This window comes from Mya arenaria, chromosome 11 (assembly GCF_026914265.1).
Source record: "Mya arenaria isolate MELC-2E11 chromosome 11, ASM2691426v1".
Classification (NCBI taxonomy): domain Eukaryota; kingdom Metazoa; phylum Mollusca; class Bivalvia; order Myida; family Myidae; genus Mya; species Mya arenaria.
In genome coordinates this window covers 65995718-66130392 of record NC_069132.1, presented here as the reverse complement: position 1 = coordinate 66130392, position 134675 = coordinate 65995718, and the positions used below count along the sequence as shown (strand labels likewise).

The 134675-nt window shown below is 34.8% G+C and overlaps 2 protein-coding genes across 2 annotated transcripts; one reads left to right on the top strand and one right to left on the bottom strand.

Annotated features, from left to right (window-relative positions):
• Positions 1-40856: 40856 nt before the first annotated feature.
• LOC128208704 (kinesin-like protein KIF16B) lies at positions 40857-96915 on the bottom strand. Its single transcript, XM_052912252.1, has 22 exons — positions 96786-96915; positions 94498-94567; positions 91712-91825; positions 84766-84882; positions 81693-81725; positions 76993-77173; positions 76345-76414; positions 75205-75277; positions 74020-74087; positions 69339-69445; positions 61809-62015; positions 60180-60277; positions 59609-59686; positions 56352-56426; positions 54260-54394; positions 52724-52775; positions 52309-52446; positions 51835-51917; positions 51351-51490; positions 47951-48004; positions 42028-42248; positions 40857-41020 (listed from the first exon to the last, which is right to left on the bottom strand). The coding sequence occupies exons 1-22, from the start codon at positions 96830-96832 to the stop codon at positions 40857-40859; spliced, it is 2325 nt and encodes a 774-aa protein (XP_052768212.1). The 5' UTR covers positions 96833-96915.
• Positions 96916-99832: 2917 nt separating this feature from the next.
• Positions 99833-112208, top strand: LOC128207228 (endoplasmic reticulum membrane-associated RNA degradation protein-like). The gene is made up of 19 exons (XM_052910038.1): positions 99833-99942; positions 100151-100356; positions 101098-101252; positions 101988-102089; positions 102342-102434; positions 102689-102786; positions 103437-103558; positions 105344-105458; positions 106284-106386; positions 106635-106664; positions 107248-107316; positions 107472-107639; positions 108191-108271; positions 108517-108587; positions 109127-109237; positions 109416-109503; positions 109978-110150; positions 110616-110732; positions 111691-112208. The coding sequence occupies exons 2-19, from the start codon at positions 100200-100202 to the stop codon at positions 111827-111829; spliced, it is 1992 nt and encodes a 663-aa protein (XP_052765998.1). The 5' UTR covers positions 99833-99942; positions 100151-100199; the 3' UTR covers positions 111830-112208.
• Positions 112209-134675: the final 22467 nt, after the last annotated feature.

The following is a 134675-nucleotide window of genomic DNA, read 5'->3' as shown; positions in this document are numbered from 1 at the left end:
AGTCCTGCAATCTGAATCCAGGAGATGCAGCTCTGAATCCAATATTTCAGAAGAATGAAGATGTTAGTCAACTCTGTAGTGCTTGTTTGTGTGTAAATGATTCCAATGAGTGAGATTTATAGCAAATCAGGTGTAAATAAGCATCTTATAGACAATAGTGAAGTGCTGTACTCTGAATTTAATGCCAAATCTAGCCTTCAAAACAGATTCTTAAAGTATTTTTTTTTAAAAATGGGCATAATAATGCTATCTCTGCATTTTCTACATCATGTAGCCACCTCATACATGAAAACACTAGCAGTTGTCATGAATCTTTAAGTTTTGGTGTGTTTTTTGCCATTTCCTTTGTTGCGCCATTTGTCCCGGAAGCCAACAATTTGGCATATAGTGTTGTTTAGACTGTCTATTAACACATTATCACTAAATTTCTTGTGTTAAACTGAACAGTTCTGTTATCTTTGTATATAAGTGGACCAGAAAAGCAAAATTTTTACAAGTTGAGGCATTTCAGTTGGGCTCTATGTCATTTTTTATATAAAACACTAAGCCGATGAAGTGGAAAAACCTTATTTTGCTTAGAAAAAATCTTAAAATAGTAGGCAGGCCAGTTTTGTGGTGCTGTTCTATAGACACCATTAAAAGCTACAAGGAAAACTTTACTTGGTCAAATTATTCCAATGCATAAGGAAATAATGGCTCTTCAAAGGTTTGCGGCTTAACATTTGAGGGAAATGGCTGTTTCTGCTTTTTATGAAAATACCACAGGTGCTAATACTTGTCTCATTCATTTAGTGTTTGATATATCATTGCCAAACTTTCAGTATGTGTTGCATATAGCCTGAAGCTGAACTATAGGAGTTTTGAAGTCTGTTTCTGAAAAAATGTTGCTTAAATAGGCTCAAGACCACAGTTATCTGCCCCCCGTTGACCAAGATCCGGATGTGAATACAGAAACAAAGAGTGCTTGTGTTCAAGTATCAATATTTTATTAAAATTGAATGAAAAAGAAGCAAAAAATGTTCTTTTTGCAGAGAACTTGACTGAATTTGACACTCTATTGCAGAAATTGATAGTTTTCAATGTAAATATTGGAAAAATCATAGCTTGTGCAAGTCTGAAAATTAGTTGTTTGTAGCCGATTGACTTCCTGGCGGAAGGGTTATGTATTTGAACTCAATTTTGACAGTCGGGTCAATGGTCAACATGGTGTTTTCTTGTGATTATATTTTGTGTCTTGAATTGTTCTAGAGATGCCATGTCCTTGTTTTTCAATTGGTGTGTGTATAAAGTCAAAAGCCAGGTTAGTGTCTATATGAAACATATAGTAAAAATAACTGTGGTCTCACGCCACCTTGTTTCGGATGGCTACCAGACAAATCGGCCCCTTACCAAATCGGTCCATAGCTCAAACGGTTACCTTTTCGGCCCCTTACCAAATCGTCCCCATCCCGTAGACGTTTCGGCCCCTGATTACCGAGACGTTTCGGCCCTTATTTTAATTTTATTTTTTTATATCATAATACATTGTTTAAGTAAAAAACATGTAATTTCATTTTAATTTTTTTAATAGACAAAGCTATATACATGCATACAAAGGTATAGATAAAAATAGTTTTAAAGAAAATATCTGTACACTTGAAAACATATTTTTATTTTATTTCTAATTATAAGTAAAAAACATGTAATTTCATTTTTTTTTATTTTAAGAGACAAAGCTATATACATGCAAACAAAGATATAGATAAAAATAGATTTAAAGAAAATATCTGTACACTTGAAAACATGTAAAGATTTATTCACGAGATATTTTTATAAGACGAAATAGAGTTGAAGAAGAAATGTTTAAACTTCATTTTTTTTTTAAATAATCTTTAATATTATACATAACTATGTTGCTAATATTATGTATAATGACATGTCCATTGTCTAACATCAGTCTTCACCAAACACCTATCGCCCACCGTAGATGGCACCAACATTTTTCAGGACTCCTCGCAGGTGACCTTATGCGAATCGTATGAGTCCCACTCATCCATGATCCTGGCGTTGATGTCCCTGTAACGTTTCTCGATATAAGTTATAAATTTTATGAAATTCAGTTATTTATATTCAAATCAGGTAAGGATAAAAAACTATTATTAATCTTATATTGAATACGTATGCAAAACCATCCTGGCTTAAACGGTGTTTTTAGACAGACGGTCTTATGGCGAATTGTCACATTCCACAGAGGTATCAGGCGTTGGAATTGTGACACTTTGTGTTAACCAGCTTATAAATACGTCTACAAGGTTTGTTCCGACTTTCCCAACCGCTAATTCTCACACTTAAAGATTAATACCAATTATCTCTTCGCACCTCAAACAGAATATTATTTCACTTTCTTGATAGTTCAAATGCATTTTAAAAAGAGTAAAACAATATATCCGTACTACGGATATATTGTTTTACTCTTTTTAAAATGCATTTCTTGATAGTTCAAATGCATTTTAAAAAGAGTAAAACAATATATCCGTACTACGGATATATTGTTTTACTCTTTTTAAAATGCATTTGAACTATCAAGTTGTATCTTGTTTGCAATTCATATCTATAAAACAAACATTATTTCCTAATTATGTTTAGATAAAACACTAATTGTCAAAAATAATAATTAATAATTATTCTGGAGCAATAGTATACCACATAGATAACAAATTAATGGTTGAAATGTAAAGGCATTTTTAAAAAACGCAACACGTTTAAAACAAATGGTACCCACTTTTAGAAACGATTTAATATATATACTTACGTTGTTTATATTACTCAAATCTTCTTTAATCAACTCTAAATAACATTAACAAATTAAAGAAAATTATTCATTCACACGTCTTTGAATGTCTTTTTCACACCCACAACACTAACAGTTTGCCTTGCAAAAAAAGAACGCATGGTTCAAAGACAAATGTTCTTTGAAGTCTTTAATGATCAATTAATAATTAACAGTTATAACAAATAAACTTTCTTAGATTTTCTAACATTTTATATTAAAAATCAGGGTTAATAGTTATTTAGATTTTAATTATATTTTTATATCAGTCATATCAATGTTTTTGATGCATATCTGTCTATTTGTAAATTTAAAGATTTTATTTACAACTTATTTACAGATCTCATTGACATTTATAAGACGACCTACAATGTTTTTCTTTATACCCAAGATAAAAAATAAAATAAAATTAAGGGGCCGAAATGTCTCTGTTGAAAATCACTAAGGGGCCGAAACGTCTCGAGTCATTTTAATTAAGGGGACGAAATGGCAGGGCCGAAACGTCTTAGGGGCCGATTTGGTAGTAGGCCGATTTGGTAAGGGGCCGATTTGTCTTGCTCCCTTTCGGATAAATCAAACCCGACAAACCGCCTCTGGGGGCAGTTTGGTCGGTTCGACAAACCGGATTGCGATTTTTCGAATTAAATGGTACAAACCTTTTTTAGATCCAAACTGGTTTTACAAAACAAATGGAAAGTTTCATAAACCAGTTTTAAACCGAACTACGTTTGTTGCAAACAAAAGCGCCCTTAGTAAACAAACCATTCTTATATAGTGGAACAAATTCAATATTTGTTTTATTATACTGTTCCTTTAACTTTATGGAATGTTTTGTAATTTGGTAAGGATGTTTTTAAAATCCTATTTATTTAGTTATTCACTTGTCGCTACGTATAAATAATAAACAGTGTCAGTTAGATACAAAAGTCTAAGATAATAGACGTCCAACATATAACTATGGTTAAAATTTAATTTAATTAACTTAAAAGGTATGATACTATGTTTATTATTCATTTAGAATATAAGATGAACAGTCTGATTAAAATCATATCCTAAATACACTCATGCAGGCACTGAAGATGGAGTACCAGATTGGATGTTTAAGAACATCTCATGGATGGAAGGGTCGTGCTAAAAGGCTGACCAAATGGCTGCCAATATAGATATAGAGGGAAAAGGCTGACCAGGCCAGAAAGGGCTGACCAGAAAAATGAGAATGGATTTTTTTTAATATTTTATTATTTTTTTGTTGTTTTATTTATTTCTGTGTACTATTTAAATTATTATAATTGATATATTATTAATATATTATAAATTATAAGAGCGTTTAGTTGAAGATGAAGATTTAGTTGATGACTTTTCGTAACGTTTTTGTAAGAAAAAGTATCCATTGATTGATTGATTGATTTATTGATTGATTGATTTAATGGTTAAATAAATGGCCTATAAGCCACAATCTATTGCATTGTCTTGTTTTTGGACTGTAGGTACAACGATATTTAGACAATCTTCATTTTTCTACGTTTTTGTAAGAAAAAGTAACCTTCTTCATCCAGGCCACATCACGTGGAGGTGCTCTTGTCATGGCCCATGTGATTGATTGATTGATATATTGATTGATTGATTGATTGATTGATTGATTGATTGAGTGATTGAGTGATTGATTGATTGATTGATTTAATGGTTAAATAAATGAAAGAATGATGGATTGATCACAAGATTGAATGAAGGATCGATCGAGTTACTGAATAAGTAAATGTCTGAGCCTAAGTTGTAATTGTTCAGTCAGTTATCACATTGCACTTGGCCGCCTAAGCATTCTGGCAAATTACATACACAATAGTTTTCAATTTTAATGATTTTTGAATTTTTTCGCCGTCCATTGATTGTCTTGGAGGTGATTGGAAATTCAGACATTTCTTCTTTTTCTAAGCATTCTAATAAATGATCACGCAGTTTTAATGAATTAAATATTAAATCGAAACACGGGTTTTGCCGAAAACAAAAAGATGTTGCATGTGCAATGGCATATAAGCCACAACTTATTGAATTGTCTTGTTTTTTGACTGTAGGTACAACGATATTTAGACAGTCTTCATTTTCCCCATAAATCTGCGATAGTTGAATTTTTAACCCATCCGGATTAATTCTATCATCACGTCGTTCGTTTCCCATGCTGTCGATTAAATAAATTTTATTCTTATGCTCATATGTCATTAAGTTTCACAAATGATCAACTGTATCCTTCTATTATAGCATACATGTATTAACATTACCTTTTAAATATTTTATTTCGGAATTAAACAACATCTACTATCGTTGTTAGTTAGAGTTTCGAAAAAGGCGGACCGTGATAGTCGGTGAATAACATAACAAATACAGGCTGACCGTATTGGTCAGCGATAAGATATTACGCTATGTAAGTGTTCGATAAAAGGCTGACTATGTTGGTCAGCCATAAGAAATACATGTTTCCAATTACATTATGTCATTAAGTTTCACAAATGATCAACTGTATCCTTCTATCATATCATACATGTATTAACATTACCTTTTTAAATATTTTATTTCCGAATTAAACAACATCTACTATCTACTATCCTTGTGAGTAAGAGTTTCGAAAAAGGCGGACCGTGATAGTCAGCGAATAACATAACAAATACAGGCTGACCGTGTTAGTCAGCGATAAGATATTACGCTATGTAAGTGTTCGAAAAAGGCTGACTATGTTGGTCAGCGATAAGAAATACATGTTTCCAATTACATTATGTCATTAAGTTTCACAAATGATCAACTGTATCCTTCTATTATATCATACATGTATTAACATTACCTATTTAAATATTTTATTTCCGAATTAAACAACATCTACTATCTACTATCCTTGTGAGTTAGAGTTTCGAAAAAGGCGGGCCGTGATAGTCAGCGAATAACATAACAAATACAGGCTGACCGTGTTAGTCAGCGATAAGATAAGATTAAATTTCACAATGATCAACTGTATCCTTCTATTGTAACATACATGTATTAAACAACATCCATTAAAATGATATAGATTGCATAAGAGTGGATCTTTTGAAACATTATCATGTAATTTGAACATGATTTAAATAGTCTTTTAGATTCATTAATGAAAAATGTATCATTCACTAATTCAACATTATTTGTACCCAAATCAATACAATTTCATAACAAATACAGTACATCGATTCGACACCCGGGGCGCTAATTGCTCCTCGTGGCAGTTTTATTGTGACTTAGTGACAATTTCTCGCTTGATTGATCATAATGGAAAGGATTGTAGTAGTTATAATTCGTTCATGATCAGTTTTGTTTTTAGCTCACCTGTCACATAGTGACAAGGTGAGCTTTTGTGATCACAATTTGTCCGTCGTCCGTCCGTCGTCCGTCCGTAAACTTTTACTTTAAACGACATCTCCTCATAAACCGCTTAGCCAATTTCATCCAAACTTCACAGGAATGTTCCTTGGGTGGTCCCCTTTAAAAATTGTTCAAAGAATTGAATTCCATGCAGAACTCTGGTTGCCATGGCAATGGAAAGGAAAAAATTTAAAAATCTTCTTCTCCCAAACCACAAGGCTTAGGCCGTTGATATATGGTAAGTAGGATCACCAAATGGTCCTCTACCAAGATTGTTCAAATTATGGCCCTTGGGTCAAAATTGGCCCCGCCCCGGGGGGTCATGGGTTTTCTCTATATGTTTATAGTGAAAACTTAAAAAATCTTCTCCTCTGAACTTACTTGGCCTAGAGCTTAGATATTTGTCATGATTCATCGTCTAGTGGACCTCTACAAAGTTTGTTCAAATTATGGCCCTGGGGTCAAAATTGGCCCCGCCCCGGGGGTCATGGGTATGCTCTATATGTTTATAGTTAAAACTTCAAAAATCTTCTCCTCTGAACTTACTTGGACTAGAGCTTAGATATGTGGCATGATTCATCGTCTAGTGGACCTTTACAAAGATTGTTCAAATTATGGCCTTGGGGTCAAAATTGGCTCCGCCCCCTTGGGGGGTCCTGGGTTTTCTCTATATGTTGTAGTGAAAACTTCAAAAATCTTCTCCTTTGAACTTACTTGGACTAGAGCTTAGATATTTGGCATGATTCATCGTCTAGTGGACCTCTACAAAGATTGTTCAAATTATGGCCTTGGGGTCAAAATTGGCCCCGCCCCGGGGGTCATGGGTATACTTGATATGTTTATAGTTAAAACTTCAAAAATCTTCTCCTCTTAACTTACTTGGACTAGAGCTTAGATATTTGGCATGATTCATCGTCTAGTGGACCTCTACAAAGATTGTTCAAATAATGGCCTTGGGGTCAAAATTGGCCCCGCCCCGGGGGGTTAGGGTATTCTCTATATGTTTATAGTGAAAACTTCAAAAATCTTCTCCTTTGAACTTACTTGGACTAGAGCTTAGATATTTGGCATGATTCATCGTCAAGTGGACCTCTACAAAGATTGTTCAAATTATGGCCTTGGGGTCAAAATTGGCCCCGCCCCGGGGGGTCATGGGTATACTTGATATGTTTATAGTTAAAACTTCAAAAATCTTCTCCTCTTAACTTACTTGGACTAGAGCTTAGATATTTGGCATGATTCATCGTCTAGTGGACCTGTACAAAGATTGTTCAAATTATGGCCCTGTGGTCAAAATTGGCCCCGCCCCTGGGTGGTCATGGGTTTTCTCTATATGTTTATATTAAAAAAAATCAAAAATCTCCTCTGAACTTACGTTGCTTAGAGCTTAGATATTTGGCTTGATTCATCGTCTAGTGGACCTCTACAAAGATTGTTCAAATTATGGCCTTGGGGTCAAAATTGGCCCCGCCCAGGGGGGTTAGGGTATTCTCTATATGTTTATAGTTAAAACTTCAAAAATCTTCTCCTCTGAACTTACTTGGACTAGAGCTTAGATATTTGGCATGATTCATCGTCTAGTGGACCTCTACAAAGATTGTTCAAATTATGGCCTTGGGGTCAAAATTGGCCCCACCCCCTTCGGGGGTCATGGGTTTTCTCTATATGTTTATAGTGAAAACTTCAAAAATCATCTCCTCTAAACTTATGTGGCTTAGAGCTTAGATATTTGGCATGATTCATCGTCTAGTGGACCTCTACAAAGTTTGTTCAAATTATGGCCCTGGGGTCAAAATTGGCCACACCCCGGGGCTGATGGGTTTTCTCTATATGTGTTATAGTGAAAACTTAAAAAATCTTCTCCGAACTCACAAAGACAAGTAAAGTCTTAATTTAAACTGGATAACATATTTAGTACACATACCAATTTTCAATATGGGCCACATACAACAATTAATAACAAATATACATATATAGATACACACGTAAAATCAAGTAGTGACAAGAGCTTAGATATTTGGCATGATATATCATCTAGTTGACTTGTACCAATATTGTTCAATCTTTGGCCCTGGGGTCAAAAAATGGCCCCACCCGGGCGGTCATGGGTTTCCTTATATGATGAAAACTTATAAAATTTTCTTCTCCGAAACCAAAAGGCGAATGCCTTAGCTATTTGGTATGAAGCATTGTTTATCGGACCACTATTAAGATTGTTCAAACTTTAGCCCTGGGGTCAAAATTGGCCACGCCCCGTGTTCATAGGCTTAGGTTTTCAATATTTTTATATAGTCTTATATAATAAAACTTTAAAAATCCTCTTCTCCAAAATATATGACCTAGAGCTTTCATATTTGGTATATAGTGTTACCTAGTGGACCTACACCAAAGGTATTCAAATTATTGTCCCGGGGTCAAATTGGCCTTGCTCAGGGGTCATTTGTTTTTACATTGTCTTGTCACTTAAACATCTTTTCCTCTGAAAGTAAAGGTCAGAATGACTCCATACTTGATATGTAGCATCCACATGGTCCTCTCTCAACTTTGTTCAAATGGTTTTGTTTGGCCCCTTTTAGGGGTCACCAGAGCAAAAAATAGAAAAACCTTTAAACAACTTGATCTTATTAACTGCTTGATGGATCTTCAAGTCTGAAGCATCCTAGCATGGGCCTCTGTCAGGTCTTTTCAAATAATTTTGTTTGGCCCCTTTTAAGGGCCACCAGAGCTAAAATTATTAAAAAAAACTTAACATTTTCTTCGCATGAACCCCTTGATAGATCTTCAGCAAATTTGGTTTGAAGTGTCCTTGCATGGACCTCTCTTAAATTTGTTCACATAATTTTGTTTGGCCCGGTTGCCATGGCAACCTAAAGGAAAATGTCAACAATTGGTTATAATCATCTTCTTCTCCTAAACCGCTTTGACAATTTTGATGAAACTTCATAGGAATGATCCTTGGTTGGTGCTTTTTCAAAATTGTTCAAAGAAATTAATTCCATGTAGAACTCTGGTTGACATGGCAACCTAAAGGAAAAGTGTCAACAATTGGTTACAATCATCTTCTTCTCCTAAACCGCTTTGACAATTTTGATGAAACTTCATAGGAATGATCCTTGGTTGGTGCTTTTTCAAAATTGTTCAAAAAAAATAATTCCATGCAGAACTCTGGTTGCCATGGCAACCTGAAGGAAAATATAGGCTGTCGTGTCCGTGCTGTGACTTACTCTTATATGGACAGATTTTAAAATGACTTGCCATATGTTTTCGACATACCAAGACAACGTGTCGTGTGCAAGACCCATGTCCCTACCTCTAAGGTGAAAGATACACTAAGTGTTTATTCGCAATGGAATGCTGAATATGAGGACATAAAGAGTGTTGGCTGTCATTTAGTATGATTGTTTTTTTTTCTATGCTCAGAGGCAATTTAATATAACTTGCAATATGTATTTGACACATAAAGGCAAGATCAACTTTTTATGTACGGTACTTGTTCATAGATCAATGTCACATTGGGGGGGGGGCATTTGTCACATACTTTGACAGCTCTTGTTCAATATTCTTTGAGAAACAAGCTATATTAATAACAAAGGTTAAACTCTTTTACTCAGGTGAGCGATTTAGGGCCATCATGGCCCTCTTGTTTTATTTGCATTCATGTATGACTTTTCTCCTGGAATTCGCGCACGGTAAATCCCGAGTAAGAAAACACTGGGTACTGAGTGAAACCACCTAAGTATTTTGTCTGAGAATGTTCAACTATTAAAGCCATAATGAAAATGTTTAAAAAATAAAGTCAAAGGTTAAATTCACAAAAACTAAGCTGTCTATAAATGAACACAAGTACTTGAATAAACTAAACACAAATCCACGTAATATTATAATCAAAATCACATAGATCCAAATCACACAATTTATTAAATATCTAGAGCAATATATGTTTTAATTAAGTTAATTATTTAAATATTGAATTGACTTAATTACCTCAATTACAATAAGTTATAACCCATGCAACTGCTACCAAGAAAGTCACTTTACTTGAGGGGTTTGTTTCGTTTATTTCAATTACTCATATTTACAGATCTATACAAAGTTATGCAAAGCTGTATATATTTATATCAATTGTTATCTATAAATTGATAATTTAATAAAATAATGAAATAGAATGTATCGCATCGACTTGAATTATTGAATTATTCGATATTAATATAACATCACGATTTCTGAACTCATTTAAAAAAAAACATATAAAAATACAATACTCTTAATGAATATATACTTATTAAAACATAAAAGTTTTTTTTATTTTTTATTAAAAACATCTTTTCAATTCTATTTTATTTTCCTGGTCAGCCTTTTCTGGCCTGGTCAGCCTTTTCCCTCTATATCTATATGGGCAGCCATTTGGTCAGCCTTTTAGTATTGCCCAACGAAATATCAATTTGGTGTGGCCTAAATGCAATTTGGTAACCTGTATTTTAAACTCTGAATGCCCTTATATTTGACGAATAGTTTTCGTTCCTGTGTATTATCCTCATTAAGATTATTACCTGCATTTTTAGCCAATTAAGTCGCCTATCAGCCCTGAGTACGCACGAAGCTCATTCATAAACGTTCGTTCTTTTATACAAAAACAGACATGAAGGCATTAGTTTAGGTAAAATGAAAATCGCTCCCTCTGCCCCTCTTGAAAAGGATCTTGTCGAAATATTAACAAACCATTGCAGTGTCATTAAATTTGCGTTTTAAGTTCTACCCACAACATTTGAGCTTTTATTCAAGTGAATTCATTGCTATAAAATATTTTTCAAGTTTTGACCATAAAAGAAGCATACATTTATATTTAAGACTGAATATTTAAAATGTATTGAAATATGTGCTGAAGTTCATGTTATTTATATACACACATTAAAATTCAACAAATCTACAACAAACCGCTTGTAATTTCACAGACATTTGGTTTGATATAATTTCTAGGCATAGCTATTGTATTTGTTACATGTAAAACTAATGATAATCTCTCCAAGCATTGTGTGTAAGTAGATATCTGTGTGCATTTGGCTACAATAAATGCACACTGGCCATTATAAGCATAGAAACAATCAAGAAAAAAACTCTTAAAACTGCCTTAATTTGAACATAACTTAAAACTCAATCTTGTATATTAACTAACATATATGAACCATATCATAAGATTCAATTCAACTGAAAAAGTTTTGTACGATAATATATTCCAATATAATATTGAAACGTGTTTAACTCAAATGAGCAATTATATTTATTTAAACTAGACGCCAACAGGCGACTTGTCAAGTCTGGTGAAAGAGCCTTTGTTACAGACATATTTCCACCACTTGGAGTGCCCATTTTATAAAGACATGGGTCTTGTGCGCGACACGCCACCTAATCATGGTGGACCTTCATTGCAAATGTTTTTCTTTATTTAATAATGCATAGTCAACAATCAGCCCGGACAAGAATCTTTTCAACCTTTAACCTTTAAGCGTGACCTTGATCTGTAAGGTAGAGATCTGGGGTTTTGCGCAACAAGCCATCCCATCATTGGGAACCTTCATGGCTTTTTTGTTTTAAATCCTACAATGCATGTCAAAAACAGCCCCGACAAGGATCATTTTAACATTTGACATCTAAGCGCGACCATGACCTTTCGTGCACTTACAAAGGTCTTGCGAGCGACATTCCACCTTGTCAGGGTTAACCTTCAGTAAGTGTTTTGAAAATCGTATCATACGTGATCAAAATTCATTTGGACAAGGACAATTTTAATTTGTGACCTCTCAAGGGGATCTTCACCTTGATGTACAGACTAGCTGGGTCTTGTGTACGTCAGCGTACTTATTGTGAGCCTTCATGATAAGTTATTTGAAAAACGTTTAATACATCATCCAGATAAAGCCCACATAAGGAGATTTTCAGCCTTTGACCTCTTAGGTTGACCCTGACATTTGAGGTACTGACCTTGGTCTTGTGTGTGACATACTACCTCATCATTCTGAACCTTCATGGTAAGTTGTTTTGTTAATACTATAATGGATGGTCAAGATACATCCCGGAAAAGGTACAATCTGTACGGACGCTTACGCACTGACGTACCAGCGCACGGACGCATAGATAGACTCGCCATTGAGACAGATATGTCTTATCATGGCACGCGGGCTCGACAAAAATGGATTAACAACAGTGAATGAAAGAATAATGGCATATGGCCTCTATATTTTCAAAATTAGATGTTCAATTGTTACAATGACTTTTGGATACTTTTCTGGTTTTGAAAAGAACTGACAACAATTTATAAGCTCCAAAATGCATATCTCGATGGCCACTGCTGGGATTTGAACCCAGAACTCTTTCTACATTGTAAGAAGTGTTTTTCTTGAAACTACAGTGGCTGTATAAAGAGCAGCATGGAGCAGTGTGCCTTAAAAGTGTTATTTAGTACCAGAATATTTAGTGAAAATGATTAATATATGTACCATAATGAAAGGCATAGTTATTTTATTATTTCCAATGCAGTGATTTTACATGACAAGCAGTTTTCTGCCATCATGTAAAAGCTGGATTTCCGCTATAATCCAAATGTTAATTGTTTCACGTCCAGAATTAAAGATAATTTATATTGAAAGCATACTTCACCAAACAGGTGATATGTGTGACTTCAGTGATTACATTAAAACTACAATATAAAGAAGAAACCACTCGATGGAGTTTGTCATTTCACGTACTTTCAATTTAAGGGAAAATGATTAGCATTCACGGTACTATATATAAGTAATGGTAGTCGGGTTCAACACTAGACAAGGTTGGGTTTTATTATACATGGAGTCGTTCTAACGTTCGTCGTCTGGATCTTCAACTGTCTGAAGTTATGTGTACATTGGCTGTGTAGGTTTATTCCAACTATTTCGAAGTGCACAGACAACTGAAAACACAAACATATTGCATTTAAAAGTTGCAAACGCATTAAATTATTCACTTCACCAATCAGTTTTTTTAAACAGATTAAATAATTGAAGAAAATGAGATAACACATGGTCATTTTGAGTGCATAAAATGTATTAAAGACTGTATTAAACGTTATCAACGTTTTCTCAACCTTGTAGAATGTGGAATCAACCATTTTGCTTAATATCGAAATAATTGAAATTGAATGTACATGTGTATACAGTTTCACCTGAAAGGTCCCAAGATGAATCGTCCCTTTAACTTTCATTCCATTATATCAGTACTAAAGAAATAATTTAGTAAACATTGATTCTACATAAGGCAAGCAAATATAATAACAAGAGATGTTTATCAAACAGTATGCCCACCCTGGGCGCCATGTTGTCAGGATTATATGGACAATTGAATGAAATATGCATGGACCGAAATGACAGCTGATTTGTCACTGACATTGGATGCCGTTGAGGCAGTTTTAAGATTATGACCATTCAAAGTGTGAGGATAGAGTGTGTTATGACCATGACCTTTGACGCTATGACCTCAAAATCCATAGGATGCATCAGCTGGTCACCAAAAATCTAAATGTCAAATTTGAGGGCCATGGCCTGATGACCCCCAAAAACAATAGGGGTCATCTACTGGTCAGGCCCAACCTCCAAGTCAAGTTTGAGAGCCATGGGTGCAGGCATTGTCGAGTTATCACACGGACAACCTTTTACCATTCAAGGTCACTGTGACCATGACCTATGACCCGATGACTCCTTAAATCAATAAGGGTCATCTACTGGTCAGGCCCAACTTCCATGTCAAGTTTGATGATTATAGGTTTAGGCATTGTTGAGATATCACTGGGAGACAATTTGTTAACTTTTTGTGTTAAAGGTATCTGTGACCTTGGCCTTGGCCTGATGACCCCCAAAGTGAAAAGTGGTCATCTACTGGTCAGGCCTAACCTTCATGTCAATTTTGATGACCATAGGTCCAGGAATTGTCAAGTTTGCTTTCAAGGTCAATGCAAGCTTGACATTTGACCCATAAAATCAATAGAGGTCATCTACTGGGCAGGCCCAACCTCCAAGTCAAGTTTGAGAGCCATGGGTGCAGGCATTGTCGAGTTATCACACGGACAACCTTTTACCATTCAAGGTCACTGTGACCATGACCTATGACCCGATGACTCCTTAAATCAATAAGGGTCATCTACTGGTCAGGCCCAACTTCCATGTCAAGTTTGATGATTATAGGTTTAGGCATTGTTGAGATATCACTGGGAGACAATTTGTTAACTTTTTGTGTTAAAGGTATCTGTGACCTTGGCCTTGGCCTGATGACCCCCAAAGTGAAAAGTGGTCATCTACTGGTCAGGCCTAACCTTCATGTCAATTTTGATGACCATAGGTCCAGGAATTGTCAAGTTTGCTTTCAAGGTCAATGCAAGCTTGACATTTGACCCATAAAATCAATAGAGGTCATCTACTGGGCAAGCCCAACCTCCAAGTCAAGTTTGAGGGCCATGGGTGCAGGCATGGTTGAGTTATCACTCGGAAAATCTTTTATCATTCAAGGTCACGGTGACCTTGACCTTCGGGCCAATGACCCCTTAAATCAATAGGGGCCATCTACTGGTCAGGCCTAACCTCAAAGTCAAGTTCGAGGGCCATGGGTGCAGGCATTGTCAAGTTATCACATGGACAACCTTAAACCATTCAAGGTCACGGTGACCTTGACCTTTAGCCTGATGACCCCTAAAAATAATTGGGGTCATCTACTGGTGAGGCCCAACTTCCATATTAAATTTGATGACCATACATCTAGGAATTGTTGAGTTATCACTCGGACAAGCTTTGGTCTACCGACGGACGGACCGACCGACCGACATGTGCAAAGCAATATACCCCTCTTCTTCGAAGGGGGGCATAATAATACCTAAACAGTACACCATTGAACATATTATTTAAAGGAATACACAAGAAATGTAAAAAATAATGAAAAGTATGCCTGATCACTCATTATTGTAGCTAATTATTTAATGGGATAAGCCTAATTTCTCCATTTCACTAAATTGACCATGTGTTCCTCTGACTTAATCTTAACCCTTATAGTTAAGAAAAACATTTAAGAATCTTAAAATACTTTAAATTCATTCGTCACAATTTCACCTTTTTCTTATTAGGAATTTTAACAATAATTGTTTTTCGTTTAAAGGGACTGTACTCTTCATACAATTCAAGCAAACTTTCAACATGCATTAACTCCCTTGACATTAAAAATGGCCAATGAATATAATAACAATGTAGCCCCAATTTCCTTAGCTTTAGGTACATTTAACTTAATCTTAGGCTATAGCGGCCTTTATAGTATGATTGTTGGTTATTACTTCCTTTATTATATGTATTTTACTTAGTTCATGCACAAAACATGACTCACAGTAAAATTTAACGGAATTTTTGAGTTTCAACACTAAATACAGGCTTAATGAGTTGAGTTACACAATGAAGCGTTCACAATTTAAAAATCACAAAAATATGTAAAATTGAAAAATGAATATCTGATCATGCATTTAGATTATTCTCTTGAATACAGACAAGTCAAACTCAAATACCACAAGTACCCCACCTTAACACCATGCATACTGGTAGTGGATGAGGTAATGACTACAAGACAGAATAATCAAGAAACCCACCTGAATGTCATGCATACTGGTAGTGGATGAGGTAATGACTACAAGACAGAATAATCAAGAACCCCACCTTAACACCATGTATACTGGTAGTGGATGAGGTAATGACTACAAGACAGAATAATCAAGAAACCCACCTGAATGTCATGCATACTGGTAGTGGATGAGGTAATGACTACAAGAAAGAACAAACAAGTACCCACCTGCATATTGTGCATACTGGTAGTGGGAAAAGTAAGTATTACTAGACAGAACGAATAAGTTCCCCACTTGAATACCGTGCATACTGGTAGTGGGGGAGTTATTGATACAAGACAAAACAAACGAGAACCCCACCTGAATATCATGCATACTGGTAGTGGGTGTTGTAATTATTACAGCATTAAACAAACGAGTACCCCTCCTGATTATCGTACAAACAGGTAGTGAGTGTAGTTATTATTACAAGACAATTCAAACAACAAACTCAACTTAATATCATGCAAAATAGTAGAGTGTGTAGTAATTATAACAAGACAGAACACCTAAGTACCCCACCAGAATATCGAGCATACTGGTAGTGGGTGGAGTAATTATTTCAAGACAAAACAAAGTACCACATCTGAATATGATGCATACTGGTGATGTGTGGATTAATTATTACAATACAAAACAAACGGTTACCCCACTTAAATATCATACATACTGGTAGTGGGTAGATAATTATAACAAGGCAAAACAAACGAGTATCCCACCTGAATATCGTGCATTCTGGTTGTGGGTGGAGTAATTATTACTTTACAAAACAAAATAGTATCCAACCTTAATATCGTGTATACTGGTAGTGGGTGGAGTGATTATAACATTACAAAACAAACGAGTACCCAACCTGAATATTGTGCATACTGGTAGTGGGTGGGATAAGTATTACAAGACAGAACAAATAAACTCACCTTAATATCAACCATTCTGGTCGAGGTTGTAGTAATTATTACCAGACAGAACATTCGAGTACCCCACCTGAATTACGTACATACTGGTAGTGGGTGTAGGCCCTGAATCGCTCACCTGCTCCAATAAAGATCATCAACAATAACATTCTGATCAAGTTCCATGAACATATGGTCATAAATGTGGCCTCTAGAGTGTTAAATACTCATGACCTAGATTTTGACCGCACATGACCCAGATTTAAACTTGACTTAGAAATTACTAATATAAACATTCTGGCCAACTTTCATAAAGAAACATTTATAAATGTGACCTTTAGTGTTTACAAGCTTTTCCTTAATTTTGACCTGTTGACCTAGCTTTTGACCGCATATGATCCAGATTCGAACTTGGCCTAGAGCTAATCAATATAAACATTTTGACTAAGTTTCATAAACATACAGTCATAAATGTCACCTATAGAGTGCTAACAAGCTTTTCCTATGATTTGACCTAATGACCTAGTTTTTGACCACAATTGACCTAGATTTAAACTTGACTTAGAGATAACTAATATAAACATTCTGACTAAATGTCATTAAGATACAGTTATAAATGTGACCTCTAGATCGTTAACAAGCTATTTCTTAAATTTGACCTGGTGACCTAGTTTTTGACTGCACATGACCCAGATTCAAACTTGGCCTAGAGGTAATCAATATAAAAATTCTGACCAAAATTTCCGATGATACAGTCATAAATGTGACCTCTAGAGTGCTAACAAGCTTTTCCTATGATTTGACCTCATGACCCAGTTTTTGACCACACATGACCCAGTTTTAAACTTGACTTAAAGATAAATAATGTAAACATTCTGACCAACTTTTATGAAGAAACCATTATAAATGTGACCTCTAGAGTGTTAACAAGCGTTTCCTATGATTTGACCTAATGACCTAGTTTTTGACCTAGATTTAAACTTGACTTAGAGATAACTAATATAAACATTCTGACTAAATGTCATTAAGATACAGTTATAAATGTGACCTCTAGAGTGTTAACAAGCTATTTCTTAAATTTGACCTGGTGACCTAGTTTTTGACTGCACATGACCCAGATTCAAACTTGGCCTAGAGGTAATCAATATAAACATTCTGACCGAAATTTCCGATGATACAGTCATAAATGTGACCTCTAGAGTGCTAACAAGCTTTTCCTATGATTTGACCTTATGACCCAGTTTTTGACCACACATGACCCAGTTTTAAACTTGACTTAAAGATAAATAATGTAAACATTCTGACCAACTTTTATGAAGAAACCATTATAAATGTGACCTCTAGAGTGTAAACAAACTTTTCCTTTAATTTGACCTGGTGACCTAGTTTTTGACTGCACATGACCCAGATTCAAACTTGGCCTAGAGGTAATCAATATAAACATTCTGACCAAAATTTCCGATGATACAGTCATAAATGTAACCTCTAGAGTGCTAACAAGCTTTTCCTATGATTTGACCTTATGACCCAGTTTTTGACCACACATGACCCAGTTTTAAACTTGACTTAAAGATAAATAATGTAAACATTCTGACTAAATGTCATTAAGATACAGTTATAAATGTGACCTCTAGAGTGTTAACAAGCGTTTCCTATGATTTGACCTAATGACCTAGTTTTTGACCTAGATTTAAACTTGACTTAGAGATAACTAATATAAACATTCTGACTAAATGTCATTAAGATACAGTTATAAATGTGACCTCTAGAGTGTTAACAAGCTATTTCTTAAATTTGACCTGGTGACCTAGTTTTTGACTGCACATAACCCAGATTCAAACTTGGCCTAGAGGTAATCAATATAAACATTCTGACTGAAATTTCCGATGATACAGTCATAAATGTGACCTCTAGAGTGCTAACAAGCTTTTCCTATGATTTGACCTTATGACCCAGTTTTTGACCACACATGACCCAGTTTTAAACTTGACTTAAAGATAAATTATGTAAACATTTTGACCAACTTTTATGAAGAAACCATTATAAATGTGACCTCTAGAGTGTAAACAAACTTTTCCTTTAATTTGACCTGGTGACCTAGTTTTTGACTGCACATGACCCAGATTCAAACTTGGCCTAGAGGTAATCAATATAAACATTCTGACCAAAATTTCCGATGATACAGTCATAAATGTAACCTCTAGAGTGCTAACAAGCTTTTCCTATGATTTGACCTTATGACCCAGTTTTTGACCACACATGACCCAGTTTTAAACTTGACTTAAAGATAAATTATGTAAACATTTTGACCAACTTTTATGAAGAAACCATTATAAATGTGACCTCTAGAGTGTAAACAAACTTTTCCTTTAATTTGACCTGGTGACCTAGTTTTTGACTGCACATGACCCAGATTCAAACTTGGCCTAGAGGTAATCAATATAAACATTCTGACCAAAATTTCCGATGATACAGTCATAAATGTAACCTCTATAGTGCTAACAAGCTTTTCCTATGATTTGACCTTATGACCCAGTTTTTGACCACACATGACCCAGTTTTAAACTTGACTTAAAGATAAATAATGTAAACATTCTGACCAACTTTTATGAAGAAACCATTATAAATGTGACCTCTAGAGTGTAAACAAACTTTTCCTTTAATTTGACCTGGTGACCTAGTTTTTGACTGCACATGACCCAGATTCGAACTTGGCATAGAGCTAAATATATAAACATTTTGACTAAGTTTCATGAACATACAGTCATGAATGTGACCTCTAGAGTGCTAACAAGCTTTTCCTTCAATTTGACCTGGTGACTAAGTTTTTGACTGCACATGACCCAGAATCGAACTTGACATAGGGAGTATTAATATTAACATTCTAACCAAGATTCCTGAAGATACAATCATAAATGTGACCTCTATAGTGTTAACAAGCTTTTTCTTTAATTTGACCGGGTGATCTAGTTTTTAGATAACCCAATATCGAACTCATCCACGATTTTATTGAGGGTAACATTATGACCAAGTTTCATTAAGATAGTGCTCAAATTGTGACCTCTATAGTGCTAACAGTCAAATTGTTGACGACGGACGACGTGACGGACACAGGGCGATCACAATAGCTCACCTTGAGCACTTCGTGCTCAGGTTAGCTAAAAACAAGTACCTCACCTGAATATTGTGCATACTGGTAGTGGGTTTAGTAATTATTACAAGACAAAACAATCGAGTACCCCACCTGAAATTCATGCATATTGGTAGTGGGTATAGATTAATTAACATGACGCAGCTTTTCAGATAAACCAACTAGTCGATACACGACTGACCAATCAGCTTCTGCATTAGGAGGAGCTTATCAGTTGTCCGTTACTATCCGCCATGACCTTCAAAAATCCACAGGTATCAGCAGTAGTATACTATGCTTTTTTCTATACTGATATGTTTCCCATAATTGAGAAATAGTTAAAACAACTAGAGATTGCTTTTTTGAAAAAGCGCATGTCTCCCCCATTGTGTGGTCGTAGGTGAGAAATAATCAATGATGGACATGAAATTTGTACTTTTGGACTGGAGACGAACAAACATAGGGGTCATCTACTGGTCATGACCAACCTGCATACAAAGTATGAAGTTCCTGGGTCCAAGTATGAAGTTCCTGGGTCCAAGGTTTCATAAGTTATTGAGCCAAAAGAAGTGTGACGTACGTACTGGTGACAAAGAAATTGACCTTGACCTACTGACCTCAAAATCAATAGTGGTCATCTTATAATCAAGACCAACTAGCAAACCAAGTATGAAGTTCCTGGGCCGAAGTTGTGTTTAGTAAATCAGCGGAAACTGTTATTTTACCTCAAGGTCACCTTCACCTTTGACCTACTGACCTGAAAATCAATACGGGTCATCTACTAGTCATGATCAACTGGCATACCAGGTATTAAGTTCCTGGGTGGAAGCATTCTTTAGTTATTGAGCGGAAACCATTTTTTACCTCACAGTATTGTGACCTTCATCTTTGACCTTCTGATCCCAAAATCAATAGGGGCCATCAACTAGTCATGACTAACTGGCATACCAAGTATGAAGTTCCTGGGTGTAAACGTTCTTGAGTTATTGAGCAGAAACCGGTTCTTCACCTCAAGGTCAGTGACCTTGACCTTTGACCAACTGATCGCAAAATCAACTAGACATCATGACCAACCTCACTTCAAAGTTTGGTGAACCTAGATCAAAGCATTCTCCTGATATTGCACGGAAATATTTTTTTACATTAGAGGTCACAGCGACGTTGACCTTTGACCTTGTGACCCCCCAAAATATAGGAGTTTTCTAAACCTCATGATCAACCTCCCTACCAAGTTTGGTGAACCTAGGTCAAACCATTCTCAAGATATTGAGCGGAAATGTTTTTTACATTGGGGGTCGCCGCGACCTTGACCTTTGACCTAGTGACCCCAAAAACAATAGGGATCTTCTACACCTCATGACCAACCTCCCTACCAAGTTTGGTGAACCTAGGTCAAACCGTTCTCAAGATTTTGAGCAGAAATGTTTTTTATATTGGGGGTCGCCGCGACCTTGACCTTTGACCTAGTGACCCCAAAAACAATAGGGATCCTCTACACCTCACGACCAACCTCCCTACCAAGTTTGGTGAACCTAGGTCAAACCGTTCTCAAGATTTTGAGCAGAAATGTTTTTTATATTGGGGGTCGCCGCGACCTTGACCTTTGACCTAGTGACCCCAAAAACAATAGGGATCCTCTACACCTCACGACCAACCTCCCTACCAAGTTTGGTGATCCTAGGTCATGCGGTTTTCCAGTTATCGATCGGAAACGAAGTGTGACGTACGGACGGACTGACGGACTACCGGACAGGGCAAAAACAATATGTCTCCCCCAGAGAGGGGGAGACATAATTAAGGAAATCCGAAATAATGACATTTTTCCATTATGTCTCTCAATTTATGCATTTCATTGTAATTGTTTGATAACAAAGTACCCTTTATCAACAAGTAGACTTTTTCAACCTTCCAAATGTTTTAACAATACAAAATAATAGTTTATTTTTTGTAAGCTTTTAAATAGGCAAAATAACAATGAGTAATCAGTATTAGTCTATAATATTTACGATATCACGCAATTTATTTTTATTTAGAAATTTATCTCCCTTTCGCTTTTAAGTTTGGTTGGACATACTTTGAGGGGAAAACACAACTCAATTGTTTTGGGTTACATCTTTAAAAACTTAGATGAAAGATCTAATATCATCCCGACCCAGACGTTTATAAGTCTGTGATATCATATAACTAAAGGTCACAAAAGTTTATATGTATACATAAAAAGTATAAACTTGTGATAATGACTGTTTTTATTTCTAATTGAATTTCATTGTTGCTTGTAAGAACATTTTTTACATTTCATTTATTTGATGTTAATTTTGGCCAAAAGCATGTATTTCCTGGTATTGCATAAAACACTGAAACCGAAACTGATATTAATGCATTGTGACAAACATTAAGGTAGTTATATCAATACTTATAAATCATTTAACTTGTATGGACATCTGATTCTTAATGGAGAAAGGAAGAAAAAGAGCAAAATCCAGCGAGTTGTAATAATTGATATAAACATCAACTTTTATTGACTTTCGTTACGGAAATAAATACACGTTTTGTTCCCATAATTTTGAGTTATAGACTTTTGATATAACAAATTAACGATGTTATTTAGTAATGATTTATTTTAAAGTTTCGACATAAATAATTTTTACCTAAAATCATTCATTGCATTCAATAAATGCACAAATTTAACGTTAAAGTTGCCTTTATTGCTATGTTTTACCATGTTCCATGTTTTTTTTTTATTTATTGTTTTTTTTTTATTTTTTTTTTATTTTGATTGTCAAGTATAACATTTGTATTTTAATCGTCTGCTTCTGAGTATTTGTCGGAGTGCTCTTACCCACGAGTCTCGAGACATTGAAGCCATACCTTTATCCCTAGGTGTAGAACAAACATGTACCCAACCTATATATCATGTATACTGGTAGTGGGCGTAGTAATAATAACAAGTTAAATCAAACCAGTACCCCACCGATAGATTATGTGTACTGGTAGTGGTTGTAGTAATTATTAAAAGATAAAACAAATGAGTACCTTACCTGAATATTGTGCATACTGGTAGTGGGTGCAGTTTTATTACTTGACAAAAAAACAAGAATCCCGCCTGAACAAGTAATATCAGGAAGTCTTCTGTGGAGCGAGCCTCAGGACCGGGTGATGAATGTTGGGGTCGAGGGGGTCATCTCGCTCGTCGAGGAGCGGAGGGGATGGAGCACGTCAGTCTGTACAGATATCAGTTCCTCATTCTCCTGGATGTAAACCTCTAGTTGAACCTCTGTGTGGTGAAGGTCAAGGACATGCTCCGACTGGAATGGAGTAGGAAGTAATATCTTAAACCTATGGCAAAAAAGAATAGATTCTTTGTTCTGTAGATTGAAGTCATATCTATGTCTGCTGTAAAAAAAATCCGTCCTTTTGTAGTTATTAAACAAAATCAGTGTTAGTATGCTGGTAGTGCATTGCCAGGGATTATTGAAAATTGGATTAATCTTATTGAAGCTCCTTATCAACATATACACAACAGTGTCTTTCATCTCTTCTTTCATAATAAATCTGATAAAAAACGAGTTCTGACAAAATTAAGATTTTGCATTAATAAATTATACCCTCATTATTCATAATGACTTTTATGACATTTTATGTGGACACTATACAAGGACAAAACACAAACTAATACATGCATGCACCCAACAGCGCAATGTCATCTAAAACCATCAGAACCTCTAACCTTTTTCTCTTGCTGTGATATGAAAAATAAATGCTTTTTGAATTGAATTTGGATTTGACTGACACACTTACAAAAAATATGATGCTAAAGAAGTTACATATGACAAGATATTGCATTGTCCCAGTGATTTAACCCCCCGTATAAAAGTTATGTAGAATATCATAAATCTAATGCTTCCAAACTTTTCAAATGAAAAAAATAAATTATCGCTCAGTAAAAACTACATATAGCACATCCCTCATACGAAAATGGGCTAATAAAATTTTATTTTTGGCTTAATAGTATTTCATTCCGAAATTGTTTATTAGTTTCGGTCTAAAACGCCAAGTCAGTAAAAAAATGTAACACATAGTGTTTGTCATACCACATCTTCAATACAAGGGGACATACTTGAGGGCCATAATAAGGCATGGTAACTTCCATTCCCTTTCATAACATCAAAGAGATGTCAAAATCGACCATCTGTTGCTCATGTAAACAATTAAAAGTCAAAATTTGATGCAAAGATCCATTCCCATTAACCCAAAAGTTGCCACTGTTTATCTGCAGGAACCTTTACTCTTGTAAATTACACTTGTTATAGTGTAAGACCCACGTTTTGAGACCAAAACATTATGTATTAGTCTAAACATATTTATTTTTACAACCATTGTGAAACAAGCTATTGCAACATCGTTGTCACAATATTGTGCGAAAGTGTTGTCTTGTGTTGTGGGGGAAATCAGAGAAACCTAGAAGCCGGGAATCGAAACTGTGTCGCCTTGGTGAGTGCACTACCACTGTGTTAACCAGACAACCGGTATACCTTTTTATAGATTTTTTTATGGGGGGCAGGGGGTGGTGTGTCAACAGTCTGGTTATTATATTCAAAGCAAATAGTGCCTAATAGTATTGAGTATCTTTATCAGGTCATTTAATATGCAGTCAGAAGTGAAGTTGTTGCACTATTTCTTTTTTGGTAATCTAAAAGTACATTTCCTGCTCTAACACCAAAATTCTATTTTAATATTATCTATATGAGAATATAATTCTAACAGAGTAAACAAGAATTAAAGGAATTCTAGAGGTGTAAATGGGTAAAATGAGTTGATAAGTTACTTAAACTACAAAAGTATTTTTCATGAGACTAGGGCCTGGAATTAAGCCAAGTTTATAACAAACAATGTTCAAATATGTATATATATATATATACATAAAATTCATTGGGGGAATTCCCATTGTAAACCAGAGGAGTATAATACCTCTAAACGTTAAATAATTTGAATAGCAGATTTGAAATATGATCTCATCTAACATTTATCTTTCGACAATCTTGAATTTCAACACAAGCAGCTCATAACTTTGAATCAGAAAGGAAGTTAAATCAACGCTTGGAATACGAAAGTAAAAATTAATTCACTAGAAGTGATATAATTACAATATACAAATTAAATAAGTTGTAACCACAAACAACTTGATTTTTATAAAGCTCATTTCAAATGGCTTAACTATGGATAATGATAGGGAGAGTGAGAGCCTGTTTTCACTGCGGCTGTCCCGGGTGATTGGTGATATAGGGGTCAACAGATGGGTTATAAGAAGGAGGAGAAGAACATATTTGAGGATTGAAACTATGAGCAATGTTGGTAGCTTGTTAAGTGATATAGATAGAACTTCATACATATTTGGCAGTCAGAGTGAAGGCACCACAACACCTGGGATGGAATCTGATACTGACAACTTGCATTGTGATAACAAAAAACATGTGGCTCTTAACTTGGCAACCTGGCAGTATGGAAAGCCAAATCTGCTGGTGTTAAAGAATGAGCTCACTCCTCCTCAACACTGCTACTTACAGAGACTGAGAGGTGACTGCCCACTGCCAGAAGTACAACCAAAAGGTCCTGATGATGTGCTAGATGGAGAAGGGAAAATAATATTGGCTAATACAAGGGTTCAGTATCAGGATATTATACAGAGGTTTAGTGAGTCTGGTGAACTAATTCAACATGGCCCATCAATATCATTTGATGAAACGTTTGACAGAGTCGATGCATACCAATGTAGCCAGCTACCTGAAGAATGCCAGTTCATGTTCCACAGACCACGCCCTGGGCACTGGCCAAGACCTGACACACTAGCCAGGGCCAGGGAGACTGGAGTCTTCCTAGTGCCACAGGGATACACTGAGAGCCCTTCTAAACAATCCATGTGTAGATCTAAAGCATTCATGATCCCTTCAAAGTTAACCAGTTACCCTTATTCGAAATGGCAGTGGAGATTTTCAACTTCATTGATGGAACGATTTCTAATGTTTGATTTTAGTCCTATTCAAGTGAAAACATATACACTGGTCAAAATAATTAGAAAAACTTTATTCAAGCCTGTGTTTGGGGACAGATTTAGCACTTTTCATATTAAAACTGCAATGATGTTTACAATAGAAAACTATCCAGCTGAGATATGGAGGGAAGACAATATTGTGAAATGTGTGTGTCTACTTTTGAAAACACTAAAACGATGGGTTAAACAGAAACACTGTCCTCACTTTACAATCTCTGGAGTCAATCTGTTTGTGGGAAAGTTGAACTTGTGGGAGCTTCCAAAACTGTGCAGCATTATTTCCAATCTCATCAACACAAAACTGCAGTGTTTGTTTTATACTCATATGGACAATATTGGTTTGAGATTGCTACAGCTCTCAGGTCTTGAAAATATATCATATGAGAATGTAAGCACAAGAACCGAGATCTGTAGGGATGTTCTAGAGGAACTACTGATGAGAGAAGAAATTGAAACAAGTATTATTGAAGTTATAACAGTTGATGACATTGAAAGCTGCTTGTTTATTCTACATAGTATGTTAGATTCCCCAAGAGACATTGAACAGGAAGTAGTTTCTAGGCTGACCCCATTCCTATGCAGCACCCTTGCTTCAATCCTGGCTTCAAGGTGCATCTATCTGGGACAACCAATCACACAGGATATCTTCAACTGGTACCAGCTGTCATTTGACTCTGACCTTATGTCCAATAGGTTGAAGTTTGCCTCCATGTTGTACTGCAGAGGACAGTACGAGGAAGCTGCAGAAGTACTGACTTACTGTGAAGGGCTGCTGGGACCAGAAGTGTGGCAGTGTTGTGGACATGATGGAAGGGATGGCATGGAAACAAGCACTGAGTTTGGAAACAAGTTGATATTCAACTCAAACACAGAGATGCAGAAGAAATACACAATGATGTGTATAACCTTCACAAAGGAAGAAGTAAACTGTATTCCACAACATCTTGCATTTGAAATGCTGAGAAGTATAGAAGGTGAAGACCTATTAACTTATGACAAGTGGAAGAACAATGTAGTCACTGACTGTGTCCCATTCCTTTATTACTTACAGCATCTCACATACTGGGAGCTACACCAACCCCAGAGAGCGCAAACAGCGTTACATAACCTATATGAGTACACAGTGGGGACAGAACACGGCCATATTGACACAGCCCACAACATGCTGGGCCACTGCTATGAACTTCAGAACAGGCTGGACCTGGCGTGGATGTGCTACATCAGATCAATGGAAATCTATGACAGATGCAGTGTCTCCAAATGGCATGCAGCCAGGATCCTTCATCAGTTTTTACAAAGCTGATATCCACATTAACACAGCCCACAACATGCTGGGCTACTGTTATGAACTTCCGAACAGGCGGGACCTGGCATGGATGTGCTACAACAAATCAGTGGAAATCTATGATACAGACAATATCTCCATTTGCCATGTAGCCAGGACACTACATCAGTTTTAAGTGTAAAGACCTAATGCTTATTTTTAATTTGATGTCTCATATTCCTTTTAACCACACATACATGTATATGTAAATCTTAGTTTGTATATAATTATGTGTTTTATTTTATGTAAGAAACCAGAATAAAAAATGAAAGATACAGAACTTTACAGAATATTGTTTGCTTAAATCTTAGGAAAGGAATGCTGACACATAAATAATGATTTTCCTTGTGGACAGGTCTTTGTGCATGTGGGCAGATCAGGATAAAATTCCAAACCCATCCTCATCCATAGATGGAGCAGTTCATAGTGTAACCAGGTCTTACTCAACTTACAACAAAAAACAGTATTCTCGTGTTACATTATAGTATTCAATGCATTCAGACTACAAAGCCACTTTAGATTATTATTCTAATAACACGATATACAGACGACATACACACGACGTACTAGCGCGTTAACACCAAGACAATGTACGGTCCCTCTCATCTTCGCTATGTACACAATTGGCCAATTAACCATAAAAGTTAAACGACAGTTGTTGCAAGAGTATACAAACTTTCATCGAAAGGCCCTTATTCGCAATGAGCACTGATATCACTTAGTGAAGTTTTGATAGCGGTTGATAGCGGCTCATATCCTACACTATTATATTGTTGACCAATTAAGAGTTTTCACAAAACAATGCACGTTGATGAGTAAATTAAAAATGACCTTTACAAGCATTGATTTGCTAATGGATGATGAAAGAAAATTGTTCAATATAATGTAGTGTCAGTCATTCATCTAAACATATGAACACATAAAACTGTCCAATACACACATACACAAACGCGCATACGCACGCACTCGTGCACCCATGCACACCAGAAAAAACCCAGACACAAACATACAAACACCACAAATAGCCCACAAACAATCAAACAAACAAAAACCAATAACAGACCACATATAGACATACAAACCCCAAAAACAGACCACACACAAGTATACAATCACAACAGATATACCACACACAAACATACAAACCCCTCAAACATACCACACACAAGCATACAAACACCACATACAGGCCACAAACAAACAAATACCACAAACATACCACATACAATCACCACACACAAATGGCAGATGAACACACAAGCATACAAACACTACAACCAGACTACAAACATACCACATACAAACATCACATACAGACCACACACAAACAGACCACACAAAAACAAACAAACACTGCAAACAAATCAGGTACTCATAGTACAAACCCCACAGACAGACCACAAACATACAACCAAACACACACACACACACCACAAAAACCACAAACAGACAAGACACAAACATACAACCAAACACACACACACACACACACACACACCACAAAAACCACAAACAGACAAGACACAAACATACAAACAAACCACAAACAAATGCCACAAACTACCACACACAAACATATGATCACCACAAACAGACCAGAGATAAACATACCAACAAAACACAAACATACCACAGACAAATGCCACATACTACCACACACAAACATACAATCACCACAAACAGACAGTACACAAATATACAAACACTACAAAAAGTCCACACATACACACACACACACGCACACACACACACACAAACATACATTCACTCAGGCTAATAATGAAAGAAATAACATTTTAAGATTTTATTTCAGAAAAAACTAATTCTTATTTTTCACAAGGTTAATCTCAAATTTTCAATATAGCATTTTAAACTGATGCTTAAGGGCCTATAATTATAATATGTAATGAATGGGGTCAACGAAAATGATATCATACATGAATAAAGAAAAATATGCCAGCACTACTCCTTTTCATTGTGGCAATGTGTACCAAGAATCAAAATTCTATCTCTAAAACTGTGGGAGTTGTCAGAATAGCCAAAAGTAAAAAAGGATTCAAGGGCACACAACTCTGGCAGCCCACAAAATATATGCCATACACTGCTTCCTACCATGGTGGCTATGTGTAACCAGAATCATATTTATATCAATTATACAAGTTACCTTATACCTAACATGGATTATCCTCCATATAAAATTGACAGTTTATGTCTAATATGATAATTACAAAGTGTGGGTGTATTTGAGTTTTGCAGAAAAAAACTCACTTTTTTGCAACCAAAGTAACATTGTTCATAGCAAGATTTCAAATATTTTTTTGTTTTGGTGGGGGGGGGTCAACAGGCGCAGATTAATTCAGATTTCACACTTTTAGAAGTAATGTGGTAAAAGCATAAAGAAAATAAAAAGGTTTTAAATTCTGGTTCTTTCAAACTTTTTTATTAACAAATGACAGCTGTTTTGTCATTGACATTGGATGCCTTTGAGACAGTTTTAACATTATGACCATTCAAAGTGTGAGGATAGTAGGTAGAGTTTTTAATCATGTTCAGCCTTCATGTCAAGTTTAATGATCATAGATCCAGGCATTATTGAGATATCAGCTCAGATATAGCTTTGTTAACTTTTTCGCATTAAAGTTCATTGTGACCTGGGACCTTGACCCAATGACCCCCAAAATCAATAGGGGTCATCTATTGGTCAGGCCCTATCTCTAAGTCAAGTTTGAGGGCCATGGGTGAAGGCATTGTCGAGTAATCACTTGGACAACCTTTTATCATTTAAGGTCACTGTGACCTTGACCTTTTGCCTGATGACCCCCAAAATCAATAGGGGTCATCTACTGGTCAGGCGTAGCCTCCATATCAAGTTTGAGGGCCATTGGTGCAAGCATTGTCGAGTTATCACTCGGACAACCTTTTATCATTAAAGGTCACTGTGACCTTGACCTTTGACTGGATGACCCCTAAAATCAAAAGGAGGCATCTTATGGTCAGGCCCAGTTTCCTTGTCAAGTTTGATGATCATAGGTCTAGGCATTGTTGAATTATCAATCGGACTTTGGTCTACCGACGGACCGACCGACCAACTGACCAACATGTGCAAAGCATTATACCCCATTTCTTCGTAGAGGGGCATAATAATAATAATACTGAATGCAAATTGTGTGTATTGACCTCCTTTATCAGGTCATTTACAATGCAGAAAACTGCACCCTTTTGTTATCGAGTAAGGCGAAAAAAAACGTGTGTTTCCACTAACCCGACCGACCCAATCTTGTTCCACCCTACGGTTGTTTTTGCTATCGTGATTTATTTTCCGTATTTCCTTAAAACAACAACATTTATTTGAGTGTATACGGTTAATAATATCAATATACCCTGATATGATAGGTTATCTTGAGGATGTAGAAACAAAGAACTTGTTTTTGGCCTAATGACTCAATGACTTATTGACTAATCACTGATGTACATTCATAACCAATAAATAAGCTGCTTCACCAAGCAGATAAACTGCACCATTTTGTTTTCGAGTAAAGGTGTAAAAACTTGTTTTTTTCCACTCCATACATATTTATTTTCTACAGTTTAGATTTGTTTTTTCCAAATTTCCTAAAAAATGTTCATTTATTTGAGTGTTTATGTTTAATAGTAAAACTTTCTACAATAATGATATACTCTGATAGGCGTCATTTTGGTACAGAATTCCGATTCTAAAAAGTTATGCCTTGTAATCTACTGACCCTAACAAAAATTTCAGGTTGTAACCAGAAACAAAGAACTGTTTTTTTGGCCTAATGACGCAAGGACTTATGACCTTTTTAAGTAATCACTTAACTACATTTCCTGCTCTAAATTATAAGATTTCAAGAAAATTCTCAACTACTTACTCAACTGAGACCAGTAATTAAACCCTGTCTATTAATAGAAAGGAAATACAATCTGGTTCTTTTATACTATTTCCTGTTTCTGAATATTGAAAGCAAACTGTGCCTATGGAGTAACTTTATCAGGTCAATTAATTATATGCAGAAAATAGTGAAGTTGTGACACCATTTGTTTTTGGTTAATAAAAAAGTACTTTTTCTGTTCTAAAATTCTTCACCAAAAATCTATATCAATATAATCTAAATGAGAAAATGAATCTAACAGAGTAAGAAAAAAACAATTAAAGACCTGAAGAAATTCTAATTTACCAATTACAATGATCATGAAACTGGGGCCTGAAATTAAGCCAAGCTTTTAACAAACAAAGCTCAAATATATGTAAAAAAAACACATTCATTGGGGAATTCCCATTGTTAATCAGGTCAATATGATACCACTAAACTTTAAAGATGCACTCTTATTCCCACAAAAGAGTTAGCACAAAACTTTTGTTCTAATATTCAAAAAAGGATGAGTACATATGTAAATGTCGAAAACAATGGTTCTTATGAAGGATACCAATTTGAAAATAAAGTGCATAAAACACGGTATTTTTAAGTTATGAGACTAAAGTAGATCACAGTAAATCTTCTTGTATAGACCAATCTTTTAAAATTTTGCGTTCTCAGCTATTAAATACAAAGTTACAATCTCGTTGTCAGTAATTAATATTTTCCAAAAATGCATTATTTAGTAAGTAGTTAAAGGTTTATCAAAATTATGTTTGTTATACTCGTGTATGTATTGATTTGAATAAGAGTGTCACTTTAAGTCATTTGAAGAGCAGATTTGAAATATTATCTATTTTATCATTAAAATTTTATCTTTTGACTATCTTTAAACACAAAGGCTCATAAATTAGAAAAGAAGATAACAAAAACAAAAGTAAAAATTCATTCACTAGAAGTGATATCATTGCAATATACAAATTAAATAAGTTGTAACCACAAACAACTTGGTTTTTATAAAGCTCATTTTAAATGGCTTAACTATGGATAGTGATAGGGAGAGTGAGAGCCTGTTTTCACTACGGCTGTCCCGGGTAATGGGGGATATTGGAGTCAACAGCTGGATGATAAGAAGGAGGAGGAGAACACATTTGAGGATTGAGACTATGCACAATGTTGGTTGGTTGTTAAGTGATATAAATGTAACTTCATACGTATTTGGTAGTCAGAGTGAAGGCACCACAACACCTGGGATGGAATCTGACACTGACACCTTGCGTTGTGATAACAGAGAACATGTGGCTTTTAACTTGGCAACCTGGCAGTATGGAAAGCCAAATCTGCTGGTGTTAAAGAATGAGCTCACTCCTCCTCAACACTGCTACTTACAGAGACTGAGAGGTGACTGCCCACTACCAGAAGTACTAGCAGACGGTCCTGATGATGTGCTAGATGGAGAAGGGCAAGTTTTATTGACTAATACAAGGGTTCAATATCGGGACCTTGTGCAGCCCTATACTGAGTCTGGTGAAATAATTCAACATGGCCCATCAATATCATTTGATGAAGAGAATGACTTAATCTATGCATACCATTGTAACCAGCTGCCAGAGGAATGCCAGTTCATGTTCCACAGACCACGCCCTGGGCACTGGCCAAGACCTGACACACTAGCCAGGGCCAGGGAGACTGGAGTCTTCCTAGTGCCACAGGGATACACTGAGGGCCCATCTAAACAATCCATGTGTAGATCTAAAGCATTCATGATTCCTTCAAAGTTAACCAGTTACCCTTATTCAAAATGGCAGTGGAGGTTTTCAACTTCATTGATGGAACGATTTCTAATGTTTGATTTTAGTCCTATTCAAGTGAAAACATATACACTCACCAAAATAATTAGAAAAACTTTATTCAAGCCTGTGTTTGGGGACAGATTTAGCACTTTTCATATCAAAACTGCAATGATGTTTACAATAGAAAACTATCCAGCTGAGATATGGAGGGAAGACAATATTGTGAAATGTGTGTGTCTACTTTTGAAAACACTAAAACGATGGGTTAAACAGAAACACTTTCCTCACTTTACAATCTCTGGAGTCAATCTGTTTGTGGGAAAGTTGAACTTGTGGGAGCTTCCAAAACTGTGCAGCATTATTTCACATCTCATCAACACAAAACTGCAGTGTTTCTATCGTACTCGTATGGACAATATTGGTTTGAGATTGCTACAGTGCTCAGGTCTTGAAAATATATCATATGAGAATGTTAGTTCAAGAACCCAGATCTGTATGGTTGTTCTAGAGAAACTACTTTTGACAGAACTTCTTCACTTTCCATTAAATATGGACGAATTAATAACTGATAAGTCAGTTGATGACATTGAAAGCCACTTGTTTATCCTACATAGTATGTTAGACTCCCCAAGTGACATTGAACAGGAAGTAGTTTCTAGGCTGACCCCATTCCTATGCAGCACCCTTGCCTCCATGCTGGCTTCAAGGTGCATCTATCTGGGACAACCAATCACACATGATATCTTCAACTGGTACCAGCTGTCATTTGACTTAGACCTTATGTCCAGTAGGTTGAAGTTTGCCTCCATGTTGTACTGCAGCAGGCAGTATGAGGAAGCTGCAGAAGTACTGACTTACTGTGAAGGGCTGCTGGGACCAGAAGTGTGGCAGTTCTGTATACATGATGGAAGGAAATGCCTGGAATCAAGCACTGAGTGTGGAAACAAGTTGATATTCAACTCAAACACAGAGATGTGGAAGAAATTCACAATGATGTGTATTAACTTCACAAAGGAAGAAATAAACTGTATTCCACAACATCTTGCATTTGAAATGCTGAGAAGTATAGAAGGTGAAGACAGACTAGTTAATGACAAGTGGAAGAACAATGTAGTCACTGACTGTGTCCCATTCCTTTATTACTTACAGCATCTCACATACTGGGAGCTACACCAACCCCAGAGAGCGCAAACAGCGTTACATAACCTACATGAGTACACAGTGGGGACAGGACATGGTCACATTGACACAGCCCACAACATGCTGGGCCACTGCTATGAACTTCAGAACAGGCTGGACCTGGCGTGGATGTGCTACATCAGATCAATGGAAATCTATGACAGATGCAGTGTCTCCAAATGGCATGCAGCCAGGATCCTTCATCAGTTTTTACAAAGCTGATATCCACATTAACACAGCCCACAACATGCTGGGCTACTGTTATGAACTTCCGAACAGGCGGGACCTGGCATGGATGTGCTACAACAAATCAGTGGAAATCTATGATACAGACAATATCTCCATTTGCCATGTAGCCAGGACACTACATCAGTTTTAAGTGTAAAGACCTAATGCTTATTTTTAATTTGATGTCTCATATTCCTTTTAACCACACATACATGTATATGTAAATCTTAGTTTGTATATAATTATGTGTTTTATTTTATGTAAGAAACCAGAATAAAAAATGAAAGATACAGAACTTTACAGAATATTGTTTGCTTAAATCTTAGGAAAGGAATGCTGACACATAAATAATGATTTTCCTTGTGGACAGGTCTTTGTGCATGTGGACAGATCAGGTTAAAATTCCAAACCCATCCTCATCCATAGATGGAGCAGTTCATAGTGTAACCAGGTTTTACTCAACTTCAAACAAAAAGCAGGCTTCTCCTGTTAAATTATGGTATTTAATGCATTCAGACTACAAAGCCACTTACATTATTTTCAAACATTAATATCTAAGACAGAAATGCAGACAGGAAAATAATTCATATACAACAAAGGCTTTCAAAACCATACCTTAACTTTAACATCCAAAACTAGAGCTGTCAAAGGAGTGACGAATACCCCCAAATGCCGCCTGGACACAGGAATGGCAAACCATTCCTTTAAAAAGAGGCCATAACTCCAAGGTTACTGCCAAAAAATGTTCAAATCTGTCAAGCCTTTCATGAGTTATCGCCCGGAAACCATTTTTCTATTTTTAGGCCAAATAAAAAAAATGTCTTGTTTCTGGTCACCCGACCGACCCTACTTTTTACCCCCCGACCGTTTTTTTTTATAGCGTAAAGACCGTTTTTTATAATTAGCGTAAAGTGAGCCGGGATTCCCAGTCCCGGCGCCGAAGAGTTAACCGCGCTATCCGACAGTAATATTATATTCGTGACGTGTTTTTATACGGCCGTGTCGAAGATGGCTGGCCCTGCGCAGACGACGTCTGTTACGCATTTGATAGCCATAAAAATAGACAAATGTTCGCACTTCGACGGTTGTAGTGTCATTAAAGTTGCCCATTCGCAAACAACAATAAAAAGTATTTTCATCGATTTACATGGCGAGCGAGAAAATGTCCGACTTGAAGCTAAATGTTCGGTAAGTTGTATGGTTGTTTAGATATCGTAAAAGGGCCATCGTAAAACAAATAATGCCTCGACCGAGAATGACAGTTTTGGCACCGACATTTTCGTAATTCAAAAGACTACATTGTATCTATACACATATACAAGGTTTATTTGAATCGGACGAATTAAGGCAAAATAATGCCGACGAAGCGTGAATCATTATGCTGAGTGAATGGATTTAAATACTTCGTCTCTCTCAAATACCGAACGTCATATTAAAACGTTTCATTTTTGGACCTTCGTTTTTAATGTTTTAAAGGATTAAAATTAATTTTCTGTATGAAGAACCATTGACATTACACTTAGTTAGATTTTGTCTCTGTGATGTTTAAATACCCAGTATTACGGTTTCTTCCATCCATGTTTATATTTGTTTTCTGACAAAGAATGACAATTGTTTCTTGAGATTATTTCAAATTCTAGTCTTGGACTTGTTGCTTCTTGTCATGTTATAGTGCTGTTGTTGTTCTGTTAAACTAATAAATACATAAATATGGTTATAAACTTGTGTCCAGTTTCCTTTAAGCCATATTTGATGGTGTTGTATTGGCAGACAATATTTCATCATTTTTCAAACGCTATACTATTTCATTCCAAAGGTTTGAATAAAAAAAAAAAAAAAAAAAAAAACACCTACCTACCGACCCTGTTTTTTTTAGGCATGTGACCAGAAACAAGACATTTTGTTTTTTTGGCCTTAGTAACAGTGACCTTGACCCCACCAGCCCCAATATCGACATTGATCTGTATCTTCTGATGTTACACCTGTGTACCAAAAATTGTTCAAATCTGTTTAGCCTTTCATGAGTTATCGTCCGGAAACCGTTTTTCTTTTTTTAGTAACAGTGACCTTGACCTTGGCCCCACCAGTCCCAATATCGAACTTGACCTGTATCTTCTGATGTTACACCTGTGTACCAAAATATTTTCAAATCTGTCAAGCCTTTCATGAGTTATCGTTCAGAAACCGTTTTTCTATTTTCAGTAACAGTGACGTTGACCTTGGCCCCACCAGCCCCAATATCGAACTTGACCTGTATCTTCTGATTTTTTAAATCTGTCTAGCCTTTCATGAGTTATTGTCCGGAAACCATGAAAATCGACAGACCGACCGTCCGACCGACCGTCCGACCGACCGACCGACCGACCGACAAGCTCACTCCTATATACCCCCTCAAACTTCATTTGTGGGGGTATAATTAAGATTCCACAAAAACTGCACATAAAATATAACAACCTGCAATGTTTCTGATAGCCTGAAAAACAACAGGGACAAGATCAGTAGTAAACAGGGATGGCAAAGAATGTCTGAGTACCCGAATACTATTTTACTACTTGAGTATTTGAAAAAAAAGTTTAATTTCACTAATAACATGATATACAGACGACATACACACGACGTTCTGGCGTGTTAACACCAAGACAATGCAAGGTCCCTCTAACTTTCGCTATGTACACAACTGGCCAATTAACCATAAAAATTAAACGACAGTTGTTGCAAGAGTATACAAACTTTCATCGAAAGGCCCTTATTCGCAATGAGCACTGATATCACTTAGTGAAGTTTTGATAGCGGTTGATAGCGGCTCATATCCTACACTATTATATTGTTGACCAATTAAGAGTTTTCACAAAACAATGCAAGTTGATGAGTAAATTAAAAATAACCTTTACAAGCATTGATTTGCTAATGGATGATGAAAAATTGTTCAATATAATGTAGTGTCAGTCATTCATCTAAACATATGAACACATAAAACAGTCCAATACACACATACACAAACGCGCATATGCACGCATGGACACACACATGCACACCACAAAAAAAACACACATAAATGACAGATGAACACACAAGCTTACAATCACAACAGATAGACCATACACAAACATACCACATACAAACACCACACACAGACCACACACATACAAACAAACACTGCAAACAAACTCATGTACAAACACCTCAGACAGATCACAAACAAACATACAACCAAACACACACACACACACACATACGCACACACACACACACTACACAAAACCACAAACAGACAATACACAAACATACAAACACCACAAACATACCACACATAAATGCCACAAACTACCACACACAAACGTGCAAACAGTCCACATAGACACACAAATAAACATTCACTCCGGTAAATATTGAAAGAAATAACATTTTAAGATTTTATTTCAGAAAAAATTTAAACTGATGCTCAAGGGCCTATAATTTTAATACATAATGAATGGGGTCAATGAAAATGATATCATCCATGAATACAGAAATATATGCCAGCACTACTCCCTTTGATTGTGGCAATGTGTACCAAGAATCAAAGTTCTATCTCTTAAACTGTGAGAGTAGCCAAAATAGACAAGGGTAAAAAAGAATTCAAGGGCACACAACTCTATGACAAAATGGTGGCACACCACAAAATATATGCCGGCACTACTTCACTACTTGAATACTTATGGGAAAACTTCTTTCGATTACTGGTGTCACAGGTTCAGAAAAGAAAGCAGCCAGTCTGGGGACCAAACCGGGGGCCCCCTACTTACAGGCCTGGATTATCACATGCTCTCTGACCAGTGTGCAAGTCGGTACGTTTACATTCCCTCTGCAAACTGGAAGTTTGTCCTTAAATTTCATGACACTAGTGCTAATAGGGCCTAAAAAAAATACATTTGGTTCGGGTTACCCGACCCTACCTACGGAATAGGCGCTGACCCTACCGTTTTTATAGTCAGTTTGAAAAAAAAAATGAAAAACTAAAAAAAAAAAAAAAAAAAAAAAAAATCTTTTTTTTAATTGCTTTTCAATATGTAGTTAAAAACCTTATATGCTTATACAGAATATAACTTTAACATTATTCTCCAATGATGATAATGACATTCTGATATAGCCTAATAAAAAAAAAATAATAAAATAAAAAGCCTACCTACCCTACCTATTTTTGAAAAGGATGTAACCCTAACCAAACATTTTTTTTTAGGCCTAGTGAATAATTTAACACTGATAGCATGTTATGATATTGCCAAACATGAAGTGCTGTCATGGTACCAGGTCAGAAAAGGGAACAGTCAGTCCAGGGATTGAACCTTTGAACCCTTCTTACAAGTCAATGGATCAAACCACTAAGTCAACTTGCCCAGATAAATCACATACTCCCTGACCTATGAGAAAGTACTGGCACACTGGGAAATATCTACATACATTATCCTACTTATGGAACTATTTTACCTGAGTAGTTATATCCTGCAGATGTGCTTTGTCCAGTTCTTTGTATTCTTCCTCCATTTCCTCTATCTTCCTGATTCTAGCCTGGATTTGCTGCTGCGTCTGACCATAGCTGTCTTCTATGTCCTCCTGTTGAAATGCGAGACTCTCTTCTGTCTCACGATATGACATTCTTCGAGAAAATTCCTCCTGATCAAGTTCAGCAAGCTGTTCTTCAGTGGACATCATTCTGCCCGCTGCAGAATTAATAAGTGGAAACAAACTAAATACATGTATTATAATTAGGGATGCAAACGAATATTCGAATATTCGATCAAACGTTTGGTATTCGAATGTTAAAATCGATATTCGAATATTCGATGTTTTTTGTATAAAAAATAAAATAATATAACTATTGCCTCGAAATGTGCTGTTTTGTTTTTATAAGGAGTGACCCCTTATGCCAGAGGCGTGAATGTGATGACAAATACACTATATCCGCGTCATATGTCAATTAGGGATACATCGTCGGTGATTATAAACAGTCCCCGTAATTTTACGAAAACTGGCAAGTAGACAAGTGACATCAAAGAAGTTTCAATAGTTTTCAGTAAATCCAAATGACCATGCAAATAAAGGATTTACGGCATCGGCCCCCACAGCAATGTGTTGTCTTGGCTGCAATATAGCTCAAATTGCCTTGATGATATGAATGACATTTTCTAGTTATGTGCTAACAAACTGTTTTCCATGCTTCGATATAACATCCGTGCTTTAAAATGTAACTGTATATGAAAGCGTTTTATGATATATTTTCTGTATTGTTATACAATAGATTCGTCAGATTTTTTTTTTTCGTTTTATTATTTTACCATTTCCCGAGTTGGGTTGATTTTCCAAAGGTTATATTTAGTAGAAGTCAATTCCCGAACGAGGCTGCCCGTCCTACAGAACAACCCTGAGATCCGGTTCGCGGCATTCAACCGGAATTTTACGATCTTCCCCTTGTTTGCAAATATTAATGCAGTGGAATGGAAATTATTATTGAAGTTGTTTTCTGTTTGTTCAAAATCTATTGCTTTTTATTTGATTGTTTTGCTTCTGAAAATTGGGAATTTCAGTGGCTGAGTTTGTGAAAAATAAGGGTCCGTCGCGTGAACCGGCTACGATCGACAAGGAAGGGTTAAAAGGCACCGGCTATTACTACAGTGAATACTAATAATAGTTTACTGCACTTCTAAAATATTAATGTTGGTAATCGAATATTCGAATATTCGATCGAAAGAGTTACCGAATATTCGAATATCAGTTTTGCCATTCGTTTGCATCCCTAATTATAATTAATTAATGAGATCAGAAATTGTATTAGATTTAAAGGTTATATTGTAATTAATCATGTTTTATCCATTCTTTTTACATTATTATTGCAGTAAATAGGATCAAGCAATAATAATTGGCAGCATATTATATGTATGTTTATACAGAGGAGTGTCAAAAACATTTTTCTTGAATTTAAAGCTGCACTCTCACAAATTGACAGTTTTGACATGTTTTAAGTTGTTAATTAAGCATCAATGCCTTCAATTCAATCATAAAAGATAACTCAAAACAGAACAGATCTCAGTTGTTCAAAAAACGGCCAAAAAATCAATTTTCTTAAAGTGTGAGTACTTAACAATTTTAGCCATAAATCTATTTTTGACCATAAATCTGAAAAACAGATCTAATATTAAGTCTGTCTCCTTATATCACTGTTTTCCTGACTTTTACGCAAAAGTTTGCTCATTCCAAGACAAAAAATAAAGAAAAGTTGTCAAAACACAGTTCAGCTGTGAGAGTGCAGCTTTTAATATTAGGAAAAGTTGGTTACTTTTACTTAGGTCATGAACTTATTTCTGCAATACTGGATTTGGTGGCTTGCATAATAGGCATTCATATTGCTAGTATTAATTTGACTTATATAAAAAACACACTTTAAATTATAGAAGACATTACCTCTGAATACTGTCACATCTTTTGCCAAAATCAGCCCATCTTCTTCATCTACCCCTGGGTTAGGCACCACCCCCACTCCCATTTCCTTGTGACCACTGCTTAGCCCATCATCTGACCCCACACACATTGTGGCTGTGCACAAGGGATCTGTTTGTATTGATATCGACCCCTGGGACCCCTGTTGTTGTTGTTGTTGTAGTTGTTGTTGTCTAGTTTTTGCTGTTCACGAAGTTTCTGACGCTCCACATCTAAATGTTTCTGAACTGAAAGACAGAGCAAAACATTCAGATACAGATTGCATTTGGACTGAACAAAAAGCAGAAATAGGTCCTATTACTATTAGTGTTACGACACTATTAAATAGCATACGGGAAATTTGAGTCTTCTGTGATCGACAATATACTGACAACGCCTACTTTGTTACATGTTTTACAGGTCATGGGATTTGTAAGATGATTTAAGTTTCTCTTAAATCTGAAAATTACTACAGGGGTATTTCTGCTTGTTTCAGTTTCCTCGTAATGAAATTCAAAACATCTCATCTTCAAAATTGAGGCCACAACAAGTAAATCATTTATTTTACGATTTTTTCCAGAAAAAAAAGGAGTGAGTAAGCAAAAACATTTTTTTTTAATTTTCAGCAAATCAGTGGCGAAAGCACAAAGCAAAAAAAATAAAAAAAATAAATATATTTATAACCAAACATATATAAAAAAGGTTCTCAATTATAAATGAAAGGTTTTGATTGTATTACATAAATATCGCTCTCAATATGGCAATCAGATCCAGTGCTTCACAATTAAGTTTCATTGCCACTGCAACTTAAACACACATATATTGTAATGACAGCATTCGAGGTGAGTAACTGAGTAACACGCATTTATTTAAATACCAAAAACAACAGTAGATGTATTTATGCCCTTCTTAAGTCCAGCCTACTATCACAATAAGCAAAATTAGATAGTTTACGGTTGCCGGACCAGATTTTGTCCGGACACAAGGAAAGATATTCTCTAAAAGTTTGCTGATTAAGAATGTATAGCATGAAAAAACCTTCAATAAAAATTCGAAGTAGACTTTAAAGGATTAAATTCTAGGTAAAGAAACATGAAAATAAGGGAGATTCAGACGTAAACATGCAGCCAATGAACATCGGGAAATTAATAAATAAAGCGTTTACCGAATTTTATGTGTGGCACATCTATCAAACAATTGATCAACTGGTAGTGGTCTAAATGACATGTATAATGCAAGTACATTTTTAACTTACAAGCCTCCCTCTCCTTTGCCAGACTTTCCCGTGCGAGCTGCAACTCTTCCTCTGCTTTTTCACGTGCTCGATCATTTTCCTCCACAAGTCGTAAAAGCTGATGTTTCTGGTCCTCGATATCTGCACGATGCTGCTCATGCGCTGCGTACATTTCCTCTTCCCGAAGTTGACAAGCCTCTTCTGCACGCTCGTGCTCACTTTTAAGTTGTTCAAGTTCCGTCCTGAAATTGAAATTAATATTTACTTAAAACAAATGACATTTTTACAATAATTAATATATATTCCGATAGTTATAAAGAATAGAGATTATTATTTGATTTTCAGTGATTAAAATAGATTTATCCATGAAAAAAGAACAACTTATGCTAATGTCTTGCTTATATTCATGTGAAGTCTTGCTTATATTCACGTGAAGTCTTGCTTATATTCATGTAAAGTCTTGCTTATATTCATGTGAAGTCTTGCTTATATTCATGTGAAGTCTTGCTTATATTCATGTGAAGTCTTGCTTATATTCACGTGAAGTCTTGCTTATATTCATGCGACTGTGAGTCAAAATTGACTTATTTTTATGCTATAATATTTATGTGAAAATATTGCTCATATTCATGTGATAGTCTTAGTTATAATATATATGCGACTGTGAGACAAAATTTCTTATATTTATGCTTTAATATTTATGCAATACTAGTGTCTTGCTTATATTCACGTGAAGTCTTACTTATACTTATGCGACTATTAGTCAAAATTACTTATAATTATGCTATAATATGTATGCAATACTAGTGTCTTGCTTATATTCATGCGACTGTGAGTCAAAATTTCTTAGATTTATGCTATGATATTAATGCGATAGTCTTGCTTTTATTCTTGATTATTCATGTGAGAGTCTTGCTTATATTTATGGTTTAATGTTTAAGCGACAGTCTGACATTTATTCATGTGACAGTCTTGCTTTCATTCATGTGCCAGTCTTGCTTTTATTCATGTGAGAGTCTTGTTTTCATTCATGTGCCAGTCTTGCTTTTATTTATGTGACAGCCTTGCTTATATTCATGTGACAGTCTTGCTTTTATTTATGTGACAGTCTTGCATATATTCATGTGACAGTCTTGCTTTTATTTATGTGACAGTCTTGCTTTTATTTATGTGACAGTCTTGCTTTTATTTATGTAACAGTCTTGCATATATTCATGTGACAGTCTTGCTTTTATTTATGTGACAGTCTTGCATATATTCATGTGACAGTCTTGCTTTTATTTATGTAACAGTCTTGCATATATTCATGTGACAGTCTTGCTTTTATTTATGTAACAGTCTTGCATATATTCATGTGACAGTCTTGCTTTTATTTATGTGACAGTCTTGCATATATTCATGTGACAGTCTTGCTTTTATTTATGTGACAGTCTTGCTTATATTCATGTGACAGTCTTGCTTTTATTTATGTGACAGTCTTGCTTTTATTTATGTGACAGTCTTGCTTTTATTTATGTAACAGTCTTGCATATATTCATGTGACAGTCTTGCTTTTATTTATGTGACAGTCTTGCATATATTCATGTGACAGTCTTGCTTTTATTTATGTAACAGTCTTGCATATATTCATGTGACAGTCTTGCTTTTATTTATGTAACAGTCTTGCATATATTCATGTGACAGTCTTGCTTTTATTTATGTGACAGTCTTGCATATATTCATGTGACAGTCTTGCTTTTATTTATGTGACAGTCTTGCATATATTCATGTGACAGTCTTGCTTTTATTTATGTAACAGTCTTGCATATATTCATGTGACAGTCTTGCTTTTATTTATGTGACAGTCTTGCATATATTCATGTGACAGTCTTGCTTTTATTTATGTGACAGTCTTGCTTATATTCATGTGACAGTCTTGCTTTTATTTATGTGACAGTCTTGCATATATTCATGTGACAGTCTTGCTTTTATTTATGTGACAGTCTTGCTTTTATTTATGTGACAGTCTTGCTTTTATTTATGTGACAGTCTTGCATATATTCATGTGACAGTCTTGCTTTAATTTATGTGACAGTCTTGCTTATATTCATGTGACAGTCTTGCTTTTATTCATGTGACAGTCTTGCTTATATTGATGTGACAGTCTTGCTTTTATTCATGTGACAGTCTTGCTTATATTGATGCGACAGCAAGTTGCTTATATTTATGCTATAATACTTATGCTATAGACTTGCTTTAATTTAAGCGACTGTGAGTGAGTGTTGCCTAAATTTATGTGAAAGTTTTGCTTTTTATTTATGAGACAGTCTTGCTTGTCTTCATGTGACCATCTATCTTTGATTTATGCGACATGCTTATGTTTATGCTAGCTTGGCTTCATTTGAACACCAATAATTTCTTTTTCATTATGAAATACATAATTTGTCTATGCTCCTGGAACAAGCCAATACACTAACACAAGAATTGAATTCGTCCAATGTATCCTCCAATTTGGAATTCAGCATAGAAAACATCCACAAAATTTTTTACTGATAAATAGGTCCTTCCACAGCAAGTGTTCTTTAAGACACCAGAAAAATATGCCTGGATCTCTGGTTTAATCGATGTCCAAGATTGTTTTTTCCTGGCAATACTTTACTCTTTAAAGGTATGATAGCCTCTCTGTACTGAAAGCTTTTTCTATTATTTCCAACAAGATTGACAGTCCAATTACATAGAATCACAATACACGTTGCAAAAGACATCTTGTATAGAATATTTATCCAATAAAAAATATCAACGAATGACATTTTTATATTGACTTTTTAAATAACTGCAATGTATATAGATGCTAAACACTTTTCTCATTGTCAATTTTTTAGTAAAAGCTGTTGCAGCAATGTACAGCTGAAGCAACAACAACAACAAAGCCAATGGTGACACTAAGTAAACAATTATTGACTTGGTTGATAAAATAAGCTAAATACATGTCAAATCAAGTCACAATACTTCAGGAAATCACTTTTTAGTCCACATGCAAGTATTTCACATCAATAGGATTTCTAATCTTATCAAAATCTGTTTCATTAAGGTTTTATTTCGACACCAATCACAAAACTTTTCACAGGCGTTTGATAAGTTTGAATTAATAGATATCTTTCAATCTTTTACAATGTTATAACAGTCGTTCTGTCATAGAGCAATTATAGAATCGTGTTTGCATAAACAAGAAAAGCTAATTGTATACATTCTCTTTTCTCATTTCAAATAAAAATCTAACTGAATTAAATAAAGGTAAAAGATGAACAATAATGTTTTTAATCAAAATCAATAAAGAAATATCATATGTACCATAGACTGATATACAAGCAGGGTTGTAGCTTGACCAGAATTGACGTGAAGGGTTGGCTGGCTAGTGAGAGGGGGGGGGGGGGGCGTTCAGTGTCTTGCCCCAACACGAAAATTTTAAATGCGGGATGCTTTCTACAATATCTTGGTTAAAAACTACACTAAAAAACCCTAAAAAATGGATTCCTTTTTCATAAATATCATTCAATTACGTGCTGGCCCTGGTATATTGTAAGTGCCTAATGGAGCTACACCAGTGTCCCAACATTATTGTCAGCTTTGTAGATTATGGCTTATCAGCTTGAGTGTAAATATTTACTAAGAAAAAATACATCTTTTGTCAATTTCTAACCTTGTCTTACCCATATTTGAGATGTTAGCTTAATTCTGTACTCAGTAATGGGCATAAAACTTTAATTTCTGTTTCAAAAGTTTACCCAGGTGTTTTAAACAAAACTGAGTAAGTTTTCTAATACTTAAGACATTTTCAAAAGAAATATAATCAATATAGTAAATAACCACATAATTTATTATTCAATTTGCATTTCTGCAATATCAACCCTCACCGTTATCAGCTCTGAACATTTGAGTAATTTTAAGATAATTTTAAAAGAAATATGATATCAATATATTATATTAAATAAAACTGATTCAATTAGCATTTCAGTTCTGCACTATCCACTCCGGTTTTAGTTCAGAACATATAAGTATAGGAATCACACTTACTGAATTGATAATGCACCAGTCAATTGTAACCAGCCACCCCTCCCCCCCTGGTCTGGGGAATAGCAGGGTCTTTGATTTTTTTGTCCAGCCAAGCCCAGGTAAAAAAAACACCCTGCAGGGACGAACTGCTGAATATAATCCCCACCATATGCCCCCGCACCCCAGGTAAGGACCATTCCCAGCTATTTTGGCACAAAGACAAAACCACTGCAAAAACAGCCCATTTCCCCATCTATCCCCTGTATACTCCCGGACCTGGGGGGCTGTGGTTACAATTGACATGTGCATAACAAAATGAAGTTGGTTAAAGTTTATAAGTGTAAATTTACTAAAATATGTTGTTATTTGCGATGCATGTCACGTACCATTATTATTTTGCTAAATGCTGCTTACAACCCTCCGTATAACCCTTAAACCTTCATAGTGGTCGAGATTATGTTTCATCTACTGGTCCAACCTCTGTTTAAATCTACTAATTAAAATTATTAATGGCTTTCTGCCAATACAAAATAAATTATATAATACAGCAAATTTGAGAAATACAGTGCCATCCAATTTGACAAAATATAATTTTGACCACTATTATAGTAAATGATAGTTATTCATTTTGCACTAGAACAGTTCTGAAGAAATCATGATTACATTGAGGACAATAGTAATAGGCTTTTAACGCTATAACTATCACTGAATGTGACGCATACTCTTGCCTATCCACTTTTTGAAAGAGTATGTGTATTTTAAAAGAGCAAATCACATCAAATGTTGTAAATATATTACATTATCTTCTTTGAGTAATTCCATTAAAGGATCAAGCCATCTATTCTATTATTATCTGTCACCCAAAAAAAGCAAAACGAACGCTCACAAAGTGACGAGGGACATATATACATGATCTATCCTACCATCATCCTTAAATACAGGAGCATATACAATTACAACTAAAAAGCACTAAAACTTGAAAGTTAATACCTTAAATATTCAGAGTGTGGTGTAAAATATCTTTATAAATCCTGCTTTTTTACCCCAAAAAATCCAAATATGAATAAAATCTGTTATCAACATGTAAACACTAGACAATATTGGCCTTAGCTCAAACATCCTATCTTTAAACACCTTAAATATCCATTTTAATACCAATAAATGGGCTGGTGGATATATGATTCCCCACCCTATAACCTACATGGAAGATTCAAAACAAATCCATCTACAAAATTATGAACAAATACAAATGACATAGTTCCCCCATTATGTATGATAACTGAACAAGGCACTATCAGAAATAATCTCTGAGCTGTGAACACTACTATAGTAGAAGTCTGTTAGACTGCTGATTTTGCACTTAACTTGGCAGAAATATTGTCTGCCATCAATAGAACAATATGAACTGATAATACTGCAAGACTATAAAAAAACGGTGCCAACTGACTAATTTATCAATGAAACATGCACTAAGAAGTTTAACACTATTAGAAGTTAATGCAAATTGGAATGAAATGAATTAAACATTTATTCAACAGCTTTGATTTTTTTTTTAAAACGAATAAACAAAACAGTCACCAAACAATTTTATCAGGAATATAACCAGGCGTACTATGTTTTAAAAGTTCCTGAACGAGAACAACTATGATGACAACAACAAAAAAACCCACAAAAAACACCTTAACAACAACAATGACCACAATGATGATGGCGGCAACAACAACAAAGATGATGATGACCACAATAACCAGAACAACAACAACAACATAAAATTAATGCTAGTACGACAACACCTCATTTTTTTAAATGAGCACTTATGATGTAATGACACTTCAGAGAAAAAACATCAACTTTCCACAAATTTTCCACAAACAGGGTAGACAATTCAATAATAGTTCAGGAGTTACTGTACCTTGCTTGCTCAATCCTCTCTTGTTCACTCTGGTAATGTCGTTCAAGGTCTCGGCTGAAGTCATAAAGTAAAATAACTTAACATAAAACCTGGACACAACAATATATTCAAATTCATGTTAGCTCACCAATTTCCTTGTACATTATACTTGTACTCTTTAAAGCTCAATTATTAAGATAGCTACAAGCTGATATGGTCAGTTTTCTGGACAGAAACCAGTACTGATGTCCCTTTTGACAGCTGCCATATAAACGTACCACTGGTGGGACTCATACCCATGATGTCTTTGGTGAGAAGCAGACAAGTGTTTAACCCGCAGACTACTCTTGTATTCTATCAATTCATATGTGTATGTTAGTTACAAATTTCATGATGCAATGTCATAGAAAACTGGTATTTTATAAACCTAAATTCAAAACATAATGCTTTTTGACGTTACAATATGCAATTTTTCAACCTATGATACAAAGATAAAGTTAAGTTTTTTTCATCAAGAGAGAGAGAGAGAGAGAGAGAGAGAGAGAGAGACAGAGGAAGGAAAGGAGAGAGAGAGAGAGAGGGAGAGAGAGAGAGAGAGAGAGAGAGACAGAGGAAGGAAAGGAGAGAGAGAGAGAGAGAGAGAGAGAGAGAGAGAGAGAGAGAGCAAGTTTGTTAAAAATTATTAGAAATAATTAGCATTAGTGTTATAACATGCACTAGCGGATGAAGGTGTCCAAATCCAAGTTTATTTTTAATGTCATTATTGGAGAAATAAAAGTAATACAAAAAGCTCAAAATGCACCATTTCAAACAAGAAATTGTTAAAATGTTCTTGGGGATTTTCAATAAAAATAATGCTATTTTGGGTGTGTGTTTTTTTCAATCTTAATGATGTTGAAAAATTATTTGACTGTACAATTTGTTAATCTATTAAGCAAGAATTACTTTTTAAAGTTGCACTATCAGCATGCATAGCTTTAATCTTAATTAAATAAACAATATGTATGCACATCTATGTATGAAAAGCAAACTACATAATAACGTTTGACTAAAGAAATATAAGGTATAAGGGAGACAAATATATCAAACAAATTTAAATATTGAAACATTACTGATAGAGTTAGTGTTAATTACGATAATCAAACAGGTTTTGTCTCATAGAATAAGAGCACAAATTGGTATGTCTGTTACTCATGGATGTTTTGTCTAACAGAGTTAGCGCAAATGGAATGCCCCTTTATTTAACTCATGCATCTTTCGACTGACAGACATGTGCCCTTAGTCGAAAGATGCATCATACCATTGGTATGATTGTACTTTACTCATGCATGAGTCAATTTTCACAAACTAAAAAAAATAATTTATAAAACAATTTGATGCATTTAATATTATAAGGTTGGTTAGTAGGTGACCCGATATAGGATATACGGGGCAAAGGAAACCATATCGAGTGAGAATGAAGCTCGAACCCTTATATGGTCTCCTTTGCTATACCATATCCGATCGCCTACAAACCCCCTAACGTATATATCATGTCGACAACCTGTTTACATGTTTAAATGTTTCATTTATTCATCAGAATATTCATTGGAATATGAAAATAGGCGCCATTTTGGTTCAATATAAATTTGGTAACCCAATATGGAAAAATATGGGGTCACCGCATAACCAATCCTGGACCAATAGCATTCCGGCATTCATGTTAGAAGCGTGATATAGTAATTTATTGTTATATCCTGTCAAAAACTTTTTCTATTCTAAACATAATTTAGATAATCCTTAACTGCATTGAGCTCCTGTACAATATTTACAGTAAATAGAAAAACTGTTCTATCATAATATACCTTCTCAAAAATGCGCATGTAAATGATATAACCAATAATAAATATTATGGCAAATATTCAGTAAAAAAGAATAGTTCTACAGAATATTAAACAAGTTACACTCCACTAAATATGATAAGATATGCATACAAAACCAAACAACACTTTATACCCAATACAGCCCCAGCTTGGAAACCTTTCACCAAATATTAATAAAAGCAAAATTATCTACAGAGTACAAAGAAAGCCTCCCATGTTAGAAAAAGTGGGTGGGGTAAATACTCACCACAAATCTTGGGCAGCATAACTGAGGTTAAACAACAAGATTACAGGGTCATTCACTTCCAAGGTAGCATTCATATACTCAAAATGAACAATAGAATAGCTCATGGATAAAGACCATGCATCATTAATAATTTACTAAGAAGCCTAAATTTCTTCTTTTGATAGCATAACATGATCATTTCAGCTCGAACTCAAATATGGTTTCCTGAGCCCTGTATATCCCATATCAGGTCAACTACAAACCATTTTACTGAGTTTCAATATTAAATGCTCAATTCTTACAATATTAAAGGCGGAAGTTTTACAGGTATGAAATAAATAGTAATGGCTGTTTCTACTTCATTGATTTTTCTTTTAGAAAAATCCCTTAATTTAATTTTATTGAATTAACAAATCCTTCAACAATTAACTCACAGCTACACAAATAATTGATCTAATATAATGTTGGGGAAGAATTTTGGAATATGATACACAACAATGGTAAGATTTACATGTCATGGTAACTTGGATACACAGAAACATAGGTTTGAGAGCATTGACCTGTGGTCTACAAGGACATCATGCAATAGTCTGGTTGTATGAATATAAAAGGAACAAAAATGTTATTTTCAGGCCAAAAAAGAAGAATATTGGGATCTGATTACCCAACTGAAACTATTATAAGTCACCACCTTAACATTTTTTATTTTTTATTTTTTATTTTGTTTTTGTGGGGGGGAGCGGGTATAATATTTTAGTCATTTGGAAATGATTAAAAATAATGTCATTATTCCCAAAACACTCATACAGAGTGAAAAATATTATAACATTAATATTACGCTCTATACAGGCATCCATATTAATGACAAAAATTGTAATACAAATATTGGTTTTTTGTTCCTTTCATAATCTAAGGAAATATACTGAAAACTATGAAGTCTTACATTACAACATCTGAATAGCGCCGCCGACTGAAAACCAATATTTCCTTTAACATGTGTGTAGCCTAAATGTAAAACACTGGCGGGAGTTAATCATTAGCTAACAGACAAAAAACACACTGTAAATTTTTACATGGATACTGAGTGACTGCATATTCTAATCTAGCAGAGTTCTTTTTAATTAACTGCATCATATATGAGTTTTAAAATGCAAGAAAATTCTTAAAGTTATCAGATCTTATTTTGCTTTCTGTTTTCTTTTTTGAATGAAACCTGAGAATGTATTATAATCTTTTAAGGTAGAAATGAAATTATCTTGCATTCAAACAACTAATTTATACAGACCACTGTAAACTATTTAATTACACAATTTGTTTTAGTATGAATAATTACTTTGGGTAGGACCGTGCCAGTTGAGACTGCGGGCTTAGATAGTTTGAGTCATCTCCGCCAATGGAGCTGTAGCTGCTCGCCCGAGAGAGCCCGCTGTAGGAGGGGTATCCAACACCAAGCGTATTGAGGCTGCCTTGACTCTGAAATAGATACAAATCAACTTAACTTGTTTGTAAAACATTAGTGAAGTTGAGTTGCTTTCACTGCAGTGAAAATAACACCAGCAAATATAACCTGATATTTCACCTAAAGGCATATAAGAATGAGAGGTTTTCCGCAATCCATACACACATTAGGGTCTGAGTGTTGTTACAAGAGGAAAAGATATTTGCTGTTCTTACAATTCTTTTTCCCTTACATTTAACAATATATACAACATCTGATTAATATTTATGCTTTACAATAAACGGAAATAATTGGAATTTGATATTTTACAATATGTGAAATAAAATTTCCATATATAATTTTGCGCAGAATTGCATACTTGTCTGTTTTCCCTGAGTTTGGCAGCCTCAGCAGGATTGTTGAAACGGAAGACCTGATTTCCCCCGAGTATCACATAATCTCCTGGAAACAGGGTAAAATTCAGTGATCTTGCTCAAACTATATACCCGTCTTATAAACGAGTCTAAAAAAAACACCAGATCTCATGGGCAAAGTTAGGGTGTCGTCTTATAAGCTGATTGCCTTATAGTCGGGAAAATACGGTAGTTTTAATTCTAATATTGAAAATTAACATGATTTAATTCACATCACATAAAGTGAAGATTTGTGATTTTTATTACAGTAGTTCAAAAGAATAAGCTTTAGTAGTTTGTAATCTTTAAAAAAAAAAAAATAAGGTGATTGCAACTTTAAAACATTGAAGATAAATGCTAAGAAAATTACTTATTTTACAACAAATTGTTCTCTACTCAACAAGCTAGAAATTACTTTCCAACTTATGCGTGTTTCTTACCCTGAGAGAGTTTTGTTGGTTGTGTACATTCCTGACCATTGACAGAACACAGGGCCCCCTGGCCGGGCCTCAGTATTACCTCCCCTGTTGCATTCTCTATCACACAGTGCTCAGTCTCTATGCCAGGGCCCTCCAAAACTGGAATTGAACAGTGGGGTTTAAACTCTTTTATACAATACAACAAAGAATTCCTATCCATCGTAATATGGACTTCTGCCAGAACCTGCATGATCAGTATATATAATTATATTACATTCACAATCAAGTATTATTAGCAGCAAGTCAACGAATTTTGGCTGTTCTATCATGTCAACAACACAAAACAATCAATATGGTTTTAAGCACTTAACACACTCAACACTTAATATCCATCCTTTAAATAAAGATTGCCTTATATAATAACCAAACCACCGACCTATGTCCCTCTCTGCGTCGGCATCCCCTCGACCTACCAACGTCTCTCCCTCCTGAAAAGATTTGCATACTGGCTAAACTGAATTAAATAACCGTTAAACCAAATCCTTTTCTTTGCAGTGTTGTTTTTATTAAGATTATGGAACGAGAACAAGAGCCCCCCTGAATTAACTCTGTTTTTATCAGACTAACAAGGGGCATAACCCAACAATTATTTAATTTAGAGTTATCAGCTCACCTAGGTGTGTGTGTGTTTTGTCTCTGGCAACATTTGTATCAAGTTCAATGTGAATATCTATAACAGTTCTTGAGTTATGGTTAAGATTAAAGTTTTAAATTTCATAATGGACTGGATGAATTTTCATTGTAATTATCTTCAGGTTCTGAAAACATGCATTGGAGTCATATACGTCCTCCCGAATCGAAAAGGCAACAGTAATAATAATCATGTTTGTTCAGACTTATACCAATTGACATTCTTACAACCAAAATTTAAGACCAGTTTAAAGTTGTCAAGTTATATATGCAATTATAATAATTGTAAAACTCAGCTACTCATAGCTATATTTGTACTAAAAAAACTCTGTATGATGAAACGTTTCAAAGAAAATCAATTCCACAGAGTTTATAGACCTATTGCAAGTTGATTTCATCCCTACAAGAGCAGACACACAAGAATCAAATCAAATTGTCTCAAAATCTCCATAATTTTGCCCGATATAGACACAGTACTTTACTTCTATCAAAATCTGCTGGTAGACAGACAATATTCTCATCTATCAAATCAGATTCATGAGATTTCTTGGAACAATTTGAATTCTACAACCAGACTGGCAGATCATTTTTGTGGCATATGTTATGATAAATTTCATAAAGATAACAACAATACCATGAACATAATTGTCCAAATTTCTTGGAAAATCTTATGCTTAACATGTTTATTTTATTCAGCAAATTTTACAAAACAATAAACAGTTTATCATGATAATCCTAAACATAAATTTCTTTGAAAGTCCTGTTAACAGGAACATATTACACTATTTATACCATAACAAAAATATTGTGCCAAATTTTCAGATCCTGTAATAAGAATTTTAGGACTGTTCAAGGAATAGGTCCTAGAAGATTATTAATACTAATTGTTTTGTGACCAAAATAGATTTCAGCTGATCCATACATGTGAACTCTACCGATGGTAGGTAAAATTTACCGCTTTTGAGAACCTTCTAACGCCATACCGCTTTCCTGTCGAAATCTTCCACTATTAAAAGCTCTTTTCATAAATTTTCTTTTAAAAACCTCAAAATTCTATCAACTATGCTAAAATACCATATTAATCTGTCACTTTAAAGAACATGGTGCAATAAACAACTTGTCAAATCACTTCACCCTTCGGCCGAGATCGTTAAACTCAGTAAACAGTACGGTACAAAAGACCACTAATCAGCCTGATTGGTTGTAAAACATTAACTATACAATTCGTTGTGCTCTTTTTTCTGAAAAACATGGGAGTCTAAATACCCGCTATTTCACATACCTTGAGATGGAAGATGACGATGCCGGTGCTAAGAACATCATCGTCCATGCCGACTAGGTATGGGAGCTGAGAGTCGATCATCACGCCCATTGAGCTCGACCGGTTTCGTAATCCTCTGATGCTCAAGTCAGACTCCTGGAGAAAGAGTTTTACAGTAAGCAACAGACAAGTTCATGTTTGTCAACGTGAAGAGATAAGATTTTGGGGGATATACTTTTTTGATGGAGAAAAAAAGGTTGGCATATTCTTGATGCTCAGTATGTTTTAAAGAATATCTTTATCATCTTACCTGTATTTATAAATACAATAACAACTACAGGGACAAGCCCACTGGTCGAAAAAAAATGTTAACAGGCACAAGGCAAGGGCCCAAATGATAATAATCCTTTTAAACATTAATGAATTTATCTTTATTTAAGCATTAAAGGGACTAGACACCAGAAGACACATGATTGCAAGAAAACAAGAAGAATATCAACATCTTGAATTACTGAATTTGGTGATTTTGGAACCATCTGGTGTCTAGTCCCTTTAAGACCTAACTCATTGTCTACTCAATGACCTCAAAACTGTAATACATGAGCATAGCTAGCAAAAATATTAACAAATAATACAGCTACAGTGCTCAATATCTAAGAATTAATGTTAACTAGAATTCTAGGAATCAGACGTGTCACTAGTGAAGTTCACCATTCATTTTTCTAGTCAAGGTCACCATGACCATTGACATTCTTGCCCCATGATAAAAAGGAATCATGCACTCCATGCACTGACAATGACCAACGTGCATACCAAGTTTGAAGACTCTACAAAAAGTCATTCAGTTGTTGTAAAGCCGACACTGACACAAACGGCAAAGCAGACGACATCTGACAAAGTAAAGGCTTCACAAAAACTACTGATTTCCAAACGTACTTCAGATGTCATCTACTGTCCAGCTACATGTATTTATTTTCTACCATAATAAGTGGAATGTAAACCAAATGAATATTTTAGCTTCCCGTTGGTGAATTTACTGACCTTCATGATATCATGTGTAGAGGACCATTTACCCATCCAGGATTGGATTAGCTGCGCCGCCTACAGTTACCAGAAGCGATATATGATATACACACTAAATGGGGTTATTAAATTACAAACTGGTAAACAAACTAAGCTTCGATAAATACATATTAGTTCTTGCAATCTAGATAAATGGTACATGGATTTACTCTAAGATTCAATTAAATTTCCATGATTCAATTAAGATTCCATAATTCAATAAAGTTTCCATGATTCAATCAAGTTTCCATGAATCAATTAAGTTTCCATGAATCAATCAAGTTTCCATGATTCAATCATGTTTCCATGATTCAATCATGTTTCCATGAATCAATCAAGTTTCCATGAATCAATCAAGTTTCCATGAATCAATTAAGTTTCCATGAATCAATCAAGTTTCCATAATTCAACAAAGTTTCCATGATTCAATCAAGTTTCCATGAATCAATTAAGTTTCTATGATTCAATATAGTTCCCATGGCTCAATGAAGTTACCATGATTCAATTAAGTTCCCATAATTCAATTAAGTTTTCAAAGAGCATTTAAGCATTATTAAAGTTTAGTATACCACTGCATATACCATTCTTATATTGTCAATGATATGATGCAATAAATATCAGCATTGGTACCAATCTGTGAAGTTCTACCTTTTAACACTATATCACTGACCTCGGCGGTTTCATAAAAAAAAAACCTAGGAGCTATTTTGTGCTTAGAAGAGATTTGAAACACTTCAACTGCACTTCTGAAAATCTCTCCTGTATAACACAATCAAACCTAGAATTCTTGATCAAACGATCCTGGGATATTTCAGAAGCGCAATTTGACAAAAACATTCTCAATTCAAAATTGCTGAACTTTTATTTTTAATTCTAGCTTTTAGTATAGCACTAAGTCTTGTACAAATAAAGCCTTAGATAAGATCATATATGTATGACTTGTTAAGTGCTTTCTTAGGTATATACAATATAATAATTACTAATCTGACAAATGCATTACCATCTAACTAGATTACATAAATGTAATTCAATTGTAAAAGACGCCACTCACCATTTCCTCATTTTCATGGAGCTTCTCCGCTATATCAGCATTGTCTGCTTCTGGAAGACTGACTATTGTCCCGGCCTGCAACAGATACAATAACAAACTGATCAATTTGAAATTTCAGTCAGTATTTTTATACATCAAGTTGCAACAATATAATTGGTGAAATGTGTTGGTTTTGACTGTTGCTGCTGTTGTTGAAGCTTAGAGTGTATCACAGTTGTAAATTACAATTCTGATCAGCCAATAGTGACTTAAGAAAGCTTTGGTCTCTCACTGCCTTCAAGATTTGATTCAATTGAATCTTGTCACTTACACCACATTCTGGTAATGCACCAGTCAATTGTAACCAGCAGCCCCCCCTCCCCCCCAGGTCCAGGGGTATACCGGGAATAGCGGGGGAAATGGACCGTGTTTTTACCCTCCAGTTTGCCCCATAGTACCGAGTGATAGTCCACCTAAATGGCCGTCAACGAGTCTTTTGACGATTTTTTTAATATGGCAGACTCGTGACGTCCACCATCCCAGCAAAAAGTAGCAAGTGGTCCTTGCGCAGAGAATCCTTGCGGCCACAATTTTGAAATTATCTCCATTATAAATTCAAATTTCTACGAAAATATTATTGCCTACTATTAAACACATATTAAGATATGTCAGTATGCCCAAAAAACATGTTAAGTTATCATAAAACACTTACAAGTGTCAATTGTTTATCAAGTATCCCGATATCGGTATATCATGGACAAATCTGACTGGTTGTGTACATGTATAACGGTATTTGTGACCCATAATATATTAATGTGAAAATAACAACTCTAATGACAAATTTAATCCAGTTCAGATCACTGTCGGATAAAAATTGAACAACTTTGTCATTATTTTTCAACATCAATGCATATTATTTCAGTATATCATTACACCCATTGTTAAATAGTAGAGAGTTGTAGCGTTACAGGGATACATAAGAAATATCAAAATAATAAAAAAAAGTATCCCTGATCGCTCATTATTGTAGCTATACCGAGTGACTGCGGTGTTTTGTTTCCACACCGAAAATAGTGGGGAATGCTCCTTACCAAGGATGTCCTCGGGTTGGCTAAACCAAAAGTCAAAGTCCCAGATATTCCCTGGACCTGGGGGCCGTGGTTACAATTGACTGGTGCTAGTGTATTGATGAAATTATGATGTCTTATGTGAAACAGGAACATTTTAATCGCAAATTTTGCATAACTTATATCAAATTAAAGAAATATTGTTTTCACGCAAAAGATGAAACTAAAGTGACCTTTATTTAAGCAGGAAAAGGTGGCATATTATGATCATATTTTGTTTGACTAATTGACAAATAAGTATTGACAGTAAAACAGTAGTATAATGCTCATTTAGAATCAAGTGCACATCAATGGAAAACTTAGATAAACGGTTTACATTTTATGTGCATACTAATTGCATCTACAAACGTTCACAACAAAACCTCTACAATTGTACATATTCACAGCATTCTTCTAAAATAAAAGATTAACTGGAAAAAAGGTACAGTATTTCTACAGTTGTACAATTACTCTTGTAAACAGTAGCATCTCATCTGATATTAACACTTGTCTACTCATCACAGTCAGACAAGGGGCATAACCTCCACATATCAATTAGGTCAGAGTTATGGGCCTTGTTACACAAATGTGAACAATTTGTTCCATTTCTAAGTTTTTTGTAAATTATTAGAACTTTTTTATTGTTGACACTTATTTAAGTCAGAGTTAAGGAATTTCTTACATGTGTGTGTGAGCACTGATAGAAATGTTTCAAATGAAAATTTAATGGTTTAAGTTAATAATATTGAATAAAACTAATAAAACGTTATTGTAAAAAATGACAACAATGGTGATATGACAAATTCATTTGATTTTTAAAAAATAAGAGCAGTTCAGAGTGAACGCCAGCACTAAGTCTGTTGTTGATTGTAGTCAAACTAAGGGCATAACTGTCAAACTAAGGGCAAAACTCAACAATAATTAAATCCAGAGTTATGGGTCTTGCCACAGATGTTCTTAGTTCTTATACAGACCGTTATTGAATACCAGCCAAGACAAAAATGTTGACATTAAAAATAAATGCACAGCAGAGCGACAACCAACATTCGTTTTTGTTTTTTTTTCTGAAAAAAAGAGATATAACTCAACAATTATTAAGAGTTATGGGTCTTGCTACAGATGTGCATACTGTCACTGGTAAGTTGTAACCAAGATTCATGTGAACATCTTGAGCAGTTAATAGTAAAAGGCCAAGGTTAAAGTTTAAGCACACCACACAAAGGCTAGTCAATAACTCAATTTTTTTGTCATCAAATTAGACAAGCTAAAAATAATATAAATAATACATTATAACAAACACACAAAAAACAGTTACTGGGTGAGGGCTACATGATATTATGTTCTATAGTGCTACAAAGTGGTTGATTCCAAATATCTGATAATACACCCAGGTTATGCAGGAATACCTTTTCTGTGTTTTGGTCCCCTGATAAACTTGGGACATACAAAAATATGTCCCCTATTTCATCATGCTGAAAGTTGCTTGGCTGAAAGTTTTAATATTATTTTGTGCATGAAATATTTCCTAAGACTTTGCACAACATTTTCATAATTATGTTTTAGTCCCCTCAGTTTCTTAAAATGCTGCCTTCTTTGTTTGCATACTGACCCTTAAAGATTATTTTCATAATGATTATTCACTGTTAAAATTCAGTCATTAATTAAGGTTTGTCAACCAATACATTCAAGTAGCCCTTAAAAAATATTTACACAATCAGAGAATAAAACTGATCTGCTCTCACTTAAAAAGAATAAAAATCATAAATGGTGATGCTTGTTTCAAGGTGTGAAAGCTTAATAGATTCATTGCACAGTCTTTCATGCATCTTAAAAGCTTGCAATAAACAAGCAACAAATGCAAAAAGCTCCAACGTGAAAGCTTAACAGATTCATTGCTCGGTCTTTCATGCATCTTAAAAGCTTGCAATAAACAAGAAACAAATGCAAAAAGCTCCAACGTGAAAGCTAAATAGATTCATTGTACGGTCTTTCATGCATTTTACAAGCTTGCAATAAACAAGCAACAAATGCAAAAAGCTCCAACGTGAAAGCTTAATAGATTCATTGCACAGCCTTTCATGCATCTTTTAAGCTTGCAATTAGCAAGCAACGAATGAAAAATGTGATCTTTTTTCGTTTTCAAAAAATATGTGACCATTGAAACAAACTAACCTTCTGAGCTGATGCCAACATTCCATGGAGTCTTCCTATTTCCTTCCTGAGTTCTCGAATCAGCGCTACATTGCTGTCCTGCGACAGAAAATTATTAAAAAGAATTGAAATATTGATTGATTTGTACAGTCACTGTCAGTATAAGCACAACTACATGGATATTTCAGACTGTTTGTGAGTTATAGCCTGTGAACAGTAATGTTGTTCAACATTATGCCCATGTTACAAATTCTGAGACATTCATTTATGAGAAAAGAGCTAAGAAAAAGTTATAACCCTTTCAGAGCCAAATTTATTGTTAAAAGAACGCTTTATATTGTCTTATATCAAGGCAAGTCAATATTTGTTTATTGTTGGATATCATGTAACAATTAAAACACAAGCTAAGTAGAGCGTTTCTTTTATCCTCTACATTTCCTAAGCTTTTTACCAACAAAATTATTTAAAACAAATATCAACAGGATTCATCTTAAATAATAAAGCATGTGTAACCAGACTTTAAAATGTTATCTAACCAATAGTTCACATATATATATAGATAGATTTATTAGAACATTATCATCATCATTACCTCGTTTATGTGTGGTTTGTTGATGATATTTTTGGCACGCTGGGCGTATCGAAGTGTGCTAATACTTTCACTGTAATACTGGCTGGCAGGAGTAATGGCTAAAAAGAAGGTAAGGGAGGTAATTTCTTACTATATAAGTTATACCTTATATTATGGGTTGCCTCCCTTTTAATATTTAAAAATTGGCTATGAAATCATAATTTTTAACATCAAAATAATTGTGTATGTTTTTTTTTAAACAATCTTGGAACAATATCTAATATTTAAGAATACAAGGGTTGATTCAGAATTACGTGGACTTTTTTAATAATTCTAACATCATTTCACATAGAACATAGAAACTTCACACTCAATACATATAACATATCCTACGTAATTCCTGCAATTTTCAGAGCAAAATATAGAATTTTCGCTGAATTGCAATCAAATTACGATACATGGTTGAACACGACCGGCACAGTCCAATAACGTCAATGACGTTGCGCTCATAAAGCGTCATATTTTTTCGAAGTATTACCAACCAACACATGGCGCATAATCCACTGCATATATTATGAAAATATAAATAAATAGAAAAAAATAAAATAATAATAATAATATTGATAAAAATTAATTAATTAAAAAAATAATAATGCCTTTTCAAAGTAATCCTGTTCATTAATTGTTCACCTTCCCGTGTAAATATTTGCAGAAATGTTTTTTAATAACGCATATTTTTTTCTTTCTCGTCCTTACATAGCAATTATAGGACCCATCTCGCAAAAACTTTTCGCACCCCTAAATCATCTCTTAAAACTCTTTGCACTTCCGTACCCTGCCCCGACGATGCTTTCTACAACACAACTGTCAAATGGCGATCCCCTTTGATGACATTCTTTACCAACGTCAAAAACGTCATGCCCTTCGTCTTCTTCTGTCCCTTTGTCTTATCGTCTTCTATGGAATATCATCATTCTCTTAAACGTTAATGCCAGTTAAATACTTATGACCGACACATGTTGCTTCATTTCCACCTTGGCCATCATTATCATAATCTGTGTCCGTGTTTTCCCCAATTCAACGCAAAACTTCATCGTCTCGCACTTCTACAAAGTCCGATGACGCCATGTTGTGTCCCAGACTGTGCTTGTAATCAAGTCAGAATATATAGCGACTTTCAAACGGAAATGACGTCAGAAACTTGAACAGTATATTAGTATGAAGTCAACGTAATATATGATGTAATTTGGCGGAATTTCATAGATAAACATGGAAGAAAAGCATGTTGTAAGAGATACATAATTTTTTTGTAAACGTTCATTTTAGACGGTGCGCCAACCGTGCGTTCCTGTTAATTTAGAACCCGTAATTTTGAAATACTCATTAATTTTACAGACCTAAATTTCATACCGTCTATGCAGAATACTTTGAATAAGATATTCATGAATTAAAAAATGATTTGGACGCACAATAAAGAAAAGATGTAAGAAGTCCACGTAATTCTGGATCACCCCTCGTAAGTGTGTGTTTTTTTAAGAAAATGTTAAACCAGCTTTACACTAAATAAGTTTATGTGTCAACTTTATTAACAGAGACATCATCTAACCCCAAAACAACTTAAAAATACTGTTAAAAAGACAGCTCACTTACTGGCAATCATGATGGTTTTAGCGTTTCCCCCGAGGCTGTCTTTAAGCAACCAAGTAAGGACAGAGTCTCTATATGGAATGTAAGGCATGCGTTGTTTATTTGGTCCTGAGGGGGTGGAGCTAGCCTGGGACTCCCCTCCCCCACTGGCAGAAAAACTCTGGAGTGAGCCCATGTCATCTGTTTCCCAAGACAGGAGTGATCGCTCAGCTGGAATAGAGAGTACTGGTAGAAATAAAATAATCTAGCTTTGTGTAAGTTTGATAAAGTTTGGCACAGTACAAAATTAACTTTCAATGACTTTATTTCAGGCATAGATTTTAGAATGTGTGCACAATTATATGACTTTTGATCTTAAAATGTGGCCTTGACCTTGAAGGTCAGCAAATGAGGTCTTTGGTCTGTATAATTGTGGGAAAAATCACTTGAAATTCTCCAGAACAGGACAGTTTGTTCTACTTAATGGCAAAATTATTCCAAATTCAAAATAATGTTACAGTTTGGTGCTGATCTGAACTTTTATGAAAGCTGATTGAACAATTCTAAAAGCAACTTAACACTGAGTGACCATTAGTCATTCACAGATGGGACAAAACAATGATAATACCGATGTCTGTCAAAGGTCATCAAATATGCTGGATACCATTTGGCCATGTTGTTAACAAACATACAGCATAATACTTTAAAGCTTCACTCTCACAGATTTACCGTTTTTACAACTTTTTTTTATTTTTTGTCTTGGAAAGAGCAAATGTTTGCGTTCATATCTACAAACTAGTGATATAAGATTGCTGGTAAAAGATGTGATTGCAGATTTTCATATTTCCGTTCGAAAATCAATGTTTTATGGCTTAAATGGTTTAAGAAAAAGGCACAAAACACTGTTTTTGAACTTAAATATAAAAGTTTGTAATCTAATTTCTTTGTCTGACTCAGCAGTCTTATATAACGGGTTTCCATGGATTTTTCGCAAAAATTGGCTCATTCCATGATCGAAATTAAAAAAGTTGTCAAAACGTTCAATCTGTGAGAGTGCAGCTTTAAGATCAGAAAATTCACTTTAATATTGTGGTACTTTCAGATTTAATCGGAATTTTAACTTGTTAAGTCAATTTTTCTATGTAAAATATCTTTATCAATTCTCAGAATATATAACATCATTGTTACTCAGGGATTATGATAAAAACCAGTGAACACCGGATACAACCATTAAAAGGAGGGTCTTTGACTTCTTATAATGTGACTGTTGTCACTTTAAGACATCATAAATGAGAAAACACCTTTATTTACTTTTATTTCCAAATATTTTTATTCGTACATTTTTAAAATACCGTCCATTTATTGTTCTTTGATGGGACCCCCACTTGGGAGTTGAACACTTTGAATATGACACAAACCATTAAACCCATGTGAAAATGACAGTGTTGTAAAATAAAGCCCATTAATTCACTGTCTGTTTAAAATCTTTCAAAAGTAAACAAGTTAAATATTCTGGCAGTTTTCCTGTCTCAGTGACAATGGCATAAATACTTCAAGAGATTTTGACTTATGTCGAAATGTAAGTGAACTGCAAAGTATGTTAGACATTTTAGCTTTAAGTTACAGCCAAGGTTAAATATATCCTTGAAAATCTGTAGGTACCAGTAAATCCTACATATTTTCATTAAGGATTTTAACACTAAAAGGTTACAGACATGGACTGAAAATATGAAGTCATTCCATTTTTTATCAATTTCTTTGAACGGAAATTTGGTGGTCTTAAGAAAAAATGGAATTTCAGCACTTTTCCCAAATGATTGAGATCTCTTCTATTGAGAGATGTCTTATATAAATAAATTGAAGGCATTGGTAACAAAAACAGCTGATTCTGAGACAAAATGTACAAAAAAGTGAAAACTATCAATCTGTGAGAGTGCAGCTTTAAAGCATTAGTTAAATACAAAGTGGTCATATTAAGACTAAAAGTATTTTTCTTCATTTCTGAATGAAAACTGTAATGTTATATTAAACATCTTTTACTCCTGTTCATAAATGTTTAATTTATGCCCCTACAGGTCCTTGTTCCAACTCCCTGTAATAACAATGACCTTTTTTATACATGCCAGATCTATCCCCTTGAGTTCATTACAATATTTTGTTTAAAAAGTTACATAAATCTGTGCCAATATTGACAAAGTATTTAAGACATGGGTTTGTGGGCTTGGATCTATATAGGGACAGGAATGTATGCCAATTGCTTATCAATTTGTAAGTGAAATTTAGCAAACATGAAGTGTTTACTTAAAAAGTTGATACAATGAGAAATAATTGGACTGTTTCTCACCCAATATTGTACATTACCGCATTAAATTGCTTTTATTAGTACGCTATATATAGAGGGGCTTTTAACAGTACAATAACTCCGATCCTCTGCATGATTTTTCACCATGTTAAATGATTGTTTAACTACAACAAGAAAGCCATTGAATGAACACTTTTACGTGCCAATTTGCTTGATTTTTTTGTGAAAGGGGCATTACAAGAAAGTTATTAAAACCAGAGTTATGGGACTTGCTTTACATGTGCACTATTTTCTCTAGCAACATATGTGCCAGGTTCCGTTTGAATGTCTTGAACAGTTTCTAAGTTAAGGTCAATTATGTTAAGGTTTTGCATTTTATTGTGTGAGTGGTATTTTTTTTTAAAAGGTACAAAATATTGTGCAGAATTTTCTCCAGCAACATATGTACCAAGTTTCACTTGAATATCTTCAACAGTTTCTAAGTTATGGTCAAGGTTAAGTTTTTGCATTTAATTGTTGTGTTTTCAATAAAAGGGCATACATCAAAAATCATTCAAATTAGAGTTACAGACCTTGATTCACATGTCAGTATTTTCGGGCAAAATGAATACTGAATTTAATTTAAAACTGAGTCTCATAGACTGGTTGTTTTGACAACTTTTTCTTGGAATGACAATTTGAAATGGAATAGATATTTTGTGTAAATGTCTGGAAACCAGTGATATAAGACTGCTGACAAAAGAGCAGATCATAGTTTTTCATATCTAATTTTGAAAACTGATGTTTTATGGTAAAAACACTTTAAGAAAAATGAAATGTTGGCAGATCTGTTGAGTTGTGAGTTATCTTATAGGATTAAATTGAAGGCACTGATGCCAAAATGAGCTGATTCTGAGACCAAAAAATAAAAAAGGTTAAAACTGTGAGCATGTGAGAGTGCAGCTTTAAGTTACAGCCAAGGTTAAGACTGTGAGCATGTGAGAGTGCAGCTTTAAGTTACAGCCAAGGTTAAGACTGTGAGCATGTGAGAGTGCAGCTTTAAGTTACAGCCAAGGTTAAGACTGTGAGCATGTGAGAGTGCAGCTTTAAGTTACAGCCAAGGTCAAGACTGTGAGCATGTGAGAGTGCAGCTTTAAGTTACAGCCAAGGTCAAAACTGTGAGCATGTGAGAGTGCAGCTTTAAGTTACAGCCAAGGTTAAAACTGTGAGCATGTGAGAGTGCAGCTTTAAGTTACAGCCAAGGTTAAAACTGTGAGCATGTGAGAGTGAAGCTTTAAGTTACAGCCAAGGTTAAAACTGTGAGCATGTGAGAGTGCAGCTTTAAGTTACAGCCAAGGTTAAAAAAATGCACTATTCTGAAGAATACAACAACACCAAGAGTATGACAATACCTCAACTTCATTTCTTCACATATCAGATGAGCTGATATATATATCAGGGACTTGTTTAAATCAACAGGTTCCAAAAGACAATCCCTCTCCAAACTTCCTCCACCCAACCCCACCCCAATTACATGTACGCACTCCTCCTCCTATATCCCATACCCCACCCCTACCCTCCTACTCCAAAAATGAACTCGAATGAAAATAAAACTTCTGCGCCAATTATTTCCTTAGGAAAATGGTTATTAGCTTTAAGGTATATACTTTCGATCTATTCTAAAAATATTTATATTTCAAATACTAATTCTTAAGCCTAAAAAGCGGAAGTGAAGAAATTCAGTCTTTTTTTTAAATGCTAATATTTTCTACTTAATCACAAGAACCTGATAATAATAACAATTAAACAACAGGATCTGTATAAAAGTCTCACTTGAGTCATTCCCTTAATAATCAAACTTATAATGCTTATTTCAAGCCCTTATATATATGCTTAAAAGCCCTCATACAAATTCATTCTTTAACAAAACAATACTCAGAGTGACAATTATACAAAATAAGGTTATTCACTACCATTAAAAATGTATATATATACAACTCTCTCATAAATAAACGCCTGCTTAACATTTTACAAAGAAATAACTGTATGCTTTTTGTCAATACAAAGTTTCAACAAGATTTCATTTTTCATATTCGCTATCAGATAAATATATAACAGGCAATAAAGAAAGTGATTTATCATGTTTGATGTCACTTCTCATTCCGATATTGTGTTAAAATATACAGGGTACTCAATATCCATTCATAAGCCCTTTACACCCAGGCATGATATTAGCAGTTTGGAATGGAATTATTATCATTTATTACATGTTATGAAGACATTTCATGGTTTATAATAGATCTCTAGGTTTCTAAAGCTCATTTTTCCATTGAGCCATTAAAAGAATCCAGTCCACTTTTTTACAGACTAGCCACCTTTATTTAGCTTCATGAAAAACCTCCTATGGTATAAAAATACATATTGTCCTAACTTTCTTTATATATACATATTTCATACCATATAAAAAGCGTATGTTAATGAAGAATTAATTATAACATTAATCATTTTTGTATAGCCTTCTGAACGATTATTATTTATGGAGGGAATGGGCTCCAAATGTCTCCAAGGAGGTGATTATTTCTTCAGCTTTTGTATATCATTCTGACCTACCAGATTCTACTAAACTTAGAGATCAGACACTAATTATCATTTTTAGTTATTAATCTATTCAATATTACGAAATAACTTGGGCTCTTAAAAACATATATTGAACAAATATCAAGTTTGAGAGATGTTTGTTAGACAAAATATGCCCACTAAATGGACTTTTGTTATAAATAGGTGGATAATAAATAAGTTTTCATGAACATTGTGACAAGGTTTTGTCACATAATATTTGTTTTTTGTATGTGTGTGTTTATTATATTTTAGAGTTAGTTTTGTTTCAGTTTTTATGTCTCTATGTTTTAGTATATTTGATATGTTCTTTGATTATCAATAATATCTGTATATATTACTATTAAATGCACATTTTATTTTAACCAAATTTGCACATTTGATGTTTACCATATTTGACAATGTAATTGATTTTCATTGTTGTATATCTTCTTTAGCTATTTGTATACAAGGTAAACAATTATAAAACAGTTGACAATAAGCAACATTAGACTACCTTTGTCACTGTAAAGTAATAAACCAATATCAAAGTTTTAACAATAAAACCTAATAAGAAAATCATGGCTAGTAACCTTTGAAATACAATTTAAAAGAGATTTTATGACATTTTCGTTTCAACTTACTATGTTAACTACATAAGCAACAGAACATGTACCATCAAGATGGGTCAGTTGTTGAGGTGCCATGGATACTGTTTTATGGCAACCAAGCAGTACCGGTATTATAAGGGAACAACAATCTTGTCCCTTATCATACTGCTACTTTTACTTCTCAAATAAACTTCAACAACTGGACATCTTGTACTTTTTACAGGTAAGAACTATTTTGTTGTATTTTTCTATTAAACATTTCTTATTTGATTTGATAAAGATCGTTGACTTATTTTCTATGTAATATTTTATTTAATGCTTTTTAGTGATTATTTGATTTGTAAATAACTTGAATATATAAGATACCTTTTTCATTTAATTCAAGTATATTGTAATTACTTAGCATGTTTTCCTCATTTGGTACTCTCATATATCAAGCGAGTTTTCCCCATGAAGTTATCACTTTATGTTAATAATGAATTGTAAGTTTTCATGTTTTAGATATTGAAACATTTATATTGTATTGTATATAGATCATACTGCTACTTTTACTTCTCAAATAAACTTCAACAACTGGACATCTTGTACTTTTTACAGCTATCCTTTAAACAACCGAATCAACACCAACCTCGGCAAAACAGAATTAACAAAGAAAAACCTTGGTAAAACATCAAGGTGGAGAGAAACATTTCAGGTTTTAATCTGTGAACAAATTTTGGTAAGACTCAGCTCAGCATCACAGTTTATCTTAACCATCATCTACTGTTCATCATAGGGCACCCTACTCCTGAAGTTTTACCGTCTTAAGTGACAAGCCAATCTCTCTGTTGCTGCGCAAACAGGCCAATGTCTACAAACTACCAGACCTAAGGACAGACAGAACATATAAAAGCTCAATGAGAAAACAGCAGACAGCTCAATGACAGAACTACTGACGGCTGACACCTCAATGACAGAAAACTGGCATCTCTATGACAGAACAACACCCATCTTTATGACAAAAGAACAGATGGCTCAATGACAGAACTTCTGACAACTCAATGACAGAACAACTGACAACTCAATGACAAAACAACAGACAACTCAATGACAGAACAACTGACAGCTCAATGACAGAACAACTGACAACTCAATGACAGAACAACTGACAACTCAATGACAGAACAACTGACAACTCAATGACAGAACAACTGACAACTCAATGACAGAACAACTGACAACTCAATGACAGAACAACTGACAACTCAATGACAGAACAACTGACAACTCAATGACAGAACAACTGACAACTCAATGACAGAACAACTGACAGCTCAATTACAAAAACAACTGACAACTCAATGACAGAACAACTGAGAGCTCAATGACAGAACAACTGACAGCTCAATGACAGAACAGCTGACAGCTCAATGACAGAACAGCTGACAGCTCAATGACAGAACAACACCCCTCTTAATGACAAAACAACTGCCAGCTCAATAACAGAACAATTCCCATATTAACAACAAAAGAACAGAGGGCTCAATGACAGAACAACAGCCATCACAATGACAGAACAACACCCATCTCAATGACAAAATAACAGATGACTCAATTACTCAATGACAGAACAACTGACAGTTCAATGACAGAACAACTGACAGATCAATGACAAACCTACCAACAGTTCAATGATAGAAGGACTGGCAGAACAACTGACAGCTCGATGACAGATCAACTGCCATCTCAATGACGGACCTACCAACAGCTCAATCACGACACAACAGACAGCTATATAACAAAAAACAAACAGCTCAACCTGACAGAACAAATGGCAGCTGAATTTGCAGAGCAACTGACAGAAAGGCTAAACAACAAACTAACAGCTCTTAACGGACAGTGCAACTGATATCTTGACTTATCTCTGTATTTCAAAAGTTGACATTAAAAGCTTAGAACACCATCTTCTTCTCCCTTCTGTTAACTCTCATTATTTCATGAACTATTCTTTCTTAATGATTGCCAGTCATATTCAGAACTCAAGAGCATTGTAAGTAGTAAGAATACCCCCTCTTATAAATTACTAACCTAGAGTTTTGATGACATATCCGAGAGTGACAAGTGACTTGTTGATATTGGCCCCCTCTGTGAGTCGCTTCCTGAAGTCGGGTTTTGAGCTTGGATCTGCACGCTCACTGAAAAATACACCATTACAATATAACAACTAGGTTTGTCTTTTGCATGAAATTTTGAGAAAATGCTTCAATATATGTCCCTTTAAATATACTTTTTACATTAAAGATATTCCACCTGTCACAATGACGTTTAATTCGCATACATTGTGAAAAGACGACATGCTTTCAAAAAATAAAACCAACATTTTTTTCTTTCTAATATGGGTTAAATATCTTAAGTAATTGAAATGCAAATGTTTGAACAAAAACTCAATCAAAGCAATTTCACATTCATATTTAAGCATTCGTGTACCTTTACCACATACCAAACTGGCCCTTTGTTACCTAGAACCCCTACTTACACAGGTGTTAAAGGGTACAGAGATATCGCAACATTTCTTTGACAAGTGCTGGCCATTTTAAATATGCTGCCAATTTCACTGTTGTAGCTAAGTAGATTGTATTTATCTGTTTCTGTGTTACCAAGCCACACCATGCTATTTAATATTTCACCCTTGATCCTAATCTGTGGCAATGACAGGCATATCAGAGAGCAGAAACTTGGATGAAGTTGCATTGTTGAAAATCAGAGAAGGTACTTTAAATAATGTGAAGATTTTGACAACTCAAAGTGTTTTAAAACAAGTCAATAAAGTAAATGGGCTTATGGGTTAAGAAAGCAAGTGGTAAGTCACATGACTATCTCCCCATACCCTCCTCCCCCAACCACAAAGTAATAAATGATGTTTTTGAAGGAGGTTAAAAACAGGTAACAGATGCACCGTTGCCAGTGCTATACAAAGTACACTAGCCCCAACCCCATCCCCATTCCTCAACTGGATACAACAATGATTAACTTACCCCCTCCCCCATCCCCAATCCCATTCCTCAACTGGTATACAACACTGACAATCTTACCCCCTCCCCCATCCCCATTCCCATTCCTCAACTGGTATACAACACTGATAAACTTACCCCCTCCCCCATCCCATTCCCAGTCCTCAACTGGTATACAACACTGAAAATCCTACCCCCTCCCCCAACCTCATCCCCATTCCTCAACTGGTATAGAACACTGATAATCTTACCCCCACCCCCCATCCCCATTCCCATTCCTCAACTGGGTTCAACACTGATACACAAACAACCAGTCCCATTCCTCAACTGGGATACAACACTCATACACTTACCCCCACCCTCATCGCCAGTCCTAAAATGGGATACAGCACTCATACACAAACCCCCAGTCCACTTCATCAATTGGGATAAAACACTCATACACTAACCCCCAGCCCCATCCCCATTCCTCAACTTGAATACAACACTCATACACTTACCTCAGCCCCATCCACAGTCCTCAACTGGGAAACAACACTCATACACTTACCCCCAGCCCAATCCCCAGTCCTCAACTGGGATACAACACTCATACACTTACCCCAGCCCCATCCCCAGTCCTCAACTGGGATACAACACTCATACACTTACCCCCAGCCCCATCCCCAATTCTCATCTGGGATACAACACTGATACACTAACCCCCAGCCCCATCCCCAGTCCTCAACTGGGATACAACACTCATACACTAACCCCCAGCCCCATCCCAAGTACTCATCTGGGATACAACACTCATACACTTACCCCATGCCCCATCCCCAGTCCTCAACTGGGATACAACACTCAAACACTAACCCCCAGCCCCATCTCCAGTCCTCAACTGGGATACAACACTCATACACTAACCCCCAGCCGCATCCCCAGTCCTCAACTGGGATACAACACTCATACACTAACCCCCAGCCCCATCTCCAGTCCTCAACTTGAATACAACATTCATACACTAACCCCCAGCCCCATCCCCATTCCTCAACTTGAATACAACACTCATACACTTACCCCCACCCCCATCCACAGTCCTCAACTGGGATACAACACTCATACACTAACCCCCAGCCCCATCCACAGTCCTCAACTGGGATACAACACTCATACACTAACCCCAGCCCCATCCCCAGTTCTCAACTGGAATACAACACTCATACACTTACCCCAGCCCCATCCACAGTCCTCAACTGGGAAACAACACTCATACACTTACCCCAGCCCCATCCCCAGTCTTCAACTGGGATACAACACTCATACACTTACCCCCAGCCCCATCCCCAGTCTTCAACTGGGATACAACACTCATACACTTACCCCAGCCCCATCCCCAGTCCTCAACTGGGATACAACACTCATACACTTACCCCCAGCCCCATCCCCAGTCCTCAACTGGGATACAACACTCATACACTAACCCCCAGCCCCATCCCCAGTCCTCAACTTGGATACAACACTCATACACTTACCCCCAGCCCCATCCCCAGTCCTCAACTGAGATACAACACTCATACACTTACCCCAGCCCCATCCCCAGTCCTCAACTGGGATACAACACTCATACACTTACCCCCAGCCCCATCCCCAGTCCTCAACTGGGATACAACACTCATACACTAACCCCATCCCCAGTCCTCAACTGGGATACAATACTAACCCCCAACCCCATCCCCAGTCCCCAACTGGGATACAATACTAACCCCAACCCCATCCCCAGTCCTCAACTGGGATACAATACTAACCCCCAACCCCATCCCCAGTCCTTAACTGGGATACAATACTAACCCCCAACCCCCATGCAGTCCTCAAATGGAATATAAAATAAATTCCCCTCACACTGAGAAAAATATAGTATTTAATTCTTAAAAGCATCAGAATATTAGATTTCAAAAAAGTAGAAAACACATGTTTGAACTTAGTTCAATAACCTGATTTCACAAATATTGACATCATTCATTGGGGTGAGTATACCCTATCAAAATAAATAAGGCCAAGTATTGAAAGAAAAAGCTCAAACTTCTTGAGACTAATTCAGTATCAGCATTTTTGATTCAACTTTTTCATTTAAAGAGTGTTTACATTTTTGAGTTGTGCCTTTCAAAAAAATTGTTTTCTAACACACAGCTTAGGAAAATAAGCATGAAACGTCTTATTCAAATGTTTAAGAAGACTTCGGCCCACAAAATCACTGAACAAAAAAATCACCGAATGGAAGATATTTTCGAGTACTCAAATACTTTTTTCACTTGAATATTTAGCTATCTTTTAACATGTAAAATATAACTATCATGCATCATTCAGGACTTGACTCTAATCCATATTCAATGTAGGATTCGCAGATGGTAAAACAAATATTTAAGTATTTGCATTTTCAAGAGCCCCAATAAGTTAACTCCTAAGACCATATTACATAAAATATATCATCTACATAAAATCTATTTTATTGAAAACATGGCTGTTATGTCAAAGAGTTATTTAGCCTAACTTTAAATTTAAAATTTATGTTTTCTTTCAAGCACTGAAAATACTTTCTTATCTTTTAATATATATATACCCGTGTACCATATTGATAAAATTCAGGTCAGATTTAAAACTCAGTCTGCAAACTTCAACTTTTAATACTGCAAAACTGAGATAAAATGCTTAGTACAAATATTTTCCCTTATAGTTAATAAAATGTAGGCCAAAAATTCATTAAAAAATAGTACTGCATGTAGTGTATACAGTGATTTTTGGTGCAATTTACTGCCTTCTAAAGGCATAAAGCAGCACTTAAACTGTCTCGATACAAAGCCATCTTTTATAGGTAGGACAGCGGAATGTCAACCTGCTGAGGAAGGGTTCTGAGTTTGATTCCCACCAGATGCACTCAGACATTAGCTATCTTTTATAGCTAGGACAGTGAAGTCAACCTGCAGAGGAAGGGTTGTGAGTTTGATTCCCACCAGATGCACTCAGCCATTAGCTTTCTTTTATAGCTAGGACAGTGGAAAGTCAACCTGCAGAGGAAGGGTTGTGAGTTTGATTCCCACCAGATGCACTCAGCCATTAGCTATCTTTTATAGCTAGGACAGTGAAAAGTCAACCTGCAGAGGAAGGGTTGTGAGTTTGATTCCCACCAGATGCACTCAGCCATTAGCTATCTTTTATAGCTAGGACAGTGGAAAGGCAACCTGCAGAGGAAGGGTTGTGAGTTTGATTCCCACCTGATGCACTCAGCCATTAGCTTTCTTTTATAGCTAGGACAGTGGAAAGGCAACCTGCAGAGGAAGGGTTGTGAGTTTGATTCCCACCAGATGCACTCAGCCATTAGCTATCTTTTATAGCTAGGACAGTGGAAAGTCAACCTGCAGAGGAAGGGTTGTGAGTTTGATTCCCACCTGATGCACTCAGCCATTAGCTTTCTTTTATAGCTAAGACAGTAGATGTTGACCTGTGGAGGAAGGGTTGTGAGTTTGATTCCCACCAGATGCACTCAGCCATTAGCCATCTTTTATAGCTAGGACAGTGGAAAGTCAACCTGCAGAGGAAGGGTTGTGAGTTTGATTCCCACCTGATGCACTCAGCCATTAGTGTGGTAATATATCACACCACATGAACATCTCAGCTAATGCCAACATTGTTCAACAACAACACCAAGGCTATAACAACACCTTTACATTCATTTTGAAAAAAACAGACACTATATTGTTTAGATATGAAAACTCGGGTACCTTCCAGCCAGATCGACAAGGTTGATTTTGCTGACAATCTCACTGGGACGGTTTTCCTCCAGTCGAGCCTGAAATAACAATTTACCATTTTTACGATACAACATATTAGCATTTAAATTAATATATTTCGTTTATCTAAATCATATTTATTTTGCACCTATAATACCTTCCCACAGAACTCTTTCTTTGCTATAAGTAAAAGCTGTCACAGGAACATGGCAAATGTCCCATATTGGACTTTGTCAGACTAAAAATCAATTAAACTGTAAGATTAGCGCAACCTTGACCGTTGAGGGAACAGCACGATTACTAAGCAAAGGGTGATAGACCTTCTGATGCTGCTGTTCAGTAATATGAAGTTCTATTGAAATTCGAATAAAATCGAATAAGTAAATTACAGTCGATACTCAGGAAAGTGCATGCTTTTTAGAATTAAAAAGATAACTCACAAAATCATGTAAAATGGTTGTTATACTGTGTGTCCGCGCTTTTTTGCGCTCAGTACAAAACAATAAATTACTTAAAACATTCAGATTTAAGTATTTCCTTCGATGATGTGAGACTGATACTGAAGATCGCTATAATCCATTGACTATGACACTAATTTGCATATAAAATATATATTTTACATTACAAATAACTGAAAATAAACTGTAAATAAATAAGTAAAAAATAACAACGGTGCGTGCAAATTGTTCCGGACAAAAAAAGCAAAAACAAAGGTAAGCTATTTTGCGGTTACCCGGACCAGATTTTGTCCGGACACAAGGACAGTTTGCTCGAGAAGAATGTTAAGCATAAAAAATACCTTCAATAAAATGCAGATTTTGCGGGTCTAAATTTTAGTTAAAGAAATTCAGAAAAATAGGGTAAATACAGAAGTTTAAAAATCAATGCAGCCTATTGATATGAACAAGTGCAATTTTTTTTAAAGATTGATATCAACAAGTGCAATTTTTTTTAAAGACTCTTTTTAGTTAATACGTGCGGTGCGGCAAATCCGATGAACAAATGCTCAATTTGATGTGCCTTTAGAAGTTTTATGCAGCATCAAATATAGATTGTTTGGAAGCAATGCTTTAGATGATAATAACAACAAAGCAATGAGGATATCTTGACTTTATCCTTGGCAAAACAAAAGAGTTAAAAATGGTGATATTCCTTGTAATTTAAATCATGAAGAACCTGTGTAAAGTTGATGGTAACAATAGCATGGCTTCGGGAACTCTGGTCATGCATGTACGTCTCTGCTGTGACTCTGAAGGTGAAAAAATAAATAACGGTAAATTAAAATGAAAGTTTTGTTTCATCCAAATTCATATTTGGTATCTGACTGAATTAAAATGATTGGTTTCAAAGAAACAGAAATAAGGCACTCAGGTTAACAACTTAATGTAAAATTTAACATGTATATGTGATTCTTTTATCAACTTCATTAAATGCTTGGATCATTTCGTAATAGTCTTTTTGTGGATATTGCCCGTTGCATTACATTTAACACTGGACTCATAAATCAATCAATCTGGAAATGAACAATCTCTGTAACAACATTTGTGCAAAATCTTGCTAAAAACGGTATTGGCAAAAAGGGTCATGAATGAATGCAAAATATCAAAGAATCTTTTAAAGGGGCTATACACCAGATGGTCTTGAAATGTCAAATACATTATTTTCACAAAACAAGCCTAGAATTGCCAGTATGAGACGATAATAAATCATTTGACATGATGAAAAGAATATAATGTCGCTGTCTCAGCTGAGTTTAAAAAATAGCCCATTATGGTTTTCCAGTTTATAGTGTGTATATTTAGCATGTGAAAGTCATATGATAGTACAGATATATATGTATGGACGCTATTTTTTAATAAACCAGGGTTTAAGTGGTTGACAATAACCTAGTAAATTTTGAATTGGAATAATATGCCAATACTGCAAAAGATACATGTGGCTAAGGGATGTGATACATAAGGAAGAAAGACTCATTGCATTGTTCACAAGGATACCAATTTTATGTCAGATTTTAACAAAAAAAATAATTCTTGCAATGGTTTCATCTGGTGTTTAGTCCCTTTAAGTGACATTGTCGGCAAAAATGAGTCCACAGTGGAGGGTTGAGTGACTTTTCCAGTGTTTAAAAGGTATGCTGCCTCATAAGCAATCATAGCTATTTTTAAATATCTTTCAAACATTTCTCTTACTCAATTCATCATATTGTTATTCAGAACAATTGGTTTAATTTCGATGTTTGTTTCTACAGTGAATATTTCCACTGGACTCATTTTCACAGATTTATAAAGCGCACAATTATCGCAAACTTCTCGTCACCTGTGTTCATTTCCCTTCTCCAGTAATGCCTGGATTTCTTCGTTGTCCTTCACACGATGCCATGACAACCCTGAAAAGGCAAAACAAGATTTATAAATTAATTTACACAAATAAGAAACTTAATTCCATGACAGGTTTTCATACTCTATAGCATTAAAATTCATTTTCATACTTGTTTATATCAGAAACCAAGCAAAAATTATACATGGTAAGCCTTAATTTATGAAACAGGTTAAGGAGTTTCTTAAAATTGAATAACAGAAAACTTAGGTAATAGTTTGAACTAATTTAATTAAGCTTGATTGTGACAATAGCTGACAGCTTATAGATTCACGCTAAAGTCTGTTTCTTGGGTAGGAACGAGGGACGAGTGCTGGTGTTAATGGTTGGGAACCCACAACCTCTTGGGTGAGTGTTGGCCACCAAAACCACTCGACCACTCTCACCATTACAGAATTCTTATTACATTTCAAGTATTTATTTTAGGAAAGATTTGTTTGCAACAAATACAATTTTAAGGCAAAAATGAAAAGAAACATTAGTCTGCAAAGATTTTGAAATAATTTTGCCACAACTATTCCTCTTTTCCTCGAGAAAAAAGCGAATTCTATGGTGTGTTTGTTGGAGAGTTTTTTCCCAAAATACAACCTTTGACATATGGTCCTTCCTTCGGATGTTCCCTGACTTTAAGCGAGTAGTTTTCATTCTGTCGTAGCAGATCGGGCTGGAGAAGGTCCCGGACACGCTCGTTGTAAATCTCAAAGTAGCTGATGTCGATACGACTAGTGACATGGTCATCTCCGCTGTCTTGGATATGCTCAAATAAACCCTGGAACACACAAAATAATTAAAAGTTTTTGAAAATCATTATAAGTTTTATTTTATTTTTATAAACCACTGCTTTATGTAAATATTTCAAATGTCATCCACACTTATCTTAAGAACCATTAGTGAACAATATGAATGTGTTTTAAACATTGAACCAATTGTTCAGAGCTTTGTTAATATTAATGACGTTGTTAACATCATAATTGTTAACCGTGCGATATTTAATGCTTTTGGAGTTTCATGGATACACGAGTGATCTGCAGTATTCTAAACAAGATTTGACTCAACTGTTTCAGCTGTACTTGCTTTGTATGAACATATGATCACATCATCTACAAGTTAACATTTCAAAGTTAACAACGATCCCATTAACAACGTTGTTAATTTTAACAAAGTGCTGATCAATTGGCTCATTATTTATTTAGTTCAAAACTTTTTCAGCAAATTTGGAAAATATATAAAAGACCATTAATAATATGCAATTAGCTTAAAGATGCACTCTTACTCCCAAATAAGATTTACCACAATTAATAATATTGTTTTAATATTCCAATAAGGATGAATGAATGTCGACAACAATGGTTCTTATGAAGGAAAGTGAGTTTAATTTGAAAGAAATGAGTATAAAACACAGTATTTCTACCTTATGAGACTATAGTAAATCAAAGTAAATCTTTTAGCATTCACCAATCATTTAATATGTTTGCGCTTTCTGCTATTAAATACACGGTTATAATCTTGTTATAAGTAAGAAATATTTTCCATAAATGCATTATTTAGTTAGTATAGTTAAAGGTTTATCAGTCAAAATTAATGTTTGTTATACATGTGTATGTATTTATTTTGAAATAAGAGCGTTACTTTAAGATTGAAGCTAGAAATAAGATGGCAAAATTCCTTTTAATAAATAATGTAATTTGTTCGATACAGATCAGGTTAATTGCTTCAATTTGATCAGAATATAGTTCTGTTCATTTCACCCTTGGGCAAAATTTTGCTGTAGATAGAAAACAGATCTAAACTTGGTTAACGATAAGTAAAAACTGGAATTTCACTATAAGGCAATTGCTGTAGGTAGGAAACTGATCCAAATTTAGCCCGAATAAATTGAAAGGTGCTAAATAACGAAAATGGCAGATAAAAACTATGTATTGAAAGATTTATTGAAATAGTAATCGCCAATTAGATATCTGTGAAAAATTAAATACGCGAGAGCAAGAGTGATTTAGCATAGGAAGGTTTGGTAAACAAACAAGTCAAATCAATTTTCTCTTTTAATACCGTCTCGAACTGATACGATTTAGAACATAATCGGTAAGTTGTGACAAATAGGTGGGTCTTTCGCGACAGTTAAGACCCGGGCTTAATTAAGCTCTTACGGAGTGTTGAGGTGACTTTTGACCAAATTTTAACAAGATTTGGTGACCTTAGGGCCTATCACAGATTAGAACTTTAATATTGACTAACATTGCTGACTAATTTAAAAACCACTGACGATCCAACACAACAAAATGTTACCAAAGTTATCGTAATTGGCTTAAACAAGGATAAGATGCGAGAGAAAATACTAAGAAAATTGGGTAAAAGCCGTCAATTTTATATCAAGTACAAACAAAAATAATTGAATCACTTATTCCAAGTCGATCAAATGAATTATTATTTTAAATATCTACAGCCAATGGGCTTGCCTATTGGCCCCAAATAAGTACTATGCTCAATCGTTGCCGTTTTACAACTTTACAGACATGACATCATAATTTAGTTTAGCTCCCCACCCGCTGAAAACATGTACTAATCTAAGCCAGTTAGAACATCATAGTGTAAAATCATAATGACTAAGAATGGGCTTGATCGCTTCTAAGCAAGTTAGAACATCATAGTGTAAAATCATAATGACTAAGAATGGGCTTGATCGCTTCTAAGCAAGTTAGAACATCATAGTGTAAAATCATAATGACTAAGAATGGGCTTGATCGTTCCAAAGCCAGTTAGAACATCATTGTGTAAAATCATAATGACTTAAGAATGGGCTTGATCGTTTCAAAGCCAGTTAGAACATCGATCATTGTGTAAAATCTTTATGACTAAGAATGGGCAATTGATGGCTTCATTAACTGCTCCAAACCCCTTAATGAAGATTTTCTGAAGCATTATTTTAAACTTACGACCGAAAGTATAAATGCAAGAACTATAATCATATTCAGGGGGAATAACTCCGTATTACCTCCAGTAGAATTAGGTAACGAGTACAAGAAGTATAAATTGTTGTTGGTGAGATCTTTGGAATGGACCTAATATTCATTTCATTACAATTATGTTTGTATATAAACATTTTTTGCAAGAATAACATATTCACTTAAAATGTTGTAGATTTGATACAGGCATTCAAAAATGTTCAAGACGCATTTTAGACAACATGATTGAAAACTTCCAAGTATTAATGTGTTTTTTTTAAAAAAGAGAATATATTTTGACCTCCATTAAGCACATATAAGGTATGGAACAAAAATCTCCTTTCAACCCCACAGTGTATTACCACTCTTGAATGTTTGTAAATAATTTAAACAAATATTTACATTTAAGTTAAAGTTCTCCACAAATCAAAGGTATTTACAACATCTATATATTTTTGTAGTTTACAGAGCTCAACTTTTCAGAAATCAAAGACAGATTGAAAATTATTCAAACATTAAAGTAAAAAAAAACTTCAAAGATTTGTTTGCGTTTTAAGCAACTTTGTATAAATACAGCTGTGGTAAGATTTATAAACTTCATAAATAAAAACATTCATGTTAATAATAGATAAAAAATAGCTACACTAAAGTTTTTTTTAAATGATTTAACAGACTTCCAGCTTAAAAATATAGGAAAATGCATAATCAGAGTAATTTTATACATTATGAAGCCTGTAATTTGGGTTGATTTTAATCAAATGAACCCTAATTCTAAATTATTGAAAACATGAGACCTAAATCAGTCAAAATTTTACCAGGTTTTATTTACAGAAGTAATTCAAACTGACCATTGTTTAAACATTTAAACGTCCTGACTTGCAACCCTCACCGAATTTCAAAACCAAGGGACCCCCATTATAGGTGAAAATTATTGCTCTTAAATCTTGAAACATTTCGCTTGACAGCTGTATTGTTTCCATATTTGTCTAATATTCCCACTTTGCAGTTTGGTGATAAAATGAGTTAAATTAACATCATTGAATATGCTACATAGGGCACTAGTTCAAAATTATACCTACGCTGCTAATCGAGAAAACTTTGTATACAAATATTGCCCTGATAGCCGACTTTGAATGGTTGAAATGCTATAATCAAATTCAACTTATTCATTTGATAAATTTTGATCAAAGGTCATCCCATTTTGATTTGTTTGGTAACTTGAAAATATTTGATAAAAATTGTACAAGAAAAACACATATACGCCTTTTAAAACCACTATTCCAAAACATAAAACCCTTGGACAGCGTTCTTTTCTACAAGACCTAACAAAATATGTATGTTTCAGGTTTAACAGACTGAACTTACTTTTTCATAGTAAATAAACAGAATAAATAAATCAAAATATAAAAATGATTTTTTGTTTATTTAAAAAATTGGCTCTGCAAAAGAGACGAAAGTGTAAAACAGTAAAGTTCTAGCCTGCATGTATATAAGCCAAATATAGTTATTAACCTAAAATGCCAAAAAAAATCAATTTACCATCCCATCTCACGAAAAACTTCCTATCCCCCAGTACCTGAGCCCAATTGTTTGCAGGCTGTTCAACCAGAAAAAAATATAAATATTTTTTAGGACTAATCTATCTTTTTTTTCTCGACAAATGGTAAATGTAAGTATATATATTTAGGATTTTCGCTATACCTTCTACTTAAAATTAATCAAAGGTACTTGACCTTCGCCAACGCCAACATAGAAATGTTCAAGCCCTTGGTAAGATATAAATGTTTCAATCAATGGTTATATGTGTAATTTATTGCAAAATATATTACTTAAGACTTTTCAAAGCGCATCTTATTGACAGGAATGGTATTAGCACAGGTCATTTGTATTCTCCTTTTAATGAAAACGAAGGGTTAAGTCTCTAATATATAATACATATTCTTTTCAATAAAAGATTAAAAGAACCAGCACTTTCTTTAAAAGTATCATATCTGAAAAACCAAGCCTAAGAGAGAGGCAATATTATAACCCCAATAAAAATGTCAGTGGATCGAATACCAGTGGAATACCACTGTATTCCAGTGGTAATCATAAATACACTTGAATTCCACTGAAATACCAGCGGTAAACGTTTAGTTCACCAAAATTTACCGCTGGTATACCACTGAAATACCATTGGCTAAATACCACCAGCATACCACTGGTATTCCAGTGGTATACTGCAGACATTATTACTGGGGAACCTATCAAATCTTTAAGGGCATGCACCTGCGTGAATACATGGATATTAAAGTATACACTAACCCATGTTATGTTCGAAGGTTATAATAATTGTAAAATACAAACCTCACAAATTCTTGGAATGAGCCCTACGTCACCCTGAAATCAGAAGAAAAAATACACAAATGTAATAAAAGATCAATGTCAAATATAAAACTATATAAATATCAATTTATTAACTAATATATTGTTTTAAGCTTAAATGTGTCTGGGATTACAAGATGGAAGCTAATTCAATTGTTTAGAAATTAAGGTTTCAATATTGTCATTAATTGATTTTATATTAAGTTGGTAATTTAATGTTCAGTGTGTGAGTAAATAGACATTTTCTGCTAAAGGATTAGATTAAAAGTAAGCATTCTATAGGGTCCACTAAAACAATAGGTCTGCAGACTGGCCTGGGCAGTGTCAGTGCCTACTTAATTGTTTGAAAGACCAGAAATGTAACACTCACTATTAAGAAAAGTGTTGATTAAATTAATATTTTGCTTACGAGAAAATTAATGCTCCAATCTCTAAATTGAATAATTGTCATTAAAAGAACCCTTGACTCGATTAATTATATAAAAGCAATCATGACTTCATTTGATTTGTAAAATAAATAACTTCCTGTATTAACTACAGAGGAAAAACCTCTAATTACTTTTACGCAAAAATAGACTTGGTGATTTGTATAACTGAAGATCGATTATTGCAAACGGACACCGCGTGATTAAATCAGAAGATGAAATTAAACCTTACATAACTTTTTTAAGTCCAATATGAAAGGGTTCGATTCAGCCAAATATGAATGTTTGTATTTGCGCAAACTTTACACCCTGGGAATGAATTACAACATCCCCGGCCTGCAGATTTATATTATAAAATCTTGACTTTTCACACTGATGTTTTTGATATACACTTATATTACAATTAATTAACATCCTTTTCCGACATTCTTAAAACATACTTAATGAATGTTAAGTGCTTAAGGCAAACATGCTTGCCAAAATATGGTTATTAATTCGCGTAAATATGCAAATATATCAAAACCTTTGCAAAAAGTTTCGCTGGTTTTTTCATCATTTCAATGCATATTAAAGACCCCATAGAATAACTTAAAAACCCAAATATAATTAGTTTGTATATCATTTTAACAAGATCATAAAATTACATTTTAATGCCAATATTTTTAAAAAATTGTAACTTCCAAAATTAACGACTGTTCTAAATGTATAGCAATTTACTATAAATTGTATTCCAGTGGTTGATAGAGATTTATCAGTGAAATGAAATTTTGTTACAGTGAAAATATCAAATTGATTTTTTTCACTGTTTTGAAATTTTAGCCTTATTCTCCTGCGAAAAATGTTCATGAAACTTTTCCAAAATTTTTAAATAAGTTTATGAACTGTGAAAGAATTTTTATGAATTTCATGAACCAAGTATTAAAGTTCATGAACTGTTATTGTGATAATTTATTAGTTCATGAACTTTTGACCAGTTACTTAATAGTTCCAAATCAAACATCAGCACGCCCAGGGAAAACAATTGGCACGTTATACTTACAAGTGTAATTAAATGACTTTTTACTCAAATTTTAGACATTTAATAAAAAAATTGTCTGTTTCAATGTAAGATTGTAATATATTTCATCTCGTGAACTCCAAAAGTCAAAATTTCGGCCACTCGTGAAATATTATCATTTGGTGCTCACTCGGTGAAATACATAACGATCTTACACTGAAACAAACAAATTATCCTCTAAAACACTTTCCATTAGCTGATCAAATAATGTTGCATGGGTAAAGGGTTTCAGAGCCCAGTGATATTCTGGGGGAAACCCCCCTCCCCCTCCTGAGGTTTTATACCACATAAAATTAACTGTAACATGTAATAATTGTTCTTCCGCAATTAAGCAAAACAGGCACATATTTTGAGCACTGAACATAATAAGAGTCTGGACATTAATACCCTTTTTACACAGAGAGTATGAACAGGAACAGCTGCGGAGTTATTTGTGTGTAGCCAGATGCTCCAAGGAGCAACAAAAAGACTTAAAGCAGTGGAAGCACTAACAAGAGAATGATGATACTCCAGCTACAGGTAAAAAATTCATCGAAATTTGGGAGTTTACGCTTAGAAGTGTTACTAAAGGTCAATGGCTGTGAATGTGGCTATTGCTGTCTAGAATGTTTGTTAAAGTCATTTAATTTCAATTGCTCAAAAGTAACGTTTTCTTGTTATTGATGTTGTTGTTGTTGTTGTTGTTGGGGGCCAGGGTCTTTCTGATTGTCATTTTGATTAAAATTTAGAATTTCAATTTTGCCTAGAAATGAGCAAGAATGCTTTGAAAATTATACAGCAAAGATCAATGAATGTTAAAAAGTTTGATTCTTGAAGAATAAACCAAATCTTCCATTCACAAACGCTTTTGGGTATCGAAATCCTTAAATTGAGGGGGGTTGGGGGATTATATCTCACTCTCTTGTACCTTTAACAATATTATGCTCCATTCTGCATGTTTGTTGTCAAAATCACTCGTGCCAGTTCCTCGATAAATAACTCCAATCAGTGTAAACTGAGTTACTCTGAGCCAATAATTGGTTCCATGTGAATTTTACATGGCACATATTGTTTTCTGCAGGTATTGGAGATAATTGCTCATTTTTTGAACCCGGGCAGACACACAAAAGCACATTTTAAGAAAATTTTGGCATGTTGCTGGTAAATTTCTGATATTAACCTTGAAAACAGATTATTTTCCAACAGAACGTAATTAAAGGGACTAGAAACGGCAAATACATTATTTCCACAAAAGGAGCCAAAATTGTCAACAGGAGCTACGTAGTATGAGGCCGATAATACATCATTTTTCACGATAAAATGAATTAACTTTGTTGCTGTCTCTCAGCCCGTTTTAAAATAAGAGCATAATGGTTTCCCAGATTATAATGTGTATATTTCGCAAGTAAAAGTCACTTTATTAGTACTATGAGATACATTATACTGACTCTAAAGACTGGGCCACATGTTGGTTTGGATAATCGATGTTTTACTTTTTTGCAATTCCATGATTTTTTTTTTCCAGTTATATTGTAAGCTGACATTATTATACCTAAACAAAACATTCTGTTATTTATGCTGTAAGCTGACTTACCGGATATCCCATCATTGTGTGTGTCTTGCCAGAGCCCGTCTGCCCGTACGCGAACACGCAGGCGTTAAACCCGCCGAACGCATTGTGGAGAACCTCTGCACCAAGATCATTGAAGACCTGAAATAGTTTGTAATCACACCTTGCCGAGGGTTGAATATTTTAAAGAGAAATTAAACAATACTTTTGGAATTTTATATGAGTACATGGGGGGATTCAGGAATTGATGTTAGAGGGGGCATAACTTAGGGGCGCATCCTTTTGACATGCGCCCCTCTCTCAGAACCGAAAGTATATGGTATAAACTGTTTGCATAGGGATTTGGGATTACTCCATCAAGAAAATTTGAACAATTTGTAGTCGGAAATGATAATGAGCGTATTACTTTTTTTTCTCCGATATTGACATAAAAAGTAAACTTGGACTATTTTAGAGGGGTTGCGCGCCCCTCTAAATCAACTAGTAGAGTTGATTAAATGTTATTGTTTTTTTACACATTAGCGTGATACAATCCATTTTGGCACTTTTGTTTACCCGTCCTTTACATGACTCAGTCATGCCTACCATAGGCTAAGACAGTGAATAAAAATTAATTTTGTCAAATGTGAACAAAATAGTTGTAACAATGATAAAACGTCATCACATGTCCAAATAAAAGCTGCGCCGTTTACATTTATAGTAAAATGTAACTTAAAGATGAAATGCTCTATTCTGCCGAGAGGCGTACCGTGTCGTTATATAGTAATGCATTTGAAAATGGAATGATTTTAGGCTTAAAATTAAAAAATTCTGTTTAAATAAGTATCTGACAGTTACAGTTTGGGCTTTTGTTCAGCAATTATAGCAAGTCAACTTCATCAATTTTATCAATATTTGAAAATAAAATTAATTATCGTCAGTATAAAATATGTGGACAAGTCTCTTTTTCATATTTTTTTTTACTAAAAATATATTTACCGAGGACAGTATCCATTCAATGCAGATTAAAACGACAAAATTTGCAAAATGTAAGGGCTAACAATTATATACATTATATATAATTATTGCTGAAGTAATTGTGCATGATACTGTTTTATTTCATAAAATAGGCTTATTTTCATATACAAAATAATTCCGATCTCTACAAAAAGAATTTCAAGTAAAGCCTTAATTTTAAGCTACACTCACATCCCGGATCAAAAGATATCTCAATCTGGGATGATCATAGGTGAATTTAAGTCTAACAGTTGCAAAACATAGTCACAGACCCAACATTTTTAGGCACCAGTCAACAGATGAATAATCGTTGGAGCAACATGGAGCAACATGGAGCCAAAACTGCGGTACCACCACGGCATCCATCCGTGTTCATCTGTCTTTTCCCATTATTAACTGTGTATGGTCCGGGGTGCTCCAGGGTTGATCCTTGTCCAACACGACATGCCGGATCGCCAAGGATCAACACTTTGTCACTACGGACCCACCCTGTTCCAACAGGGTTGCTTAACACGGACTGTCCTGGACTACCCCAAATTGAAAACTCCTCCTGGACAGTCCCTGACGTCTGAATAGCATTTATTTGTAATTTTAATATTACCAGGGCGGTGTCCCAGACCATCCAGGACCAGTGTCAGACAAGCCCAGATCCAATGCGGATCTTACACACTAAACTGACCCTTAGGATTGGCCAAATTTAAGTCGGGGATGATCCTTAACAGTACGGGAGGTCAATGTGACTGGGGCTTTAAGTGTAGAACAATGATATACAAATAGGTATCCCTTCCGAACAAAAGCTACATTCAACTGACAACAAATTGGTTAATAATTCATCAATAATCACCACTGATCAATTAAATTACAACTGGTAAGCGTGATCTCTGAACACAGTATGATGAAAACCTTCACATGGAAAAGAACAAAATTTCAAAAAAGAATACCAAATAATTACAGAAGTCTCATTTTAAAGGCTTTGTAATGACAATACTGAATAGAATATTAAACTGTTTAGGCCATCATTAAAAAAATGTTGGTTTGCTGTGCTCCGACCGACTCATTGAAATAAACCCCAACCCAATCTTTTTTATCGCTACCGCTGCCGTTTTTTGTTTGTTTTGTTTTTAAATTTTTATTTTTTTATTATTTTTTTGTTGTTGTCTCATTTCGTTTCTTTGGGCCAATTTCGCGTTTGGTCCTTTGATGCTCTACAGACCACAACCGTGTTGTACTGCCAATCTGCAAACCCTGCAATGGTTCTCTGGTTGAATTCTCAGTGCTGTTATCTAAAATATGCATGCCCCTTACATCAGACTTAGGGTCATATAGATTTGCCTTTGTCGTCTGTAAAAAAGAAAAAAAAATCCCTCCCTTACCTACCCACCCCAAAAATTGTGGGTAGGAGCACCGCAAACCAACATTTTTTTATTGATGGCCTTAATAATACATTTCTGTTCCAACTGAGAATTATGAATCATACTAGGATTGTCATGTTCAATTATGTAATACAATCAATTTTCAATCACATGAAAATATTTATTGATTGAGAATGAGACCAGATATTTTAATGACGTCAAGTTTAAAATTAAGACCTCAATTATTGACGAGTAAGTATCTTTGGTTTTGGGTGTGGTAAATTACAATCACCATATATATATGATAATAAAAACATGTAAAACCCTTTCAAATATGTAATTGTTGTAGTTATAAACGATATTTAAAACATGTGGAAAAAGACATTTTAAACATGCAATTTTCTGTAGACCTTAAGAAGCGCTTAGGAAAACACAATAAACCAGTCTTATTCTGCTCCGTTAAGTGTATGACAATGCTCGAACGGTGTTGTTCCTTAAAGTTAAATAAGGGCCGTAACTAAACAACTATACAAACAAGAGTTATGGGCCTTACTATACGTGTGTATTGTCTCTGGCAATATGTGTGCCATTAGTTTAAATATCTTGAACAGTGTTTGTCAAATTATGACCTTAAGGCTTTTGCACAATGATGTCGAAAACTACACGAAGGCTATGACAATAATCTCAACATGTTCTCCAATAAAACTGACTAGCTGAAAATACCATTATAGTTTACCTTAATTGACCCTTATATTTGTACATGAGTGACATTTCCGCCTCATTGTGGTTTTCCGATTATGAAAAAAGTATTGACAGGTCAATCATAAAACAATTTAGTGCTTATCAGCCCGGAAATGCCTCATTAACTTAATGATCACTTTCAACTGGTATTTAAATAAACACTATATTGTATTTCTCTACCTAGTAGCATATATATATCTATATTAACAGCAGTTGACTAAACTGCCCTTTAAAAACTCCAAGTGATTCAGAGCCAGAGGTGAGGAGGGGGGAATGAGGGAAAGGACCAGTTTCACTTCAAGAACAATAACAATAAATGTTTGGCCAGGATGGTTTGTGGGGGTAGTGAAATTAGAAATGAGAGTTTTTGCTTGAAACTCTATGGTCACTGCATCGATTATACTGGAAAGGGCATTCATCAAATGTCAATCAAACATAAAATTCCATCACAAGTTGTTTAATCAATTGAAAAGCGTTTTACAGGTAGTACACTTGTTTGTAAGGGTGGCTTTATTTGCACAGCCCACATCAGTTTCCGATATAAGATATAATTTCGAACAGGTTCGTACCAAAATGCCATATCATCGGTAAAAATGAATAAAAAATGAAATGGTGGTTTTATTATCAAATCTTTAATATTTGTTTTATTTGTTTGACTTTGGATAAGAATTCAATATAAAAGCTTATCAGACGGCGAACACTAAAACTGCAGGAATTTAAAGGCAATGTCAATTAGAGAAAGGCTTGACGCCTTTTTAAGTATTTGATTTTCTTATATTGGAACATAACTTAAATACCACTCAGATAAGCCATGGTCCAGAATCTCAGTTTTCAATGATTCAACTCTTCACATTTTCTTGTTGTTTATATATATATTAAAACTTTAAAAAATTGAGTATAAAATTGGGGTTAATAAAAAAAAAACATTATAACAAAGTAATCCAACTTTAATATATAATTTGAAGAACGCTTTAACACTAATTATAAGCACTAAGTCATCCAATTGACATTTTAAAATAACAACTGAAAAAAACTGGCATTATTTCTGTTTTTTTTTCTTATAGCCCTGCAGAAAATGATTTGGGACTATTTTAATTATATATATATTTTTATTTCATTTATATTATTTATTTAATTTTTTGAGGGAGGGGGAGTGGAGGGGGTAAACTCTAGCCTCAATTGTGAGTAATAATTATGTTCTTGTTTCGAAAAAAATGATATGATTTTTGTCATCTTGATTAATTTCATTATACAAGACCAGAATAAAATAATCCTGTTCAGTACATATATGCATGCCCTTTGAAAGGGAACTAAAATGTTCCTGTGTGTATAAACATTAGAAGCCTAGTGCTAACAGTCCATTTGTATCACCACTTAATGTCTGAGCACTTTGGAAAAAAAAGATAAAATAGGTTTTTCGTTTATAAGGAAAGAATAAAGTTAATCTCCTTGTTATAAAATCAACTCCCAGGAAGTTTTATGAGTAATCTTTATGTTTGACCGAAAAAATAACCATGTTTCTTAAGTATTTCAAGTGGAAGAAGTCTATTTGTAAGATAAAACATTCATATTACCCCATTTATATGAGAAGATGTACCCCAGGGGCAAATACCCACTGGCTGATTTGCCCTTGTAGGTATGGTTGCCCCAGGGGCAAACAGGTGCACATACACACATATACCCATTGGCAGATTAACTCTTGAGGGTATGGTTGTCCCAGGGGCAACATGTGCACATACACAGAAAATACCAACTAGCAGATTTGCCCTGTTGGATATGGTTGCCCTTGCACACATACAGACAAATATCAACTGGCAGATTTGCCCTGGTTGGTAAGGTTGCCCCAGGGGCAACATGCACACATACAGACAAATACCAACTGGCAGATTTGCCCTGGTTGGTAAGGTTGCCCCAGGGGCAACATGCACACATACAGACAAATACCAACTGGCAGATTTGCCCTGGTTGGTAAGGTTGCCCCAGGAGCAACATGTGCATATACACAAATACTCACTGGCAGATTTGCCCTTGAGGGAGTGGGTGCCCCAAGGTCAACATGTGCATATACAAACAAATGACCACTGAAAGATTTGCCCTTGTGGGTATGGTTGCCCCCGGGGCAAATGTTGGCCATATAAATGGGGTATATGATATAAAAAAAATCAATAAATTTGTCTTTTTTTAAGAGTTCAAAACTATGGTTGGTTAAGAACCAATAAGTAACCAGCTTTTAAACATCAACAGCCAATCTTAGGATAGTCTACTAGTCTAGAAATAGTTTTTAAGTGCAGCTGTTTTACATTTTTTTTTTTCTGTTCCATTTAATGCTTCTATCAAAGGTTGACGGGGATTTTCACATAGAACTTGTTCAGATATTACGTAAGTTGTCTAATTGACAGGTAATTAACGGTTTAGGTCTAAAATCTTAATTTTCGAACAGAAATATAAAAATCTACAATCTGATTTTTTGTCAGCAGTCTTGAATCATTGGTTTGCAGATATTTACGCAAAAATCCAAGACAAAATAGTAAAAAAAGTTGTAAAATGTTATATCAGTGAGAATGAACATTTAAAGTGTTAATTCTCAGGGGGGTTGGGGGTTCAGGAACAATATCTAGTCCGAAATGGTGCATTGTGGGTGTATGTTATATATGTTATTACTTATAGTAATCATGAACGAGCTTGGGGGGGGGGGGGGGTGCGAGGAGGGGGGGGGGCCAGGTCCAATTTTTGGGAAAATCTCTCTTTGAGATTAAAAATTATGTGGAAAAAATATCCTCTGCAATCAAATATGGTTCAAAGATTTCTTTCAATTTTTAATGTCAGTTTTTAAAAAAAAATTGTATCAGTATTATAAGTCTATAATTTTTTTGACTGAAAACTAATATATTGAACATGTCATATGGATCTGTTCCACTAACCTAAAAAAAGAGCAATATTTCTGTCGCTCTAATAAAATTTTAACCTTAAGTTCAATTTTAACCTCCAAGTTAGATTTTAATTGTTTTGATTTCAAAAACCTGCTATCAATATTAAACTGAGAGTTTCAAGGCAATAGATGTATTGGAAACTGCTTGAAAACGTGTGATCATTATGAAATACAATACTATTATACTTTCCCAATAAGATTTTTAGTAAGAAGATAATCTAAGAATAAAGAATTCAATGGAATAAGACACCTCAACAGACTTTGAAGTGCAACCCATAGCAGGTTTCTCACACCAGATATTATAGCATCAATGATATCTGGATAAATGTCTTAATAATAATCTAAATAAATAAATTAATCAGATTAAAACTAATAAAATACATTTAAATGGCCTGACATTTCAAATTTTATAGTTTCTTAATGTATGTGAACTGTGGCAGGGGTGGGGATGGGGGGAATTTCTGTATGAAATGTCACATATTTGCTTCATAAACATTAAAAAATGTCTTGATGAAAGTTTTCAATGTTTAACCCTGTTTCACGGTTATACTAAATTGTTCTTGTGGGATATGGAATGGCAGGGATCGGGGTTGAACCGTGATCAGGATGGAGGTCAGGCGAAATGGTTTTCTGAATTTGCTTCACGAAAGAAAGTCACACAAAATTCAATGTTTAAACATCATTCTCATTTGAAAATCTTAGATTTTCTTCAATGGAACCATAAAAACGTTTGTTTTAAGAAAATGACTCATTGTGTCACCAAAATTAGGTTTTTACGACAAATGTTGTTGTTTTTAACTGCGATATACAAGGCTAGACTGCATTAAAATTTACCACAATAAATTCATTCAATAGATCTATGCTTATAGAAGTTTGTATAGCCCATTTCGCACCCCTTATTGCTACAGTTCCTTGCGTAGGTTTGTATGCTACTCTTACTTGTAACACTCACCTGAGCCTGCGATGCGCATGGAGCGTTGCCTTGTACACTGTCGTACACATGGTCGAATGTGAAGTCGCGGGCACGTGCACGAGCTGTATCACCAAACTCTGGAACTCCACGGACCTGAAAAGAGGAAAAAATATTTCATAAGCGAATGAAACCCTACCCAACCCAACCCCTACCAAAACGGATATAAAAAAATACTAGGAATTACATTCACTTACGGAGTATCATTGGGATGAAATATCTACCATATTAAATATTTACTTTGAATTGAAAACAATTGTTACACTTTCGAAAAATTATTTTGAGAAGTTGTGTACTTTCCACATTTTCTGCTATATATATATATCAATTGCAGAAAAATCTGAATGGCAAAATTTTCCGCAGATGGAGCATTTAAGGGACACATTTTTTTTATTTGTAAATTCAAAGGGTAAAGATGATGCCTGAAATTTGGGATTTCGCCCAATAGTTGGTGACTACATGGATTATGATAATGGGTCAAATTTCACAGACCATTTACGGAGGCATGGTTTATTTGTCAAGTGACTTAAATAGTTTGTAAACAAATTGATTTATCATATCTGTACTTTAAAAGGTAAGGCCATTTAAACATTTAATTCAATATTCTCTAAAGGTGTCAAGTTTCCTTAATTATGAGGTCACAATATGTAAAGAATACCCTTTGAAAAAAAGGCGTGGGGCAAATGCCACCTATTATTTTTCGAGTTTTTAATTCAAATCACTTGGGTTTGAAGTAATATTTCAAAAACCTTCTCAGACTGTCACTCACATGTAGTTCCTTTTAAAAGTATTTTAACCACTTGAAATGTACTCACATTTAGAAATTACAGCTATATCTTGGAGTTTCAAATACTCCTTCATAGACTAGCTATCAAGGGCTATTTTAGTCATGGACAATCTATCGAGGGCTATGTGACAAGGACAAGCTATTGAGGGTGTAACCCCATTGAGTACCAAACACTCCTTCATGGACAAGCTATCGAGGGCTATTTTAGTCATGGACAATCTATCCAGGGCTAAGAGACAAGGACAAGCTATTGAGGGTGTAACCCCATTGAGTACCAAACACTCCTTCATAGACTAGCTATCAAGGGCTATTTTAGTCATGGACAATCTATCGAGGGCTAAGTGACAAGGACAAGCTATTGAGGGTGTAACCCCATTGAGTACCAAACACTCCTTCATGGACAATCTATCGAGGGCTAATTAAGTCATGGACAAGCTATCGAGAGTGTAACCGCCTTGAGTACCAAATACTCCTTCATGGACTAGCTATTGAGGGCTATTTTAGTCATGGACAATCTATTTAGGGATAAGTCTTGGACATTAGCTATCGAGGGTGTAACCGCCTTGAGTACTAAATACTCCTTCATGAACAAGCTATCGTGGGCTATTTTAGTCATGGACAATCTATCGAGGGCTAAGTCATGGACAAGTTATCGAGGGTGTAACCGCCTTCAGTAACAAATACTCCTTCATGGACAAGCTATCGTGGGCTATTTTAGTCATGGACAATTTATAGAGGGCTAAGTCATGGACAAAATATCGAGGTTGTAACTGCCTTTAGTACCAATTACTCTTTTAAGGACAAGCTATCGAGGGCTATTTTAGTCATGGACAATCTATCAGGTGCTAAGTCATGGACAATTTAAGCTATCAAGGTTGTAACTGCCTTGAATACCATCTACTCCTTCATTGACGAGCTATTGTGGGCTAAGTCATGGACAAGCTATCGAGATGTTTACCGCCTTCAGAACTAAATACTCCTTCATGGACAAGCTATCGAGGGTGTAACCGCCTTGAGTACTAAATACTCCTTTTTCTTAGAGTTCTCAATAAGTTTAGGTTGAACTGTCTCAAATGGTAAAATAACCGTCACGCTACAACTTAATCTAATTATAAATAATTCACAAAATATTAACCAGCCAAATCGCAATTTGAGCCGCCCATTTTGACCAGCAGCCGGGTCTTATCGAGTACTCTGTAAAGGACCCTTAGTACCTGCATACCAAATAGGGCGTTTCAATGTCAATAAACAAGTGATTTATCAGTTCTGAGTACTCCATAAAAGACCCATGAATACTCAGCTTACCCAAAAAAAGGGTTTCAATCCTAATTTATATATATATATATATATATATATATATACAGGTGATTTATCAGTTTCGAGTACTCTGTAAAAGACTCTTTAATACTGATAACCAAAAACTGGGGTTTCTGTCAGTGTCAATAAACAAGAACACCAAACACCAAAAGAGGTTTTTATAAACCAAACTGTAATTTTCAAGTTTAATCAAGGCATGTAATGTATATGCACAAATATTTATTGACTCTATTACGTGGGAGATTTAAAGCACATCCATGTTCTTCCCGCCCCATATTAATTTTGTCATATACTTTTGACATATTGCCCAATATGTGAAAACAAAACAAACATGAACATCCGCAGGTACCTTTTAATGCTTAAAAAGATGGTTTAAGGCCATTTTATCAAATAACAAATCTTCCTTAAAACAAACATTTTCACATGATAAACTATTTTATGGTACTTCATCTGTATAAAACTGACCTCCCACTTAAGGCATAGCTCAATTTTATCATTCTGAGCTATCTCAAGTTTTTAATTCAATATTTACCCCGATCCTATATAGGTCTATTACCAGAGTTTGTAAAGCATGAAATCATTAGAAAAACACTTTCAAATGGCGTTAAAGAAGTTATGCAAAGTTGACACCAGTTTTTTTTTTCTCATGAAATTATTAAAATACCTTAATATTTTCGATCCGGACTACATTTTCCTTGACCTGAACTATTTCTTGGCTGCCATCCTCTTGTTCTCTGAAACAAAACAAATGAAGAAATATAATTATATTATAAGTTGCGCACATCTGATTACAAACAATTGTTTCGAACTAGATTGTGAGCAATAATGAGTTTTGAGACTTAAGATGCGCTAGCTGAGGTTAGGGCTGGGGGAGCATCCCCGCCCCCAAAAATCGTCCAAGTTAACCTTTTAATTCAATACATGCATGAAAATGAAATCAATACTTCGGAGAAGAAATATATATTAAATATGATCCAAATGCATCACTTTGGACTAAAAATTGATCAAATTTTCTTCATTTTCTTCAGGGAGTAACCATCACCCCCCCCCCCCGCTGCCAGCTTTGTAAACCAAATAAATTCAAATAAACTTTAGTTCTCATGGAGGAGACGAGCATGTGAAAAGGATGTCAAATGGTTACGACCCTAAGTTATGCAGCCCCCACTAATGTCAAATCCTGGATATGCCCCAGAAATGAGTCTTATAATGTGCTGACTGTCACCCCAACCCCTTTATCTGCTTTACCGGAATGCAGTACTAAAAATGAATAAAATATAAAAACATAAACAAACGACTATAATTAAGAATGGTCCCTAATTAAAAGCTGCACTCTCACAGATTCACGTTTTGACAACTTTTTTATTTTTTGTCTTGGAACGAGCCAATTTTTGCGAAAATCTATGAAAACCAGTTATATAAGACTGCTGACAAAATATTAGATAGCATTAGATAGATTTTTATATTTTAGTTCAAAAATTGATGTTTTCTTAAATCGTTAGTAACACTTTAAACCATAAAACATTAATTTTCGAACGGAAATATGACAATCTGCGATCTGATCTTTTGTCAGCAATCTTTTGTCATTGGTTTGCAGATATTTAATTACGCAATAAATGCACTTTCCAAGACAAAAAAATTAGTTGTAAAAACGGTATATCAGTCAGAGTGCAGCTTTAACGGCAAGATTTCAATATTTCACTATTATTATTTGACTCAATTTTTAAGCTATACTTAATACTTGACATTTAATATTTCAGTGGTATAACTTGACTTTCAATATTTGAATTCTCAGGCCTAAAAAAAATAATTGTTTAGTTAGGGTTACATCCTTAAAAAAAATAGGTAGGGTAGGTAGGCTTATTTTTTTTATTATTTATTTTTTTTATTAGGTTTTATATAAGAATATAATTTTCATCATTGGAGAATGATGTTAAAGCTATCTTCTGTGTAAGCATTTAAGGTTTAAACTTAATATTAAAAAGCAATTTAAAAAAAACGAAATATTTTATTTTATTTTTTATTTTTATTTTTTAGTTTTTCATATTTTTTTTCAAACTGACAATAAAAACGATAGGGTCGGCGCCTATTCCGTAGGTAGGGTCGGGTAACCCGAACCAAATGTATTTTTTTTTTTAGGCCTCACTATGACCAGCCAATACAACTGTACTAGAATAACAGACACAGTTCTTTTCACAATTACGGCGTTTAAATTACAGAGTCCAAAGAATAGCAAAATGACTAATTGAAAAGCGATATTGACAATCCTGTCCATTTAAATATTTGAATTGTTTGAAACTTTGAAACACAGCACACATGTACAAACCCTTAACTTTCTAACGGAACTATTAATAATACAATCAAGTTTATGAGCGCGGAACAGTGAAATTTACAATTAAAAAACATCCTAATTACCGGGTAATCAAATTAAATTGAAAATTCCATACAAATATAACTCTATTTAAAAAAAAAAAAAATAAGGCTAAATTACTTAATTTTAAAAAAATATCATACCTTTTAACACACATTTTTTTTTTTAAATATTGTTCTATAATAATAATTAGAATTAATAATAATAATAATGATAAAAAATAGTTTAAATGGATTTTAGCATGCAACCAGCATTTTTAAAGGATTTGCACACTCTGTAAAATACACAAGCTAATGTTAACAGAATATTTTGTAATATTAAAAATGGAGCCAAGTACGTACATGTATATACAGAATTGTCCTTATATATATCATAATTATGTACATCTCGAAAGTTCAAGTTGCAAATCTTTTTTCTGCAAATGAGCTAAGTACTTTTGTTTATTTTTCTTAAAGAGAATCACAACAAACATGTATATTCATTCAATCATGTACATGTATACTTTGATGTAAATATCTTATACAGATTTAGCATGCTGTTTTTGAGACTTGCTGAATAAACCCAGTATTTAACTTTAAACTTACTTGTTACTTAGTGGTCGAACTCTGACTGCAACACGAATATTTGACATTGCTATCCAGTATCATACATTTTGTAGTTAAAATCCTCGCGAATACACTAAAATATCCATCATTCAAGTATGCCTAAGTTTACACTCTGATTCACAACACACAACTGTCAATATACGCTATAGTACGATGTAGTATTTAGGCTGCACGCGCGGCTGGGATAAACACATTTATTCTGTAGGGTTATCCGATACGGAAATGTGATAAACAATATCAACATAAACCAATAAACAAGTCAGAAATTAAATTTTCAATAAATATATCGTTTTTACGACTACCAAAAGAAAACTTAACGGTTTTAAAAGTCCAATAAGTAATTTATGAAATTGCCCTAATGTGGAATAACCCACTATTCTTCCTACATGTGTATTGGACTGTGCTTTGTAAATGGCGGGAAAAGCAAATTATCACGTGCATTTCATGTAAATGATGACCAGAATAAATAATGTTTTTTAATGAAAAAATCCTCAGTACAAATAATAGTAAAAATAATAAGCTAATAATAAGAAAGTTTGACAAAAGTCATTGTTCAAACCTGAAGTACAACTGCTATATAATAGCTGCACTCTCACAGATATACCATTTTTACCTTTTTTTTTTTCTTTTTTTTTTTTGTCTTGGAAAGAGCAAATTTTTGGGTAAACATCTTCAAACCAATGATATAAAATTGCTGACAAAAATCAGATCGTTGTTTGTCATATTTCCGTTCGAAAATTAATGTTTTATGGCTTAAACCGTTACTAACGGGTTAAGAAAAATGCATAAAACATCAATTTTCGATCTTAAATATACTAATCTGCGATTGAATTTTTTGTCAGCAGTCTTATATAACTGGATTCCATGGATTTTTGCTCGTTCCAAGACAAAAAATAAAAAAAATATCAAAACGTGCAATCTGTGAGAGTGCAGCTTTAATGCTCTGAATGTTATACATGGCCATATAAATACATGGCCATATTAACCATATCTCCGTGATGGATGAGGCTATTACTCTTCGTCATGAGTACGCGGTATTCAATGGCGTATTAAGGAGTACTACGTCTCGGGACGATGGAAGTACGCGGGTACACAGAGACTTGAATGTATGATGCAGATACTCATGATTGCCACAATTCGGGACTGATCCATGCATTGGTGTTAGAGGCAGCCAAACATCAGAGGGCATTTTTTTATATACATCCACTCGCTAAGAAACGAATGATCTGTATGTGTTTGTTAAAAGAAAATCGACATCGGCATTAAAATGACGTGTGTGATATTGACATTAAATGCCTGACGCGATGATTAAATTTATATAGCCGGTGCCCCCCCCCCCCCCAACGCCCCCCCACACACACACGCACACGCGCACGCACACTCCCCTCTCACTAGTGCTAAACAACTATTTTACATAAATCGCCGTATTTGGTGCGCTGGATATGAAATGCGCCGCCATACAATGCACTCACCAAGTTAGACCCACTTTTCGTTTTCGTCCGCAGATTTTCGTTTTCGCAGCCAAATCAAAACAAATTATCGACTGCCCGCGTTTCAGGGACTTTGTAGTTCCGGCCCTCGACAGCTAATCAGTCGATCGAAGTATTACAGTCGCGAATATATGATACCCTTCGTTGTTGTGGCGCTGCTGCTGCTGCTGCTTCTGCTGGTGCTTATCGCGCTTTCGTCATCGTATTGTCGCGTTCTCACCATTGTGGTTTCGTGATTTCGCGTTTTCATCATCGAAAATCGTGTTTCAGATTTACACATTCATAGGCGATTGCCCTAACGGCATTCCGTATTATTAATGATAAAAAACACACACAAAAACGATATTATTTGTGTACAAAAAAAACTCACGAATGAATAGCTACGTGGCCACATTTTTTCCAGTTAAATACTTGATTGTTTTAATCATTTATGTCAAAATGTTTAACTTTGTATTCATTATCTGGATCAGTAGCAGTGGGGGTGGGAGGAGTTGATCACCCTTGCAACCCTATTTTTGTTTCAAGGGAACTGTTAATATCAAAATGGTAAAATGCGAACATTTCACCAGAATGCGCCATGTAAGGCTAATAAAGATATTAAGCGTTTTGGTGTGGTCCCATAGAACATCTTTCACAATTTAGAGCCCATGTTTTTGTCTAATGTGAAAGGGGCTACACCGACCCGAGTTAAATCAGACAGAGAGACAAGATGCGCTTGTCGGGGTGTTCCGGCGGGATGGTATTCGGTCACCGGTTTCCAACGCGTCAAGGTATGACCACATTCGTGACATTTCGTACTTTTCAACGTACCCCAACGTACCTACCGGTACGGGAATGAAATCTCGACTATTTCTCCGGAACCACAAATGATAGGATTTTGGTTCTGGTCTTGAAATCTAGCACTCTCGATTACCTACGCTACGCCACCGTCGGTGCATTTCTGACGTCATTGCGTCACCGCTTCCATCCGCCTACAAGCCTATTTCACACTCTAAAATGCAGCGAAAAATGCCTAAAACTGGGTTGGGCGGTGACGAAGATATATCAGCATCCCTGCACTTGCCGCGGCTGGGACCAATTTTGCCATTTAGGGGACGCTCTAACCTACAAGATGCGCCTGTGTTCGGGGTGATATTTGGTCACCGGTTTCCAACACGTCAAAGTATGACCATCGAGTCATCTCATTTGGCTTATCACTTTTGACCAGACGGATTCCCGGTGTGAAATTGTGGAATCAGCAAAATAAACTAGCATAGCACGAACCATGTTCGTTGATTTGCATGTATTTATAAATATTATATAGTCAGAAAAGAGGTTGAAGCTCTACACAACATTCCTTTTAATCCGACAGTTCCGATTTTAAATAGCAGTCATTATATACATTAACGCGAGCGCATGCTTTTATTATTAATTTCCTTGTTTTCGGACTACTTAATAAAAGTCATTCATGTAGCTGTAATGTCAAGGGGATGTTTCTACGCCACGCATAAAATTAGTGGACTGTAATCGTACTACGAGTAGTTACCTCCCGTAATTAAAAAACTGACATTGATATTTGTAAACAAACCATTCTTATAAAGTGGAACATATTCAATATTTGTTTTATTATACTGTTCCTTTAACTTCATGGAATGTTTTGTAATTTGGTAAGGATGTTTTTAAAATCCTATTTATGTAGTTATTCACTTGTCGCTACGAATAAATAATAAACAGTGTCAGTTAGATACAAAAGTCTAAGATAATAGACGTCCAACATATAACTATGGTTAAAAGGTATGATACTATGTTTATTATTCATTTAGAATATAAGATAAACAGTCTGATTAAAATCATATCCTATATACACTCATGCAGGCACTGAAGATGGAGTACTTTACTCAGATTGGATGTTGAAGAACATCTCATGGATGGAATCTCTCTGACATTGCCGGTTGTGGAGACCTGCTTGTCGAGTTATGTCAACAATCTGATCACTAAGTTAGCTTTCACTGAAGCATGCGATGATAATGCACTGAATGAAGGATTTCTAGACTTCAAGTATATCTGTAGTATGCTTTCAGGTAATAGATATGGCCTAAAAAAAAAAATACATTTGGTTCGGGTTACCCGACCCTACCTACGGAATAGGCGCCGACCCTACCGTTTTTATAGTCAATTTGAAAAAAAAAATGAAAAATTAAAAAAAAAAAAAAAAAAATCTCGTTTTTTTTTAAATTGCTTTTTAATATTAAGTTTAAACCTTAAATGCTTATACAGAAGATAGCTTTAACACCATTCTCCAATGATGAAAATTATTTTCTTATATAAAACCTAATAAAAAAAAAAAAAAAAAAAAAAAAGCCTACCTACCCTACCTATTTTTTTTAAGGATGTAACCCTAACCAAACAATTTTTTAGGCCTATTCTAAATTCAATTATTAAAAACATTGGAAATCAGACTTGAAGCAAAATCGGTTTGAATGGGCAAAAGAAACTAAGTGTACCTTTTTATGTACCAGAAGGGAATCTTATAAAACTTTGAGAAGTTGTCCACAGGTTAAATTTTGCTCTTAAACATGATTTGATTGGTTAAAAATTGACCAATCAATACACATTTTGGATAACTTTGACCAAACCAAAAACTCAACCAGTTTTTTTTACAAATGGCTGCTGTAGGCTATAATCAGTATATTATAAAGTAATCTTCTTGAACAACTTTAAGGTGAAAAATCAATAAAGTGTGTTAAACGTTGTAAACATTTGCAATATTTCATTGTGTAACGAACTAACACACTGAATTGTAGATTTATAATCACGTACAGGTAACGCAGAGGATGAGCCAAGTGTATACTTTCCAGCCTGTGTGACCAGTTTAGCTCCAATTCTTACCTCAGTAGAAAATCTTGTGGGAAAGATTGGTCCGCAGAACTTCCTTGATACTTACCTTCCATATGTATCCTGGACTGGAAAACAACAGGTAAGATCGCTGAGCCAGTTTCATTCAAGGATCTTACATGTAGTCTGAACTTTAATTTTCTTAAATTCGTATAAATGTCACAGATGGCAACAGTATATTATTTATGATTTCCTAAACTTATTTTAATTATGTTCATGTTCAATCTCTTGTGGCAAAAATGGCATATAAAAGCCTATACTATAACACACATAGTCCATGTGTTTCCTGGACTGGAAAGCAGCAGGTATTTGAATAATGCGCATGTTCAATCTCTTTTGACAAAAATGACATATAAAAGTCTATCCCATTACAAACATAGTCCATGTGGCTTACATTATATAAACATATACAAACGACATACTATGGGCTGAACTTCAATAAATACTGGTATACAGAAAAATTAACGAAAAAGTAACACAAGGATCATTTCAATTTACGATTTAGATCTACTTATATCGTTATTAAAGCAGATCCCTGGCACTTGAAATTCAGAGGGCATCCCCATTTTGTTCAGCTCATAAAAAGGAGAATTTTTTTAGGGAGAAAACAAAAAGATTCTAATTTATGGTACCAGGTTATAATCATATCTTTATTAATTGTATCATTTAAAAGCTGAATGAATACACAATTACATCTTAATTTTTTAAAATGTTACAAAAACTCCAAACAATCTAAACTTATCTGAATTATATATAGATTTTAAAATGTAGTTTTATTCTATTGTAACAATATCTGTATCAAACAATGCCATGTCAGGTACTGGCGGAAATATGGCGCGACATGTTTACTCACAACCCTGTGAATGAAGTCACTGCCCTGCTGGTCTCCTCAGCTGTTATTGAGAGAGCTCTCGGGGATGTAAGACTGATTAGTAAACTTAATATTCGTTCTGAGTATTATTTTTCAATACAATTATAAGATGAGATGTACTAAACAATGGGCTGTTTATTCAAGGCTTTGTTAAAGTTACAAAGTGATTAAAGGCATAGTTGTTAACTTTAAACGGGAAAATATTGCTGCATTATAATTCATTTTGTATCCATAATCATCATGTTTATTGTTTGATGTCCAAAGTATATTTTGACTATTTGTTCATATGTTTACTTTCAGGTGTATATGTTGAAAGGGCCAGCCCCGTGTCCATCCATGCTGAAAGATCTGCTTGTAACAGAGCAGCTTAAGGAAATTCTTGGAGAACACGTGGTATTTTTTTTTACTTAATCAATTACAAATCATACTATAAGAAATACCATTAAATGTCACCACATAGTAATATAACCTATTGTCAATCCTCCTGGGAATTGCCAATAAATGCATTGTTGTTTTAAAGTAACCCAAATGTTCAAAGTTTCGAGTAGCCAATAAACAAATGGTGTTTTTACATACTCTAAGTGTTCAAAGTTTTGAGTAGGCAAAGCGCCTAGATTAACTGTAAGTAAATGTGTTCTTATTTCCAGATGTGCATACTCCGGCTGGTAATGGGTCCTCCAACCTCTCTTAACCTCCGAAATGTTGCATGGCATGGTTTTCCCTTTCCGGGAGAAATACCAGCAAGGTTTGTGGAAATGTCACAATAACATCTGAATATAAAGTTCTCTTAATTTTACCATGATGAATACATTTTTTTTTGGTAATCTATTGCAGTTTGATCACATGATAGACCAAGTGCTCTTTTGCTATATTAACTGGTACATACTATTTTACCATGTGAGTTCAAGCAGTAAAACGTTAGTATAAAAATGTGGGTGCTTTCATTGTGAAATATTATACGAATTAAACAATTATATCAAAATAAACAGAGACATTTTAAGTTGTCATTTTAGCTTGTCTGTTTTAGTACAAATAACCTTGGCGTTGCCTTAGTCATTCTTGTGGAAAAACTTGAACCTTGGCCATACCTCAATAAACCCTCAAGGTATTTAAATGAAACTTGGTACAAGTGTTGGCAGAGGCAATATGAATATGTTCACCAAGGCCATACTTTTAGCTTTAGAAGTTGTAGAGTTCTGCCTCCTTATCAACTTCAAACTTCAGATGAAGTTTGGGCTCGCCCTGGGATGCTCTTGTTTTCATACCACTGTCTTAATAAGTGTATTTGAGCCCTCTAATAAAGATAAGTGTATTATGCGTATGAATTTAATTATTGTACAAGATAAATGAAAAGAAAGAAAACTCAAATGCTTCAACACACTTGTATGCCTCCAGGTGTATTTGGTTCCTGATACTACTGGTACCCAGCATAGGTCGAGTGTTGGAGGAGAGGCTGGTTCCAGTGCTGATGTTACACCGGGAACCTGTGGTCTTTCCTCGCACCAAACTTATTACAGGTATCTAGCAAGTTTAAGGGACTTTTTTTAATTGTAGCACAAAATTCATTACTTGGGCGAGTAAAGAGGATTTTGTAACACAAATAAACATCTTGGATAAACATGTAGAGCAAGTTGAGGGGACTTTTCAACTCAAAACTTATCTCAGAGCATAGGGAAATATGTGACCTAAAACTCAACTCAGACATAAATGAAAACCATGTTGTGGGGACAGCTCATATAGCAGAATTAGTAAAAAAACAACTCAGGAATACATGTAGTGCAAGTTGGGGTTACTTTGTAACACAAAACTCATCTCGGGTATACATGTAGAGCAAGAGCAAGTTGAGGGGATTTTGTAACAAAAAACTCATCGTGGGTTTACATGTTGAGTAAGTTGAGGGGATTTTGTAACACAGAACTCATTTTGCGTACACATGTAAATGAAGCTGAGAGGTCTTTATAACATAAACCTTTCTTCAGTATAAATATATATAGCAAGTTGAGGGTTCTTTTTAACAAAACTTCCTCATCGGTATTCATGTAACTCAAGGTGAGGGGTCTTAAAAACATAAAATTCATCATAAATGTAAATTGAGGGGTCTTTATAACACAAAACTCACCGTTGGTATACATGTAGAGCAACTTGAGAGGGCTATAAAACACAAAAATCATTTTTGGTATACATGGTTGAGGGGTCTTAAAATCATAAAACTCATCTTGGGTATACATGTAAATCAAGTTGAGGGGTCTTAAAATCATAAAACTCATCTTGAGTATACATGTAGAGCAAGTAGAGGATACTTTGTAACTCAAAACTCATCTTGGCACATGTAGAGCAGGTTCAGTGGACTTTGTAACTCAAAACTCATCTTGGCACATGTAGAGCAGGTTCAGTGGACTTTGTAACTCAAAACTCATCTTGGGTTTACATGTAGAGCAAGTTCAGTGGAATTTGTAACTCAAAACTCATCTTGGCTATACATGTAGAGCAAAATTAGGGGACTTTGTAACTCAAAACTCATCTTGGGTTTACATGCATAGCAAGTTTAGGGGACTTTGTAACATAAAACTCGTCTCAGGTGTACATGTAGGTCAAGTGGAGGGGAACTCGTGATGTGATGGCAGCTGTTATGATTTAGTGATTATGATTTGACCTGTCTGCCATTACACCCTTCCGAATGGATCTTGGATGTAAATGAGTTTTTAGTTTTAATTATTGTTTTATTATCTGCCATTCTGTATCAAGCTATTTCTTTTAAAGTGACACTCTTATTCAAAATCAATACTTACACATGTATAACAAACAAAGATTTTGAGTAAACCTGAAAGTACTTACTAAATAATGTATTTTTGGAAATTATTAATTACTGATAACAAGATTGTAACCTTAGATTCTTTAGATGAAAATGCAATATATTAAATGATTAGTGAGTGCTAAAAGATTTACTGTGAAATACTAGCAATTGTTTTTATTGTTGAAAGTATTTTTAGTGAGTAAGTGTGCATCTTTAAATGAATTTCAGTAATTTAAATACTTCTCTTGTCCAGTTCTCAAGTACGTGCAGTGGTTAGAACACTCGTTTTTCACCAAGAGTTTCCAGGTTGATATTCACTGGTCAAGTAAGATTCCACCGGATACCCTGGTTTTCCCAACAACACTAGATCACACGCGTTACATCGTGCAAATAGGCGTGAATGCTATAATGCTGTAATTACTTGTTTTAAAATCGTTCTGGTTTTGACTAATAATATACAAAGACAATCTCTCCTTTGTATTTGAGACATGTTAATGGTGTATTTCAGAGGTTGATACTTTGTATAGCAAGGACCTCATTGAGGCTGTAAAAGACACCAAATTTTCATCCTGGGACACAAGAATGTTTTGGACAAATATCACCAGTTTATATACCCAAGAAAGGTACAAGGGATGGGAATTGCTCTCCTTGTATTTTATTATGAGCGCTTGGTGCTGAACCTTCTTCATAATAATTATCAAGTCAATAGTTACTCTTCCAAAATAACATCAATATGTACTGTGCAATGTATACCTGGTATTGTTTGAGTTAAAGTAATGATATACTTTTTTTATTTGTATTTTAAACCAATAATCAAGCAATTTTGACTGGAATGGGATATGGAAGGTTTATTCTTGCATACCGGACGTATGTTTACGGTCATGTGACCAGTGCTGGAAAAACCCATCTTACATACCTCACTTCTTTTTTCTTTTATTGTATGATTTATGAAAAGTATATTATGCCATTTCAATAAAGCGCATTCAAATATATATGTTAGCAAGACTTTTTATTAAAATTGAAAATAAATAATCGTAAAAAACGCTATTTTAGTTATTTAAAATTACTGCGCTCTATGACGTAAGTGAACAATGTCGCACGCGCTTTTTGGTGTAATTGTACAAAAGTTTGTTTTCTACGTCATTTATTCCACAAATTGATAAGTTTAGGTATGCAAGAAAAAATATCAATCATGTTTTTCCGGTCCGTATCGACAAATCCGACCCTCATGCACGCTGCGTGGCCGGTAACTCTGCAAGCCTCGTTACCAATTTTTCTATCTGTACCAAACACATGATAGATACTTATAAGATAAAACTGTATGAATGAAGAATCCTTAAAATGGCTAAAATAATTTAATACCATTATTGTATGTTGGTTCTTTATCTATAAGTATTATTGACTTTGATCAATACTTAAGTTAATGATTAACGTCATGTTCATCTTAGGTATGGTGAATGTACCGCTCTTCTACTCTACTACCTAGAGCAAGGTCTACGGCTTGTGTTTGCTACTGCCAACAACTGCGAGAACAGAATTTTGACTGCTGAGGTATGAATAAACTTAGTTGCATTTATTGGTAGGCCTAAATATATGGTAAAGTTAAGTAGATTATTTTCCCATTATTATCTTGTTTATTGTTGAAATAAATTTCAATTTATTAAGAGGTTATAGGCATGATTGCCTGGATGCATTACAACATATTGTAGTTCTTGTTGCATGCAGACTGTTTGAAACATATGACCAATTCTTTTATATATTTAAAATACATTTTTTTTAAACTATTCATCTTTTTCCAGGCAACGACATTATACACTACATTTGATGAGGTAATAGAGAATAACATCTGAACGTATTGTGAGTACTTACTTGTATTGTAACTCGAAACCGTGTACTGGTAATTTGTAAACTGCATTTGGAAGAAGGCAGTAACTCCAACATGTGCATACAGTCATACTTTAAATTTAGTAGTTCCTCTTAATATTCATACTTGTGAACAACTTCCGTATTATAATTATTTCTAAGCATGTGCATATGCGCCCTATTGAGGCACTGTGTGATTCTGGCAAGTGTTATAACATTGGGCCGATTGTTTAGAATTTTGTTAAAGTTAACAACCATATTTATGACATCATTGGTCACTTGAAAAAAGTGAAATATTAAATGACGTTCTCATATCATTGAATACAAACAACTACAGCTGAAAATGAAAAAGTTGTCATAAATATTGTTTAAAAATACAGCAGATCACAAGTGTTTCCATTAAACCTTAAGAGCAGTAAAAATTTGGAAGTTAAAAACGATGACGTTAACAATGTTAATAACTTTAACATAGTTTATAACAATAATCTGTCTACGTTTGAACAAAAATTAATTAATAAATTTTATGTTTCTTTATCTTATTTTTTTTAGATGTTAGATCCTTTTCTCCCTGATGGGTCTGAAAACCGACTGAGGATGGTTATAGGAGAAGAGATATTGGTAAGAAACACATGATTGCAGTGTTCCGAAAACTTGTTTTGAGCTTTGTGGATTTAGGTTGGCTGATCATCCTCTAGTTTAAGTTACAAAATATAAAAAAACAACTTTTCCTTACTTGATGTGCATGTGATGATTTTCTTCTTTTCTCCAAACAGGAAATAATCCTTGACCACCTGACCTACCCGGGCGGCCCTAGGGTGAGGGACCGTTTGAGTCACGGTGAAGCATGCTGGGAAATGTTTCCATGGCAACTCACACGTAACCTGGCAACTATCTGTGTGGCACTGTCAGCCATGTTTGTAAAGGATGGGAAACATATTCATGTGAGTAACAATCCGTTATTAAGGTAATTTTGTTGTTTTCCCTTTATTGCGTAGCAGGCAGGCTCAGAGTGCTTATGTTGTCATTGTTACCTGCAGCATCATCCACGGAGTCAAACATTCATTACAATATCTTACCTAAACTTTTCTTCTTCAACTTTAATAACAATACAATCTAAGCAGCAATACTTATTATTGGCATAGAATATCTCGACTGAGTTTGATTACCAATCAGATCATTGTAGGCACTCTAAGAGTTATTACCCTTTAATTGTCAAAATTTTACTAATGAATGGTAACAGTCCTGACAGGAGGTGAAGTTTTTGTTTCAAAGTTCTCATGAAGATAACATGTATCTAGCTGACCTGTAGTGATACAAACCGAACCTCAAACTATTATTATTACATAAAATAATACATGTCAAGTCCTATTGTAAATCTTGCTGCAAAATAGAATTGTTCATAATCACACAACAACATGAATTTTACAATTAAGGGCTCAATGTGTAGTGCATGTTAGTATATTGTATTTATAACACAATGTTTTGTTTTCAGAACAAATGTGTAACCATACTTCATGAGGATATTAAGTCATACAGTGTCCAGTTTCATAGAATAAGCCTGTTAAAGAAGGAGGTGTGTTTGTTTTTAGTCTTCATTCATATAAGAAAGGCATGCATTGATAATACATTGTAATTTTAACATAGAAGCAGTTTGCATAAATTGAAGACATGTATAAATATTATGTGTATGTTTCAATAGTAAAGTAATAAAAATTGATAAAACAAACAATAATAATAATAATACCAACTGAAACTGTTTTAAATTGCTTTGAATATTTCATTATTTCACTATGGGCTGTAAATAATCTTTTTTTTTAGATATCTACCTTCTTTAAGAAAGCATCTGAGACAGATTCCATGATTTTACTGCAGCCTGACCTTAGTGAAAGGTTTGTATATTTGTTATGTTATTAATATATTAGAACATGAAACTAATTTTTAAATAATGTGAAATGTTACTTACCCATAGACGATAGCTGACTGAAAATTGAATTGTGCTGAGGTCTAGTAGCTGACTGGTTACTTAATGCAGCCTAGGTATAGTAGTTGACTGGTTTCCTTATTTATGCTAAAGTCTAACTAACAGGTAACTTAACTATGCTTAGAACTTGTTGTTGATTTGTTCCTTAACCATGCTAATATCTTGCCTTTGTTTCATCTGGTATTTATTCTGATAAAATCTACCAAGAAACAATTCTATGTTATTTCGACTGCAATTGAAATGTTGCCCAGATAGTTGCATTTACCATCTACAGACAGAAGTGCTTTACACAAAGATAAATACAAATATTTAAAAAACACATTATTATGTTCCAATGCCCCTGACGGATTGAATATTTAAATATCACTGTCAAGGCGTCCATTTGTGTGCGTGCGTCTGTCCTTTCGTTCATTTTTATCATTTAATAATTGATTTGGCAATTTTCAGAAAGCCAAACGATCCTTTCCAGTCTACAGATGAAGCATCTTCACTTGAAGCAAAGCTCAGGGACATCGTTGCTGTTTTTGATGGACATTGGGCATATGTGGGCTCAAAATGGTAGGGAACTTTTCGACTATCATGTTTTTAATTTAAAGCTATTTCACTTCTTTCAATACTATGATAATTTTACGTCTTCTAGTTCTTGCCAATTAAGTTTTCAGGGTGAGTTGTAATTTTACGTTGAAATCGATTTAAAGATACAAAAGATACAATGGCTGTCACATATTTTTTTCAGTTTTCAATATTGTGACCTCCATCATTTGAAATCAACAGTTGATGAAATTTTGCAGCAAAAGATACATACCCTGTACAGAAACTCGAAGGTAAATTATATATGTGTAATTCTGGTTTGAAAATTTACATTTGACAAATGTCTTAGGATTTGTTTAAGAACCTGTGTCCACATGGACTTAAATGTGGTAAGTGCATATAATAAACATGCAAATTGAATCATTTCTTCGACAAGGTGCTAAAATATTATTAATGTAGAAAAGGGTTATTCCAACTGTAATTGTATTCAGAACTTTTAAGAATACACAAGAGTCAAACTCCCGAATCTAAACAAAGAACAAAAACGTTTTTAAACCTTACTGGTTAAACTTATTTAGAAGATATGTTCTTGAATGTTACACTACATTTTGATTTTCATTATTTTATTTTATGACGCCATTTTAACTTCGTGCAATGAAACTTTTTACGGTACAACGTTAATATGATGGAATACAGACAAGTTTATTTTGGGATTCGTATTGCCGTTATATTTATGATGGGCGTAATTATAATATGTTCCTTGACAGGGTTCCAACTGTGATATTGAAAATGAGGTGCTAACACTGCTGGACCATATAGTAGATGAGTGTTTGCAAGTCATCACTCAGATGCAACAGTTTGCAACAAACAGGCAACAGCAGATGACGCTAAAACAGCTCAGGTCACGGCAGAGAGAGAACTTCAAGAAGTTCCTAGCAAGGTAGCTTAATTAGATAAGCGTTTTATGTCTGAGAGCTGTCGTTGCCACTCATGTTAGTATCATAATACACAAATTAAAACTGTGAGAAAACATTTTTACAACAGGGGCTTGAACCCACGATTGCTGGAACACTAGCATTGAGCACAACTGACTGAGCCAGCCAATCAGCAATATTTCACTCTTTCAGTTGCAAACATAAATCTTAAATAGTACTAGCAATGTGCATATTGATTTGCTGATGCTAACCGAGTGATATCAAATTCTGCAAGAATTCAAATATTACACTAGCTTGAATACTGACAATGAAGCATATTTACGATATGTGTTTCTTGCAGATTTATGATGGGTATATAATCTAAGTTAAATTGAAGCCACGATTTATAATGGTGTCATCTTCAATCCCCATTAATACAATAAATGACAACTTGTGAATTAACATAAGGTTTAAATGTATTTCTATTCCAGTGTACCATCATTGGTTGTGGGGCCGTGCACATGTGTATACATGTGTTGTTGCCAACTATATCAACTTGATGAAATAAAGGCGAGGGAAGGACCTCAATCAAACAACAAATTAATCAAGTAAGAATGTATGGGTATCCATTATGAAAAATAGTATAACAATGCATCGTTCCTGTCACTTGCCTACAATATCTGTTATGACCATAAATACTTTTACCAGAACATGCTTGTTGGCCATGTTACCTGGAACACTAGCATTGAAAGCGATCTTATAAAGATATAAAGTGATTTTTGTTGACAAGTATTAAGTTGAGAATTAACTTGTTAAAAACCCAGTGAACTTGTTGACTGTTCAAACAATTATTAAGATGTATGTAGTGTGTGTCTCCCATTTTTGTCTATCAGGATTTAAACTTGTGCCTCTAATCAGGATCGTTATATTTAGGGTTTTGTTGCTGGGCTTGTTCCTAGATCCCCCATTGTTTGCTTTGTCATATATCTCCACATGGACAGTTACTTTGCAACTAACTTGGCTTTAGATATCTAGACTGTTTTCCTTAGTGGAATGAAAGTCAATATAGAATTAGTTCATCAACCATGCTCTATTTATACCAGGTGTATTGTTCATTCATGTATTTAAAGATTTTCAATTCCATATGTTGCGGTATTACTGGCATTTTCACTTAATCAAAGTCAAAATCGTATACAAAGGGGTTCTTATGTTCAGGATTAATTCTGAAATCAGGATTTAGAGCTTTTTACATCAGACTCTTGTACAATTGTAAGAATAAATTTTGTTCAGACTTTTGCAAAAAAATATACGAATTTCCTTGAAATGAATATTAATGACTTTTGAAACTATTTCAAAAGGGGTCTTCTCACCCTTAACCTGCTTTGGGCATTCATCTCTTATATTCATCAAACAGACCCGGCTATTTTTCAGGATTGACAATTGACAAGTGTTAGAAACCCTGAATATGGCCTACAGGGTACCGTTAATTGGTAATGAATAAAGATAAACCTTTGTTAAGATGATATGGAACAGTTTGTTAAGATTTAAAATTTCATTTCCTTTCAGATTCTGGAAGTCTGTGCTGAAGTTGTGTGAGAATTTACGAACATTTACGCACCATGATAAGAACAAATGGACAGAAGGGGAGGAGTTAGTTTCACACTTGACACCTTTTGTAGAATCTAATTTTAAAACCTTTCATTGATTGATATGTTTGTGCATTATGCAAATATGTGTCTTAAAATTATGAATGATTTTCATAGCATGGTTAATGGCACAAGTCGTTATTAAGGACTTTTTCACCGAGAGTAACATATACACCCATGATGCTACCGTTTCTCTTACACCAGGAGGGTTTGCTGTTAAAAGGACTATATCAATGACCTTATTTCGGTCTACGGGACCTTATAACGGATAATGATAACTCTTAGTAACGATACCCACCCACCAATAATAAATCAAAACACTTTTTTTTCCGAAAACAGAATTATTTTTGTAGCTTGTGCAATTGAATATAATGTACAGTTTACTGCATTGTTTTTCTCTAATTAGTAGGTACAACAACATTAATACAATCTTCTTTTGCTCCATAAAGTTTTGGTAATTGTATTTTCAGCCCAGCCGGAACAATTTTTTCAGTCGGCCGATTGTTTCCCAGTATTCGACACTCCTCGGCCATTTTTATCGACAACAACCTCGGCTGTATGCCAGTACATCAGTAGAAGTAGTTCGTATTTTTTTAAAATTATTTCATGAATTTAATGTAGTGTTATAGCTTGTTTAATTGCCAGTGAAGTGTATTATTGCAAACATGATTTAGATTCCCGAGAGTTAAGTCATTAAAAGTTTATCTGCTGAATTAAATTACTACGCGATCTACTTGCAGCGGACTTAAACATACCGATTTCTAAGAATGTACACCGTCCATATACATCAGAGGTTGTTTTCAATAAAAAGGCCGAGGAGTTCCGAATGCATATCAAACAACTCGAGTGTTAAAATATATAAAAAGCATATATGAAAACAATATTCCCCGTCATCCCTTTTCTTATTTCTTTTTAATAAAAAGGGGATGACGGGGAATATTGTTTTCAATTTAGCGATAGATGCTCAGATGATGCTCTTCAGCTTACTGTAAAGTTAGGACAGGGTGGGGCAATTTGATAGGGGTATACACCGCTACAATAGTGGTGGAGTGCCGCACGGAGTCTGGAGGACGGCTGGCTGCGTGTTACGGTTGACGGCCTAGGGCATTCCCACTTCAACGGGTCTGGGATAAACGACAGTCTCGAAATCTTTGTCGGGAAGCCAATTTGTAGCAGGGGGTTTGATAATACCCAACGCTAATCAGAATACTGTATTATTATCCTGTATATGGAAAAGTTACATAAAATAATAAACATCAGACAGACATGTACACAAAACAATTGATGGTGCAATATAAAATAATACAATACAATACAATACACGAGCCCCGATCATACAATTTAAAAATACAAATCTGGCTAAGTATCCATCCAGCTATTACCCAGCAAACAGTATAACATGTATGAACTTCTTAAAAACAACTTATTACAAACTATAACCAAAACATAACATCGGTCCGGTGGTTAATTGCGACGTCGGACTGACATCGTGATTTCGACGTTGATGCAACATTTTGTATTTAAGTCGCCGACGTCGTGACCTAAATCCAACCTTTATCCGACGTTGATCCAATGTAATGTGTTTGTTGCGTAATTAATACAAATGAGTGTGCAACATAATTTGTAAAACAACTCGCCAGACTGCTTAAAAGTATGATTAACAAATATATATTGGCTCTATGAAAAACTATAAAATGAAATGATCCGACGAAGCGAACCTTACAGTTCGGCCTCAGGAAGTAATTTAATTTCATCAAATAGGTTGGATAGTTACTTGTACAAAACTTCAATGAAAAACATGATGTAATTGCTGAATGATTGTCTTAAATATAGATACATGCAAATCTTGAACAAAAATTTCTCAGTTATTTAATAAGAACCATACTTTGCATTTTATGCTCTCTTTTTTTTTTATCTAACTTGGTTATTAAAGTAGGTTGGATGTTTGATTATCATTTTAAAATGTTGCAATTCAATACATGAAGTCGTTGCTGAGATATTTACCTATGTGTGCTTAAATGCAAAGCTTAAACCAGAATTTCTAAGTTGAATAGTGGAGGCCAATATTAGCATAATATTCAAAATAGAGTTATCTTACTTAATCAAGTTTCAAGTAGTTTTGAGTAAGTGGCTGGACTAAGTTTGCAATTTAAAATATATAAACAAAAGAGATAACTCTGCAATAAAGTGTCCTAAAGGTATAATTATATCTATCTATGTTTTAAGTTTTGAGTACTTTTAGAGTAAGTGCCAGGACAAAATGTACATGATAAAAATGAATAACGGGGATATCTCTGAATGAGTTATAACTCTTGCTATTGGCCTAACTTTAGTTAGTAAATTTGGCTGAAGACATAGAATAATAATAAGAAGAACAACTAGAGAATAATAATGACAAATACAGTTTATCTCCCTTTCAGTCGAAGGTGAGACTTAAATCATTTAAAAATCTACTTCAATATAATATATTAGAGAGTATTAATCTTACAGCGTAAAACTATTAAAATAATTGAACCAATAAGTGTTTTAACTGGTAAAACGAAAATAATAAATCATTGACTAAACTCTTAAGTATTAAATGCATACAAATATTCATTGGGGAAATTTCGCTGAATACAGATCAATATAATACCACTTTAAATTTGTATAGATCGATTTCACCATTTATATTTTGACAGTCATAATAACAAGTACCTTATGATTCCGATCGGAATAACTTAAACATGGAAGTTTGGATTTCGAGAGTAAACATTAATTGACAAGAGGTATATAATTGTACTAAGGAGAAGTACCACAAACAACTTGATTGCGTAAAACTCATTAACCCCCTCCCCCCACAACAATTCTTAGGATAATAAACTTAACTATGGATAGTGATAAGGAGAGCGAGAGACTGTTTTCCCTACGGTTGTCTCGGGTGATGGGGGATATCGGGGTCAGCAGATGGATGATTGCCAGGAGGAGGAGAACACATTTCATGATGGAGACTATCGAAAATGTTGGTCACTGGTTCAGTGATGTGAATGTAACTAAATACATATTTGGCAGTCAGAGTGAGGCCACAGCAGCAACTGGGATGGCATCTGATACTGACCACTTCGAGTGTATTAAGAATGATGAGGTAATCCTTGACTGGAATAACTGGCAATATGGAAATGCAAATCTTCTGGTGTTAAAGGATGAGCTCACTCCTCCTCAACACTGCTACTTGCAGAGACTGAGAAGTGACTGCCCACTAGCAGCAGTACAAACAGAGAGCCCTGATGATGCGCTAGATGGGGAGGGGAGAGTTATACTGACTAATACATCGCTGGAAGTACAGGACATTGTGCAGCGCTTTAGTGAGTCAGGTGAAATAATTCGACATGGCCCATCAATGTCACATGATGAAATGTTTGACAATGTCCGCGCACACCATTGTGGCCAGCTACCCCAGGAATGCCAGTTTATGTTCCACAGACCACGCCCTGGGCACTGGCCAAGACCTGACACACTAGCCAGGGCCAGGGATGTTGGAGTCTTCCTAGTGCCACAGGGATATACTGAGAGCCCAACTAAGCATTCTATGTGTAGGTCTAAAGCATTAATGGTTCCTTCAAAGTTACCCAGTTACCCTTATTCAAAATGGCAGTGGAGATTTTCAACTACACTGATGGGACGATTTCTAATGTTCGACTTTAGCCATGTTCAGGTGAAAACATATACACTCACCAAAATAATAAGAAAAAATATATTCAAGCCTTTGTACGGAGACAGATTTAGCACTTTTCATATTAAAACTGCAATGATGTTTACAATAGAAAACTATCCAGCTGAGATATATGGAGGGAAGACAATATTTTGAAATGTGTATGTCTACTTTTAAAAACAATAAAAAGATGGGTTAAACGGAAACACTGTCCCCACTTTACAATCCCTGGCGTTAATCTGTTTGTGGGAAAGTTGAACTTTTGGGAGCTTCCAAAACTGTGCAGCATGATTTCACATCTCGTCAACACAAAACTGCAGTGTTTGTTCCATACTCATATGGACAATATTGGTTTGAGATTGCTTAAATGCTCAGGTTTTGAGAATGTATCACGGCAGAGTGTGAGCACAAGAACCCAGACCTGTAGTGTTGTTCTACAGAAACTATTGTAAGAAGAAATACGTGACCTTACGCTTGTTTTAGATAGATTGATAACTGATAATTCAGGTGATGACATTAAAAGTCATTTGTTTGTTCTACAGAGTATGTCAGATACCCGAAGTGACCTAGAACAGGATGTAGTTTCTCGGCTGACCCCATTCCTATGCAGCACCCTTGCCTCCATCCTTGCTTCAAGGTGCATCGACTTGGGTCAAACAATCACACAGGATATCTTTAACTGGTACCAGCTTTCACTGGATTCAGACCTTATGTTCAGTGTGTTGAAGTTTGCCTCCATGTTGTACTGCAGAGGGCACTATGAGAGAGCTGCAGAAGTACTGAGTTACTGTGAAGGGCTGCTGGAACAACTAGAATTGTGCCAGTCCTGTGGACATTATGAAAGGGCCTGCCAAGAACCAAGCACCGAGTTTGAGAATAAGTTGATCACCACCTCAAATACAGAAATGCTGAAGAAATACATAATGATTTGTATAACCTTCACAAGAGAAGAAATGAACTGTTTTCCCCAACATCTTGCATTTGAAATGCTCAGGGGTATAGAAGGTGAAGACAAACTAGGTACAGCGAAGTGGAAGTACAATGTAGTCACTGATTGTATCCCATTCCTGTACTACTTACAGCATCTCAACTCCAGGGAACTACACCAACCCTGGATAGCACAAATAGCCCTTCATAACCTACACGAGTACACAATGGACACAATGGAGACAGAACATGGCCATATTGACACAGCCTTCAACATGCTGGGTCACTGTTATGAACTTCAGAACAGGCAGGACTTAGCTTGGATGTGCTACAACATCTCAATGGAAATCTATGACAGATGTAATGCGTCAATCTGGCACGCAGCCAGGCTACTTCATCAGTTTTTACAAAGCTGATAGACACATTGACACCGCCTTGAACATGGTTGACCAATGATATGAACTTCAGATCTGACGGGACCTGGCTTGGATGTGCTACAACAAACCATTTTGATTTCATGACAGAGACAATGTCTCCATGTGGCATGCAATTAGGATACTACATCAGTTTTTAGGTTAGAACCCGAGTCTTCTATTTTCAAATTTTATTTCTCATTTTCCTTTTAACCACAAATATAAGTACATGTAAATCTTAGTTTGAATATATGTGTTTTATTTTATGTTAGAAACCAGAATAAATAGGGAAAGATACAAAACTTTTTAGAATTTGTTTGCGTTAATCTTTGCAAAGGAATGCTGACACGGAAATAATTATTTTTCTTGTGGACAGGTCTTTCTGCGCATGTGGATAGATCGGGTTTAAATTCTAAACCCATCTTCATCCATGAGTAGAGCAGTCCATATAGTTTATACAGTGTAACCAAGTCTTAGTCAACTTCAAATAAAGAGCAGTATTCTCGTGTTAAATTACAGTATTCAATGTATTCACAATACAAAGTCACTAACATGATTTTCCTACATTCTTATTCAAAACAGATATGATACAGGAAAAAAATTCACATAGAACAACGGCTTTCAAAACTATACCTTTACTTTCACGTTCATAATAATGAAGACTAAATTGACATTCCACAAAAACTACAAATAAAATATAACAACTTGCATCGTGTCTGCTAGCACTGAAAACAACAGGGACAGGATCAGTAGTAAATAGGGATGGCAACGAGTACCTGAGTACTTCATCGATTGTCCGAGTACCCGAATACTATTTCACTACTCGAGTATTCGAAAAAAAATAAGTTTAACAATGACCGAATGCACGATATTCAGACGACATACAAACACCACAATCAGACAACACACTCACATACAATCCCCAAAAACCGACCACATACAAACTTACAAACCATAAAAACAGAACCAGAAATACATGAAACATGATTTTGTCGGCATATTTCCAAATCATTGAGATGTGTTCCATTGTGAGTTATCTTATATATTGGAGTTGAAGGCAATGATATCAAAATCAGCCGATCCTTAGACAAAAACTAAAAGAAATATCAATCTATGAGAAAGCAGCTTTAACAGTCGTGGCGAAATCCTGAAAGTTCTTACTAGCCGACGGACATGACAGTCATGCGACCGAAATATTCTACAAGTCCGTGCTTAAATTTCATTGTCCGTATGTTTACGGCACCTTAAGCTGAAAATGTTTAACACCCATATATCAGAGAAAGAAACACCAATAAATTTGATGTTATCGTTTCCTAAAATCCGAAAACCACAGTTGCACCGGACAACTAAATATTATAGATAAAAAAAAAATATATCAAATGAAGTTCCTTTTTCGATTCAATTATAATAAGACTATACCTTTATTTACTTAAAATTCAAAACAGATTAATCATGCAAATAAAACGAACTCATCAGATAAAAAGCATATTGATTTATCCCCACTTCCATTGTTTACACGACCCATAATATACTTTGATAGATGTTTATAATGACGTACGCCGGGTACCGTACGTCAGCGCGGAATCCATTTAGGCAATCGAACTGGTTTAAACAGATCTTGGGCGTTAATCAACCATTTCGCAAGAGTCATAGGGATTTTTGCGAGATTGTGCCGGCTCAAATACATAAAAATATCGTTTCAGTTGACTTAAACCAAAAGAAATATCATTCCGTCCTCAGGGAGCCCGATCTAGAAAAATATCTCAATCGATTTTCAGACTTATAAATACGAAGAGTTACATTCAGAAATGAACCCTCATCGTGCATATAATGAATATTGCGTTGTTCGTTGCACTGTTGGTTTTTAAGGAATTGAGTCGGGAATTAGTGTAAAAAATCGAATAATACCTGGTTTGTTGACATTTTCATAAAGCACGTGGAATCATCTGCTCGTGACGTACGTTCGTACTATTGTATTAACTACGAAAAAAGAAGAAACAAGTTAAGGCTCTACATCAGTTCCATTCAACTTGGACATTTTCGATTTTAATTAGCATAAGGCATGCATTATCTTTATTAACGCAACAGTAATAAAAGCAAAAACAAACAAATAGGTTAAAACTGACTTTCATGTAATAATGATCGGGTAAAGCTAAGAACGAGCTTAAGAATGACCACACCTTCAGGTTCATTCTTTTGTTTTTGATAGTAACTGTAAGGCAAAGTATAATTTCAATATTTATTTTCATTTTAACTCCCTCTCCTTTGCCCCCTCCTCTCCCTCTCCCTCATTCTCTGTTTTCTGACAACCCAATAGATGTCATTTATTTCGCTGTAATGTCAAGGGGGTGTAACTACGCCACGTACAAAAAAGTGGACTGTAAGCGTGTAACGAGGTGTTACCTCCCGTTATTACAAAACTGACATTGATTTTAAGTAAAAAAACAACTCTAAAGTGGAACAAATTCAATATTATTTTGAACATATAACTTAATGAAATGTTTTGCCATTTAATAAGGATGTTTCTTAAACACTTAAAATGTAGTTAGTAACTTGTAGCTGCGTATTAATAAACAGTTTTATACATTAGTCTAAAATGATTGACGTTCAATACGGGATTCTTCTAAGATTTCACTGAAGAATGCTCTGTAGACACTGTGTAATCTAGTCCAAATAATAGTACTTTTAATTGTTATTACGATTTTTGATATGGCAAATCCTTCTCGACGTTAGGGATTAGAACAATCCCGTAAAACATGTCTATTCTTTTAGACTACAGTGTGGTGTTGATTACTTTATAATTGTTCATTTAACAATTTTGTTTCATTTAAACGGGCTCAAAATATTTCAGTTGTTCAAATGTATTATTTATCAACCATGGTTTATAGGTCTGTGAGTATATGTATTAGTCATTTACAATATGAGATATAAAATCATATCCTCTAATACTTTCATGCAGGCAATGAAGATGGAGTACTTATATAGTGAGATTGGATGTTGAAGAACATCTCATGGATGGAATCTCTCTCACATTGCCGGTTGTGGAGACATGCTTGTCGAGTTATGTCAACAATCTGATCACACAGATAGCCATATAGCCAGATAGATGTCACTGAAGAATGCGATGATAATGTACTGAAAGAAGGATTTCTAGACTGGCAGTATATCTGTCATAGGCTTCCGGGTAATAAATACAGAATACGGTCAATTTTTCTATATTCAGTAATTAATAACACTATTGGAAATCAGACTTGAAATAAAATAAGTTTGAATTGGCAAAAGAAAATGAGTGAACTCTATAAACTCCAGCAGAGTATTGTATAAGGCTTTGATAAGTTTTCTTTAGGTTATATTCTGCGCATTAACATGATTTGAGGGGTTAATTGTTATCGGTTAATAAATGACCGATCAATACACATTTTTTAACAAATGACTGTTGTAACGTTTCATTGATTTTTCACCTTAAAGTTCTTTAAGAAAGATTACTTAATCAAAGAAACGTTATAAGTTGTAAACGTTTGCAATGTTACGTTGTGTGTCGAACTTACACGCTGAGTTGTACAGTTATAATCACATACAGGTAACGCAGAGGATGAGCCAAGTGTATACTTTCCAGCCTGTGTGACCAGTTTAGCTCCAATACTTACATCGGTAGAAAATCATGTGGAAGAGATTGGACCACAGAACTTCCTTGATACTTACCTTCCATATGTTTCCTGGACTGGAAAACAACAGGTAAGATCCCTGAGCACTGTAGTATTAAGGACGTATCAAATGCCCTTGGGCCAGTTTCATTCAAGGATCTTACATAAAGTCGTAACTTTTATTTTCTTAAATTTGTATAAATGTCACAAAAGGCAACAGTATGGTATTATTCATGATTTCCTTATTTTAATTATGTTCATGTTCAATCTCTTTTGTCAAAAATGGCATATATAAGCCTATTCTATTACACACATAGTGCTTGTGGAATACATGATATTAATATATATACAAATGACATACTACGGGCTGTTCAATGTGATGAAAATTAAGGAAACTGTAACACAAAGATCATTTCTATTTACGATGTTAATCTACTTAGATCGTTATTGAAGCAAATCCCTAGTACTTTAAATTCAAAATGCATCCCCATACTGTTCAGCCCACCCATATAATAAGTTATTTTTGAGGGAGAAAATTTTTAAGATTTTGAACTGTGGAACCAGGTAATAAAAAATTGTTAATGATTTGTATTATTTAAAAGCTGAATAATTGTACAATTACAAAGATTTTACAAAAAAATCTATACTTATCTAAAACTAGGTATTTTTAAAATGTATTTTTTCCTATTGAATCTGTATCAAACAATGACATGTCAGGTACTGGCGGAAATATGGCGTGACATGTTTACTCACAACCCTGTGGATGAAGTCACTGCCCTGCTGGTCACCTCAGCTGTTCTTGAGAGAGCTCTCGGGGATGTAAGGCTGATAAGTAAACTTAATATTCGTTCTGAGTATTATTTATCAATAAAAGTATTAGATGAGATGTACTAAACAATGGGTCGATTATTCAAGACTTTGTTAACCTTACAAAGGCATTGTTGTTTAAATCATTAAAGGGTTAATGATGAATCATATATTTAGAAAAAAACAACAAGCGCAGCTAAAACAAAGTATATTATAATCTGTCCATGCAGTATCCATATCAGTAAATATTTGAGCGTTAACAACAATGACTTTATGTATTAGTTAACTTTAATAAAATTTTGAACGATCGGTCCAGTGACTTTTAAGAAATCTTAAGCATTGTTTTAAACCGTTTCATTGGAAAATGTCAATGCTGCATTATAATTTATTTGTTATCACTAATCTTCATGTTTATTGTATGATGTCAAAAGTATATTTTGACTATTGGTTCATATACTAGTACTTACTTTCAGGTGTATATGTTGAAAGGGCCAGCCCCGTTTCCGTCAATGATGAAAGATCTGCTTGTAACAGAGCAGCTAATGGAAATTCTTGGAGAAGATGTGGTAATTTTTTACTCAATTAATTACAGATAGTACCAAAAAGAATGCCATAAAATGTCACCGCACAGTAATATAACTTATTGTCAAAACTATTGTCAATAAATACATTGATACAAATGCTGTTTTTACGTTACCTAAATGTTCAAAGTTTCGAGTAGCCAATATCACTTAGATTTACTGTTAGTAAATGTGTTCTTATTTCCAGATATGTATACTCCGGCTGGTTATGTGTCCTCCAGAGGCAATAGGAACATGTTCACCAAGGCCATACTTTTAGCGTCAGTAGCTTTAGAGTTTTACCTCTTTCTTATTTTCAAAGCTCAGACGAAGTTTGGGTTTGCCCTGGGACGCTCTTGTTTTCATACCCCTTTTTTAAGGCAGAGCATGTTTTTCAATGAGTGTATTTGAGCCCTCTAATAAAGTTAACCGTTTTACGTGTATAAATTGAAATATTGTACAAGATAAATAAAAAAGAAAGGCAATTAAAATGATTCAGCGTACTTGTATGTTTCCAGGTGTATTTGGTTCCTGATACTACTGGTACCCAGCATAGGTTGAGTGTTGAAAAAGAGGCCGGTCCCAGTGCTGATGTTACACCGGAAACCTGTGGTCTTTCCTCACACCAAACTCATAACAGGTATCTAGCAAGTTTAAGGGACTTTTTAACACAAAATACATTTTGGGCATGCAATTATACAGAGAGTATAGGGGATTTAGTAACACAACAAAACCTGGGATATACATGTATATCAAGTTCAGGGGACTTTATAACACAAAACTCATCTTAGGTATACATGTAGAGCAAGTTGTGTGGGTCTTTGTAACACAAAACTCATCTTAGGTATACATGTAGAGCAAGTTGTGGGGGGTCTTTGTAACACAAAACTCGTCTTGGGTATACATGTAGAACAAAGTGAGGAAACTTTGTAACACAAACACTCATCGTAGGTATACATTAGGAGCAAGTTGAAGGGACGTTTTAACACAAAACTCATCTTCGGTATACATGTAGACCAAGTTGAGGGTGAAAAGTAACACAAAACTAGTCTCAGGTATACATGTAGATCAAGATGAGGGGACTTTGTAACACAATACTTAATAATGTGATGGCTAGCTGTTCTGAGTTTGTGATTATGTTTTTGATCTGTCTGCCACTTTAACAACCTGAATTGTTCACAATCGAAAGGCATGTAATTATAGATGTAAATGATGTTTTAGTTTAAAGAAATAAATGTTTTGTTATCTGCCATTTTGTAATAAACTATGCCTTTTAAATGAATATCACAAAACTAAAAACTACTTGTGTTTATTAATTAGTTTTACATGGAATTGTCCAGTTTGCGCAGTGGTTAGCACAACCGTTTCCCACCAAGATTTGTCAGGGTTTACTCTAATGGGACAATATAGTGGTTTCCTCCGGGTATTCCGGATTCCCCCAGTACGCATGACCACACTCGCCTATGACCTCGTACAAACGAGCGCGATTATTGTAATGCTTTAATTACTTGTTTCAAATTTTTTGTAGTTTAAACTAAGAATATTTGATGATTTGAAGGTTTATTCATCATCTCTCCTGTACATTTGAGACGTTTTAATGATGTATTTCAGAGGTTGATATTTTGTCTAGCAAAGACCTTCTTGAGGCTTTGAAAGACACCCACTTTGCATCCTGGGACACAAGAATGTTTTGGACAAAAGTCACCAGTTTATATAAGCAAGAAAGGTACGTGGAATGGGAGTTGCTCTCCTTGTATTTTTTTTTATTTTAAGCGCTTGGTGTCGAACCTTCTTCAAAATAATTTTTAAGTCAGTAGTCACTGTTCCCCCCCCCAAAAAAAATTGTGATCAATTAATTATTTTTTTTCCTTAATTACACCATAATATCGCGATAATGTGCAATGTTTATTGTTCGTGTAAAAGTAATGATATACTATTTTATTTTACATCAAGCAATTAATGACTGGAAAAAATATAGGTTTTAAATAAAACTGTATCATGTTCATCTTAGGTATGGTGAAAGTAGCGCTCTTCTTCTCTACTACCTAGAGCAAGGTCTACGGCTAGTGTTTGCTACTGCAAACAAGTGTGAGAACAGAAGTTGTTGTTGCATGCAGATTGTTTGGAACATATGAGCAATTGGTTATATATTTCACATAGTTTTTTTTTACAAACTCTACATTCTTTTCTAGGCAACAACATTGTACACTACATTTGATGAGGTAAGAGACAATAACATCTTATCATATTGTGAGTACTAACTTGTATTATAACTCGATACTGTGTACTGGTAGTTTGTATACTGAATTTGGAAGAAGGCAGTGATGTGCATGCAGCCATACTTCAAATTTAGCAGTTCCTCTAAATATATCTACTTGCGAAGAACTTCCGTATTATAATTAATTTTAAGCATATGCATGTGCGCCCTATTGAGGCACTGTGTGATTCTGGCAAGTGTTAAATCATACATTTGGCCGAGTGTTTAGAACTTTGTTGAAGTTATCAACAGTATGAACGACATGTAAAAGGTGAAATTTTTAATGACGTGCTCATATCATTGAACATAAACAATTACGGATGAAAAAGTTGTAACAAATATTGTTTAAAAGTAGGGCAGATCACAGGTGTATCCATTAAACCCCAAGAGCAGTAAAGATTTGGAAGTTAACAACGATGACGTTAACAATGTTGTTAACATAGTTTATATCATTTGGCTCTATGTTAGTATAACATAATACTCTGTCAACGTTTGAACAAAAGTTAATGAATAAATTGTTTGTTTCTTTTTCTTATTATTTTTAGATGTTAGATCCTTTACTCCCTGATTGGTCAGAAAACCGACTGAGGATGGTTATAGGAGATGAGATATTGGTAAGAAACACATGATTGCAGTGTTCCGAAAACTTGTCTTGAGCTGTTTGGATTTAGGTTGGCTGATTATCCTCTAGTTTAAGTAACAAAACATAAAAACCTTCCCTTACTTGATGTGCATGTGATTATTTTTTTCTCCTTTTCTCTAAACAGGAGATAATCCTTGACCACCTGACCTCCCCGGGCGCCCCTAGAGTGAGAGACCGTTTCAGTCACTGTGAGACATGCTGGGAAAGGTTTCCATGGCAACTTACACGTAACCTGGCAGCTATCTGTTTGGCACTGTCAGCCATGTTTGTAAAGAATAGAAAACATATTCATGTCGTTCATCTTTATCATATAATTATTCAATTGCCATTTTCAGACAGCCAGATGATTCTTTTCAGTCTACAGATGAATTATCTACCCTTGAAGCCAAACTCAGGGACATCGTTGCTGTTTTTGATGGACATTGGGCATATGTGGGCTCAAAGTGGTAAGGAACTTTTCGACTTCCATGTTTTTAATTTAAAGCTATTTCACTTCTTTCAATACTATAATTAGTATACGTCTTTAAGTACTTGCTAATTAAGTTTTCAGGATGAGTAGTAATTTTATGTTGGTATCGATGTATAGATACTAAAAATACAATGGATGTCATATATGTTTTCAGTTTTCATTATTGTGACCTCCATCACTTGAAATCAACAGTTGATGTAATTTTGCAAGAAAAGATACATACCCTGTACAGAAACTCGAAGGTAAATTATGTATGTGTATTTCTATTTGCAAATTCACATTTGACAAATATCTTAGGTTCTGTTCAAGAACCTGTGTCCGCATGTACTGAAATGTGATAAGTGTAATATAGAATAAACATGCAAATTGAATCATTTCTTCAACAAAGTGCTTACTGGGAGAAATAAAATTGATGCCACAAGAAAAGGGTAATTGCTACTGTAATTGTATTAATGACTTTGAAGAATACACAAGAGCCAAACTCCTTAATTAACGACTTTTTAAAAGACCTTACGGGTTAAACTTATTTAGAAGATATGTTATTGAATGTTGCACTACATTTTGATTTTCATTATTTTATGACGCCATTTAAATTCCGTGCAATGAAACATTTTATGGTACGACGTTAGCATGATGTAATACAGACAAGTATATTTCGTAATACGTATTGCCGTTATATTTATGATGAGTATAATTATAATATATTCCTTCACAGGGTTCCAACTGTCATATTGAAAAGGAAGTGCTAACACTGCTGGACCATATAGTTGAGTTTTTACCAAGTCATCACTCAGATGCAACATTTTGCCACCAACAGGCAACAACAGTTGACGCTGAAGCAGTTCAGGTCCCGGCAGAGAGAGAACTTCAAAAAGTTTCTAGAATGGTAGCTCAATGATTTATGCTTTTCATGTATGAGAGCTGTCGTTACATCTTAATTATGTAGCATAGCATATAAGGTAAACCTTTTCGTAAAAGTGTTCTTCAATAGGTGATCGAACTGATGTTTTATGGAACATGAAGCACTAGTGAACGTGTCAACCAATCGGCAACATTTTATTCTTTCACTAGTGCATTAATTCATAATTCTTAAATAGTCAGTACTAGCAATGTGCATTGTAATGTAATAAAACCGCGTTTGATCCAGTAGATTGCCTTGAACATAGATATATTTCTTTGTGCTAGCCGAGTTAAATTAAACTCAACAAGAATCTAATTTCGCTTTTACTTATTATTATTGGTAGAGACAAAATTTAACATGATAAATTGCAGTTCAAGGACAACATTTATGCAAAAGCTACAGAAACATGCTCAGTAGCAAAAAGTTTAAACATAAAACCGGTTTAGTGGCAATGGGCAAACGCCAAAGACATAGAACACAAAATCACCATTTTGTTTTCAATCTAATATCTCGCGAAAAAACTACGTCATGACGTCAGAAGGTAAGTATTACGGCCATATTACACTAGGTTGAATACTGACATTGAAGCATATTTACGATATGTTTTTTGCAAGGATAATCTGAGTAATAATTTTATAGTCATAACATCTTAATGCCCATTGCACAATGAATTTTCAAATCTTTATTGTGAATATACCTTAGGTATACCTAGGTTTTAATGCATTTACACTCCAATGTACCATCCTTGGTGGTTGGGCCATGCACATGTGTATACATGTGTTGTTGGCAACTATATCACCTTGATGGAATAAAGGCGAGGGAAGGACCTCAATATAACAGCAAACTAATCAAGTAAGAATGTATGGATGTCCTTGTCCCAATCAATAGCCATCATAATAAATGGTATGACAATTTTATAAATGTATGGCCAATTTTGTTTAAATTATGGGAACATTTGTTTGAATTATGAATTCCTTCATCTTACAGGTTCTGGAAAAGTGTGCTGCAGTTATGTGAGAATTTACGAACATTTACGCACCATGATAAGAACAAATGGACAGAAGGGGAGGAGTTAGTTTTCCACTTAACAACTTTTGTAAAATCTAATTTCAAAACCTTTGTGTGATTGATATGTTTGTGCATTATGCAAATATGTGACTTAAATCTCTCTGATTAAACTATGTTTAAACATTTTTGCAATGATTCGGTCAGCATGATTAATGGCACAAGGGGTTGTTAAGAACTATTTTATCAATGGGTATCATTTCGCAGTAAATATAATCTGTATTATGGTATATGCATGGACTAAATTGTATTCGTACATGATATTAGGTAGAAACACTTAAGTAACTATTACATAGTCATTATTTCAAAAGAAAATAGTATTTGTATGTGTAAATTATATAGCGTTTTGAAATATTTTTATGCTAAGTTATGAAATGACGTCGTTGTGTAATTTTATAATAAGTTTTGAATATTTAAAAGTATTCTGTAATTGTGCATTGATATTGGTTGTTTAGAACCTTACGCCGATTGTAGTATGACTTTGATTCAACGTTGAAACATCAAACTCATTTAAACGGTTATACGTAGTTTCAACGTTTGTTTCAATGTTTGAACGCTGATTTCATAACGTCCACACATTTATACATGTAGTTTGAATTTGAAGTTGAATCTTATTTTCATCAAACATATTATTTTCGCTTGCGATATTATTTTCACAAACTGATGTTTGCAATCGATAAAGGCCCAACTTAGACCCACCTCATTCAATGACAACATTAGGGGAGCAACACAACGTCATTTCTAATACTTGGGACATCGCGCTGTCACCAATCGATTTGAGCACACTACACATTCACCTATCATACTATGACGAACAGGAGGTAAATTTCTTAGAAAACGGGTTTAAAAACGGATTTAGTCTGCAATACCAGGGTCCACGCCTGGGTAGGGAAGCCACTAATCTTAAATCGGCCAGAGAACAGCCAGATATTGTTCCGGGTATGTGGTGATTGTAATTTACCACACCCAAAACCAAAGATACTTACCCGTCAATAATTGAGGTCTTAATTTTAAACTTGACGTCATTAAAGTATCTGGTCTCATCTTCAATCAATTAATATTTTCAGGTGATTGAAAATTGATTGTATTACATAATTGAACATGACAAGCCCAGTATGATTCATAATTCTCAGTTGGAAGAGAATGTATTATTAAGCAGTTGTATATTTTATCAATTATATAACTTTATTGTCATTACAAAAGCCTTTAAAATCAGACTTCTGTAATTTTTAATTAGGTATTCTTTTATGAAATATTTTTTTCCATGTGAAGGTTTTCATCATACTGTGAGAGATCATGCTTACCAGTTGTAATTTAATTGATCAGTGATGATTATAGATGAATTATTAAACAACATGTTGTCAGTTGAATGTGGCTTTTGTTCCAAAGGCATACCCATTTGTGCATCATTGTTCTATGCTTAAAGCCCCAGTCACATGGAACTTCCGGACTGAAAATATTAGGGATTAATCCGGACTAAAATTTGGCCGATTCTAAGAGTCAGTTTAGTGTTAGATCTGCGTTAGATATTGGCTTATCCAGGAAATCATGAATTGTCCGGGACAAAACCCTGGTTATATTACATTGAATAAAATAATAAATTATTGCCGTATTCTTCTCGAGCGAACTTTCCTTGTGTCCAGACAAAATCTGGTCCGGGTAACCGCAAAATAGCTAACATTTGTTTTTGAACAATGTTTTTTTTGTCAGGAACAATTTGCAGGATGCACCGTTGTTATTCTTTTACGATATTAATTTACAGTTTATTTTGAGTTTTTCGTAATGTTAAATACATGTTTTACATCCAAATTAGTGTCCTAGTCAATGGATAATGGTGATCTTCAGTATGTAACATCAGTCTCACAGCATCGAAGGAAATACTTAGGTATGAATGTTTAAGTAATTTATTGTGATACGCGGTTGGATAGTGTGCATACCGATGCTTAGTGACCTTGGCCGCAGAAAGAGCAAATTTGCCGAAACCTACAGTTAGGCCAAGTGCAGTTGCCCATGTTGAAAAAATGGCATACTCTCGCCATTCTACTTGGCAAGGTTCCCCTTGGGCCGGGGGCAGGTGTGGCCGCGGCCGGCATTAACATACATCGCCACATTAAGTCCGTGTTGATATGTGCCCATGATGAGGGTTCGAACGCTTGCTGTAGCCTAAACTGTTCGTCGTAGCTGCGCCACGCCAGCCTGCCCTGGCGTCCCGCGTATTCCATAATCGTCCACATGTATTGTAATAGCTCGGAGGCTTTAGATGGTTTGGCCTGAATGTATATGGACATGCATATAATAAAAGCATCGGTCCATTTCTCGATCGTATTGAATCTCTTCAAAGTCAACAACAGTTTTGTTACCTTTGGATACGTCGTCAATCGGGCTGCTCAGCTCTTCCTCTGGCTCCGTTTCCGCTTGCCATATTTTTCACCTCTTAACTCCTCTCACCCGTCCTGGCATTTTCACAAACTTAATTTTAACTTAACTTAAAAATAAATAATAATTTTCCGGTATTTTTCCCACGTGTTGCTCCTTCGAAGGCTAGCGAGAAAAGAACGTGTTGGGCTAGTCACGTGGTCAAGTAATCGGATGACCGGAGCGTTCCGCATATTGATTTCCGGGCAACCACGTGTGTTTACCCGTATCTAGAAAGTATTTCCGAGAAATCGTAGATAAATAAAGAAAATAATTTATTCAGTGTTAATAAATGAAATTGTTTCCATATGTAAATAATTTTTAATATATATTTTATATCAAAATAAATAGTCATAACGAACTTTTCTAAACTTATGTTAAAGAAAATAAACTATGTTTTCCTATTTTATTAGCACCCACTATATTTATTAATCTAATTAAATCGCAAGTAAATGCAATTTGGTAACCTGTATTTTAAATTCTGAATGCCCTTATCTTTGACGAATAGTTTTTGTTCCTGTGTACAATCTTCATTAAGATAAAGTTCAGCCAATGAAGTCGCCTAACAGCCTTGAATAAGTACGAAGCTTATTCATTAAAAAAATTTTTTGTACATATGAAGTCATAATGTGGTTACTTGTCTGCTGGAAAAATGTTACAATCTAAGACATTAAGAGCAAACTTAATTAGGTAATTTCAAAATCGCTCGCTTTGCTTTTTGAATAAGATTTTATCTTAATATGAACTAACTAATGCAAGGTCATTAAATATGCGTTTTAAGTTATACTCACAATATTTGAGCTATTATTTAAGTACATTTTTTGCTATAAAACATGTTTTAAAGTTTTAACCCTAAACAAATTGGCCACAATAAATGCACACAAGGCTTTCTTAGCATAGAAACATTTAAGAAAAAACTTCCTTGTAACTGCTTTAAAGCTGTACTCTCACAGATTGAACGTTTTGACAACTTTTTTTACTTTTTGTCTTGGAACGAGCCAATTTTTGCGCAAATCCATGAAAACCAGTTATATTAGACTGCTGACAAAAATTAGATCACAAATTTTAAATATTTAAGTTAAACAATTGATGTTTTATGCAGTTTTCTTAAACCGTTAGTAAAGTTTTAAGCCATAAAACATTAACTTTCGAACGAAACATTAACCTTTGAACGAAAATATGAAACTCTACGACCTGATCTTTTGTCAGCAATCTTTTATCATTGGTTTGCAGATATTTACGCAAAAATTTGCCCTTTCCAAGACAAAAAAGTTGTAAAAATGGTATATCTGTGAGAGTGCAGCTTTAATTGGACCAATACATAAATAAACCGCAATTTAATTTACTTACATATATGATCAATATTGTAAGATTCAATTTAATTTAAAAAGTTTTGTACGTTAATATATTTCAATATAATATTGAAACGCTCGGACTCAAATGCGCAATTATGTTTATCGAGAGAGAGAGAGAGCCTTTGACAAAGACATATTTCCAACACTGGACGTGCCCTAAAAGGTATAGACATGGGTCTTGTGCACGACGCGCCACCTTATTAATGTCAACCTTCATGGCAAGTTTATTTTTTAATCCTCAAATGCATAGTCAACATGCGACCTGGACAAGAATCATTTCAACCTTTGACCTCGTAGAGTGACCTTGACCTTAAATGAAAAAATAAGGTATCGCTCAGTACACATTACATAGAGGACATCGGCCTCTTAAGAAAATATGCTTTTACAATTTCACTTATAGCTCAGGCAGTAGTTTCTTTTGCCAAAATAATACATGTAATTCTTGCACAGTCTAATTACAGTAATTAATGCCTTTCAGGAATCAACATTAGGCCTGAGTCTTCACAATTAAGAAATAGGGAAAAACAAACAGTGTATGATTGAGATCATGAACATATTAGAATTCCGCGAATATTTCTCCGGAATTGAGGACCAATAATTTTAACTAACATGATTGACTTAGTCGTGCCCTGCAATTTGCTTGATTAATGCGGACTCTGACCGCTTACGTCAATTTATGAAAATATTTTAAAACTAAAGCTGTCACGTATCTAACCCCGAATACCGCCTGGACATCGGAAATACAGCCTATTTCTTTGTAAATAGACAATAACTCTGAGGTACAATAAGGTTTCACTCATCAGGCTTAACCAAGGTATGTTATACCGGTATATTAAAATCCATAATGTAATTTAGAAGTTACACTGCTGACAAAGAAAAAAGAATGAAGGAAAATGACTCTGTGATAAGCTGAAATAGAGTTATGTTTTTTGCACCTGCACTACCTAACGTTGTATGATGATCAATTAAATTCCATCAATAAGTTTCCAAGTTATGATCCGGACAAGGAAAGGTACCAATGGCAATAACTGTAATTAGCTGAAATAGAGTGTTTCTTGTATACTGCACTTTCTCTCATTATGTTCTACTGAGAAGTTAAATTAAATACTATCCAGTACTTATCAAGATAAAAGCAACGTACCGTCCGATGGACCTACCAAAGGCAGACTCCAATATACCTCCCCCCCCCACCCGCAAACTTTTGTCAGGGGTATAAATATCTTTGTTGCAAATGGTGACGATGATGAATGCCAGCGGGAACCCTTACTCGTATACAATAATAATGTAATAACCACTTGTTGAGACCAAAACAATTCATTTATAATCTGACCGCTTTCCGAATATTAGTTCAAAATAGCCAAAGAATTACAATTACAGCATTCCTTTTAAAAACACAGGTAACTTGAAAAGAATATCACTTAGTTCTTGGGACATCTCTTAAATCTGATTTGTTATCCAGTTTGTTGTTTTTGATGATCTTTAAAAAAAAATGGGGGTGGGGGGGGGGGGTCAACAGGCCCGGACGTATCGATATTTCAAAATGCAATATTCAAAAAATATTTCACTTTCATACTTTTTTTATTTTTTATAAATTAATATTGTTTACAAATTGTGTCTATTGAGCTCCTTTATCAGGTCATTTACAATGCAGAAAAAACTGCATCCTTCTGTTATCGAGTATGGCGTAAAAATATGTTTGTTTCCACTTACCCCGTCCGATCCAATCGTTTTCCACCCTGCAGCTTTTTTGTATATACGGCTTATAGTTAAACTTTCTATAATAACACTATACCCTGATATGATATGTTATCTTGAGGATGATAGTCGAAACAAAAAACTTGTTTTTGGCCTAATGGCTCAATGACTTATTGACTAATCACTGAAGTACATTTTCTGCTCTAGATCATAACAAATAAATAAGCTGCTTCACCAAAAACAAAGCAAACATATGATCTACTTCCCCCTCCCCCCAAAGGAAATACTTAAGTACTTCCTTAACCAAGAACACTAATTGAATCCTATGTATAATGTTAATAGAACGGAATTACATTCTGGTTCTTTTACATTTCTTTCTATTTCCTAATATTGTTAGCAAATTGTGCCTATCAGGTCATCCAAAATAGAGGAAAAGCGAAGTAATGACACAATCTATTTTTGGGTAAATAAAAAGTACATTTCCTGCTCTAAAATTCTTCACCAAAAATCCATATCAATATAATCTAAATTTAACAGAGTAAAAAAAAAATTAAGAACTGCAGGAATTCTAGGTGTAAAATGGGTAAATTGAGTTTATAAGTTACCAATTAAACAAAAATATTTTCATGAAACTGGGGCTTGGAATTAAGCCAAGTTTTTTACAAACAAAGCTCAAATACATATAAAAAACAAATTCATTGGGGAATTGTCATTGTTAAACAGGTCAATATGATACTACTAAACTTTAAAGATGCACTCTTATTCCCACATAAGATTTACTTCAATTAAAACTTTTGTTCTAATATTCCAAAAATGATGAGTAAATGTCGAAAACAATGGTTCTTATGAAGGATACCGAGTTAAATGTTACATTAATGCGCATAAAACACGGTATTTCTACGTTATGAGACTATAGTAGATCACAGAAAATATTTTAGCATTAACCAATCATTTAATATTTTTGCGTTCTCAGCTATTAAATACACGGTTACAATTGTTATCAGTAATTAATATTTTCCATGAATGCATTTTTTTAATAAGAAGTTAAAGGTTTATCAGTCAAAATTTACGTTTGTTTTACTTGTGTATGTATTGATTTTGAACAATAGTGTCACTTTAAGTCATTTGAACAGCAGATTTGAAATATGATATAGTTTATCATTGATCTTTCGACAATCTTGATTTTCAACACAAGCAGCTCATGAATCAGAATGGAAGTTATATCAACGCTTGGAATACGAAAGTAAAAAAATGCATTCACTAGTAGTAATATCATTGCAATATACAAATTAAATAAATTGTAACCACAAACAACTTGATTTTTATAAATGACTAAACTAAGGACAGGGGGAGTGAGAGACTGTTTTCACTGCGGCTGTCCCGGGTGATGGGGGATATCGGGGTCAACAGCTGGCTGATTGCTAAGAGGGGGAAGACACACCTGAGGATGGAGACTATGTATAACGGTGATAACTTGTTGAGTGATGTGAATGCTACTTCAAACATATTTGGCAGTCAGAGTGAGGGCACAACAACGCCTAGGATGATATCTGATACTGACCAGTTGCTATGTGATAACAATGGACATGTGGCTCTTGACTGGGGAGCCTGGAAGCATGGAAACGCAAATATAGTTAGTGTTAAAGAATGAGCTCACTCCTCCTTTAATAACACTGCTACTTACAGAGACTGAGGGGTGACTGCTCACTACCAGTAATACACGCAGAAGGTCCTAATGATGTGCTAGATGTGGAAGGAAAAATAACATTGGCCAATACAAGGATTCAGTATCAGGACATTTTACAGCGCTTAAGTCAGTCTGGTGAAATAATTCAACATGGCCTATCAATGACACATTATGAAATGTTTGACCATATCGATGCATACACTCTAGCCGGCTGCCAGAGGAATACCAGTTCATGTTCCACAGACCACGCCCTGGACACTGGCCCAAAACTGACACACTTGCCATGGCCAGGGAGTCTGGAGTCTTCCTAGTGCCACAGGGCTACACTGAGAGCCTATCTTATCAATCAATGTGTAGATTCAAAGCATTCATGATTCCT

Coding starts and splice junctions, on each gene's coding strand:
- LOC128208704 (XM_052912252.1), bottom strand. CDS start 96,832: ATGTCAAATATTCGTGTTGCAGTCAGAGTTCGACCACTAAGTAACAA. Junction 52,776..54,259: donor TCGTCATCTTCCATCTCAAG/GTATGTGAAATA, acceptor AAATCTTTTCAG/GAGGGAGAGACGTTGGTAGG. Junction 41,021..42,027: donor GGCAAAGGAGAGGGAGGCTT/GTAAGTTAAAAA, acceptor TCTGTCTTTCAG/TTCAGAAACATTTAGATGTG.
- LOC128207228 (XM_052910038.1), top strand. CDS start 100,200: ATGGATGGAATCTCTCTGACATTGCCGGTTGTGGAGACCTGCTTGTCG. Junction 109,504..109,977: donor CCCTGTACAGAAACTCGAAG/GTAAATTATATA, acceptor GTTCCTTGACAG/GGTTCCAACTGTGATATTGA. Junction 110,733..111,690: donor TCAAACAACAAATTAATCAA/GTAAGAATGTAT, acceptor ATTTCCTTTCAG/ATTCTGGAAGTCTGTGCTGA.